This window comes from Juglans microcarpa x Juglans regia, chromosome 2D, assembly GCF_004785595.1.
Source record: "Juglans microcarpa x Juglans regia isolate MS1-56 chromosome 2D, Jm3101_v1.0, whole genome shotgun sequence".
NCBI lineage: Eukaryota > Viridiplantae > Streptophyta > Magnoliopsida > Fagales > Juglandaceae > Juglans > Juglans microcarpa x Juglans regia.
This window is the reverse complement of record NC_054596.1, coordinates 43,166,570-43,305,843: the sequence shown is the minus strand read 5'-3', so window position 1 is coordinate 43,305,843 and position 139,274 is coordinate 43,166,570. Positions and strand designations below refer to the sequence as shown.

General features: G+C 37.0%; 16 protein-coding genes and 2 long non-coding RNA genes across 31 annotated transcripts in view; 8 read left to right on the top strand and 10 right to left on the bottom strand.

Annotated features, from left to right (window-relative positions):
• The window catches only part of LOC121249828 (ribonuclease E/G-like protein, chloroplastic), a 17,003-nt gene extending 1,764 nt beyond the window's left edge, over positions 1-15,239 (top strand). Inside the window, exons 3-14 of one of the 4 annotated variants that reach the window (XM_041148635.1) lie at positions 722-903; positions 2,329-2,581; positions 2,670-3,778; positions 3,859-4,176; positions 4,314-4,355; positions 5,169-5,293; positions 6,140-6,287; positions 7,346-7,418; positions 13,611-13,723; positions 13,961-14,080; positions 14,444-14,599; positions 14,876-15,239. In XM_041148635.1, coding sequence (XP_041004569.1) covers positions 722-903; positions 2,329-2,581; positions 2,670-3,778; positions 3,859-4,176; positions 4,314-4,355; positions 5,169-5,293; positions 6,140-6,287; positions 7,346-7,418; positions 13,611-13,723; positions 13,961-14,080; positions 14,444-14,599; positions 14,876-15,055 — 2,819 coding nt within the window. In that variant the 3' untranslated portion in view covers positions 15,056-15,239. Of the gene's footprint in view, positions 1-635; positions 904-2,328; positions 2,582-2,658; positions 3,779-3,858; positions 4,177-4,313; positions 4,356-5,168; positions 5,294-6,139; positions 6,288-7,345; positions 7,419-13,610; positions 13,724-13,960; positions 14,081-14,443; positions 14,600-14,875 lie in introns of those variants that run through there. The other 3 variants (XM_041148636.1, XM_041148637.1, XR_005937654.1) reach the window with 3 other exon arrangements.
• A 4,250-nt stretch (positions 15,240-19,489) lies between these two features.
• On the bottom strand, positions 19,490-21,938 carry LOC121249911. Its single transcript, XM_041148766.1, is given in 3 exon segments — positions 19,490-21,082; positions 21,085-21,508; positions 21,754-21,938. Coding segments are annotated over 2 exon segments (1,719 nt in total). The 5' UTR covers positions 21,397-21,508; positions 21,754-21,938; the 3' UTR covers positions 19,490-19,675.
• Positions 21,939-23,677: 1,739 nt separating this feature from the next.
• LOC121250526 (U-box domain-containing protein 2) lies at positions 23,678-27,035 on the bottom strand. 2 transcript variants are annotated; one of them, XM_041149654.1, is made up of 2 exons: positions 26,542-27,035; positions 23,678-24,847 (listed from the first exon to the last, which is right to left on the bottom strand). In XM_041149654.1, the coding sequence occupies exons 1-2, from the start codon at positions 26,869-26,871 to the stop codon at positions 23,999-24,001; spliced, it is 1,179 nt and encodes a 392-aa protein (XP_041005588.1). In that variant the 5' UTR covers positions 26,872-27,035; the 3' UTR covers positions 23,678-23,998. The 2 variants fall into 2 exon arrangements, with proteins under 2 accessions (XP_041005588.1, XP_041005589.1); XM_041149655.1 differs by having other exon boundaries at positions 23,678-24,821; positions 26,543-27,027.
• A 1,337-nt stretch (positions 27,036-28,372) lies between these two features.
• LOC121249946 (GBF-interacting protein 1-like) lies at positions 28,373-40,122 on the bottom strand. Its single transcript, XM_041148821.1, has 10 exons — positions 39,632-40,122; positions 38,176-38,219; positions 36,891-36,996; positions 36,371-36,500; positions 35,923-36,281; positions 35,638-35,826; positions 34,747-35,143; positions 33,526-33,823; positions 31,756-32,247; positions 28,373-29,283 (listed from the first exon to the last, which is right to left on the bottom strand). The coding sequence occupies exons 1-10, from the start codon at positions 39,792-39,794 to the stop codon at positions 28,987-28,989; spliced, it is 2,475 nt and encodes an 824-aa protein (XP_041004755.1). The 5' UTR covers positions 39,795-40,122; the 3' UTR covers positions 28,373-28,986.
• A 10,202-nt stretch (positions 40,123-50,324) lies between these two features.
• On the bottom strand, positions 50,325-51,364 carry LOC121250837. Its single transcript, XR_005937861.1, has 3 exons — positions 51,048-51,364; positions 50,795-50,865; positions 50,325-50,556 (listed from the first exon to the last, which is right to left on the bottom strand). It is a non-coding gene; the product is annotated as an uncharacterized LOC121250837 (long non-coding RNA).
• Positions 51,365-61,031: 9,667 nt separating this feature from the next.
• LOC121249542 (glycine-rich cell wall structural protein-like) lies at positions 61,032-62,989 on the top strand. The gene is made up of 3 exons (XM_041148242.1): positions 61,032-61,051; positions 61,836-62,168; positions 62,902-62,989. Exons 1-3 carry the CDS (start codon positions 61,032-61,034, stop codon positions 62,987-62,989), a joined length of 441 nt encoding a protein of 146 aa, XP_041004176.1.
• A 1,863-nt stretch (positions 62,990-64,852) lies between these two features.
• On the top strand, positions 64,853-69,588 carry LOC121249894 (long chain acyl-CoA synthetase 8). Its single transcript, XM_041148738.1, is given in 12 exon segments — positions 64,853-65,965; positions 66,105-66,185; positions 66,305-66,574; positions 66,985-67,116; positions 67,190-67,363; positions 67,504-67,597; positions 67,600-67,732; positions 67,949-68,066; positions 68,379-68,510; positions 68,604-68,738; positions 68,820-69,026; positions 69,286-69,588. Coding segments are annotated over 12 exon segments (2,190 nt in total). The 5' UTR covers positions 64,853-65,416; the 3' UTR covers positions 69,451-69,588.
• Positions 69,589-69,972: 384 nt separating this feature from the next.
• Positions 69,973-73,832, bottom strand: LOC121249930. Of its 2 annotated transcripts, XM_041148800.1 has the most exons (7): positions 73,419-73,832; positions 72,768-72,913; positions 71,791-71,959; positions 71,087-71,185; positions 70,584-70,666; positions 70,246-70,483; positions 69,973-70,163 (listed from the first exon to the last, which is right to left on the bottom strand). In XM_041148800.1, the coding sequence occupies exons 1-6, from the start codon at positions 73,830-73,832 to the stop codon at positions 70,351-70,353; spliced, it is 1,044 nt and encodes a 347-aa protein (XP_041004734.1). In that variant the 3' UTR covers positions 69,973-70,163; positions 70,246-70,350. The 2 variants fall into 2 exon arrangements, with proteins under 2 accessions (XP_041004734.1, XP_041004735.1); XM_041148801.1 differs by lacking the exon at positions 69,973-70,163 and having other exon boundaries at positions 70,256-70,496.
• Positions 73,833-73,912: 80 nt separating this feature from the next.
• LOC121249927 (ribulose-1,5 bisphosphate carboxylase/oxygenase large subunit N-methyltransferase, chloroplastic) lies at positions 73,913-79,017 on the top strand. The gene is made up of 12 exons (XM_041148793.1): positions 73,913-74,441; positions 74,894-75,057; positions 75,169-75,252; positions 75,407-75,464; positions 75,805-75,858; positions 76,429-76,500; positions 76,597-76,677; positions 77,140-77,312; positions 77,652-77,754; positions 77,832-77,963; positions 78,058-78,180; positions 78,635-79,017. Exons 1-12 carry the CDS (start codon positions 74,064-74,066, stop codon positions 78,719-78,721), a joined length of 1,509 nt encoding a protein of 502 aa, XP_041004727.1. The 5' UTR covers positions 73,913-74,063; the 3' UTR covers positions 78,722-79,017.
• Positions 79,018-79,910: 893 nt separating this feature from the next.
• LOC121249929 (indole-3-glycerol phosphate synthase, chloroplastic-like) lies at positions 79,911-84,992 on the top strand. Its single transcript, XM_041148798.1, has 10 exons — positions 79,911-80,184; positions 80,687-80,947; positions 81,053-81,229; positions 82,129-82,203; positions 82,348-82,392; positions 82,476-82,640; positions 83,531-83,609; positions 84,245-84,327; positions 84,423-84,491; positions 84,700-84,992. The coding sequence occupies exons 1-10, from the start codon at positions 80,032-80,034 to the stop codon at positions 84,784-84,786; spliced, it is 1,194 nt and encodes a 397-aa protein (XP_041004732.1). The 5' UTR covers positions 79,911-80,031; the 3' UTR covers positions 84,787-84,992.
• Positions 84,993-85,518: 526 nt separating this feature from the next.
• Positions 85,519-88,480, top strand: LOC121249932 (transmembrane emp24 domain-containing protein p24beta2). The gene is made up of 5 exons (XM_041148803.1): positions 85,519-85,676; positions 85,737-85,973; positions 87,239-87,425; positions 87,535-87,642; positions 88,154-88,480. Exons 2-5 carry the CDS (start codon positions 85,755-85,757, stop codon positions 88,285-88,287), a joined length of 648 nt encoding a protein of 215 aa, XP_041004737.1. The 5' UTR covers positions 85,519-85,676; positions 85,737-85,754; the 3' UTR covers positions 88,288-88,480.
• Positions 88,481-91,142: 2,662 nt separating this feature from the next.
• Positions 91,143-98,810, bottom strand: LOC121249928 (acetyl-CoA acetyltransferase, cytosolic 1). 4 transcript variants are annotated; one of them, XM_041148797.1, is made up of 16 exons: positions 98,670-98,807; positions 97,696-97,765; positions 96,955-97,053; positions 96,702-96,875; positions 96,462-96,567; positions 96,245-96,383; positions 96,080-96,157; positions 95,938-96,003; positions 95,497-95,582; positions 94,748-94,847; positions 94,487-94,597; positions 94,366-94,407; positions 94,189-94,275; positions 93,955-94,054; positions 92,297-93,843; positions 91,143-91,325 (listed from the first exon to the last, which is right to left on the bottom strand). In XM_041148797.1, the coding sequence occupies exons 2-14, from the start codon at positions 97,742-97,744 to the stop codon at positions 93,965-93,967; spliced, it is 1,227 nt and encodes a 408-aa protein (XP_041004731.1). In that variant the 5' UTR covers positions 97,745-97,765; positions 98,670-98,807; the 3' UTR covers positions 91,143-91,325; positions 92,297-93,843; positions 93,955-93,964. The 4 variants fall into 4 exon arrangements, with proteins under 4 accessions (XP_041004731.1, XP_041004730.1, XP_041004729.1 ...); XM_041148796.1 differs by having other exon boundaries at positions 93,950-94,054; positions 98,670-98,806; XM_041148795.1 differs by having other exon boundaries at positions 96,245-96,567; positions 98,670-98,810.
• A 6,215-nt stretch (positions 98,811-105,025) lies between these two features.
• LOC121249926 (protein ACTIVITY OF BC1 COMPLEX KINASE 7, chloroplastic) lies at positions 105,026-112,212 on the bottom strand. Of its 2 annotated transcripts, none has more exons than XM_041148792.1 (18): positions 112,076-112,212; positions 110,714-111,295; positions 110,380-110,523; positions 110,130-110,255; positions 109,653-109,740; positions 108,942-109,035; positions 108,510-108,603; positions 108,282-108,336; positions 108,071-108,162; positions 107,725-107,895; positions 107,089-107,145; positions 106,893-106,976; positions 106,460-106,544; positions 106,217-106,278; positions 106,024-106,098; positions 105,736-105,840; positions 105,456-105,597; positions 105,026-105,354 (listed from the first exon to the last, which is right to left on the bottom strand). In XM_041148792.1, exons 2-18 carry the CDS (start codon positions 111,278-111,280, stop codon positions 105,281-105,283), a joined length of 2,115 nt encoding a protein of 704 aa, XP_041004726.1. In that variant the 5' UTR covers positions 111,281-111,295; positions 112,076-112,212; the 3' UTR covers positions 105,026-105,280. The 2 variants fall into 2 exon arrangements, with proteins under 2 accessions (XP_041004726.1, XP_041004725.1); XM_041148791.1 differs by having other exon boundaries at positions 111,804-112,108.
• LOC121249925 (disease resistance protein RPM1-like) lies at positions 112,124-116,297 on the bottom strand. 2 transcript variants are annotated; one of them, XM_041148789.1, is made up of 2 exons: positions 113,403-116,297; positions 112,124-112,260 (listed from the first exon to the last, which is right to left on the bottom strand). In XM_041148789.1, exons 1-2 carry the CDS (start codon positions 116,088-116,090, stop codon positions 112,258-112,260), a joined length of 2,691 nt encoding a protein of 896 aa, XP_041004723.1. In that variant the 5' UTR covers positions 116,091-116,297; the 3' UTR covers positions 112,124-112,257. The 2 variants fall into 2 exon arrangements, with proteins under 2 accessions (XP_041004723.1, XP_041004722.1); XM_041148788.1 differs by having other exon boundaries at positions 112,156-112,270; positions 113,403-116,296.
• Positions 116,298-121,975: 5,678 nt separating this feature from the next.
• On the top strand, positions 121,976-125,949 carry LOC121249931 (nudix hydrolase 2-like). Its single transcript, XM_041148802.1, has 10 exons — positions 121,976-122,131; positions 122,276-122,648; positions 122,908-123,128; positions 123,451-123,516; positions 123,634-123,771; positions 124,203-124,280; positions 124,372-124,422; positions 124,532-124,566; positions 124,751-124,859; positions 125,707-125,949. Exons 2-10 carry the CDS (start codon positions 122,537-122,539, stop codon positions 125,926-125,928), a joined length of 1,032 nt encoding a protein of 343 aa, XP_041004736.1. The 5' UTR covers positions 121,976-122,131; positions 122,276-122,536; the 3' UTR covers positions 125,929-125,949.
• LOC121249933 lies at positions 124,332-125,414 on the bottom strand. Its single transcript, XR_005937671.1, has 3 exons — positions 125,276-125,414; positions 125,057-125,153; positions 124,332-124,390 (listed from the first exon to the last, which is right to left on the bottom strand). It is a non-coding gene; the product is annotated as an uncharacterized LOC121249933 (long non-coding RNA).
• Positions 125,950-129,570: 3,621 nt separating the features above from the next.
• On the top strand, positions 129,571-131,427 carry LOC121249875 (nitrile-specifier protein 5). Its single transcript, XM_041148708.1, has 2 exons — positions 129,571-129,873; positions 130,468-131,427. The coding sequence occupies exons 1-2, from the start codon at positions 129,844-129,846 to the stop codon at positions 131,404-131,406; spliced, it is 969 nt and encodes a 322-aa protein (XP_041004642.1). The 5' UTR covers positions 129,571-129,843; the 3' UTR covers positions 131,407-131,427.
• A 765-nt stretch (positions 131,428-132,192) lies between these two features.
• On the bottom strand, positions 132,193-134,432 carry LOC121249876 (nuclear transcription factor Y subunit B-3-like). 4 transcript variants are annotated; one of them, XM_041148709.1, is made up of 3 exons: positions 134,033-134,432; positions 133,017-133,823; positions 132,193-132,520 (listed from the first exon to the last, which is right to left on the bottom strand). In XM_041148709.1, the coding sequence occupies exons 2-3, from the start codon at positions 133,676-133,678 to the stop codon at positions 132,295-132,297; spliced, it is 888 nt and encodes a 295-aa protein (XP_041004643.1). In that variant the 5' UTR covers positions 133,679-133,823; positions 134,033-134,432; the 3' UTR covers positions 132,193-132,294. The 4 variants fall into 4 exon arrangements, with proteins under 4 accessions (XP_041004643.1, XP_041004646.1, XP_041004644.1 ...); XM_041148712.1 differs by having other exon boundaries at positions 134,201-134,432; XM_041148710.1 differs by having other exon boundaries at positions 134,248-134,432.
• Between the last annotated feature and the right edge of the window lie 4,842 nt (positions 134,433-139,274).

Here is a 139,274-nt window from a genome sequence, read left to right as displayed (position 1 = left end):
CCACTCTTTTATGGTGGAGACCTAAACTTATTTCAGTGATATCTTGTTTTTCGATTCCAACTTCAGTCTTAGCTGTCTCATTGTATTGAGGCTATTATTTCAAGTTACCTAACTGTTCGATTTAGTGTTCTGTGATTATTTAACTTTTCCTATATGAATTAAGTCTTGCAAAAGTAGATTTCATGTACATTTGATTACTGGTATTTGTTGACTGTATGTCCGGTGTACGTGGCTTCATCTATTTTAATAAGATTCTTATTTACTGATCAAGAAAAATCTGCTGACTGTAGCTTTTTTTTGTGTTGGTGTTTCAAATGGAGGGCTTTTATACGTTTGATAATATAAACTTAGTATTGTTGCTTCTATGTACTGACTAAAAAAGGGTTGCCTATAATCACATGGGGCAAGGAAAATGTGGTGAACATATAATTATATTCCGTGCCCAAAAAGATCAAAGCCATTAGTTCCCCCATTTTGTTGTGATGTGTCAGAGGTCTAAATGGAATTCTCATCAGCAGAGCATCATTGCTCAGTCTTGTAACTTTTGAAGTATAGTTTACCCATTATGAGAGAAAGCCTTCTCTCTGTATCTCCTCTTACTTGATTTTGACAGGAAGATATGTTTTTCTTAACAGGTATTAATGTTTTGGATCATCCTTTCAGGAAGTACTTTCCCATAATTTTGAATGGCTGATGGATCTCACACGTTCTGATTTCTCAGGAAATTCAAACACTAATCTGAAAGGATCATGCAATGTGGTTTGGACTATAGAAGCCGATGTGACAGCTGGTCAGCTTCTGTACTTAACTGGGGATCCTGTTGTATTAGGCTGCTGGAAACCGGAGATGGCAGTACTACTGTCTCCAACTGAACATGCGAACTTATGGAAGGCTGAAGTCAAGGTAATTTCACCTAGCTGCGATGATTGGTTGCAATTTTTGTTGGTAAATACATATAATAACGAGAGATTGGTACTGTATTATCTGCTTTATTGGTTCTTTCTGACAGTTGTTGTCACTTTTGATTCAACCAGTTTAAATAAAGCAAGGAAATTAAGTTTACATTTACAGATCTAGGAGAGCTCTGTTAATGTGCCATCATTTTAACACCCTTTTACTCATTTCTCTCTCTCTCTCTCTCTCTCTCTCTTTCTCTCTATGGCGCTATCTGGGATTGGTAAATTTTTTATCAGTTTCCGTTGAAATGAGAAAGAACAATGTAATCTGCAAATTATTTTCTTTTTGTTTCTACAGAGAATTTCCTTAAAAAGGACAATTATTTCTTTTTTTTTTTTAGTTAGAGATTTATTAATATGTGAAAAGGATGATACCCTAGTACACAAGAAGTGTACAAGAGATACACTTAACTATCAAAATTGAAAAGATCCATAAAGATCTGAAAACTAAGACTGGGAATACAAGAGTGAGTAGCCATCTGAGGATAAAGAGTACTAAAGAAGAAAGCCTTGAGGTCTACCAAAGTCTTGGCAAAAGATTCGAAGTTACAATAGTTTCTTCCTCTCTAAATGCACAACTATCAAGCATAACAAAATCATTTTCCACAAAGTTTCGCTTTGACAACTGTAAACCACTTGTTCCAACACTTGAAGGTTTCCATCACACTACGAGAATGACCAAAAGTATTCTGAAAAGACCGACAGTAAAATTTTTAAGGGCACTAATTACTTCACAATAGAGCAAATGATGATTGACCAAGTCCCCATTCATCTTACAAATACAGCATCCACAATTACATATCTTTTTCTTAATTTGTCTTGAGTGAAGATCTTTACTAAGGCAGCCATCCACACAAGGAAACCACTCTCAAAGGAGCTTTAGTTTGGCATATAATCTTCCATGGAAAATAAGAGCCAATATGGGTAGATGAAGCATTATAGAATAATCTAACTTCAAACATCCCTCTCTTGGAGGGGAACCAACGTTGCTTGTCTTCACCACCCCATCTCAAATAGATAGCATACAATTGGTTGAAGCTTAGTCAAAATGTTCCACCTCTCAATCTTGTGCGGCTCAAATAAATTATCCATCCCACCAGTCAGAAGTCATTAGCAAACCAAGGTGCTCTGCTATGCAAGCATCCTTGGCCACACAATGCTGTATTATTCTGGGAAAGTTACTTAAGAGACTAATCTCCATGCCACACATTGTGCCAGAACCTTAATATTATGAAGAGTAAGTCGTTGAATACTAAATATTACCCTTCACATGAACTAATGGAAGGCACTTGAATGAACTTATTGGCTCCTGGTTACATTACAGAATTATATGCATTACAAATTCCCCTAGTCACCCTTTTGTGCTTGGCAGATGGCTTGTGGTGTAAATTTCAAGTATAATTATTTCATAAAGGGAGAAACATGGCCTTCACATGACATCATTTGGAGACCTGGACCTGAATTTTCTATATCAGTACCTCTACATCTTGAGAAAGACAAAAAAATTATAGTGAGAGACTCATGGATGAGGCTTGATGCCAAAAGGCCTTCTGCACGAGTATGGGATTCCTGGATAGAGGAGACATATCTTCCGATACAATCTTTAATACCGGCTCCAGCCAGAGGTAAAGTATCCATCTATATACTATTGTATATGCAACTTCTTCCCCTAAAATGTTTCTGAACACTCAAATGCTTCCAGTGGTTTGACAGATGAATATGAGATAGTGAATAGCCTTGAAATTGACTCAACAGAGCCAAGGCCCCTATTAAATGATGACATGGTCAATGATATATTGTACTTTAAAAGTGAGGATACCATTAGGGCTGCAGATAATGGTTCTGAGAGAGTTTTCACCGAAAGAGATCAGCCTGTTGAGGAACCCTGGTTATTCCGGTCAGCACTCCTTTTTCCCATTGTTAAGGATAAGATGGGGTATGATGAGTCCAAAAGTACTGTCTGTGTGGAAGATGAGGCGACCAAGATGGAAGATACAGGTAAGTTGTTGCCTGAAGAAGGGAGCAATCTTACATCAGAGGAACCCATATCTACTGTTATTCTGATTAATTCTTCAATATGTACCATGCAAAGGATTGCTGTACTAGAATGTGGGAAATTGGTTGAGTTATTACTGGAACCGGTTAAAACTAATGTTCAGTGTGATAGCGTGTATCTAGGGGTGATCATGAAACTTGTTCCACATATGGGAGGTGCTTTTGTAAATATTGGAAATTCTAGACACTCTCTTATGGACATCAAGCAGAACAGGGAACCATTTATATTTCCTCCATTTCGTCGTAGGACAAAGAAACAAGAAGTCAATGGTTCTGTTATCGGAGCCCTGGAAGAGCATCCAGATGCACATGATAATGCATGTACATTTCATGATATTGTGTTAAATTATGATAATACTGAGGTCAACTCTCAAGATGACTTCGTACAACCCATGCACAATGACTACCAGGAACATGAAGTTGAGGATGATCTTGATGTTTCAGAAGTTCTTAACGAGAATGTAAATGGTACTATAGTTGATTTCGATGAAGCAGAAGCTGATTTTGAGGACTACTTAGATCGAATTGAACATCATCTAGAAGGTGAAACCATTAACAGTTCCCTTCCTGTCGGCGTAAATGGCTCAAATGATTCTCAAATGTCTCATTCCCAACATGTGAAGGACTCTAGGCATACGTTCAGCAATGAAAACAAATGGTCCCAAGTTTGGAAAGGAACAAAAATTGTTGTACAAGTTGTTAAAGAGGGGTTGGGTACAAAAGGTCCCACTCTAACTGCTTATCCTAAATTAAGAAGCAGATTCTGGGTATGATTATCTCTAAATCTGTATCTTTGTGGTTTATTCAACTGTTAGTTTTTGGTTTCTCACTATATTGCCGCTTGCAGATACTGATCACTCGTTGCAGTAGAATCGGAGTTTCAAAAAAAATTGCTGGTGTTGAGCGCACACGCTTGAAAGTTATTGCAAAAACTTTGCAGCCTCAGGGTTTTGGTCTGACAGTAAGGACTGTTGCTGCTGGTCATTCTTTAGAGGAATTACAGAAGGACTTGGACAGTTTGCTTTCAACTTGGAAAGATATAATAGAGCATGCAAAATCTGCAGCTCTGGCTGCGGATGAAGGTGTTGAAGGGGCCATTCCCATTATTCTCCATCGGGCAATGGGTCAAACACTCTCGGTTGTTCAGGATTATTTTAATGATAAGGTGGCTACTTGTCTTTACTTATCATGTCCTAACTCTCGATTATCCCCTTATCTATGCTATTTTGAATGCTTCGTGTGAACTCAACAATCTCACAATCCCATTCCCTAATTATTTTTTTAATTATGACTTACATTCAGGTTCAGAGAATGGTCGTTGACTCACCAAGGACATATCATGAGGTATGACATCAGCTGAATACCAGAGAGGGCTATGTTTCTGGATCAGGAGTCATAATGTGCATCTGTGTTCATCTTTTAGTTTTTTTTTTTTTCCTATCCAGGAAGTATTGAGTGAGGAGTGGTGGTTTTGCTTTTAGTGATTAATAGACTTGTCGAAAAAATGAACTACTATGTACCATAGAACTAATCAATTTAACTATCATAATACCTTGGATTTATCTGAAAGGAAGAAGTTCTTGTGATTGATAATAATTTCGAGAGTCTAATTGTAACATTGACTAGTCCTTTGAAGTATAAGTCTAGATGTGGCTTGAGCTTTTCCTAAGTCCTTACAAATAGTATTTGAGCCTAATGAGTACTAGACAAAAGTTTGAGACTTCAGCCATGCCACTTATAATGGAATAGCCTAATGAGGATGTTAGGGATATAGGAGGGAGGTTGTAACACCTTGGATTTAGTATGAGGGTAATGAATGAGATCTTACATTGCTTGAAAGGGAGAAGTTCATGCAATTTATAATGATTCCAAGGGACTTCAATTGTGATATTGAGTCCTTATGATGTATAAGCCTAGATAAGCCTAGATATGGCTTGGGCTTTGGGTCCTTACAACTATATATTTATGACGATCATATATTGGTGTATGACTGCTGCAGGTTATTATACATGTTTATTCAGTAAAACAATTAGTCATACGTAGAGCATGGTATGGTCCATGGGTTTATGCAGATCTAATTTGCAATTCTGCTCATCTTGTCTTGTCTTCTTCAATATGAAGCGTAACTAGTGTCAACCTTGCCATGTCATTTTTCAGGTTACCAATTACCTTCAGGAAATTGCTCCTGATCTTTGTGATCGAGTTGAGTTATACAATAAAAGAATTCCTCTTTTCAGTGAATTTAACATTGAAGAAGAGATCAATAATATCCTAAGTAAAAGGTGAGGGTCAGTTTGTATTGCTTAGGTTGTCAGTTTTTGCATTATCTAGCACTGAAGTGGCATATGAAGCTGTTTATTCATTAATGTATGTGTTCTCTATATTGGTGAACCATCGATTCAAAATCTTAAGCTGTTTAGGAAGTGGGCCTACAATGTTGATCATGCAAATACCATCTCATATCTATAAAAAACAAAAAAATACCATCTCATACTCTCAATACAAGTTTATGCTGAATTGACTTAGGTTTTTTAAAGGAATTTTTAACATGCATCAATCATCAAGATAAAGCCTCCAAGCACTGAATAAAGCATTATGAAAAGAGGCTTAAGAGAGAACCAATCTTTAGTGGTCAAGGGCAAGGGAATGCTACACTTGGGGTATTCCTGCCGAACAAAAGACAATCTAATTAACTGATTTTTCAGCTTGTTTCACACGTGAAGTTGGCACATCCGATGATGAATATGTTGGTTAAACTAAGAAAGGGTTGGTCTCCTTAGTGTTGGAAGCATGGTTGAAGAATCAGCATAAAATTTAAGGGATACTTGACACTACCATTCCCTAAAATTGGCATCCCCTTTGTATACTCCTAGTGTACTTGGGTTGCACCCTTAGCACGTTTCTAATAAAGCATTGCATCTGACGTATTTATATCACCAAAGAGAACATCAACTAGTCATGGCTCTTTTGAATTAATGTACTCACTTTGACCCTCAAACTATAAAATGTTTCTTGAAATTTTTACTTTTTTCTTGGATATTTATGTTTGCAATGTCAATTGTTGCTGATGAACTTTAAAGTTGGAATTGTTTTCATATTTTGTGTTCATATAATTTCTTGGATGTTAGGGTTCCCCTTGCTAATGGAGGCTCACTCATTATTGAACAAACTGAGGCATTGGTCTCTATTGATGTTAATGGGGGACATGGCGTTTTTGGTCGTGGGACTTCACAAGAGAAAGCCATTCTAGATGTCAATCTTGCAGCTGCAAAACAAGTATGTTTGATGCTTAACTGTTATTAACACTTTGTATGCACACCATGTAGTTAGTGAGCGAAGTTCAATGGCATTATTCCACTTGCCAAATGAGCCACTGGATCTTGGATCCTAAAGTTTATGTTTCCAGCTAGCTAGAGAGTACATGAATCCCTTATACTTCTGTATTTTTCTTCCCTTCTAACTTGTAATAAGTTTATAAATTCCAACTATCTTGGCCGTTGCTTTTTCCATAGTGGTTATAGCTTGTCACTTTGCTTTAACTCTAGACTTCTTGTAATTCTTATGTTAATTACCCTGGTACACACCCAATCAAGCAACTCGATAATTAGTTTATAAAAGTGAATTTTGCGGTTAATAAATATAAGAAATGGGAAATACAATGGCAAAACAACAGCTAACTGTAAGATTTGAATTTGAAAAGCAAGGACTCCTTTCTGCTGTATTTGCCATGTTGTAGTCTTGGTCATGTTTGCGTAATAGTAGTACATCATTATAGCTTCATATGCAAAAGGGGTGGGGAGTCTATAGACCCTCTTTTGCCCCATGGTGAGACAACTAGCACATTGTGGAATGCCATTTTCCACTGAGTTGGGTTGACTTGGGTTAGGCTCAGAAATGTAATAGATCTCTTCGCAATCGGAGAGGGTTATGTGGTAGCCCACAAATTGCAACAGTATCGAGGATGGTCCCTATTTGTCTAGTGTGGAGGATTTGGAGACAAGTGAATGATAGACTTTTTCAGGATTGCAAGTGGATGCTAGAGGAGTTTAAAACTTGATTTCTTCATCCTATGTTCCTTTGGGTAGCTTTTATATATAGTAATGGGCCAAGTTTCTATGATTTCTTGTCTCTTTTCCTATTTATAATTAGGTGTTCCTCTTGTATAACCTATGTACTTGGTATACCTTCTACAATTGTTAATAAAATGTTCGATTGATATAAAAATATTATGTTCATAAATTGGAAGTTTTTAATGGAGCATGAGATTATGCCATCTAACCCACCAGAGCTTTACACGAACTTTTTTGTTTGAAAGAAAATAACATGTTTTTCAGATTGCGAGGGAGTTACGGCTGAGAGATATTGGTGGCATTATAGTTGTAGATTTCATTGATATGACAGATGACTGTAAGTTACAAAATCTCTCCCCCTCCTGTGCATGTCTTCCTTGGGAGTCCTTGTTGGTTGATTTACAAATATTTATTTGTAGAAAGTTACAGGATCAACAACTCAGGTTTGATCTTGTCCCTTAAAGTTTCTACAGATTATCAGCAATTACTTGAGAATAATTCTTCCTTTGTTCTCTGCCATCACGGTATCATACTAAGTTCAGAGTCACTGAGATTTTCGTCTATTTATTAGGGGATTTCCCAGATTCAAAGAGAGACTACTACTTGCTTTTCTTTTAGAATAGAGGAGAGGTTCAACAATATCTGTAGTTTGCATCATTCCTGTTATCTATCTCTATATCATTTTTCTGTTACCCAAACCCAACTGTAGAATCTTTATATGTCATGCTTCGTAAACTGAGTTAACCTTCAGCTGTATCAAAAACTAGGGATATCCAATCAATGGACCATGTTGTGTGCTAGTAAATTTGTTGGGATTTTAACTCAGATATGCAGTAAAGTATTCGCTCGAGCTTGGCACCTGCATCACGTGCGTTCTAGGAGCTTCTTTCTAAGTAGACATAGGAACAAAGGAGAGGTTCACTTGCCTAACCACCTTTGTAGCAAACTTAAGACTTGTTAAGTGGTAAGATATTCGCCCAAAACACAAAGAAAACTCTGAATAATATTGATTAATAGTCAAATTCGAAATTATGAATAATTTTCCAAAAATGAAAAAATCTAAATTATTGTATGAGAAATAAATACATAAATAAACAAGAATCCTACCAAAAATTTGTTCAAAATTGAAATCAAAATCATCTCCAAACTTGAAACCAAATATTTACTAACAAGGCAAGAATGAATATAAATATATGATTTGGGGAAAATAACTAATATTGTATATATTTATATATATGATTTGGGGGAAAATAATTGATATTATTCTGAAGTGATTTGGGGGGAAATAACTGATACCCTATATCAATTTGGGCTTGCACCGTTCTCACCGGGTTGGAGAGAATTCGCCCTTGAATTCTAAACTCTCTTATCTCGATCTTTTGGATGTCCAATTAGACCAATTTTTCTTTCCTTTTGTTGTATCGTCCCGATGATCATGGAAAAACTAAAATTATTTGATCGGCTCGAAATAAAATAATATTGAACATCTTATACTCCAAAATTAAGTTTCTTTCTCACATCTCAAATCCAAAAAAAATATTTTGCATAGGAGAATTTGAAAAAAAATCATCAACTCCAATAAAATCAACATAGTTAATTGTCTCAAAAGTTGTTTTGTGATCTTCAAACTTCAAAACCTCATCACCATTTTCTTTTTCCAAATTTTTTATGTTTTCAGTAAATATAGTTACCTCATCCACTGGGTTATCTTCATCAGGATAGGTATCGTAGATTGGTATAGAGTTTCACCCTATGGAAGAGTGTTCATCCTCAAAATCTTCTTTCTCAGAGTAGTAAATCCACTCAACCTCATGCAATAAATCAACGAAACCTTCAGCTTGTAGAGTACCAGGAAATTCTGGTAAATCAACTCTAAAATCGAGGTCCCCCATGACGCTCCTCCCGACCACGATGCTCCTAGAATAGAGCATGATTGTGATATAGGTTCTCAAAATTGGAATTGGAATCGTGATCTTCCATCTCACGATCATTTGTATCCTGCGCCGTTAGATGCCAGGTTTACTCTGCAATCTATCTCTGCAAATCCTCAATCATCACATCCTGAACGCTACAGTCACGGTGCGGGACTTCCTCGTATAAAACCTACCCACGAAGACCATGACTATGACCACCAGCCCTGAAAACTGATGAGATATAACCCCAGGAAATATGCTTAAGCTCTGATGCCAACTGATGCCGGATAGAATTTAGATTAATTCTAACAACTAGTTTCAATAGATGATCAACATAGAGAAGACGAGAGATTCACCCAAAACACAGAGAAGACGAGAGATTCGCCCAAAACACAGAGAAGACGAGAGATTCGCCCAAAACACAGAGAAAACTCATCGAAATCAGAATCACCTCCAAACTTGAAACCAAATATTTACTAACAAGGCAAGACTGAGCATAAATATATGATTTGGGGAAAAATAACTAATATTGTAAATATATATGATTTGGGGTAAAATAACTGATATTATTCTGAAGTGATTTGGGGGAAAATTATTGATACCCCATATCAATTTGGGTTTGCACCACATTCCTTCTTTAGAAAGGTTTTGCCATCAAATGAAGCCTAAAATCCTCTCTTGGAATGTAAGGGGGATTAATGATGTCAACAAGTGTCTCTGTATTGATCCCTCCTCCGTAGCTGGAAAATTGATATTGTATGTCTTCAAGAAACTAAGCTGAGTTTTATTGATAGAAGCATCATTCGTAGTTTGTGGGGTTGTGCTTTTGTGGGGTGGAGTTATCTTGCTTCGTTGGCTGCTTTAGGAGGTGTGTTGTTGATGTGGGATAAGAGGGTGGTCAAGTTAGTAGATGATTGCATTGAGAATTATTCTATGGCGGGTTCTTTTAAAACCATTGAGGATGGGTGCCGATGGGCTTTTGTGGGTGTGTATGGGCCTAATGTGGATAGGGAGAGAAGGTTTTTGTGGAGGAGTTGGCGGGTTTGTTTTACTTGTGGGATGTGCCTTGGTGTTTGTGCGGGGACTTTAATATTGTTTGGTTTTCCAGTGAGAGGGCGGGTGCAACTACTTTATCTGTGGCTATGGAAGAGTTTTCAGAGCTGATTTTTTATCTGAATATTGTGGATCTTCCATTGGCAGGAGGGTTTATACTTGGTCTAACAGTAGAGGGTCATGGTTGGATAGATTTCTAGTCTCTCCTTCTTGGGAGACTCACTATCCAGATTTATGTCAGAAGAGGTTGCCCTGTGTTTGTTCTGATCATTATTCCATTTTGCTTGATTGCGGTGGCTTACTTGGGGGGTAGCATTATTTTCAATTCGAGAATATGTGGCTTGCAGTTGATGGATTTGTGGAGAAGGTTAGGAATTGGTGGGTATCTTATTTTTTGGAACTCCTAGCTTTATTTTGGCAGGTAAACTTAAAGCTCTAAAGTTTGATTTAAAGAAGTGGAATAATGAAGTCTTTAGACATACTAAAGTGCAGCAAAATCTGCTTTGGGATGAGTTGCATGCTTTGGAGGAGGGGAGCTAAATGAGAAGTCATTGTCAAGGAAGAATGAGGTAGTGACTGAAATTGAGAAGGTTTTGTTGATGGAAGAAGTTTCTTGGAGGCAAAAATCAATGGTGCTTTGGTTGAAAGAGGGGGATAGTTGTACTAAGTTTTTTCACAAGATGGCTAATTCACATTGGCGCAATAACGCTATTAAGGTACTTCATTCCGGTACCAATGTGCTTCACACCCCTGATGAGATTCAAGATCACATTGTGCAGTATTATGAAGATCTTCTAACCGAGACAGAGGAGTGGCGTCCTAAGTTGGATGGTTTGAATTTTGACTAGCTGGATTTCTGCGCAATCAGCTGGTTGGAGGGCCTTTTGAAGAAAATGAGGTGCATCATGGTGGTGAGTGGAATGTGTAAAGATAAAGCTCCAAGCCCAAATGGCTTCTCCATTGCTTTTTTTCAAGAGTGTTAGGATATAGTGAAAGTAGAAGTTATGCGGGTATTCCAAGATTTCCATTCTTGTCTGAAGTTTGAGAAGATCCCTAAGATAGCCGGTGCTCATGAGTTGAAGGATTTCCGTCCTATTAGTTTGATAGGTGGGATCTATAAAATTATATCGAAGGTGTTAGCTAATCCCTAAGATAGCCGGTGCTCATGAGTTGAAGGATTTCTGTCCTATTAGTTTGATAGGTGGGATCTATAAAATTATATCGAAGGTGTTAGCTAATCGTATGAGTACAGTGATGGATGAAATCATTTCTAAACCTCAAAATGCTTTCGTTAAGGGACGTATAAGGATTGGTATTCCGGAAGTTCTTTGCAAGCTTGATATGGAAAAGGCATACGAACACGTGTGCTGGGGTTTTCTCTTTTATATGCTAAAAAGATGCGGCTTTGGAGATAGGTGGTGTGGATGGGTTAGACATTGTGTTTCGACTGCTTGGTTCTCTGTATTAGTTAATGACAATTCTTGTGGTTTTTTTAGAGTTTGAGGGGTCCGAGACAAGGGGATCCGTTATCCCCTTTCCTTTTTGTTTTAGTGATGGAAGCATTGAGTCGTATGGTGGAGGCTGCTGTAGGGGGTTTTGTCTCTGGTTTTTCGATGGGCAATATTAACAACGGTACTACTTCAATCTCCTATTTATTATTTGCAGATGATCCTCTTATTTTTTGTGATGCCGACAGTGGACAAATTTAAGCTTTAAGGGCTATTTTATTGTGCTTTGAAGCTGTCTTGGGCCTCAAGGTGAATTTGGGCAAGTCAGAATTGGTACCGGTGGGAAATGTGAGGAATATGAACCTTTTAGAGGATTTGTTGGGCTGCAAAGTTGCTTCTCTTCCAATGAAATATCTTGGGCTTCCGTTGGGGACGTCGTTCAAAGTAAAGAATATTTGGGATGGTGTTGTAGAAAAGGTTGAGAAAAGACTGTCAGTTTGGAAGCGTCTATATTTATCAAAAAGAGGAAGACTAACCCTCATTAAAAGCACCCTTTCCAACCTTCCCACTTATTATCTTTCCTTATTCCCTTTACCAGTTGGAGTGGCAAACCGGATTGAGAAGTTGTTTAGAGCATTCTTATGGGGTGGCATGGGAGAGGAGAATAAATTCCACCTTGTGAGTTGGCATAGGGCGTGCTGCCCAATTGCGAATGGAGGCCTAGGGGAGCGAAACTTGAGTAATTTTAATAAGGCACTGTTAGGGAAGTGGCTATGGAGGTATCAAATGGAAGGGGACTCATTGTGGAGAGAGGTTATTGATCAAAAGTACGGAGGTGATTGGGGGACGATGCTCTAAGGAGGGTAGGGGATCTTATGGTGTGTGTTTATGAAAATATATTAGAAAGGGGTGGGACAGTTTTGTAAAACATACTAAGTTTGAGGTTGGAGAGGGTGCAGGAATTCGTTTTTGGTTTGATGAATGGTGGGGTGAGAGAGCCCTGCATTCTATTTTCCTGGTTGTTTTTAGCTTGGCTGGAAATCAACAAGCCGCTGTTTCAGGGTTGTTGAGCCGTGCTAATGGGTCTGTGCAGTGGAATGTTACTTTCATTAGAAATGTACAGGATTGGGAACTTAATGAGATTGCAGATTTTTTCAGTTTCTTGTATTCTCTGAATTTAGGAGGAAATGAGAGGGATCGAATGTTGTGGAAACACACGGGGAGCAAAAAATTCTCTGATAAATCTTATTATAAGGTGTTGTATGGCCAGCAGCAATTCCCTTTTCTGTGGAAGAGTATTTGGAGGGCGTTTGTGCCGTCTAAAGTTGATTTTTTCACTTGGACAGCTGTACTTGAGAAGATTTTGATGATTGACAATTTGAGGAAACATGGCATGGTTGTTGTGAAGTGGTGTTTCATTGTAAGAAAAATGGTGAATCGATTGATCATTTACTCTTACATTGTGAGGTGGCTAGGGAGTTATGGGTTGGGGTTCCTAATAGAGTTGGGTTATGCCAGTGAGAGTGGTGGATTTACTAGCATGCTAGAATAGGCGGCACTGAAGCTCTCAGTTGGCAGCAGCGTGGAGGATGATTTCTTTGTGTATTATGTGGTGTTTATGGATAGAAAGGAATGAACGGTGCTTCAACGGCAAAGAGCAAACTGTTGAAGATATCTGGAAATTGTTTGCGTCTTTTTTGCTGCAGTGGTTCTCGGCTATTGTCCTTAAGGGAGGAAATGCTTATGAGTTTTTATTTTCTTTTCAAGTTTCTAGAATGTAATTAGGTGCTTCTTTTGTATACTTCCTGTGTACATTAGCTTCGCCTAGTTTCATTAAATAAAGTTTTTCTTACATATATAAAAAAAAAAAAAAAAAAGGTTTTGCCAACGTAAATAAAGAACGTTTTGTATTAAAATCATATTACAGCAATGCGTGAGGGAGAGCTTGATATGTTAAGAATTAGGAGAACTTTTGTAGTTAACGATCATAGAAGTTATTATCATTTTTTATTTAAGAAATCAGCACTTGCAAAAGACGTACTAGGTTTCTGTGATTATAATTAAAAGGGTATGACTTATTTTTATTCAATTATCATCCATTATCTTACTTTTCAGCAAATAAGAGATTGGTCTATGAAGAGGTTAAGAAGGCTGTGGAGAGAGACAGGTCAATGGTGAAAGTATCTGAATTATCTAGGCATGGACTTATGGAAATAACAAGAAAGAGGGTATGATCCTTGATTTTAAGTTCACAATTTTCTTTTCTTTCAATATCCAGGAATCTTCCAAAACCAACATGGCCTCATCCCAACTATTGGGATTGGCTTCATCATAAAATGGAATGAAAATACATTATCATGATCTAATTTGCAGGAAGAATATTCATTTGAGAAGTTTGACATGGTAGTAGAGGAGTTCAACTGATTTTTTTTTCATCTAATGAATTGTGGCACAATGTTTGACAGGTTCGGCCTAGTGTGACATTTATGATTAGTGAGCCATGCACATGCTGTCATGCTACCGGGAGAGTTGAAGCTTTAGAGACCTCCTTTTCAAAAATTGAACAAGAAATTTGTCGGTTGCTAGTAAGTTTTACAGTGTCAAATGTGTTTTAGTTTTCTACTTTGTCTACTTTAAAAGGTGAAACACCAAAAAACTTGTGAAGATTTGCAACATGCTATTGGGGATAAAACAACACATTCCTACAATGAATTTCCTTCTAAAAGTACTAAAAAAAAAAAATAATGAAACGAGAAATTAGAAGGCAGTTGGTTTTCAAGTTAAAGTTTTGTATAAAGTGGGCTTTATAATCTTCATTAACTTGTGAATTCGTCATAATTTGGTCTATATATCTCTGATGCACCTCTACAAATAATAACGTTATGGTTCCACTGACATACTGTGCCGTTATCACTATACCTGTTTGGTTTTATCTATTCTTTTTTCAGGCAATGATGGACCAGAAAGCAGATCCCGAGAAACCAAAGTCCTGGCCAAAATTTATTTTGAGGGTTGACCACCACATGTGCAACTATTTAACTTCCGGGAAAAGGACTAGGCTTGCCATCTTAAGTAGCTCGCTCAAAGTTTGGATTCTCCTAAAAGTATGCTTGATTCGCGAGTTTATTTTTCCATTTAGATCCTGGAAATTCCATATCATGACAGTGGTTAGCATCAAGTTCATTACTGGAAGGGTAGGCATGATTTTTGTAAAACACCCTGATGAGTTAACTATCCCTCGTTCTCTTTGTTAATACTACGAGAACAACATCGGGAGAAATGAGGGTGGGGAGTTGCTCAACAGCTGTTCTTTAGATAAATCGATACATGTTTATAATCTGCAATGCTAATAATTAATTGACAAAGCTCTAATCTGTCAGGTTGCTAGAGGTTTGACCAGGGGTGCATTTGAAGTGAAACCTCTAACAGATGAAAAGGAAAACAAGAATCGGCATCAAGCTGCCATTTCCATGTTACGACCAACAGAGATTACGCCTAACAGCTCTGGGAAAAAGGTGACCCTCATTCCGGTCAAAAGATGGAAGACCGGTGGGAAATGAAATTTTGCCGGATTCACTTGTTGTTATCTATACAAATAGGCATAATATTATCATTTTGTTACGAAATTAGGAGGGACAAGGATGACTTTCATTTCTGTAATTTGCTTGGGCACGACAGTGCCCACCCACTTTCAAAATTGGGAACATTCATAATGCAATATTGCAGGCTGAGGGGTTTTGTTCTCGAGAGCAGAATGTTTCAAGTGATCAATGGTGGCTTCAATTAGCAATTCAAGAAGTTTTTTTTTTTTTTTTTTATCGGTAAACAAAATTTTATTTATCAAAAGTGAGATAGAGAATGCCAAGTATACGGGACATATACATGAGCAAATTTAAGTCTAGCTTAGGGATACAAGGAAATTATAAAAAGACCTGTCCTGAAAATCAATTACAATTGACCAATGGAGTAAAGTATTGAAAAACAAAGTTCTAAGCTCTTCTGTTGATCTCTCTTGATCTTCAAAGCATCTTGCGTTCCGCTCTCTCTAAATGTACTACCATAGACAAATAAGTAATATCTTCCAAATGGATGCAATTTGAGAGTTGTCCCTAATACCTCTTCAAGAGGCTAAAAAATCACATATTTTTCCGGCATCACTCATGCTAACCCCACTTGTGCTAAGACTTCGGTCCATAAGGACATGGCAATCTCACAATGTACTTACCGCTCTTCTTACACATGTACCACCAATTCATAGCTATAACGTCGCATTTCCTCAGGTTATCTATGATAAGAATCTTTTTCCAAGTGGCTGTCTGTACAAAAAACATTGCCTTTAGAGGTGCCTTTGTCTTCCAAATGCTCTTCCATGGGAACGGAATTGAGTTGTGCATCTTTAAGGAATGATAGAAAGAACGGGCCGTAAAAACTCCCTTCTTAGAGGGATGCCAATATAACTTGTCTTCGCCTTCCCCCGACACCCGATTGGAGTACACAAGGTCAAAAAAAGCCAAAATGTCATTCATCTCCCAGTCTTGTACGTCTCTATTGAAAGTGAGGTTCCATTAGGAGGAGCAATTGGAAAAGCTAACTAGATCTGCAATAGATGCTTCTTTCCTTCTTGCTAAGCTGTAAACTCATGGATAAACATCCTTGAGTGCCCGATCACCACATCATAAGTCATGCCAAAATTTTACCTTAACACTGTTGCCGACTTTGAAGCAAGTATGTGCTGCATAGATATTCCATCCTCTTCTAATATGTTTCCAAAGTCCTACTCCATGAGGTCCACTCACCTCATTAGAACACCACCCTCTCCATGATTTCCCGTGCTTCAAAGCAATGACAGTTCGCCACAACGCCTCCCTTTCATGGTGATATCTCCATAACCATTTGCCAAGCAAGGCTTGGTTGTAGGATCTCAAATTCTGTATACCCAATACTCGTTCCTTGATGGGGGAGCAAATTGTGGCCCATTTCACCAAGTAAAATTTAAACTTTTCCTTGATCCCTCCCCACAGGAAATCATGTTGAATTTTCTCCAAGCGATGAGTCACCTTAGCGGGAAGTGGAAATAGTAAAAGGAAATATGTTGGTAAGTTAGAAAGAGTGCTTTTTATAAGAGTTACCCGGCCCCCTTTGGATAAGTACATACTCTTCCAACCAGCTAGTTTCATTTCCATTTTTTCTATTACTACATCCTAAATAGATTTCGATTTGAACGCCGCCCCCAGCGGAAGATCGAGATATTTCATAGGCAATTGAGATATCTTGCACTCCAAGAAGGACGCTAGACTCTCCACATTGGGTACATGTCCCACTAGCACTATCTCTAATTTAGTCAAATTCACCTTCAAGCCTGACACGGCTTCAAAGCATAATAAAAGAGCTCTCACAGCTTGAATTTGCTCATGTTTGGCTTCACAAAAGATTAGAGTATCGTCAACAAACAATAGGTGAGAAATGTTAAGCGAACCTAAACTTGCCTCTCCCACTGAAAATCCTGATATGAACCCTCCCTCTACCGCCCCTGAAATCATATTGCTGAAAGCTTCCATCACAAAAACAAAGAGAATAGGAGAAATGGGGTCTCCTTGTCGCAAGCCTCGGGAGCTTTTGAAAAAACCTTTGGGCGTACCATTCACCAATACAGATAAACAGGCTGTAGAAATACAATGAAGGATCCAGGAACTCCATTTAGAGCCAAAGCCACATCTCTCTAGAATATAAATTAAGAAACTCTAATTGACGTAATCGTAAACTTTCTCCATGTCTAACTTACAAAGCTTCTATAAAGAAGTTATTTGCCACATTTCTCCTTATTGGCTAAATGAAACTGATTTAGGTTGCGTTTGGATATTGAGATAAGATGAGTGGAGTTGAGTTATGTTATGAATAGTAATATTTTGTGGATCCCATTAAGATGGGTTTAACTTTTTTAGATTGAGATGAGTTTTACTTTTTAAGTTAAAATATACGAAGTAGGTTAAAATGAGTTTAATTTTTTTTATGAGAAATTGAAAAAGTAATGAGTCAATCAATTATTAATTTAAAATGAGTTGAGTTGAATTTGATTAAGCAACCAAATATAGCCTAATTGGTTTACTCGCACTAGCTTATGGTTAATTTCACTGGTTTACTCAAAATGGGAAGCACAAACTTTGATACTTGAGTAGCTAATTTGACAGCGTGCTCAAAAAGATAAAATCTGTATGTTATATAATTTTTGAAGTTGGAGTTTTGTCCCTTAACATCACATCATCAACTTCATAAAAAAAAAAAAAAAAAACATCACATCATCAACAATGTTTCTATACGAGGTCCTTATACTCAGTTCCCTCACTACTTCAATTTGGTTTTTTGTGTGGTTTTTTTCAAGTGTTATAAAAAATATATAAATGCATTAGTGGTAATTTTCTTAATAATAATAATAAATAAATGTATTAACCGTAACTTTAAATAGTATATTTGAGGGGGTTAATTAGTATTAGAGTAATGTTAGATACAAGCTTCAAATAGACAAGTTTCATACAAACTTTTTATAAAACAATGGGTCTCACTAATAAATAATAATTTTTTTATACTTTTTTAAAGTAGAGTCTACTTTTTTATAAAAACTTGTATGAGATTTGTCTATTTGGGACTTGTACAAATCATTTCTCTTAATATTATTCTTTTATGTTATTTAGTAAATGAAGGCTATTCCTATAAAAATACATTTTTCTACTCTTCATTGCATTACTATTAAATGTCTAATTATTGTCTAAAACTAAACTGATTAAACGAAAATAACATATTTAGTTAATTACTAATTTTTATTCAAAATTAGCAGCCTTTTAATTTTCTTGATTTATTTATTTATCAGCTTGTGCATTTTTTATTCTGTAGCCAAATGATTCATGAATCTTACTGAATTTTAAAAGAATATATGGGAGATAATTGAATATGAGAAAGAGTATAGAAACATGAATACTCGTTACTTGATGATATTTGCAGGAAATAGTGTTCATAAAAACGGGTTGCATGGTTATTTTACTTGATTTTCATGAGGAAGATGATAATAAATGAATCTCTTTTTAAATTTCTTTTTTTTTTTTTTTTTTATCCTTTTTGTCACATATTCGCAACTTATACGTGTGTGTGTCCCCACTAGAAATATAATAACTCCAAAACCCTGCAGCATTTTCTACGTTTAGATGTTGAGATGAGTTGAATTAAGTTGTAAATAGTAATATTTTGTGGATTCAATTAAAATGAATTTAACTTTTTTAGGTTGAGATGAGTTTAACTTTTTAGGTTGAAATATATGAAGTAAGTTAAGATAAATTTAACATTTTTATGGAAAGTTGAAAAAGTAGTGAGTCTCATCAATAATTAGTTTGAGATGAGTTGAGTTTGATTTAACAACCAAACACAACCTTAATCTCTCGAGAAGAAAAAGTGTTGGCAGAGGAACCCCAAAGGAGGAGAAAAATGAAAGAAAGAAGTGAAGTATATACCACACGCAGATAAACATTATAATTCGTTGTGGAAATGAAGAGGAATATTCTGCAATACAATGGCCCCCAAGCTTTTAAAAACTTCCAAGTAAACTATATAGTAAGAGCACGAATGATATTCATAATGAACAACATTGTAGGATCAAGATAAATGAATGGCCTTAATAGGAATAGGATGATTTGGTTCTGCTCTACAGTCTCTGAAGCATCTCGAAATGACTCCTCTTTCACAGCCATAACTGAGGTACCGTTTGTCACCCTAAAGATGTGCCCTGATCGATTTCGTGCATAAAATACCTCAGTGCAAAAATGAAAAGCACTTCTAATTTGCATGGCTCGCGGGGATATAAATAATCAAATCGCCAACTAAAATAAAAGCATTGAGTTGTATAGATTCATATGACCATCAACAGAAAAATAATCTTTAAGACGCAATCTAAAAAGCATTTCCATACGACTGGATTCAGAAATTAAATTCAATAAACATAAGTTCAATTAGGATCTCCAAAGAAAACTAGTATTGAAACATCCATAATTGGGTTTACAGGTACAAAACGCATTAAAACAATAGATTAAAAAAAGCTTACAAGTTCTCAGATGCAACACAGAATAACTAAAAGGTACACCTGGATATTCCCAAACGTGGGGAAGAAGCAACTTTTGGAACCTCATACGTGGTAATTAGCTGGACGAAGCAGTGCAGGTGTTAATGCCATCCTTGCAATCGTTCGTGAGATCATTGAAGGTTTCAATCTGCTTTTTCCCTCTCAAGAACACTTCTGTATCCACTGATACCCTCATGTAACCATCAAATTCAACTGGATTCCCCTGGTTCAGATTTGTCATCTCTGAGTACCACTCACTGTTCTCATCCCAAAGATCCTTGTACTCGTCAAGGAAATGAGTAGAATACTTATCCTTCAAAGGATCAAAGAACGATGTATGAGGTTCATTTGTTGCAATATACAGGTTCCTCCCATCTTCAACCTTGTCCCTCAAGGTTGATAGAAGTGAATCAGGTGAAGTATCTGTATCAAGATTAGGCCAGAGCTCCCTGTTCCTTGCCTTCTCCCCTCTCACAATATGGACAGAGTCATAATCCCAATTCAACCTTGATGCAATCGCTGACACTATATCCAGCAACCGTCTTGATTTCCATATCAGATGCCATGGTCGTTGAATTACAGACTCTGTCTCCCCTTCACAGACCCTGTACCAGTAATTGTCTGGCTCCACAGACCCAAATTTTCTCATAATCAAAGCATCCTTCACTTCAGCAAGTTTCATTGGCGTGACCCTAAAATCCTCCACGAGATAGAGACTCAACCCATCTTTCTTCTGCCATTTATTCCAATCTGACCAAAACTGACCATGGTCCAACACAGATGCTGCATCTTTTAAATGCTCAAAGTCAAAATAAAACCTGAAATCTTTGCCTTCCTCATCCTGATTCGATGAACTGTAAATTGAAGACAAACACATACGCAGATCCATAACCAATGTTCGGTTCAAGTACTGAGCTTCACCTAAAGCACACAAGAAACTCCACAAGTAATGGTTCATGCTCTTGCATCTATCACCACCACCTTCGTAAATCAAGTATTTCCCTCGGCCAAATGAACCTTCAGACTCAACCACGGGAAGGGTATCATTCACAACCTCCCCAACAACAGGCAACGTAGTAACCTGGTCTTGCTTCTCTGGTTTCTTCTCAAACCCAGGTTTCTGATTCTTCTTCCTCTTCCTCGCATTCACCCCTGTGTGGTAATCACCAATCTCAACCACACTAAGGGTACAATTCATAGACCTTGAAATCACAAACCTCCTGTAATCCTTATAAAAGGAGGCTGTCTTCCCTTCCTTGGGCCTAAATCGCCATGCCATATCACAGGTGCTATCATTAGACCCAGGAACCGGTTTCCCAAACCGGTAAAAATGGATATCCTTAAACCGTTCTATAGCAGCCCTCATCATCATATGGAAGACTTCAGGGTCCCTACAATCAATTGGGGTATCCATACTGCCCTCGCAATGGGTTTCTTCAAGGGTACTACTAGTACCATGGTCTGAAACTAGGGCAGACTCATATTGTCGACATCTGTTATGTTAATAAACGCGGCGAATGCGGTTTGGTTCGAGGCCATGAAATCCTCACCGGTCTTGACAACGGTGTTATCAGATTTAAAAGTGGCATTGGAGGTGGATGTGAGAAATGTGGTGATTTTGGTTGATGGGTGAAACAAAGGGTCTTCGGGTTCATAAGTGGCGGCAATAATTGTAAAGATTAAGACACCAAGCACAAACATAGTGAAGCAAAGATTACCAATCATTCCCAGGGCATTCTGGCCCAAATTCTCCGGCCGGAAGCCTCCGTACCTCGATGCCGAGTACCGATCCAACATTTCTAAGGATCAGAAGCTACTTCTGCAATCGCCCAATCTACTAAATAACAGCAAACATAAAATACCCAGCTAAAATTTCAACACCAGAAGCTTCTAGGATCGTCCAAATCTCCTACAAAACAAAGAAACAAGAACACAAGAAAACTAAAAATACGAGCAACAGTGGAAGAATGAAGTAATTGAGAAATAAAATTTAGTTTAGAAATATTGGGGATGGTGAAATATCAGATCTTGAAAGTAATGCGTGGAAGATGGTAATGAAATAAAGATGGGTTTTTAGGAGATCTACGACTGAATGCGGGAAGATAATAGAAAAATATTAGTCATTGAAATATAAAGAGTATTTGGATATCTTACCTTTCCTAGCTGAAGATGAAGCAAATACAGCACAATAATTCTCTCCTCTCTAGTGTATCTACAAAGTCAAGTACTGTGCGTGCGAGAGCAGGTGAGGAGTGAGCTATTAAGATTTCTACAAAAGTGTGATGGGGCAGATTGTGGCAATGATTTATTAAACCAGTAAGAAAAAAAGGGAGAAGATGAGAGAGAATAAATTTTTTAATTTTATTATTTATTATTTTTATACACTATTCACTATATTTATTTTTATTATTTTTTATTTTTTAAAAACTTTTAATTGTTTTTTCATTTTATTTTTCATAAATTAATTGAGTTTTTTACTTTGATCACGTGGAAGGAAGGAGGAAGCCTACAGCCTACTGCTTTGCATCACGGAGTTGAATTACGGTCACACCGACAGTGGCAAAATATGTAATTACCTTCAGATCAGATCGACTCGTCATAATTGTATAAAATAATTAAAAAAGGCAAATACTTTTTTGACAATTTGATGAAGCCGACTTCTAACCCGTTTGAATTGAAATATGAGATGAGTTAAAGATAATTTATAAATAATAAAAAAATTTATGAGTTAAAATTTATAAATAATAATAAATAGTATTGAGATAAATTGAGATGAATCTTTCAATTCAAACCGGCTTAACTTAATTGTATGTTTAGCGTGTGTTAATAAGTAAATCCGTAAATAAATTAATATTTTAAAAGAATTTCTTAAGAAAGTACAGTACATGCTGCATAATAATATCCCATTTGCAGTTATTTGATTGATCACCAAGATATATATATATATATATATATAGGAAAAAGAAACCCCTTTGACTTATTAATTAATCATTTTTTGAAAAACAAAAGATAAAAACAGTAGAAAATTTCATTTGGCCCGATCCCACGTCCCTTTGCGATCTAACGAGACACAAGTAAATGAATATCAATGTATGGCTTTGGTCTTTGAGCTTACACAGACGGTATATATATATATATATATATAAGAAGAATTTGTAGTGCGAGTCTCAAAACTATACCAGGAGCATAGGAAGGCTTGAACTTTTAAACTCATACATGGCAACCCCCCTGAAATAGGAAAGATTTCAGTAACCTTCGATGTAGTGGTAAGACAGGTAGGTAGCACAGCCTTAGCAGTAGGAAGAGATCATCTAGGAAATATAGTGGGTTGCATAACTAAGTTTACCTCCAGCTGTAATCCAAATTGTGGAAGAGCACTAGCAGCTTTCATAGGCGTCAAAATGGCAATAAGGAATCAATGGAAAAATATCATTTTGGAAGGTGACTCACAATAATTTCAGCTCTATACCATCTTCATCAAAACTCTGATTGGCTTATTGAAGGTCAGATAAGGAATACTAGATTAATGCTAAACATATTTGAGAGTTTGAATGATGTTAAAATACATCGGACTCAGAACCGATGAGCGCATACAATGGCGCAATGGGCTTCTTCAAATGCTATTTTTGGAGATATACCCCTCATCAAGTTGCCAGAGTGCATGCTAGACTTTCACAGTGGGAAATACCCACCATCAACTTCTGTAATAGCCTAAGTTTAATTTTCTAGTTTTGCTTTGAATGGTTGTAATAGTCTAGATTATTTTTCTGTAACTGAACTCAATTTACAGTTTTTTGAATGAAGATCTCATAGTTTGAAAGAAAAAAATATATATATAGAAGAAAAAAGAAGAAGAAGAAGGTGTAAAAGAAGAATGTATAGATTAGGTTAGGATAGGTTAGGTGGACCTTGAATGTTTCAAGCTACTTCAAGTTTTGTACTCACTGTTTTCTTCCTCACCGCCACAAATGAGAAATAGAAACAAATATGGGGAGATTCATCGTTTCTGCCATGACAAGGGAGAACCAAAGTAATGTCATCCACACAGTTTTGAACAAACCCGACTAGAGTTCCATGGTGATGCACCATCCATCGCCTATGTTCGTGATTCAAAGCAATATATGTCCAGTACGGCACATATATATCTATACACATGACCAAAATCAAGATATACAACATACCCAAGCGGTTACATTGCACCACCCTCCACTAAAATCTGATTCGTTTTAGCTTTAGCTATTTCCACCTTCAATAATAAACTAAAACTAGCCAGTACATGAGCTTTGCCAAACAAAAGAGATTCAGATTAAAACTCTTAACCCACTTTCTAGTCAACTACCTTCTTAAGCCCACAAAAAAGAAAAAAAAAAATTAAAAAAAAATAATAGATTGGGTTAAATTATGTAGATCGAATATCCGAGGGTGTACATGATGCAGCACTATGCTGGATGCGGCTCAAGCTATGCTCCATGCTTCTTTGAACCATGTCTTGCAGTAACCTCTTGGCAGTTTCAGCAGCTTTATCTGCTCCATCAACCCGGGCAGCAATGTCATAAACAATTCTCTCCAAAACTGAGGAGGCTAGTCTCTTTTCTCGAGGAGAATCTCTAAGCAAATCCAAAAGTGTACGAGCTCTCTCCCGACCTTCAGCTGTGCCCTCTACGGTCAGTCGCAAAAGGCCTGGGATTGCACCTTCATTAAGAATGAGTTCCCGGTACTTATCTCTGCAGCTCTGGCACAAAGAGAGCAAAGCTCCAACTGCATGTTCTGTGCTGACTAGAGATCCATCTTCAACCGTCTCCACAAGGGTTAAAATCCCGCCATCAGATTTTGAAATCGCAATTCGTCCTTCTTCGGAGTTGGAAAGGATTTCAAGTAGGGCTGTAGTTTTTTCAGCAAATTTGGAATACTTCTTGCATTCTTTAAGGAGGTTAATGAGAGGGGGAGCTGCTTTTGCATCAAGAATTGCAGAATTCTCTGTGCTAGTGGAGAGATTGTGTAGGGCCGTAACAGAATCAACTTTTCCTTGAACGCTTCCAGAACAGAGGATCTGGACCAGGAGTGGTGTAGCTCCAGCAGCTACAATAGCGGGCTTGTTTGGTGCTGCAGCTGAGAGTGTTAAGATTGCTGCAGTGGCTAATTCCCTCAAACTGCCGTTTTGGAACTTGAGGAGCTCCACTAGAGGAGGGACAGCACCTGCTGTGACGATCTTGACCTTGTTTCTGATAAATACAAAAATATAAATGACCTATACCAAAAATCAACAGCATATCAAACAATCAACAAATTCAAACAAACAAATAAATATTATCCGACATTCAGAAAATTGAAAATCAAATGTAGCAAAGGATTTCTTTCAAGCAGATACACTTCTGATAATGAGAATGCACCACTGTGGTGAACATTCATCAGGCAAAATCTATTTTTCTACAACTGAAAAGGATCCACTCCCGGAAAAAGGATGAGAAAGGTTGCTTTCTTGACGGTGGTGGGGCTATACTAGACGGTGGTAAAGAATACAAAACAAGGTCTGCAAAGACAAGGCTGTATATTTGAACACCACAAACAAGTCCACATTTGGCCCCAATTCAGCCCCTTGAAACTAACAAAAACATTTTAAACCTATTTCCTGAATCAAAATTATCATATAACCATTCATTATGATATTAAAAATCCCCAACTGCATACTTCCAACACAATGCCGACAAAGAGAGTAATCCCACAAAGTTTTTTAGTCTCACACAAAGAATCAACGAACTGCAAATTTCTCCATCCAAATTCTCAGCATTGAACTATGGCCTTCAAAAAAAAAGTTCATAAAACCCTATAAAGCCTTTTGGCTTCTGACAAAATGATAGGAAATCAGCTCAGCTTTCAACGTTCTCAATAATTTTTCTTTCTGTCTGTTCATTTTTCATGCAAAACCAAATGAGACTGAGTAATAGTATTTTCGGCATTTATGTGAAAAAGAGGCATGGTGTTCCCCCAAACTCAGCCAAGCACAAATAAGTAGATTGATTGAATAGATTTTCTTAATGTCCAAACCCCGTAAAAAATCGAAATCACGTACATAGAAATTTCCTTCTTAACCCTCTTTTCTCAATTTTATCAGCAACCAACCAGACAAAGAATTCAAGATTGTCCAGATTCTCATGAAGCTCTTCTAAAGTGAGATATAAACAAATTATTATACCAAATGTAAACACACATAAATAGATTCAATTTAGAGGCTTCAGCTGGGACACCCAATATGAGTAAGACATCACCATAACTGTTGGTCTCAACCGAAGATTAAATAGAAAAAAAATTAGAATACAAAAATGAAAAAACCCATCTACACGTTGATTTCTAAGTTAAACAGAAACTCAAATCTTCTTTTTGATGACATGGAACCCCACTAAGACAAGGTCCTTCGGATTCCACCCGTGGGAAGTAAAGCCCAGCTACACGACTCCATCCACCAGAATCATATATCAGATAATCTAGAGAAACTCCTAAAGGGAATCGAACCCAAATTTCTACAGCTATAATAAGAAAACACCCTAAGTAACACACAAAATTCCACACTCTTTTTCTTTCTTACCATTTCTCAGAAATCTTAAGAAAGAAATGCCTCAAACGGACGCTCACCTTAAAAATTCAATTCCTAAAATCCAATAAGCATCCACAAACATTTTCAACGAATTCCAGCATATACCAACGAACCCTTCATATAGCATGCCGATTCGACTTCCAACATGTCACATTATAAAACATTCAAATTGAAACCCCTAAAAAATACCAAATTTCCGTTATTTTTTCATTCTTAACCATTCCTCGGCAAGACCCAAAAATACGCACACCCAAGGATAAACACCAAAACCCACATGTCAAGTTTAAAGCTCTCAGGAAATACCAATAGAAATAGATAGAGAAGAAGAAGAGAGAGAGAGAGAGACGTTACCGTTCGTTGCGTACAGCGAGGTTGAGGAGAGCGAGGAGAGAGGCTTCCCGGGCATCCAGACTGGGAGAGACAAGCATGAAAACTAGGGGCTGAATCACGCCCGCCGCTGCCAACTTTGAGCGGGTTTTCATCGAAGAAGACGAAGACGACGAAGAAGATTTTCTGACCAGCTTTCTGATATCTCTTGCTGCTTCTATCTGGGAATCAAGATCCCCATGGATGAGCTTCTCGGAGAGTTGCAGTATCTGGGTTTGCTTTCTCTGGTTCCATGTCTCCACCACCTCCTCTTGCTTTCTCACTTCTACTGCTACAGTGTCTTCCAGTTCCATTCGCACGGTCGCCCTCTCTTTCTCTCTCTCTCTCTCTCTCTCTCTCTCTCTCTCGCGAAACACTGGAACTGAGTATTTTCGCTCCGTTATATCGTTTGGGGTTGGGTTCTTTATCAGTTATCGATTTTCTTCTTCTTTGGATTTTTATTTTTTTTCCGACACCATTATTAATATCATAATGTTACTAAAAAACAGGGTTCTTAACTATCGGATCTTCCAGTGATGCTGTTTTTTGCCTCGTAAAATAACTGATACTATCAAAATAAAAATTTGCCCTTTCAACACCGTATGTGGACATGAAATCTTTACCGAATTCTTGTTTACTAGAAACATTAATTTTGATGAATGGTTTTATGTACTGCAACTTAATTTTACACCGTCACCCATCTCCACATTTATAACTTCAATGACTATGCATCTTATTATAACTAATTGATTTTTATTTTATTCCAACTACATTTGTTTATATATATATATATATATATATATATATATATATATATATATATACACACGAAGAGGGTATTCGATTCTTGATTCCCTTGGCGAAAAATTAAAACGATACCAATTGGTTACCTCGGCAAATTTGTTTCTTTTTAATAATTAGAAATTGCAAAATAAATCGCAGTTAACATCCACCACAATAAGGATGCTTTTTTCTTTCTTCTTGTCGTTTTGTATAACCAGAGGTCCTGAAGAGGACTACTCAAAAGTTGGGCCCTATTAAAAAAGAAAAAAGAAAAAAAAAAAGGGGGTTGTGTGAAAGAGAAAAAAGAAAAATGATGAATGGGTGGGGGAGCCAAACTCCAAGCACAAAAGGTCAAGAAAACCAACAGATAAAAAAATGAACTCGTCCCATTTGGCTTTTAGGGTTTAACCATTATATTCCTCTGCACGCACTTTGATAAATACGGTTTCTGGGAAGACCCAAAAACAAACTTACCAGCTAGGGTTTAGTTTTTACAAGGTAGGTAGTACTGCAACCATTAGCATCACTGACAGTCTGACAGACAGCTTAAGGCTGTAGACCGTTCATTAATCTTCAACGGAAAGAACAACGATTTTCACAGGCGTGCTTTCTTCTTCTAAACTCATGCATGGATGCAGACATAATATATATCCTCACCTACACTAATGAAAGAACCGCACACGAAGCAATAAAAAACGATTTATTTATTTATAAAGGCCGCCACCCCCAAACAGACTGTATCTTTATTTGAAACTTAGAGAAATAATGTTCATGTTAATTTGTTCAAAAAAAAAAAAAAGAAAGGAACATCTCCATCAGTCATCGTTCCTCATCAGACTATCTCTCGCACTTTTGTCCTTGAGAGAAGCTTAGCACGTTTTCAGAGTATTAATAAAAACCAAAATAACACCTTTGAGAGCAATTCAAATACAAATGGGCTGCGCCTACAACAGAAAAGCACTAGATTGTCAAGTTTTGCGCTTCTACACTTTCTCTCAAAATCCTGTATATACTAAGCAAGCATCCATGATATATCAATCAAGTAAATCAATTGACATGTTAGCTTTCGCTTTTAACAATACAACAGTCATCATAAATCCTTTGCTTGCCATCAAAATTCACTTTTACAGGTACGACAGCAGAAGGACGAAAGAAAGGAATGGAAAAGTTTCTCCAACAACCTATATCTTACCTTCCAAGAACCTTTTAAAACCTCAAACATCAGAGAGAGAAAGAATGAAAGAGATTCCCACCACTCAACAGTAAACTCTATAGTTGAAAGACTTGAAAACTTAAAACATGAGGGGAAATGGAACTATTCAATTTGGGGAAACGGTGAAACCATATAGCAGCAGCTAGAAGAGAAGACCTACACATGACTAACTTGACTAACTTAAAAATAGTCAATATCGGTTACATGTGGACAGCACCTTTATGTCCTCAACCCAAGCAATCAGAAGATACTACTGCTATAACTTTGCAGCCTCCTTTACTGGATTTCATACTAAAATCCAGTCAATATCGTATCTTCTGGATGTGTCCCTCCATCCAAACTGGTTGGATTTCCCCCATAAAATCCTAAGATTGGACTTGAATTTCTTGTTTTTTATGTTTATAAAAAAGAAAAAGAAAACTCAACCCATGTTTCAGTAGTTACTTGGCCAATTGATCTGTGCTTGTTGAGGCTGCTGATAAACACTACCGCCGGGTCCCGCCATATCAACAGCTCCAGCCATGGACTGAGACTGTTGCAGAAGTGGGTGAACCATTGCTGCCGTTACTGCTTGTGCAGGGTGATAGACACCAGGAAAGGTGCCATGGCCAGCCTGTGTTGGGGTGAAAGTCACGTGCTGTCCCGGAGGTGGAAGGTTGTAAAATGAACTGGTAGGTATGCTGGATATGTCTCGTCCAGGTGCAGAAACCCATACAGCCGAGCCTTCACTCTGAAAAAAATGAAAATACAAAAAATACATTTGTGTTGTAATGAAAAAAGAAAACAAAAAAATCGGATATTAATCCTGCATAACCATAGCACAGGCAAACCAACAGACCACCACAAGACATCAATGAGCATACTTGGGCACTACATTCTCGCTACAAACTCTCATAAATGAACAAATATTTTATGCATTTCAATTTTTTATATTAAGGCCCGGTTTGTATTCGCAAGTCATCTCAACTCATTTCAACTTATCTCAACTCATCTCACTACTATTCATTATTATTCATCAATTTTAACTCACAAATCTCACTACTATTCACAACCCATCTCAACTCATCTCAACTCATCTTCGAATCCAAACGATACCTAAGCATGCAGGAAGGATCATACACTTGCATGTTTGATCTAAACTATCACCCAAAAATAGAATCCAACACTACCACAGCAACTGCCACATCTATGCACCATGTAAAACTCCCCCACCCCAAAACACAATTTTAACATGACCACCATTAGAGTTGTCATATTTTGAACAAGGACTAGTTACTCTAATAGCTTAAGGGTATTTTTGTAATTATGTTGCAGCTACCCTAGTATAAAAACATGTGTGCAGACGGAATTTAAGCTAACTTCTTTTTCAAATTCCCCTGTTTTCCTCAACTGTACATTTCAACCATTGCCATATCAACTGTTCATGGTTACCACTCCACATCACAGTGCCCCAATCTCAAGTGCTGCTACCAACCAATGTTTTGAATACCGTACCGGATGCCGTACCGGTCAAGGCACTGAAACGAAATATTTCGGTGCCGGTACCGTTTCGGGATAGCGTTTCAGGATAGCGTTTCGGGATAGTCGATATATAAATAAATTATATATATAAATATATATAAAAATTATATTCTAAAATAATAGTCTATATATAAATAAATTATATATAAATGCATATATATATAAATTATAAATAGTCTAGTCTGAATTGGGGGTCAAAAAATATGCTTGTAGTTTGAAAAAACGAAAAAAAAAAAAAAAAAAACACAGGCCGAAATATCAGCCGGTACCGGCCGAAACAAGCCAAAATTTAGGCTGGTACGAAACGGGTATAGTACCTATACCGGCCGGACGGCCGGTACGAAAAATTTCGGCCATACCAGCCGGTACGGTACGAAATTTAAAACACTGCTACCAACTCCTCATTTTAGCATCAACACAGAGTTCGTGAGCATTTGCCATTATTTTTTAAATTTTAATTTGACATATAAAGGTGCAAGGAGGTCCAGCTTCCGATATTGCTTCCACTATCATATTACTTTCTCATTTTAAAACAATTTTTTTCTAATGAAACTAAGCCCTTTTTTATAAGATAAGCTAAGCTTTATTAATTAGCAAATGGCACTATCCAGGTACAAAGGGAGTATACATCAGATGCAACTAAGTAGAAAAAAGTAAGAGATCAAGACAATGCTGAAATATAAAGCTAGAGATACATAGGTGAGCAGCCATCTAGGAATAAAGTGTACTAAAAATGTAAGCATTGAGGTTCTCTATTTTCCTTAAGCTATCTTCAAGCTCCCCCATATGCATCACATTAAACAGATTGGAATCATTTTTCATAAGGTTTCACTATGGTGACTATCGAATTGTCCTTTTCCGCGCACTAAAAGGCCTTCCACATGCTTCGGCATCACCCAATCTAACCCAAATAAACCAAAAACAACTTGCCACAAAGTGCTAGATATCTAGCAGTGAGTAATTTCCCGTTCCTCTTGCACTTGCAGCACCATTCCATTACCACAATGTCTCCTTTAATTTTCCAAGGTTAGTATATTCCCTAGTGAGACATCCATATAAAGAAAGCCACTCTCAAGGGGGCCTTAATCATCCAGATGGGCTTTCATGGATAGGTAATATTGTTATGAGGGATCAATGCACCAAAGAACACTTTAACTTCAAACACATCTCTTTTTGAAATGGCACAATGCATCTTGTCTTCACCCCCTATCTCAAAAAAGCGGAAAGCAACCTTTTTAAATAAATAATGCAGAAATTTAATTAGAACTGCAGAGGGGCACAACCCAACTACCTAGGAAGTATACAAAATGATACACCAACAAGTGGCATGCAACTGAGCATAAAAAGAATTGAAAAGGTCCAACTCTCAGCCTTGTGCCACTCTAAACTCCACTTCCCAAAGAGAACCATAGCTATAACATGATACATTCTTAACCCAAGCAGTGTTAAGATGACTTTTCTCCACACCACACATCATGCCAAAACTTTATCTTGGACCCATCTCCCACCCATCTATGATGTGTCGGGAAAACTGCCCCCAAACATGAAGCCTATTAAAATGTAACATGATAAATGAGTGTTTAAATAACATTAGGTATTCTAAAATACCTATTTATGTAGGAAAAAAAAACACAATCGATGAGTGACAGGAACAAAAAAGAAACAGGAAATAAAAGCTAACCTGCTGCCCACTAATGTATACATTACTCTCCTTGAACTGGGACGCAGTAAGATCCTCATTACTGGTTGAGTTTCCAGCAGTTGCAGCGGAATTGGGATTATAGCCCGCTGGGGAGGAGCCATAAGGGCCATAACCACTTGGCATTCCAATGTGTGCTGGATTTCCTGTGTTAGGTCCCGGTTTGTATTGTGGAAGTGAATATTTGATCCCGGTGGCAGCTGCAGCTGGTGGAGCTGGATATACACTGCCAGCAGGAGACTGCTGAGGAAATGCGCCATTGCCCAAATATTGGTGGATGGCTTGTGGTGGACCATAGAATGGAGAAAAATAGTGGGTATATGGAATATAGTTTGGAGGATAATGGGATATATGAACCCCAGCAGGTGGTCGAAAGACGGGAACTGGCTGCTGAGTCACAGCTATTGAGCTTTGCATGAGACCCGCAGCCTGAGTCACCAGCGGTGTTGGACTTGCTGTAGATAAGACACCGCCCTGCAAATAAAAATACAATAGAAAAAAATATTTAAAGGTACACAAATATCAAAATATGTTCCAATGCATGTTTTGAAGCAAATCTCTTCCTCAAAACATCAAGAATTTGAATGGTTACTCACCGATAAAAAAAATAAATAAATAAAATTGAATGGTTATTCCAGTTCAAAATTTATTTCCAGTAATATTAGCGATCAGCATTATTTTCAGCAACACAATAATGTTCTTAGAGGAAAGGTTGCGGTTGATCCCAGTACCGTTATCACAATCACCCCTGTAGGTGCAAGGGAATGTCATGGGTACATTGCCACAACTTGTTCAAGGCATGCATTTCTGTTATCATCAAAGGTGGTTGTCTCCACCACATAAAGGGCTTACATAAACCACACCGATGTCGATCATTTTTCCTTTTGCCGTGACTTCAAGGTGCTATTTGCTATGATCAAATTGGCAGAGATCGTTCCTAAATATTATTGATTGGGCCTATCTATGGTCTTTTGAAGAATTGAGCAGCAAACTTGCACTAATCGCCAATCCTATGATTATGGTGCCATTAAACCATAATCAAGTATATCATGCCTTTTCTTTTATGAATATATATACCATGCCTTATTCTATCATCGAAAGTAAAAACTGATTAAAAGGAGCATAGAAATATATTCTCGGAAGTACGTAATACACACAGAAATCATAAATAACTAAATCGAGATGCAAAGCTTTATGCAAACTCAACAAATTGATATTCTCCAGCAAGATACTGATAAAAATCAGAAGTTTTTTCAATGTAAATTATAAACTAAGGTGCTTTATCAATGTAAACCTATTGAGGAGGCTCAGAACTTGGCAGAGGCAATACTACAACATCCCTGGTGTACTTGGTGGCAACCCCAGGAGAAGGGAAAGGAGAAAGATGACCATCACTACCAACACCCGAAGCAATAAGATTGCGCAAAATAGCTCAGATCAAACAGTTGTAGGACCAATAGACAGAAAGGCAACTATAACCACCGGTAATTACTTTTAAAGCCTAACCTAGGGTCAACTAAAGTAGTACAGAACTTCAGAAAACAGTACTAACACTTTTCTTATAGGTGAAATCAGCATCGCATCAAGTTTAAATGATAAGCCAAATAAATCAGAATATGTAGCACATTTATCAACATGTTCAATTTTGAGCTTACTGGGAATTTAAATTTGTGGCTAGAAAAAAATTTGAATGTAAACTTTGTATGGCTAGATGATCATATAACAAAGGTGAACAGAGGTTTGAGGACTCACAACAAAGCTTGGAAGACGGGGAACATCACGTCCTTGAGACTCAGAGTTTTCGAATGGTGCAAGCTGAGTCCCTAACATTGGAGGCACAAAACCAAAACTGTAGTTTGGGGAAGTATGAACCCCTGGGTATTGATGGCCTTCAGGCGGCAATGCAGTCTTCTGCTTGGATTCATCATACTCCTGGATTGCATTGGATGAGACATCATTACCAGGTGATAAACTTTCTCGTACATTTGTAGGTGATTGCGGGTGATCAGGATAATCTCCCTCCTCAGCAGTTGCCAAGGCATTTTGATTGCTGGATCCAGTGACATAATTAAGTAAAACGTGAAAGATGAAATTCAATATAGCAGAATATGCATGCAGAGTACATTAGAGGTCGAAATGCAAGGACCAAAAGTGAGTTTGGTTCTCTCAGTTACAAATGGTACACTATTCAAATGCAGAGTAAATTGGGCTCTTTATAATTTCCCTTCATTACAAAATCCTAAAGTGCTAAGGATGCAACCACATCAAAAACCAAATTATGCTGATTGGTCATAGTGGCAGAGCCACATGGAAGGTGGGGGGCATGATGAACCCCCAAGACTCCTAAAAAATAAACTCCACCTGGCTTCAAACAAAAATTGGAAAAAAAAGAATCTCTTCGGCCCTCCTAAAATATTTGAATAAAAATTCTTGATCTTCCTCAAAAATGTGAAAAGCGTCTTCTAACTCTATCTATCTAAAATTACTTATAAAAAAAAAAAAAAAAATAACTCCATCAATCTAAATCCTTGGGTTTCTACAAAAATCTGAAAAAGGAATAACAAAAGGAATCTTGTTTTTTCTTCTAAATACCTTGGCCTCCAAGGTCTAAACAACAATATCTACCCCAACTTTTAAAACAGAAAAAAAAAAAAAAAAAAAAAAAAAAAAAAAAAAAAACTCAAAAAACTCCCAAAACATTTAAAAGCTAGAAGATACAACTTTTAAAAGTTAGTATTATTATTTCTCACACATGCCCGCATTCATCCATAACCCAGAAAACCTTAGGTCCTTATTAACAAATTATCAATGGATTCATTAAAATACTGAATAATCAAATTACTACAGTACCTCACTACTACAGCCACTTCTAAGATGGTTATATCAATGAGAAAACAAGTCAAAGCTTATCCCAAGGAAATCTAAACTGCGAAGGAGTACAATTACAATAAAACAAAGTATTTAAATTCAAACCTTGAGGCCTGTTCCTCCACAGTTTCTCCAACATCCTCTGAAGCTTCAGAAAGAGATGTAGAGCTCTTGTCAGTCTCAGGACCACTGACATAACTTGTAGTTACTCCAAAGCTACCAAAACTTCCAAAATTCAACTTGGTCCTTTCAGATTCAGGTACATGGATATGATTTGGAAGTATAACAAGTTGACGCTGTGGAAGATGTAACTCCTTCAGATTCTTCTGCAGCTTTGAAGTTGCTTCTTCCACATCAAGGACACAAGTTTCAGGCAGTGTCTGATCAGTAGCTTCAACGGAAACAATAAGAGCCTCAGATGCACCAGCTGCACCAGCTGTTCCGGAACCTTGAACAACATTAAAATTTGTTGGCTTTGGCTTCCATTCCTTATTAGAACCAACTGTTGAAGACAGAAATCATAAACTTCTTCTCTTAAGTCTTGAGAAAGTCAAATCACATTACAAAAAATTTGGACTGATAATTAAATAGTATTGAATACGGAAAGAGTAATTAGCCCAAAGATTGAAACATATCTAACTTCCTAATTTATAGCCGAGAAAATTGATAAGCATATTCCTAAGAAATGGAATCAATTCATTCAAAAAATCAACTAGACAATGAGACAGAAAACAGATGACAAAATAACAGATGTTCTTTCTAGGCAATCAAGAAAGAACATCCGTTATTATTCTCATCACAACTAAGCTTTGAAACAAACAAACCCTTTTAACACAGAACACATGCAATAGTAAAATACACTCGTTTTCATTAATCCTTACATTTTTTTTTTGGGGGGGGGGGGGGGGGGGGGGGGGGGGTGTGAAGGGTTCTGGTTTTAAACTAAAATCCTTAGAAATCTCAATAGAGACAAAAGAAAGTTTCCAAATTATATACCTTTCTGAGGGCCAATTATTTGATGTGACCGGCTGTTGTAATTAGATGAAGGTCGAGTAACCAATGAGCTGCTATAATTTAATGTAGATGAAGGTTGTGAAGACTCAGCAAGCTGATTTTTCGCTGCTCCTCGGGACTTGCTCAGCACCTTACCTTGTATGGAAGAGCTACCAATCTCGGACTCAGAGGCTGCTATGTCAGTCATTAACAAAACCTAATGGTGTTAATCTAATCCTTAAGAAATCAAAATATTGCATTGAGTACAATTTTTTTCAGAGTCCTGACCAGCATTTAACTTGTTCTCAGCAAGGATAATTTCATTTGGTTCACCAGGAGGTCGATTGCTGCCTACTTCACGTTTAATTGCACCCGCAGCACCTGGGAGCCGTGAATCATTAGATGGAACCAGTACAGGGTCCAAGGATGAGAAACAGATTGCTGATGAAGAGGATGGTGTTGTTGACACTGAGCAGTTACTGGAACTTGGTGAGGGCTGCCCATGTGTGTCCCTGGTTGCAAAGGTAATGGTAGAGTTTTTGTTTGCATAAGCAGGAGGTGGTGCAGTCCCCAAATTAGTAATAGGAACAGAAGATAAGCCTTCTTCAGTACCACCAGAGGGGCCATTGGCAATCACAGGTGCAGAGCTGCAAAGGATATTTAACATGAACTATAAACTACAATGCCGTTAACCTAACGAGAATAAAGAGAGCTGGACTTCGTAAACCGTAACCACCTTGTTACCAGACTTTTATCTTTAGTTTTTGAGTCCTGAGAAGTTGGTAAAGATTGAATGGCAGCCTTCTCTGCAGCTTGATTGATTCCATTCTCCTTTCCAGGACCAGAATTCCTACCATCGCCAGTATCTGGAAAGAGGCAGAAAGAAGCCAGTTAGCTTAGCTGTTCTGACATATGACTGAACCCAACGATTCAATAATCTGAACCAGCAGGGAGGCAAACTCCTCAGCCCCACAGTGAGGCCAATAGCACAGAAATATCTTTCGCACAAAAGTAAGCTAGTAATACTCAAAGGAAGAGTATATTTGTAGATACTTTTTTTACAAGTAATCAGAGGTTATGTTAAAGATAATTCAAAAGGTACAGCCCGAGCACCCAAAAAGTAAGTAAAAGAGATACTTAACAAACAAAGACAGCTAATCGCAACAAAATCAACCCAAACTTATTAAAAAGGAGTAAGCCAATAAGTATTCCACCCAATAATCCTAAAGTAAGCCTTGGTTTGAAAGAATTTTCACCATGTGACACCTGACGAGGTGCAACATTCACTCGACCACTCCTACCCCCTCGCCCCTGCATGTCAGGCTTCCATCGTGATTCTGCAGACTCTTTGTTGTATGGATTCTGCCAAAATATAAGATTGAAAGTAGAAACCTTAGTTAGAGCTAGTATCTGAAGAAAAACATAACAAATACTCATCACTATCCAAGCACTTGTAAGCAAACAATATCATAGAAATATACAAGCAGCTGCTTTTAGTCATGAAATTATAGAACCTAACAGGAAAGAAAGTTCCTGCTCACTTCTCTTTTCCCAAAAAACTAAATCCACAACTATGTTGGAAGACAACACTTTTCATCACCTTCTCTTCAGATACCCTTACACACTAAAACAAAATGAATTGGATATAAAAACAAAACAAATCAAATCATGCACAAACTTATTTGTAGCCCTTCTCATTGCATAGATATTCCACCTGTATAGATTACCCTTTTAATTTTTCTGACTGATTGTTATAGAACTTTCTTTTTTAATACTTTACTCCATTGGTTGATTGTAACTGATTTTAACGGCATGAACTTTCATAAATTTTTTGTATCACTAATTATCACTAAGGCCCCGTTTGGATTGCGAAGTGATCTCAACTCATCTCATTATTACAACTTTCTCAAATCCCCACACAAAATATAATAAACAATTCAACTTTTTTAAATCCCAAAACAAAAATAATATCAAAAAATAATATTCTAACAATATTTTATTCAACTCATCTAAAATCACCTCATCTCATCTCACTATCCAAGCGGCACCTAAATGCATGAACTTTCATGAATTTATTGTTTCCCTTGTATATGTCCTGGGTATTTGGGCTCTTGCCTACTCCGAGAATTAATAACAATTTTGTTTACCAAATAAAAAATAAAATAAAATCTGATCACAACTTTTCTTAACTAATGTTTAACAAGTACTCCCACCAGTATTCCACTAAAGTGATGCATGGTATAGATCACAACAACTAGGTACAAGTGCATGCAATTGAATCCACAAAATTTGCTGTGTCTGCTTGTCTGTGGGGTTGGTTGGCGAGCCATTATTTTTTATTACAGGCACTATCATTGGATAAAGTGGATGGGCATTTTCAATCAAAGGTTAACGGCCAACATATGTTTGCACCAATCCGATAAAAGTGATAACTCAGGTAGGTTTGATAGCTCATGTCACAAACCTATAAAACCAAACCTTCAAATATGCAAACTCAAAAGTACCTTGTTCCATTGTGAACTTACAATAGAAATCTCTTACCTCTTTTCTCCTGTCACGTTTCCGTTTGACCTCATGAAATGTATCTGTGGGACATCATATACACATCCCAACTTGGTCAAAAAGGAAAAGAAAAGAAAAGAAAGCAAGAAAACATAATTTATTAACCATTCAAATTATGAAGTGCATATCAGATGAAAATTAGGTAAACATAAAGTGATGCAAACAGGAAACCATAATCTGCCAACTGCTCACTTGAATTAAGAATCCATAAGAGATTAACAAATGTTTTTACTAGATGAAAACAATTTTAGTAAGTTACTACTACAAAAATGGATCTTGATACTTATAAAAAAATAATGGGTCTTGATATATCATTATAACAAACCAGCAACAAATTGAAAACTTAATGGTGGACCACTTCGTAGTTATATACAACACAAACCACATGTAAAACTAGCAGTCTCCAATGGAATGTTTAAATCAACCATCAAAAAAGTGCTTTCTCTGAATAACTACAATACAGACTCTTGAGCGAAGTAATCAATATATTCTCTCCCTTTTATACTTCTTGTGTAATTGACCTATGTGCTTGGATTGCGCATTTTGCCTTTTTGATAAATAATTATTACTTATAAAAATAAATAAAGCAATCAATATACTGATTGATAAAAACTGAAAAGCCACCATAAAAAAGAATTCTTTTGAACTAGATATGTTTCGCAACCAGAACCATGACATGTATCACTAAGAACACTAAAGACTGCATTTGAGTGTGGCTTCTAACAAAAATTCAGTCATCATGACAACAATCAATTTGGTTGCTAGAAAATGATCATGAGTTTAGGAGGTAAAACATTGATCATAGATTTTTCATCTTCAGTGAACTGGTTAGGCAGAAATCACGACTTCACTAGAACAATAGATAACGAAGTTTCTAGATTTGTTTTACTTTCTTCCTTGGGATTCTGAGCAAAAGCATGTAAATTAACTTACATGATTTCTAGCAATAACGTGTTTCTAGAAGAACATGTATTTGGAAGCAATTCATCAGAAACAACAATGACTGTAAAATAAAACGCCATTTCATAACTTAGTCCTTGCTTTATAAAAATCAAACACACCAATCAAACTATTGATATAAACCCTTAAAAAGTCCAAAATATGATTTCTACATCCAACAAAACAAAAAAAGTGTTTCCTTCCTGATATAGAAAGGTGTCGAAAACATAAAGACGATATCAGAATCTCCAACTTAGCCTTACAAAAAGTAAACCAACAGTGAAAATCCATCAGAGCAAACCCAAAAGATTCCCACTTCATCCACAACCAAACCTTAATCAAGCCCAGAATCAAATCGAACCCACTACAAAACAACACTAAACCAACACAACCCAGAAGAGAAAACACGGAGCCCCCACACATGGATCGCAAAAGAAACATCAAAACACGACCAGGATCAAAAATCCATGCAAGCTGAAAATAGAAGCAATCGTACCCTGAAGAAGGAGCTTCTGAGCTGTCTCGTTGGGATCCATAGAACATTCTCTGAGCATTGCGTGAATCTCCTCCTCACTGTGATTGTCCGTGATCTCCTTGATGTTCAGGATCATTTTCCTCACACTGCTTGGGATTGGAACATTGGACCCACCACCGCTCATCTTGGCAACCTCAGAGAACAAACAAACGAAAAAAACAAAAACCCGCAGAGAATATATGAATATCTATATGTGGTATATTATGAGTCTGTATTGTGTACAATCGGAGCACGAGAAACAGAGAAAACCAGAGAACAGCAGAGAAGGGGAAAATGAAGGGATTGTTGTAGGTGGTGCTTGGAGAAGATCGAGTAAGGAGAAATTTGGAAGAATAGAGAATTATTTTGTGGGTTTTTGAATTTGATGATCTATGTGAATATAAGAGGAAGAAAAAGAAAGAGGGGTGGGGGGACGAGGGGAGCAAAATGAAGAGTGTTTTTGGAGTGTAGGGCTTTTTCATTTCTTTCGTTCTTGTTTTTTTTTTTTTTTTTTTTTTTTTTTTTTTTTTTACTTGACCCTTCTTTTTGTTCTTCTTTTATTTTCTCTTTTCATTCGACTTGTTGCCTAAGTTCTTGTAGCTTTTTTGTTAATTTAGTTTATCCTTTAATTCTTTCGTTAGTTTATTGGGGAAATGTTTAAGATTGTCGGCATAGAAAAGAGTTGTGACAAGTCCATGAAATGAGCACTAGTCTGATTATGATACATTGGAGATCAACTTTTTACTATATACGATTACTATTTAGCATGATAATTTCAATTTATAACTCTATTAATTAATACATGATTTTTCATCAAAGTTAATCAAGTTGTGTAGGTGTAAATTAGGAATTTCTTCTTACTAGCTACTAGGGGTATAATCGGTCTGGTCCGGTTCAGTTTTGGACAAAATTTAAGATCAAACCGGTATGTACCGATTTTGTATTTTTTAAAACTGATTACGCCCCAGTTACTCTCATAAACCGATACCTCCGGTTTTACCGGTTTCAATCCGGTCCGATCCGATTTTTTGATTTTTTAAAAATGTAAAAAACATATAATAAAATGTTACTTATTATGATAAAATGTTATTAATAATTTAATATATATATATTTTTTATATTTAAAGCATATGATCGATTAAATTTTTATTTTATAAATTATAATATGAAATAATTTCATATATAATTATATATATTATATATAAAAATTTAATATATAATTATATATTATATATAAAACTTATATATATAATATTTTGTATAATATATAAAATAAATTTATATATATTTTTTCCAACCGGTCCGATTCGGTCTGGTCCAGTCCTGAAAACTACGGAACTGAAACCGAACCGAGTCCGGCCGGTTTTCATAATATAGGAATCAATTATGAACTGGACCGGTTCAAATCGGACAGACCGGTCCGATCTGATCCGATTTCTCGGTTTAAATTTATACCCCTACTAGCTAACATGGTTTACTTGTTAATGTAATATGATTTAAAAGGGCAAAATGAAAAATAATAATAAATTATATATTTCAAAATTCAAGGTTCTAGTTTCATGTTCCAAATGACCACACACGCACGTGTGTATATATATATATATATATATACATACACTAGAATCAACGTCCAAGGCACATTTTCCTAGTTAGGAGAAAAAAAATTAGAGATTACTAATATTTACAAAATGTAAAAATAATATAATTTTTTAAATAAAATGAATTAGTCAATAATGATAACCAAAACGTTACAGTAATATGAGTAGTATAGAAATTAAAAGACTTTGGATACTCTAGTAATAGTTTTCTTAACAAAATATATAAATTGTAGAATTCAATTACACTACTCGATAACTCAGGGAGCACTGAAAAATACAGAATATTTTATTTTTATATTATTCTCACGTTCTTTCATCATTCAAGTAATCCTTTTATATTTTAAAAATCTCAAAAATATTATAATTGTAGAAAATCAATTTATCTAAATGATTTTAATTAATTAAGAATATTATGAAATTTAAATTATGTTAAAAACTCTAATTATTTATATAGTTTTACTCTCTTAAAAATATTTAGTAAAATTTCATCATTTATTTAATAATGAAAGATTAATATTTATAAATTAAAGTTTATTTTAAATTTATGATATAATATTTATATTTTAATTATCTATTTTAAGTTAATTTATTTTTAATATTTTAATCTCTACAATTGTATCAAATCTAAAGACTCAAGATAGAGGATTGAGATTTAAATCTCAAAGCCTAACTTTTTCCCTCACTTTTTCTCTTCCCTCTCTCTCCTCCCTCCCTCCAGCTGCACGCACCTCTCCCTCACGATCTCTCTTCGCCTTGGCTCCTCCCAGCGTCGTCAGCAGCCGTTGTTGCGCCACCACCAAGCACAGTCACAGGGGGCCTTCCTCACGCCAATCTCCTCCCCACAGACCTCTCTCTCACTCCCCGCAACAGGCCAAAGCCCGTAGCCCTCTCTCTTCCTTTCCCTTTGATTTCCGTCCACTGCGCTGCCATGAGCAGCTCCTGCCAGACCCACATGGATGTTATATTTCATAAAACAAATAAAAATAGGGCCCAGAAGAGACCTGATAGCACCAAAATACCACTCCAAATATGGCAAAGAGAGTCACGCATAAACTCTAAATAAAATGCAGAGCCATGCAAGGTTGTCGTTTCCAAGCTCTTGCCATCTGGGGGTAAAAACACTCTCTTTCTCTCTCTCTCTCTTCTTTCATGTCTCTTTATCTTCTTCTTCTCTTAAATTAACAACCCTCCCTCCCCTTTCCCAAGTTTACCAGGTAACCCCAAAAGCCAAAGAGAACTCCTCAACGAGATAAAACAGAGTCTCGTGTGTTGACACGAATCGGTTTGGTTTTCTCGCTTTGTAAGGGTTTTGATCAGTTGGGTTTGAGGCTCTCGAGAATAGGTAGAGGAAAGATTGAGATGGATCAAGAATGCAAATAGCAAGCAAGTCACATTCTCAAAGAGACGGGCTAGCTTGCTCAAAAAGGCTCAGGAACTCGTTCTCTGTGATGTCGAGGTTGCCGTTATATAAAAAAGGGGCAAAAACGTAATACAATCGGATACTGAGGGACATAAGTGTAAGATAAAATTGCCAAAAAAAATATTGTTAATTACTGTTCATAACTCTATAGCCTCTTTTAAGTATAAGGAGATACACTAGTAAGGGGTGAACGACTTGGAAGAATAGGAAAATTCTTCCTGGAAATAAAACTTTCTTGTAAAAACAAATTATAGCGGGAAGAGTAATGATATACACACAATACATTGCATAACACATTGCACAATAATGTTATAAAATGAGCGTATTTTTGTAAAATGATGTTACTTTTATAATATGTTTTACAAAAATATCATTCATTTAAAATATAGCTGTGTAAAATATTGTGAAAAATGTTATGTGTAAATCATTTTCCTAGCTGGAAATAGACATAAACCGACTGATTGACTGTGCAATGGACAGAAACATAAATCTTGATATTGGTAGGCATTCATTCAAATTCACCAAGGGGGTGAGAAATATGTGGATGCATAAATTGAACAAAGTACATAGGATGGCAAAGTAAACATACAAAGTAATTAGAATATGTTCATAAAGTATCAAGTGAAACAGTACAAAGTTAAAACAGATCGTAAATTCATGCAAGTTTAGTGAATAAGCAAAGCACGACAATTTATATTACAGTTTCTTTAGCCAACAATAGATGTCATGCCAATGTTTCATTAAGTTATTTAAATAGAAGGTTGCGCAGTTTGGTGGGAATCTCTTATGATGTGGTTGTCGAAGTTGATCTACTTCTGCACCAAGGCGGATGATCCACTCCTTTTCTGAAACGTTCTGCAATATTTTGGAGATATGATAAATGGTTCTGTAGGAAATGAATTTGAGAAATGATAGTTATAGTCATGAGTGTGCAAATGCCGTGCAATCGCTTTGAAAAAAGTGAATAAATACGAGACCCACATGAAAAAATAATAATTTTTTAATAGTAGACCTCACTCTTTTTCAAAACGACTGCATGGCACTTGCGCAATCCACGACTGCATATAGCATTACTCAATGAATTTAGGGCGTCAATATGGCTGTTATGGCAGGAAAAACAGAGTGAGCAAAAGCTATAAACACAAGCAATTGGTAAACTAACTCTCTATGAAATAATTAAATGGAATAGGTAAGGTGTCTTCCTAAACAGATGTGCCAGCATACATGATTCTCATCTTGATAATGCTTTTATTTTTTATTTTTTAAGGAAAAAAACCATCCGGAAAGTAGGGACATTGAAATGTAGAAAAATATAAGCTAGTTCTATGATCTGGAAAATTTATTGTATTGTTTGCAAAAAACAAACTCCATGAAAGAACAACATAATTTTTTTTCGGTAAGTAGAACATCATAAAATACTTATAGCAGCTCTATTCCCAATACAACATCTTCAAAATTATACTCTAAGCAGACAAGGAATTACATGTCATGAAATCTAAATCAAAACATGATATCAAGTCAAGAAATTTAAAAGCGATATGGGAAGCTAAATATGTTCGGCTTCTCTACAATCAATTATGACCAAATACTTCACACCCTTCCAAAAAACACAGAAAATAAATCTACCAACCTTGATGTCTAATGCTTTAAAATTTGTAGCACAAGCCATTTCAACAAGGTCTTGTATTCGAAGATGAAATGAAACGATGCATAGCAATCAAGTTCAACAAGTCAAAGCCATTATAGAATATATAGACAAAACCTGCTATACAATTAAATGGAAGTATGCGCTTGATTTCATTAGTAATTTACTGCTGGACATTATGGACTTGGATTTTTTTACAAACCAGCTCTAAAACACAGCCCCAATTCATAATAATCTATAAAAAATTCATAATCACATACCCAAACAAAAATTCATTCTAGAAAGGGCTTTACGTGCAAGGCACGTTTGCCCGGTTGGAAGAATAAGAAAGTGTTACCCGGATGGTGTTGTTTATCGATGCTGAAAACACCTCATCATTGATGACATCCTCATCAAAACAAAACTCACGCTTCTCCACTTATGCAGTCAAGTCCACATTTAACATCAAAGTAAAAAATATGCTCTTTCAACATGTCTCTAAGAGTGTGTTTGTACAAAGGAATAAAAGGGTTGGGGAGGGGGGGGGGGGAGGAGCTCAATATCAGCAGCAAAACTTAACTTCAAAATCAAAATTTAACAAAACAAATACAATGTATGGTGCTTTGTAATGAAAAATAATAATTACCTTCAGTTTGGGTTCATGGACAGGCAAAGCATTGTCATATACACTTATTATATCCTCCTCCTTCCGAGAAATCTGCTTTTTGTTCAAAGGCCTTTTACGTACCTAATATAAAAATTAGAACAGAATGATTTTAGGATTTTCAGCAAAAGAAAATTTGATGAACGAAATCTCAGCTAGTTGCACAAGCAAGAAAAGTGACAATTATCTGTACCCATGTCCAATCAAGTCACAAAAGAAAACTGGGACCTGCATATGCCCAAATGCATATGTAATTATCAATAAGTGATACACCAGGTTCATGGTTCCAACTTCTGAGTAACATGTGCTGATAAAAAAATTATTAGTAAAATATACTTTGATACCACCACACATAAAGGGAGAAGCCTCAAAGAGTTCTGAAATAACATGCTAAGAGTGGAAATAAAATGATGATCCATATAAAAGGAAGAGATATAGAACACACTTTCGACAGTGATAAACTCATCCTAACCTTCTTTCAACAACATATTGTACAAAAACTGGTAAAATTTTATACCAAATATAAAAGTGGCGTGTAGGAAAGCGAAATTTGTTTGGCTGGATGTGATGAAACCTTACTTCAGTAGGATGGCTTACAATGATATCATCAAGCTCTAATCCTTAGATTTTATGCTCGACACTTCACATTGTTCCACTACCCTGCAAAAGTCATTCAACAACACCAAACTCACATTATAAGTTATAAAAATGAAAGCGCACCACCCTCAAGAGAATAAACTATGGTTATTTATACATTTGATTGGCATCCGCCAAAACATGTCAATTGCCAGAAGCAAGAGTTCACTTTAATTCGCAAGCAATCCTTAATCACAGGAGCAAGCAGAGAAATCTATGAAGGATGTACTGATATTAATATGGGCAACAGATAATTACATGAGGGAGGATAGAAGAGTACTAACATGCAAAACCGCATTCGAGTTTGAATCCTTAAAGGGAAAAGAGGCAGACGAGGGCTTGATTGCCTCAACATAGTCTACAAAATCAATAGAGATTTCTCCAATTTTACTGATGATCCCTGCACACGCCCACCGAACGAAAAATCACATACTGACCTCCTCTCACAATGCTACACACGAAAATAAAATAGAGCACGAATACACAAGAAATTGTATCCAAAGGAGCGAGTATTCTTTTGAACAAAAATAAGTAAAGTTTACCAAGCTCTAAACCTAGGAGCTGTGCAAAGATGAAGCAATAACAACAACAAAAAAAAAAAACAAAAAACAAAAAACAAAAAAAGAGAGGATCTCGACAGAGATGAAGCACATATTCGTGAAAAAAAATTGGTGGGCAACATTTGGGGAGATTAAGTAAAAACTCATCGATAGGATCTTCGAGATGAGGGGAAAATCGATAGGAAAAATCGGTGGGGGAAATCTAGTGCTCCATAAGAGGCAATGACAATGTCAACATCAACAACGATGACATCGGCATCATCAGCGGAAGCCGCAGTAGCAGCAGTGGGGACAACAACGGTAGTGAAGAGAAGATGACTTGGGTTTTGAGGATTTGGCTAATTATGTCTTGCATCTTGTGAAAACGTGAGAGAAATGCAAATGCAGACAGTCTCGTTTGGGACAAGGGCACGTCTCACCTCCTCGCTTCAGTCGGCCTGGCAACACATCACACCACCACACTATATAATACAAAGGGAAGAGAAAATCTGGAGAGCAGCCGACTGTTCCATATCAGCTGGATCACACCTTACGTGGTCTAATAAAATGACCAATTTCTCTTTGTATAAAAAAGCACGTTCCTCTCTCAGATTTTACCAAAATTTGAAATGCCCAGCAGACCTCATCTTCCCATCCCTACCCCGACGTTCCGTCTGTACTCCTCCCCCACTCCCACTCGCGTCGCCCCTCCCTCCCTCCCTCCCTCTGCCAAGCCTCACCCTGCAACGCCCCTCCCTCTGTCCAGCGCTAGCGTTACCTTGATAGGGACTTCGGTCAAGACCCTAGACACCAAGCTGCTGCGCCTCTCTTTGTGCCATGATGACCAAAACAATCTGCCACTTGCTTGACGGTTATGGTGATGGCTGATGTTGGATTAACTCGAATGGGTGTTCTAGTGTTGTTTCTAGACGAAATGCTTGAGGGCGGCTCAGAGCAGTTGGGCAGTTCTAAGCAGTTTAGTGGGTGGTTGGCTAAGTGGTTGGTGGGTTAAGGCAGTTTCTGATGCTGGCGGTTACCTCCTACAAAGTAGGGAGGCGAATCTGGTGAGACAAGTGGCCAAATCTGGGCGTGTGGCATGGGCAGTTAACCATAACTGTCGTGCTTGTCCCTGCCCTTACTCCAACTCGACTATGGTGGCCTGTTGCAGGCTAAGGACCCTTCAATGGCGGTTTGTGGCTGCCTTACGTGTTGCCCCACTCGAGTAATGCAAAATGGTCAGCAAATAAAAGTAATTACTATGCACTAGAAAACAATCCACGATACTGAAATATCTCATAATTGCATTGATAAAGGGAAAACAAAGATAGCAACGGGTTGCCCTGATTCACGAATTGCATAGGGTTAACCTTTTCCTTTGGGATTCACGTATTGCACCCAATGGAGCCTAAGTGTCTGAGCACATGATTGCCTTAAAGGCTTACAAATGAACTTGTCCAAATGTTCTAAGATAAAGCAATACAATGGCCTAGTGCCTTATTTATACTAGCAATCAAATAATAATAATTACAAAGGAAATAACAGTTGTTGGTTCCACGCCTCTTGGTTGAGACCTCATGTTGTTGGTGAGCCATGAATGGCCCGGATGAGCCCACGGCATGGGTTGCTTGCTAGTGTGTGTGGGTCTTCAGGTTGGCCTGCTGGGTTGGTCTTGGTTGGTCCTTGGTCCCTGCATGTGTGGCCCGGGTTGGGCGTTGTTGGTGTGATGCTAGGTTGAACCATGGTGGACTTGAGCATGGCAGGCTGCTACATGGCCCAGGCTAGAGTGGCTTGAGCGTTGGTCTGCATGGCCCAGGCTAATGGTGCTTGGGCGTTGAACAGCATGGTCCAAGCCGTGTGGCCTAGGCGTTGGTCGGCATGGCCCTGGCCAAGGCCAGGGCATTGAGCAGCATGGCCCTGGCCAAGGTCAAGGCGTTGGGCGGCATGCCAACATGCGTAGGCCTGCTGGGTAGCCACGCCGTCAATTCCACATTGGGTGTGCATGCACGCACTGTGTTGGCGCCTAGGCCATGCATGCGCGCTGTGCTCATGCACAGGCCATGAATGCCGCGGTGTGTGCGGGTAGCCCATGCGTGCATGCTGCGCTTGCGCACTAGGAATGCGCGTAGTCTGCCCGCGTGCTGAACAAGGTCTAACAACCTCGCTTGCGCTGACTGTGCGTTGCCTGCTTGAGGCTGACTGTGGCCTAGCATTCTCCAAGGGCTCGGCGAGTGGACAATCAAGCCATGCCAACAGAGCCCCCGATGGGCTGTCTGGACATGACAGGGTGCTTGTCAAGGCATGGCCCGTGGCTTCCCACCTTGGGGTTTTGACATACCCCTCGTTGGCTTCTTGGTCTGCCCAGTGTCCCGCCTCTGCTCGTGAGTACGTGAGCTCTTTTTCACCGCGCCTCTGCTCGTGAGTTTGTGGGCTCTCTCTACTCAGCTTCGTAGGTAACTCCACTGTAAATTTTTCCTTCCGTATTATTATTCTGCTTGTGTACTGAGAGAGGTGAATTTTGGGGCAAATTTTGGACTTCGTGAGATGGTTATTGTAGCTTAGGGCATGGAGTGTCGAAATCATTTGCATCTTTAATATCTTCATGTGCCGTCATAAGTAATTTGTTCACATTTATACAAAAAATAGAATTTTTACAAACAACGTCAATCTCTCTCTCTCTCTCTCCCCACTGCAATGGTTCTTGAAAAGCAAGTTCGTGTAATATTTCCAGAACTCTGGAGAGCTTCCAACTAACGTGGTTTGTGCTCCAAAACTTGAGAACTGATATTGCTACCTGGTGAGACTCTCAATGCTTGAAACTGTCCAAGAAAGTTTGAGGATTAATGGTTTTCATCTTTGAATTATTATAGTTCTGCTTCTTTTGAATTATTCTCTTTAATGCTATAAAATTATGTCTCGTTTCCTGTTTCCCATATATTTTTTTTTTGTTGTCTTGTGGGCTTGAATTATTGGTTGTTGATTGTCTTTTTCTTTTAATAATTTCATTATTGGTTAATAGTTATATGAGGATTATGGTTGCATCTTTATGATAAATCATAAATGGGTTTTCTTTAGTTTTGATGAACTTGCAAATTGATTGCCCCAGATTTTACCAAATGATAGATGTCCAGAGTATTAACACCCCAAATGCTACTTTACAAGTTCAGTCATGGAAGTAATAAGTTTTCAATGTGTAAGGAGTCTGTAAGTTTTCAATGTTTGTTTTGCTTGAAAGACTTTGTTCTTGGGCAGGGCTTAGACACAGCTGAAAATGGTAAATTCAAGGTCATCCTCGATTATTGGCTAGTACTCCCACCAATTGCTCAATCTAATTTCCAAGTTTATAAAGTACACAAGGCTGGTTTCAGTACCATAGCTGATGTCAATCGTTTTGAACCTTTGAAGAAAAATATATGCATCCCACATCTCCACTAGTTTAGATTCTGAAACAAAACTAATTGCAATTGGTTAAATTTAATGATCTGAATAAAAAAGGATAATCTCATAGTACATTTTACAGAACTACGTCGATGAAGACACAAATATAACTTCCATTGCTTGAACTCATGTTTTTTACATGACTGACATGAGTAGCTCCAATAAGAAAAATTAATTAATTTTTTGTTTCCTTTTACAAAGTTACGAGAGCAGCAGCCGGAAAACTACGGATTTCTTAGGACTCAAGATATTCTGGCTGTATATCTTTTGCATGATTGGACAGTTGCACAAGAATCAAGCAATATGAAAGGCAAAGAAACTCAAGATGAAGCTAGATTGGATATTATTTTGTTGTGATTTGTGCTGTAATTATTTTATATTCAAAAAACAATAATGTATGTCGGTCAGTGCTAAGATGTGGATATTAGGTCATTTGTAATGTTCATCTAGTTAATGTCTTTTTGAAATGTTGTAATGTTGTAATATTTGTAAAACATTTTGGAATGTAACTTTGAATGTTACTTACAAAAACATGTTTATAATGTAATTGTTTACATTGCATTTTGTTGATTGTGATTGTAATGATAACAATATCTGTCTCAAATTATATGGTAATCTATCCAAAATCATAGGGTAATCTGTCCAAAATTAGAACCAAACTCTGCCAACAAATATACTAACCACAAAAAATAAACTAAAATTTCGCAAACTAGACAAAATAATGCAGGACCAATAAATTTAAAAAGTGTGCAATTACAAGTGTGCAATAAATTTAAAAGAGTTCTACTTGAGTTACAATAAATTTAAGAGTTACACTTGAGTTACAATAAATTTAATGACTGCTACACTTGAGTCCACACAACTATTGTTGACTGCTACACTTGAGTTACAATATCCAATGGCTATAGTCCACTCATTGTCGTGCCCTTCCACTCCCATTTGCTATTGTTGACTGCTACACTTGAGTTACAAAGTTATGAGGCTTTGCTAGCTGCAGATAAAAAAAAAAAAAAAAATCAAATGTTTGACAACTACAACATTTAGTTTTTTTTTCATGAGGGAAAGAAGGTTTTTCTTGTTTAGTTTTATTTTTATTTTTTTGAAAAAATCTACTTTCTTCTACATCAACTTTTTCTATTCATTTTTCTTCCTGGCTAATTCATCCTAAACCAGAATCATGTACAGGAGCTAGGATTGAAAGTTCTTAAGAAACAATTCAGGATTTTCACTTGGGATCGAAGATGTTCTTTGTAAGTCCCAATTTCTCTCAGCACAATGGTAAATTTGGTCATAACAGGGCCTGTAGTAGCAGAGAAATTCAATTTAAATTAATAGACACCTCAATCTGCATTTTGAGAGCCATGAATCGTGGATATTCTAATCTCAAAGTGTAATCTCTAAAAACTGTCAAGACAAAGAGTTAATTACCATTTAGCAACCAAAGAATATAGAATATAGCCCAGCATGAACAAATTGACATACCTCCAAAAGCCAAACTAATGGGATCATCATGCCCTCCACCAAAAGTTTCTAGTGCACCCACAAAAGCAATATCCCCCATCATATTCCTCCCCAAGTCCTTCACTGTGTGAGGACAAAAAAATGCGATTAAAACCCCTCACAAACTGAAGGTCCATAGGATAGCAAAGATTACCTTATGCAACCAAAAACATTAGGAACGACTCAGAAACCGCTAAACAAAGCTTATTTTCAAAAACAGGATCTAGGTAGAGATTCTAATTTACATTGTCAACAATTTTATTCAAAATGATAGCAATAGCTAGACAATTGACAATTTGGAAAACTTTCTATAGCATGAATCTATGTCTTGAATTTATTTTTAGTAAGTACTAGAGCTTGAATTAAATTATTGATGGATGATAAAGAAACACGTTTATAAATGTGGACATAAGTACTAATCAAAAAATAAATAAATGTGGACATACGTGTATTTTCGGCACCCTTTGTAAAACTTTAAACTTCGCACCCTTAATGATTCAGCACTTTTCTCCAAGCTTTGTATCTGTTTAACAAGAAATCATCAACAAGCCACAATACTTCAGAGCAGTGTATAAATCATGAATGCAATAAATTCCACCAAATTATTTCAACCATGTTAAAAGGAAGTCAGTTGATAACTTCCTTTTAACATGGTTAGGCACTAATTAAGAAGGGGGGGAGTGCAGATTTCATATCCAATATTTCATTTCCACTAATGTGAATATGGTTAGGTAGCCATGAATTTTTTTAAACAACTCAAATATTTCCAGAATCTACTTGCAAGAACCAAAATTTTCTATTGTTGCAAACAACACCATTAATTAAATAGTTGTTCTTTAAACAAGCCATAAAGAAGCTGGTTTCATTCAAGTATGATTTACTAATTGAAACTGTATGACTTCTAACCAAAAGAGGCAAAGAGAAGGAACAAAAAGTTAGTATTATGTGATTGAAACGCATTTACTTTGCATCCATATTCCACATGAATCTTAAACTACCTAAAAAAATTAAATGGACAAGTATCTTGTTACAAAAATCGATCATCCTACATAAATAAAAGCATGCAAAAAAAGGTGGGACAAAAAAATACAATGAAAGAAGAGCAATCAAACCATTGGAAAGATCATGAGATGCTTTCAGAACTCCAAGAATAGGTCATGGTAGCAATATGCTTCCATGATTGATCAAATAAATTTCAGTTTGTAATCTAAAGATGCAAAACATGAAGCATACCGTAAGTAATTTGTATAAGATTATTCAACTTCTTCTCCAACATAACCTGCTTGCAATATTAAAACAAAAGGCAATTAAAGCATTATTTGTCTCATTCACTTGAATGTAATGACCATAAATAAACAAATACATCACAGAAGAAGACATCTTCTCCAAGATAACCTGTTTGCCGCCTGACATTGTTAATGAGGAAAACTGTGCTTTTGAAGCAACAGAGTCGCCTGTATTGGGATCATGGAAGATTCCAAAACTTGATATTAGCACGATCTATCGAACCAATTAGTTTGAGAGATCTATGCACACACAATTTTACGTGCGTATTGTTGAATAAATTTATGTTATTTCCGAAGCTCAAGAAAAATATTATCTCTTCCCGAAAGAACAGATGATAAAATTTTTGCAGCAAGGTTTTAGATATATTCATATTGGATCTGTCCAAATTGCTGCCAAACCTTTAACAAGGAGAGGTATCAATGCATCCGTATTGTTTTGTTTAAGGGATGTCAGATTCAATAATTTTGAAACAAGTATTCTTGGAATGATCCAATCCTCTCTAACGGATGGACCAGTCCATTTTAATTGTTAACCTGATTTAACACTTGCTCTTGATGATGAACATATTTCAAAATATTTAACTTTAAACATTTTAACTTCTGGATATGATATGCTTAAGGGTAGCAAACCCCTTACTTTGATTTACAGGATTTATTATCGTATTTTAAAAACGAGTTTAAATCCAAAAGCCATTGCAAAACCCATCCAGGGAAAAACTCTTCTGATCCAGAGTTCAACCCCAAATGTGGATGTCTTAACTCCAAAAATGATTCTTTGGAAAGACATAACTCTTCCCAAAGAATGGATTTTGGAAGAAGAAATCTCTTCCATCCCTCGGAACCCTGTTGAAAGTTATCCAAGTAACATTCAACAGTACCTGGATAGAACTGTTAAAATTAGTTTTGATCAGACTAGATCTCCAGGGCTAAGAAGAAATTCTTTTGCTAGATCTAGTTCTTCCTTTGCAGGGTCAGAAATTCCAGTAAGAAGAGACCAAAATCTCAAACAATTTCTGAAAGATTCTGTTAAAACAACCCAACCTGTTAATCCTGTTTTAAAATTGAAAGGATTTTTCTACGTCCTCTCAGGTTACTTATGCTTTTTATTCTGCATAGGATGCTGGATCCTCTAAAGACCAGCCTATTCATAATGAAGCCGATAAAGAAGATGACTCATCTTTATCACCTACAGCTTCATATATGGTAGCTCCTGTTGCACCACAAGTTCATCACAGCTTAACTGTATTGAATAAACCATTTGCGTTTGATCTTGTTTATCTTTTTGAAAAATACAAACTTTCAAAAAACAGTGTTAGGCGAAAAGCTTATCACACAAAGTATTCTGAAAAAGAAAAACAACGTGTTAAACGGAAATGAGAAGAAGAAATGAATAAGTAGCAAAAGCATATTCTTTTCTTTGATTTTGTTGAAAATATTTATGTTTCTAACAATACTCTAAATGTTGTTAAAACTGATTTTGTCAAGGAAGAAGGAAAGATGGTTGTTCAATCCAGCCATCCACATTTGGAGACTGTTCTCATCACCCATAAAGGGGTTGAGATATCTGCTTCACCTTTCAAAATCTCGAAAATTGTTTCCAGAGATCCTGACAAGGACAAGATTCTCAAAGAAACAAAAAAGGTTATTTCCCAAAATAACTTTGTGAATCTTGCTCTTCATACGATCGGACAACAGTTAGATCGGATTGAAGAAAAGGTTGAAAAACCTGATCCTATTCCTTTGGTTTTGACTAAAGATCAACCAAAGAAAACAGTTGAAAAACTTTTGATTATCTTACCAGAAAGTCGTGCCAAAATTGATTTTAAAAATCCACAGGCAAATACTCTTGATAAGATTGATCAAATGCTTAATGATCTGAAGAGAGAACAGCCTTCTACTAGTGCTTTGTCTAACAAAGACATAGAATAAGAAGTTCTTGTTGAAACTACAGATGAGTCTTCTAAAGATCGCTCTTCTAAAGAAAATGATCTTGATTTACTTGAAAAAAATTTTCAAGATATTGTTTTAAAACCTGAAATAGCCAGATTTTCTTCAAAAGGACCCAAACCAATGAGTCTGACGAAAAATTGGTATTCCAGGCCTACTCCTCCTGATTTACAGTTTAAAGAGAAAGTTTTTCAAAGCCAATCTTCTTACTCTGCCGACAAGGTTTATGAATAGAATATTAATGATTTCTTTGAATAAGAAATCATGAATACTATGAGTAAAATGTCCCTTGTAGCAAATGCTTATGTGAATAACAATATTAGACAACCTGATATTGCTAAAATTTTAACACAAGGATTTTCCGATATTTTAAGAAATTGGTGGGATAAACACCTAACCAGAGATGCCAAGGAAACCGTTCAGAACACTGTCAAGTGTAATGATGAAGGGTTACCTATTTTTGATGAATCTATTGGATCTGCCCAATCTGATGGAGTTAATACTTTAATCTATACAATTTTAAAGTATTTTATTGGCACACTATCTGATATAACTAGCCGCATCAGCGATCAGTTAAATAATCTTAAATGTCATCAGATGTCTGATTATAGATGATACCAAGATGTTTTTATGTCCAAAATAATGTTTCGGGATGATAGCCAGAAGGCTTACTGGAAGGAAAAATTTATTGATGGATTACCTCGCTTGTTCGCTTACAAGGTGAAGGATGAACTTACTATTGCTGGGTTTCTTAATTACGATGCATACGCCTATGGTGATATCTGTGCAGTAATCAAGAAACTTGGTATTAGTATGTGTAATGATCAAAAAATGCTTCGTGAGCAGATGAGAAATAGCAAGAAAGTCAAATACGAAATGTGAACATTTTGTGAACAATTTAGACTTCCTGCTATAGCTCCCTCTAAAAGGAAGCATAAGTTTTCTAAACCTCATGGTGGTATCAGGAGAAAACCCCATGATAAATTTTACAAGAAAACTTATAAAAAACTATTTTCTAAGCCATTTTCTAAGAAAAAGAAATTTAAAGATTTTTCTCAAGGAAAATGTTTTATTTGTGGCAATCCAGGACATTTTGCTGACAAATGCCCCCAGAAATCCAAAACCTATGCATATATATATTGAAATATATATATATATATATATATCTCAGTACGCTAATGAAGTTGACATAAACATCAATAAATGACTCTGTATAGTCCAAAAACATAAATGCTTGACCATACTCAAAATATTATTGCAAAAAGAATTCAAGTATGTTTATCATACAATGGTTCTAGGGATATTAGCCCATTTCCAACTTACTTTTTGGTTTGAAATCTCAAATTTGAACAACAAATCATTGGTTTCCACATTTCAAAACAAAGAGGCTGGCTTAAAGCTAGATAAAATCCTATGGTCATTGTAGCATGATCAAACTGCATTAATGAGTGCAGTAACAAGTATCACATGTTATGAAATAATTATTATTGTTATTTTTAAGTGATTACTACTGTTAGCTGCCTGAGATGCTATCACTTATAGCTCAAAACTGGCCAGCAACTTGTTAATTACCATAATTCCGAAATCTTGATCACACAATGAAGTTTTGAGTAGCCAGAGATAGGAAGATATGACAACATTGGCCAGTGGATTGAACCTTGTAAAAGTGACGTGATACTACTTTTCATGGACCAATCTAATTACCATTCTAATTCTATATCATAACTGAGAGCACTAACCGACCACACCAATCATAAATGCTTTCTGATAGAGGTTTGTAGGAAGTTATCAATCTAAAAATAGCTCTTTCATGGACCAATCAAATTACAATTATGTTCCATAACATAACTGAAGTTGCATTGAGATAGCTTCAATAGAGGCCATTCCTTAATGCTTGAGAACAATTTACACCTACAGTCCCGGAGAAGGTTTCTTAGATAGTAATGAAGAACCTTTAGAATAAAACCGGTACAATCTAAACACATCAAATGTATAAGCAAGATAGAATCACATAACTTTTTATATAAGCCCTATTTTTCCTATCCAAAAATCAATGCAAAAGCCATATATCCATGCACTAAGATGTTTTGATATTGCAGACCCCTAAAAGATTACAGAAGGGTCTCTATTTTGCCTTGTTCTACATATCAATATTAAAGTACACTTCATGAAAAAACTAGTTTTTTTTCACTAAAACCATCTCATGGAGTTTCTTTGATTACTTTACATCATTTGATTAATTAGTTTACACAAATTTTAATAATCATGTCGATAATGACAACTTTTGGTTGCTAAAGTTCTCAAGAATCCTTGATATACAGCAGCCCAATTTTAGCCTAAAAATACATACCTTATTTCAAGTGAGCTCCTAATTTCTAAAGCCTAGCTTTAAGTACTGATTCTCACACATGGAGCAAACGGTATGCCTTTCTTCTCAACTAAAATAAAATTACACTGTTGATAACAGAAGCTGAATGCAATAAGTTATTTTTGGAGGTTACTTTTTTGTGTGTAATAATTGACATGTTACTACATACCACTTGGAGTCATTCTAGTACATGCATGAAAAGGTATGTGAATAAAGTTGTTTCATGGCACTTGGTTTTTGGAATTCTGCTAGGGATCGAGTTAGTTAGCTAGCTAGGTTGATATATATGTCTCTCTCACAAAGGTGATGATTGGCCACATGCTTATGCACGTACATGGGAAGTCTTCAAAAGATTTGTCTAGTGTTTGAGTCATGAAGTTATATCACACAAAATTCATTACCTGCTGGTTTTTTGTCACTTCCTTGTGCTATGTCTAGCAGTTTTGTTTTTTCTCACCTCAAAAATTCCTCTTTACACTTTCTTATCGATCTGCAGAGAAGTTTTCAAACCCAACCCAACCCTTTATACATAAATACTACGCTTTATGTTATTTTAATAATAGAACAATGTTTCCCCAATGATAACACTTTTATTCTTTTGATCTGACGGCTTGGTTACTAGCGTTAATTATAATTGCATGCTAAATAACTTGGAGATTTTATTTCTACTCATTTCTAGCCATACTTCTAGAATCTCCTCAAAGTTTTAGACCAAAAAACCATTCTTCTCTAAGGCTAATAGTTGTGGTGTTTTATTTAAAATGCATCATGATCCTACTTATTCTTTGCATCATGAATCATGATGCATTTAAAGGCGATGATGTTTGTATTTCCTACATAGACCAGGTTATATTCAACCAACTCTCACTCTCCAATAAATACATATATTAAGTACCTTTGAAATGAATAAGGTTTGAAAACCTTATTCATTCATATATTACTAATTTATTGCAACTTGCGGATTTCACTATATGGACACCTTTGTTTTATCATTGCAAAGGTATTTGACCAAGAGTTTATTGGTTTAACCTTAAGGGCTAGCATTTCATTTTTTCTATTGTTGTATGTTGTCCAGTCTGTTTTGCTATTTGATAGCATATTTAGCAGATCAGCCTTGTAGCAACTGCATGCAATATATTGTATAAACACCAGGCATGCTAGACAGAGAACACTCACTGAATTCCAGAGACTAAACACCAACATCAGAATTTATATATACTGGATGAAATAATGTCTTATTCCATCTTCATCCTTAAAATTGCAGAGAAATTGATCTCCTAACTCCCTCCTCCATAATATATGAACAAATTATTAAGTCTATAAATACTGAAATTTATAGGTAATTAGACCATATTTACAAGTTATGTACACTTCTCTAAAACCCAGAAATATATTCTATATATATGTATATAGAATCAGAGAGAGAATGAGAGAGATTACTAGCTTACCCATAGGCACGGATTCCAGGCTTAGACAGAAAAATAAAGACATGAGCACAGATTACAGGTGTCCTTTATTCTTATAAGCCACAACCATTTTGCAGCAATACATGTTTTCACTACCATACCATAGCCATAGAAAATAAAGAGGTAGAGAAAACAGTAGGAAGAACATAGTCAACGAGATAGAGACAAAGTCCATTGAAATGATAGATGGTCTAATAAATTTCTAACACGAAATTATGATTAATAAGCACCTGTAATGGACATGTAAGTTTTGGTATTGGTGAGTGGGGTAGCTCAAAATATAAGGCCTGAGAAAAGTTTTTCTAATGACATGAACATTTCTTAACCTACTTTTTTTTATCTTCTTCTTTTTCTTCTTCTACTTTCTATTATTATTTTGCAAACTTGAGAATTTCTATTTTAAGCCAAAATACTGATGATATTAGGAGCACGTCCTGCTTTTTCTGGATTAACATTTGCTCGGTCGAGGATCGACAATGCTTCCCTATATATCATTAGTTTGTCTTCCTACTATTAATGTAATTTTGGTACCTTTCCAGTTTCCATTATTCAATATATAATGCCATAGAGGTATGATTAGTAATTTCTAAAAAGGCTTTAGAGCTCTGCTTTGCTTTCTTCTGTACGTTTATATGGCTACTTGATGAAAACACGCATAAGTGCAAATTAACCTGATCAGTAGCAACGCTAATAATTGTTATCATCCATGAGAACGTAAATTGAGTTCTAGTGCATAATTATGTTTGTGATTCATAGTAACTATCATGCAGATAAATGAGTTTGGTAATTAATGCAGATCATCATCCTGGCTAGAGCTATGGTTTGGCCTTTGACCACCAACATATTTTCCTTCTTTTTGTTAAAATGAAATTTGGGAGCACACATTCAAATTCCTAGCATACTCGCACATCAGGTTATATATATATGCATCCAATCAATTCAAGCTATTTTACAAACAAAAAATGAGTATACTTTGAAGGTGTAAAATTTCATAACTCAATAATCTTTAGCACATAACATTCTAAATTTAAAGGCGATGAATCTGAATGTAGGAGTTAAAAGAGTTGGATTCACAAGGGATCAGAACATAATTAATGGGACACAAGTATTCAAGAAATATTATGTATATTTATGGCTAAACAGAGACAATGAAAAACTGTGAAGAAAAAGCTGGGCTCATGAAGCAGAGATACACACACATAGAAGAGGCAGCAATAGGCGAGAGATTTACCAAGGGGAGAGGGAGAAACAGAGATTTGAGAAGAGAAATCATCAATAGGCAAAGATTTGAGAGGGAGATGCACCTTTACTGGAGTTGACAGTAATCAATGCCCAGGTTGTGAGTGGCGGCAATTGGCGGTAGTGAGGTTGAACGGGACAGCAACTGTCGGCAGTGAGTGGACGTCGAAGGGCGGCGACGCAAGGAAACCACCGTCGACGTAAGGTAACCACCGTCGGCAGCGAGGTTGCAAGGTGAAGGCAAAATCCCTAGTACTTGCTAATTGAGGGTTGAATGAGTATATGCAACGAAGCAATACACACCTTCCGTGAAAAAAGCTCTTGTATTGGGGCACAAAAGTAGTAATTCCCAAAACCTTTTAACACAAACGAAATCTCGTCGCTAAATATCGTTTTTGCCCACGATTTTTCACTCGACGCATGAAATCTCGTGATATTTGGCAAAACTTATTGCGACGACAGCGTTTTGTGCTGTTTCCCACTATTTCCCACCAGCGGTAGTCATAGAGGAAGAAATCGTGGGAAATTCCCATATTTCTTGTAGTGACTCCAATATTGGGAACATGATGGGTAACCCACGCTGCATGCAGAGTAAATTATATAAATAAGATAAAAAGGTATTAATTATGGGTGCTTAATCCCACATTAGCTAGCTACTTACTAGGTGAAACAGGTTATTTTATAATTAATTACTATAGAGAAGCTAGCTTTATTAATTGACTAGCTAGGCTAGGCTTTTTGTGTGTATACAGCAAACGCGGCTAACGCCTTTTTTAATTAGTCATTATACATGATATCATAGCCACATGCATAATAAGGAAGGCTAGCTAGGCGTGTAACCCACGTAGAGTGGATAGGTTAAGAAGGTATATAGTCGTGGGTGTTAAGACTCACCTTGGCTACAAATTAATTAATTATTAGCCTTTTGAAAATGATTATAGCTTATGCATTTTTCCCTAGTCGCTATATATATCATCTAATGATTCAAGAATATCCAAAGCCATGCATGCCTATATACACTCCAATATTAATATAACTAGTTAATGTTACAGTTGTCCCTTAGAATCATTTCAAGCATATATATTACAATCATTTTAGTATTGGTGGACTCAAGTCCTACATTTATATAATATATTTGGGGCGCTGGCTCTTATAATATTTGTATATATAAGAAGTTCAAATCATATATAATTGAATCCATACTTCATAAAGGACATGAAGTCGTTAGAGCTGGCCCATATAAAATCGATCATTCATATATGAAAAAACCTCCCAGCTTTCAATAAATATAGGATCATATTCACCGGCCACATTCATATATTCAATTTATATAGAGCATGCATGTTTGGGTAATGAGATGAGATAAGATGAAAATTATATAAATAATAGTTAAATGATTTGAGTTAAGATATTATATTAGGTTTTGAAAAATAAGAGAGAAAATGCTGAATACAAATATTGTAAAGTTAAAAAATTGTTTGAATATAATTTTTATTTTAGAATTTAAAAATTTTGTATTATTTTTTATATTTTATTTAGAAGTTTGAAAATTTTGTAATGACTAAATAAAAAAAAAAAAAAATTTTATGTTTAAGTAAGATTAAAAAAAAAAGAATTTAAGATGAAATGAGTTATTCTCAACTCATCTTTATTTCCAAATATGACGTCATTTGATGCTCGGTGTTCAACCACAAGTCCACTTTCCTTTTTAAGCATTGTTAATTATTTTAGTTCATGTGCGGCAGGCGTGCTGCATGCATGTCCAGTAATTGGTACGTGGCATGCATGCCATGGCAACATTTTGATTGGATGAATTAGATGAAAGAAATTAACGAATAAATTCGCAAAATCTAAGAAGAAGACGATAATATTACAAAATGCATGAACTGTTTTGAAATTTAACTCAAATGTTTTTTTATCACTTTCAAAAACCAACACTAGGATCAGCCGATTATATGATCTATTTTGTCGGCTAAGAAAGTCAATGGTGCCAATTATTAGTTGGTCCAAACCTAAATACTGGATCGGTTGGTAAGTTGATCGAGCAAGAAAATTCCAACTAATTTCATTCAACCGAACTATATATTATATATATATATACATATACATACTAGGACAGAGCAATAATATTTTTTGATAATGATAGTTAAGTGGAGAATAATAATTATATGGTTGCATAGATTACAAGATAAAAACATTTAGATTAATTTTTGTTGTCTTCCAATTTAAGTGGTGTTCGTTACAGGTTTTTTTTTGTTTCTCTCAAGACAGGCTCTCAAAAATAACTTGATGGTGGAAAAGGTAGGTTAACTCACTTCTTTATTGTAGGTTGAGATCAAGAAGGCTGAACCAAAGAAAGCCTCAAACCCAGCTCCTGTTCCTGCTTTTGGTAGTGAATCTAGGGTTCGTTCATACAATGACGATTTTGGTTTGGAAGTGGTGGTTTTGCCCCTGCTTCTTATAGGTCACTTGGCAGTTTAGGTGGTAGATTTGGTGATTGTGGTGGATATGGTGGCGGCAATGATTATGGTGGTGGTTATGGGGGTTTTGGCAGTGGTGGTTTTGCTGGTTATCGAGGAGAGTCATCATATGGCTATTCTAGTTGCTTTGGTTCCTATATGGGAGCCCTTGTTGGGGGGTATGCTGGGAGTGGGTTAGGAACATATGGACGTGGAGGTGGGGGCTATGGCAGCTATGGTGGTTCAGGCTCCCCTGTTCCTGGTTATGGAGGACCAGGAGGCTTGTATGGTGGTAGGGCAGGTTATGGTGGCAGTAGTCGTTACCATCCTTATGCAAGGTAGATCTTGCTTAAATAGGAGTTGCTTGCAGGTTTCCTTATCTTCAGCAGATGCTTTTTTGTGATTTCATAGACACAAGGCACTTACTGCAAGAGCCACTATCTATAAGATCAGATGAACTAGTTTGTTCGTGTTCGTGCTTTGGCTTAGACAAGTGAAGTTAGATTAGCATATCTAGAGCTTTCTGCCAATGATTGAAATGTGATTATAGATAGGCATCTAGCTTGTGGTCTGTATCTGCGGTTGCCAATTTGTTGAGTTAAGACTTTCGTCCTTGTTATGAGATATTAATTGGTTAGAATCAATGTGGAGTTGAGAATGCATTATAGGTAAGTATACTGGATGCGTATTCGACAGACTGCTTCCCATGCTTATCTTATTACTTTTTAGTTTGGTATGCTAGTTACTAAGATGTAACTACCATTACTGGGTTGTAGTTACAATGATCTAGATCTATTCTTTTGATTGCCCACGTAATAAGAACTATGGATTATTTTGGAAAACATCAAGGTCCGGGATTTTTCTTTTTCTTTAATCTTTTAGGAAAACTTATTGGGGCTTCTAGAAGTTATACTCTACCCACCTCCATTAACCTGTCATTAGGAAAATGGCTGAAAAATTGTAGCTTATATATGACTGATCGGGGAGCCAAGTCCTGTATAGTCAATCTCAGAAAGACCATCGAACGGTTGTGTCGGTGGTTTATGACTGTTTTGCTGTTAATTTTCACAGTTGTGGTCTGATAAAGAGACCTAAGTGCTACAGTTTGAAAATTAAGAATGCTGGAATGAAAATGACTTCCAACTTCAAGGGGTTGTGAGTCTCTCAAATCACTCAGCATCTTGAAAGATAGTGCTAGGGGTGGACAGCGGGGGCTTGCCCCCTACTACTCTGCCCCCGTCCACCCCGCCCTCGCATGGGCATGCAGGCTATCTCGCACCCGCCCTCAGCATGAAGGATCCCTAGTGGGGGCAGGGGGCATGCTGACCCCAATAGAGCCCCACCCCGCTCCGCACTCTCTCAAATTTATAATAAAAAATATTTTTTTTATATTTTTTTAAATAATAATTTATATAAATATATACAATTTATTAAAAACTTGAATTCAAGTTAATAGATTGTCCTGACCTCAAAAATCAACCTTTATATAGGAGGTCAATGCAATACAATAATCATTTTTAATGAATGTGAGACTTACTTAAGTCCTGCATGGTGCGGGGTAGGGAGGGGGTGCTTCCACCCCGCACCATACGAGTAGCACCCTTAGATGGTGTCATGTGTTTGGACCCCTTCTATGAGTTGATTGTTGTTTTTGGCTAGTTGAGGACGGTAGACTGAGGGATTTTTTTTGTTGTTGTTGCCTTTGATTGCAATGCTAGCCTCGTTTAGATTCAGAGATGAATTGAGATGATTTTAGATAAGTTAAATAAAATATTGTTAAAATATTATTTTTTAATATTAGTATTTTTTAAGAATTTGAAAAAGTTGAATTGTTTATTATATTTTATATGAAAATTTGAAAAAATTATAATGATAAGATGAGATGAATTTTCAATCCAAGAATATAATATTTTACTAGGCTGATTGTGGTCCGAGAGCAGATGGATTTAATGACATAAAATTATAAGCTGCAAAATATCAACAAAATTCCCCCTTATACGTCAAATTGTTTTAAATTTGTGGTTGGTGACATCAAATGCTATGCTAATATCTCAGGTGGACTAAATCCAGAAGTTTTCCCGGTAACTTGTCTGATATTTGTCTAGAAACCTTTGTGTTTGAATGAGATGAGTACATTGGAAAATGGTAGTACCTAAATCCAGCCCATAAAGACAAACCATAGGCATTTAGTGCCAGCTGTACATCAAACCAAGTCACGAAGAAGTTGTGGGCCACAAATACCAGTACCCATTGGTTTTTTTTTTTTTTTTTTTTTATTTGACTGAGAATTCAATCCAAACCGGGAAGAACCACTTCTGAGGATAAAGATGTACTAAGGCTTCCTTAAATTATTTATATCTCATAACTACAAGAGATATAAAGATGTATAAAGATGTACGGTTCTAGTACAAAAAACGACACCGCAGGAGTCAGGAAGCCACACTCGGTCCCCCCCCCCCCCCAAAAAAAAAAGAATAGTACGTCAGCGAGTACGCTACGTGTTATATTGCGAGTGAGTGAGTTATGCCAGATCAGCATACGACCTTTCATTGGATCTTCTCTCTCATGCAATTATAGATAGATAATGTTATTCTGAATGAAACAGTTATTTTACATACAATATTTATACGAATAATTAATTCGTCGTAACAATTATTTCTAAAATAAAATTATTCTTCCTTGTGTGTTACACGTCACTTATCAAATCTTTTGCCACTTGTAATGTCGGTCCAAACTACCATCAGCACGACTTCGGCCGCCTTCCCCAAGTACGTTAAAATCCAATAGGTCATTTTCATGATTTTGATATTATATATATAGAATTAATTGGTCATTATTTACCACTCACATCTCATATCCTATAAAATTATATCTTATAAAAATAAAAAAAATTGTCGGTTAATAAAAAAAAAATTCTGTCGGTATATGGTGATTGATGAATAGCAAAAAACTCGAGTGTTCTGCTTCAGCTTCATCCCTAATTCACAAGGTCATCGTTACTTTTCTTACTTTTCCCCATGTCCTTTTTCTCTTTCCTCTATTTATATCTCGCTCTTTTCCTGTAGTTATTTCCTTTTTTTCTGGTTTTTTCTTCTTTTGAGGTTTAATTCTTATCAAAATCCGCTTTATTGTGGCTTATATGTTCTTACCTTACGGTATAAAATTTAGTGGGCTTTGTTTTCAGATTTTTGGACTGTTATTATCTCTCGTATTCTCGCTTTCATACTTCAGAGTTCTGTTCTTGATCTTTCTTCGATATTTACCTTTGTCGTCAGTTTTATAGAGTCGGCGTTTGATAATATACCAAATCTATTTGCATCTGCGTTTTGGTTTTGAATTAGTTTTTCCCTTAAAATATTTGGATGATCGATTAGTTATGCAGGGTAGCCACACTACCGTGTCCGATCCTAATATTTCGGCTGTAATCGTATTTATTAGACTTATTATCTGCCCTCATCAGATAGATCATGGTTGACAGTTAGTTGTTAGTTCATTATAATTTGAAAAGTTGATTTTTGTCACTAATACTTGCATACATAATAGGTAACCGCTTAATCTGTTCTGGAAAGGAATTTCTGCAGTAAAAATGGGTGATTCAGAGGGAGGTTGGGAGCACTCACCATTGCTGAAAAATTTGGGCACCGGTGACTACTTGTCAGTTTGGAAAAGTTATGGGACATATGGAATTGTGGGTGCTATTATTATTGGTATACTAGTACCTATGTTTCTGTCCACTGTGTTCATGGGAAAGAAAAGGGGAAAACAAAGAGGGTTTCCGGTACAAGTTGGTGGTGAGGCAGGTTATGCAGTTCAAAATACTCGAGTAACTGAATTGGTTGAAGTTCCTTGGACAGGAGCCACAACCATGGCAGCTCTATTTGAGCAATCTTGTAAAAAGAATTCACAGAATCGCTTTCTTGGATCAAGAAAGCTAATTAGCAAAGAAGTTTTCACAGCTAGTGATGGTAGGAAGTTTGAGAAGGTACATTTAGGGGATTATGAGTGGCAAACTTATGGAGAGATATTTGATCGTGCTCGCAACTTTGCATCCGGGCTTGTCAGGTTGGGTCATAATTTGGACAGCCGTGCTGCGATTTTTTCTGAAACCCGAGCAGAATGGTTCATTGCCCTTCAGGTAGCCTTGTCCTCATACTCAATTTTGTTGATATCATTTTTTTTTTTTGGATTCTTTTTATTCTTATCTTGTTCTTTCCCTTTGGTTTAGATTTATGAGTGTAGGTGATGCTAAAAGAGTTTCCCTTTTTTCATTCCAGGGATGTTTTCGGCAAAGTATCACTGTTGTTACGGTTTATGCCTCTCTAGGCGAGGATGCCCTAATCCACGCGCTTAATGAGGTCAGGAAATTGGTAGTCTTTAGATATGGATGACTAATTATATGCAAATCCTTACAATATTTTATAGATAATAAGATACTTGTGAACCGTCCTAACTTGGAGCTTTAAAATTTGAGCAGACCCAAATATCAACTCTTATTTGCGATTCCAAGCAGTTGAAGAAGTTGGCTGCTGTAAGCTCAAGCCTAGATAGTATTGAAAATGTTATATTATTTGAAGATGATGGAACTGAAAATGAAACTATTCCTGAAAATATGAGCAAGTGGACAATCACATCTTTTTCTGAAGTCGAGAAACTCGGGAGAAAAAGTCCTGTGGATGCAGGCCTGCCTTCCAAAAATAGTATTGCTGTCGTCATGTATACTAGTGGCAGTACAGGTCTACCAAAGGTTTGTTCCTGATTTTAGTTCCTTATGTTGTGCACTTGTTCTTTGCTGCATGTGCAAGGCAGAGGTGGCTCCAGAATCATGCTTAGTATATCTTAGCCAATTGCCCATCACCTGGAAGGTATTCCTTTTTAGTTTCACTTTCTAGGTTACAGATGCTCAATTTGGATGTGGTCAGAAACCTGTATCCTGTGTCTTTATATATAACTTTGTTCCATGACATTAAGTTTTCTTTGAAAGTTCCTCCTGAGACAAGTCGTACTCCAGAACCCAGAGATTTTGTGTCTAAATGCTCAGATCCTGATAAGCACATTTATGTTTATCCCTTATTTGTCTGGTTTTGTTGAAAGCTTAGTATACTTGCACCCAAAGTAGATTTCTTTTATTTAACATGGTGGTCTGTAACAATGTAGGGAGTCATGATTACTCATGGCAACATGGTAGCCACTACTGCAGCTGTTATGAAAGTTATCCCAAGACTTGGTAGAAATGATGTATACTTGGCATACTTGCCCCTAGCTCACGTTTTTGAACTGGCAGCTGAGGTACCTTCTTTTTTGTATTCTTAGTTTCAACATTAAATGGTTGAGATGATCTTGTATCATTGTGGTTGTCCAGTCTGTAATGTTGGCAGCAGGTTGTGCAATGGGTTATGGCTCAGCCTTGACTTTGACAGACACTTCAAGTAAAATTAAGAAAGGAACCAAGGGAGATGCTTCTGTGTTAAAGCCAACCGTAATGACAGCAGTTCCAGCTATTTTAGATCGAGTTCGAGATGGAGTTCTGAAAAAGGTCAGAATTGGATTTAAGCTATTCACTTGTCTCTGTGCACAAAGTTTTATAGAATTAATAGTTGGTGCTCATCTATATGGTGAGCATATTTAGGCATATAGTCAATTCTCTTCTTCACTACCTATTTTGATGAAATGTAGGTTGGAGAGAATGAAGGGTTAGTGAAACATCTATTTAACATTGGATATAAGCGACGACTAGCTGCCATAGAAGGAAGCTGGCTTGGGGCTTGGGGCTGGAGGGACTCTTGTGGGATATCATTGTCTTTAAAAGAATACGCACTATACTTGGAGGAAAACTCCGATTTGTGCTCTGTGGTGGAGCTCCTTTATCTGGGGATTCACAGCGGTTTATCAACATCTGCATGGGGTAATTGGATTTCGAATAATAAATTACTGGCCTCTTTAAATTTCGAAATTGGTAGGTCAATGTTGTATAAGCTACCTAAGAAGCTAAAAAAAAATTCCAGGCTAGATTATGCTCCACCGCTTACAGTTGGTTTATGTCTGTAAATTGCATGTAGAATTTTCTTTCCTGTGTGTATTTACATCTAAGATGATCTTCTGAATGTATTGCCTTTGTCAGGGCTCCTATTGGTCAAGCATATGGCTTGACTGAAACATTTGCTGGAGCTTCTTTTTCTGACTGGGATGACTTAGCAGTGGGACGTGTTGGGCCACCTCTCCCTTGCTGCTACCTTAAGGTATTCCTGTATTTGTTAATGATAACATTTATTAGAATCTGATCAGACCATACTTGTTATTTGTGAAGAGGGTTATGTAAATCGCACTGCAATTGGCATATTTGAACTCATTCTAGTGTATCGGGTTAGCTCTTTTAAGTGACAATAACCATCAAAATTTCGTTTTTTCTGTGGAATTACAGATATTTGCTAGTTCATTGCACAAGAAATGCCTTGGGACATTTCATTCAGATTTCATTAGTGTAGGCCTTTGAGTTGTACTGGGTAGCGTATTTCTAATCGGGACTTAACTTCTTTAATTTGAAATTGTAGCTTGTTTCCTGGGAAGAAGGTAGGTATATGACCACGGACAAACCAATGCCTCGAGGAGAGATTGTAGTAGGGGGGTTCAGTGTAACTGCTGGTTACTTTAAAAACCAAGAAAAAACTAATGAGGTCTACAAGGTAGTGATTTCCTTGCTGTCATCTTATTTCTCTCTATTGTTTTGATCTTGTAGCCTGTATGGACATGTACTCATGATCAGTTACATGTTACAGGTTGATGATAGGGGCATGCGCTGGTTTTATACTGGTGACATTGGACAATTTCACCCTGATGGATGCCTTGAAATTATTGATAGGAAGAAGGATATTGTGAAACTTCAACATGGAGAGTATATCTCCCTTGGCAAGGTGCATCTAAAATGTTACCTCATATTTCTTTGCAGAGTATGCCTCTGAGGTGCTCATCGAATTAGTACCTTCTTGTTGCAGGTTGAGGCGGCTCTTACGTCAAGTAGTTATGTGGATAATATCATGTTATATGCAGATCCCTTCCACAACTATTGTGTAGCACTGGTTGTTCCTTCACGTCAGGTCCTTGAAAAGTGGGCCCAACAAGCTGGCATAAACTATAAAGATTTTTCTGAGCTGTGTGATAAAGCTGAAATTGCCAGCGAGGTTCAGCAATCCCTTTTGAAGGTTTGTGTGGGTTTTGCTTTTCTTGTGTAGACTTGTTTGAAACTATGTTGATCATCAAACCACAGATCTCTGTGAATTTGCTTCCATTCTACTCGGGAGCGTGTTTTAATTTTGTTCACAATGTGATGAAGTCTCGAGTATGCTGAAAGTTCAACGGCAAAAGCACTTTTGCTTTGCTTTGTTTTTTTTTTTTTTTTTTTTTTTTTAAATCTAAAAAACTCAATGCAGAAATCAGAGATTTTTTTCTTAATGTCTACAGGTAGCGAAAACTGCAAAATTGGACAAGTTTGAAATTCCTGCAAAGATTAAATTGCTGCCCGAACCATGGACCCCCGAGTCTGGATTAGTTACTGCTGCTCTCAAAATCAAGAGGGAACAACTGAAGGCCAAGTTTAAGGACGAGCTTAAAAAATTATACGAGTGAAATATGTATTGGTTTATGTTTTCTCTTGAGTTTTTCCACGAATGCAGTCATATTTCTATACCTTATTTTCTAAATTTCCAGTGTGATGATATACTCTTAACAAGTTATTATTATTATGGTTTCGGACTTTTGAGTTAATGCCGGTTGCTTTGGTTAAAATTTAAATCTATGTGCTCTACCTGGCAAAAAGCAGGACATATTAGGAAAAAAAAAACAAAGCAGGCCATGTTGCTCTGTCAAATCAAACATGCCCTAGATAGTTGAGGCTGTTAGCCTGCTTGATTTAGTGTGAAGTTGACATATTTGTGATGCTTGGAGAACTATAGTTTATATACTGAAAAGGGCTTTGGCAATGCGTTAGAGGAGTTTTTTGAACTAGAACTTTCTTACCCAAACTAAAAGAACCAAGGAAAAAATTCAAGGGAGCCAGATGTTTAGGTATCTGGATTCTGGAGATGGTTAAAGCATAATTAACGTTATAGAACTAGTCAAAAGTTTGCTGTAGTCTCCCAGAACATCTAATTATCGCAATGTACCTTCTTATTGTCATGGCCAAAACATAGGAACAGACATTTATTTTGCTTATGAAACCAATCGAGCAATGCAAGATACAAAGATAGAGAACTGGAAATACATTTTAGGAGAATATTATTCAGCAAGCTTTTGTTTTTAGTGACATTCATTCATTATCACATCTAGCAGGCTGCAACATGAAAATAAGTTATCTTGTAGCAGCGAATTAACATTTGTGTTCTTGTATGAGACTAATGGCCTCTGAAAATTTACCCTATCATGTTTATTTTATCCATCCTAGCCGTGCTGGCTATGCTTCTTTAACATAAAGTGATAAAATCCCCCCATTCAGATGATATTAGCACAAAAAATAAAAATTGTGAATTTTCATTTGGGCTCTGATGTAGTCGGACCGCGTGATATGGACATCGATGATAGCGATGGCCGTAGGACAATGTACAAAGCAGGACCCAAGAATGGCACCAGGGATAGGGGAAGAAGCCAAGAACCTTTGTCAAACCTGGGATAAGCACCTGAATGTTATGCTACATAAACTCTCTTAAACAGTGGAATCTAAAGTTTATAATAAGAAGGCACTCCAGAGTTTTCCAAAAGCTCACCACTTTCTGGCAGTCATATCGTTGTAAACCCAAAAGGGTGCAAACGCAGATAGCAGAGTAAAATCAAGACATGTGATATGGATCTGCAGCATCAAGGTCCAATACTATTAGCATTATTTTTTATTCCGCAATTGAAAATCATCTAAACAACCATACTAAATTACCAATGAAGAAATGACAAAAAAAGAAAAGAAAAAAGAAATAGATAATTGACCTAATATATTGTTCATAAAGCCCACAGGAGATCAGCACTTGCATCCCACAACTGAATAAATTTCCAAATGGGTAAAACTTTATGATTCTAAATTTTGGGACTGCTAATGAAGGTTGGAAAGTTCTGCTAAAATGTGTCATCAGACAAAAAGAGGTTGTAACTCATTGTCAATATGAGTTTGTGTACTATTACCAAATGGCTAAATAATGTTTGCCATTCTTTCAGGTGTATAATGGACTATTGGAGAAAAATCTATAACATATGTAAATGAATAGTTCACAACACTTACAAATTTGCTTTCTCTGAAGTACTGGTAAAATTCCTTCCAGGTTTCCCAATTAGCCAAACCTGCATAAACAAGTATCCCTAGTCCTGCAGCAAGTGATATCTGATGTGTAATGGAGTTAACTTGCAATTCCAATATGAACAAAGAAATTAATGCATTTGCAATGATTTCAACTTCTGTTCTCTCCGCACGGGCGCATGTGTGGAGAGCACCGGGGGGAGGGGGGGGGTGTTTGCTGAATATTTGAAGTTGTGTTCTCAATACAAGGGCAAGATTTCACAAAACTGAATAGAAGGAATGCCGTTCCTACTTAAAACATGATAATGAAATGACAGTATATTTAAATTCGACACTGTTTTTCTTTCAACCTGCATAATGGCTCAATTGTTTCTCAATCTGCATAAAGGTAAATATCTATGGCTAATCGTAGTCAAATAGTACTGATACTGATAGGGTAATGTACAGGTTTGATGCACCATCCACTGCTTTTTTGGTTACTTGAGTATTTAAAATTTTTCTATCATGTTGTAGATAACAGGGCTGTGGTTTTGATGAATCATGTGCATCGTTATGTGTCTACTATAGATCATTTGGAGTCCTCCTGTTAGCTACTTATAAAATATTTCCAAATTTCACAGAAGAGTCTATGAACATTGTGACATACTTAATCAAGACCAATAGAGTTTGTACAGACAAACAATTCTCACCGCAGCTGTTAATTTTGATTCCAGAAAATTCAGAGGCCATCTTCTGATTTCAGTTTCTTCAACAGGAGGTGGTGGGGGTCTCCAAAGTACAAAATAGGGAAGAAGAGCATATGCACCGCCAAAAAATGAAGATATTATGAAGGGCCAGACAGGAATGTTGCTCTTTGAGCTGTGGATGCAGAAAAAGAATAAACCAGATTTATTCAGCTCCAAAACACTAATAGGTAAGGAATTTAAGAATGCTGCAAGATACTTGAGATCTCCCTTCATCTCGACCCCTTCTGTGCAGATGAAACAGAGACTAGCATTCAGGCCACCTAAAAGGTAGCTTACATGTGTCATCAGATGTATTATATTTTTTTTTTTTTTGTCAAGGAACCTCTCCAAGGCAGGGCCCTTCAGACCCACCCCTGCAGAGTAAACCCCGGTCCCGTACACCGCACTTTCGGAAGTTTTCCTACACGGAACTGGTTAAATCGCTAGCTTTTTACTAGGGGGTGTGGCCCTAAAAGATTGTTTGCACCCATGAGGTGTTGAACCTTAGACCTTGAAGGGAGTGATACCCCAAAACCAATGCCTTCACCACTTGAGCCAACCCCTTGGGGTTAATCATATGTATTATAACTTCTATTACTCCATTTCATTACATCATTTGCCCAATAAAAAACATATGACTGAAAGCAACCAAAATGAATCATTATGAGTCACCCTGTTCTACAGTTGGAAACTTTATTCTAGTGAAGAATAAACAATATCAGTTTGGGAATTAAGCATTGATGGACTTCTTGGCTCATGAGAGAGAGCCGGCATACCTTGATTTCTTATTTTTCCAATAACCTAGAAATTGCATGCCCAGAAATTGACCCATTCTATCAGACCTTAGTGTTTCCATTAATACACAACAATGGCACAAGAAAAGGTGCTGGAGAAGAGGCATGTATAATCATTGATAACCAAGCTAAGGATAAGAAAGGTACCTTCTACCTGTTGGGAGCAGCAGCATGCTATACACCAGGGGCCACAAACCCATTATGTACCACAAAGACACAAGGACTTCATTCATCATGAAACCATCATCTCCCTTCAAATTCAGGAGCTTTTTCAAGAAATACATGTCCCTTGACTGAAAAGTTAAAAGACAATGTCTTAACAATTGAAATGACAGCGAAAAACAAAAATGGCTACTTAACTTATATAATCAATATAAATAAATAGAATTTTGAAGAAAATTGTTCAAGGTCTGATAGATAAAAAAAACAAGGAGTTCGCTCTGCTGCAGTTGAAATGAGCCTTCCCCCAAATGGGCGGAAGACAAGGCCTGTTTTTCTTTGTCTTCTCTAAAAAGAGAAGATATGATTGATACACTTGTTACATGTGTGCATTTACATTTACACTTAATTAGTCCAAAAAAAAAAAAAAAAGCATTTGAGGCACCGTCTTCAACACCATGTAGAAGACGAGAACTATTAACATAAATCTAAAATTTAAATCAATGAAGCCACTTGTTCCACAAGCAACAAAGATATTTTAATAAGGCAAACCAAATTGCAATAAGGATGTAAATAGCCAAAAAAAAAAAAAAAAAAATGCTCTACAAAAATATGACAAAAATCGTGGTTCTCTAATACCGGAGTCTGGTTCGGAGTAAGATTGAAAACATAATACATGAGTGCTCCCCACAACACCAAGAGCAAAATGGAGGTTGTCCAGTCCCTCCCCTCTCCGTCATTTCCACCCCCGCCAAGCCCTCCATCCGAGGAATCTCTTTTTTCCACTACTGCATCCTCTGAGTTCTGACTGGTTAAGGTACAATGACAAATCTGAGTTAGACCTTTTTTCTGAGATGCTAAGATTGAACTTGTATGGTTATGGGGTTGGCAAAAAGCAGAGAAATTTGAGCCTGTTTTGCGAGATGAGATTCTAGGTCTAAGCTGTTGGCTTTGAAGTGAGGTTTTGAGTTTGGGGTCATGGAGATTAAGAGATGGAAAGGCAGCGGAGTTGCAGGAGATAATGTTGGAATTAGCAAACATGCTGATTTTCATTGATATTCCACTCAACCGACTGGTTGTAGCTGTTAGAGTGAGCTATAAATACGAAGTCGTTTATTAGCCTCAAAGGCACTTTGGCAAAAGGCTTTTCCACCCACAAGGCAAAAGAAAAGTAACCAAGCCTTCGACAACGACAAAGACCCATCCATAACCTTAGAAATACATCAGATAAGGTACCCCCCTCTCTCTCTCTCTCTCTCTCTCTCTGTGACTGAGCGCACATCCATGGCTGAAGCTTCAGGACTCTTTAGCGCTACACTCACTCCATGTTTCAATTCACTCAACAAAACTATACCTTTCTCACACTTTCAGTCTCACTCTCACCCAATAATCTTTCCTAAGCGCCCGATTCATTGCTCGCTTTCCACAAGTGACACCGCCAAATCCACAGCGACCCAGACTGTCCCCTGGGGCTGTGATATTGATTCCTTGGAAAACGCTTCGGCATTGCAGAAATGGTTGTCAGAGTCGGGTCTTCCGCCCCAGAAAATGGCCATACAAAGAGTGGAGGTGGGAGAAAGAGGACTTGTTGCTTCGAAGAATATAAGGAAAGGCGAGAAATTGCTCTTTGTGCCTCCATCACTAGTTATCACCGCCGACTCAGTAAGATTTTCTTGATGAAGTTTGTGGAAGGTTGCCAAGCGTTCTATAAGGTTTTTTGGGTTGTATAAGTTTTCAACGCGTATTGTAGTAAGTAAAGTGAAAAGACTGCTTGCGGAATTTTAAGTTTTAGTTGGAACATATAATCATTGATATGAGTACGTGCTACATTTTAAGTCCCGAAAGATACTCTAGGCTTACAAAAAGTTAATAAAGATAAAAACAATCTACTAAATGCTTTCTGTGCCATTGTAGATTGCAGTATTTGACTTGGCTAACTTGAACACTATATTAAGCTTTTGGAATGCCACTTGTACAGTGTCAATATTCTTGTTCTTCTATTAGACCTTATGTAATTCTTTCTTAATATAAAATCTTTTCGTTGATTTAAATGTTGTACTTAGTTTATGGAGCTGCAATAATTTTTTAATGGATATATGTGTTGTCGATGTTAGGAGTGGAGCTGTGCGGAGGCTGGCAAAGTGTTAAAACAGAATTCTGTACCAGATTGGCCACTACTTGCAACTTACCTGATTAGTGAAGCAAGTCAAATGAAATCTTCAAGGTGGAGAAATTATATTTCAGCCTTACCTCGACAGCCCTATTCACTACTGTACTGGCAAGTTCTTATTCTCAATTACTTGTTCTAAATGTGGACTTTTTAAGAGTCTTTCTTTTTATATGGACTACTCTCAGTTTTTTCCACTATAGCCTCTCTGTATCATTTCAGGACGCGAGCAGAACTTGATCGATATTTGGAAGCATCACAGATAAGAGAGCGTGCAATTGAGAGGATTACTGATGTTATTGGAACGTATGATGCTTTTGCAATGTTGTCTTTCTTTGAAGCATGGTTCATTGTATTGAATGGCCTTTGTTGCCGTACATTGCCAGTAGTGTTTATATTTTTCTTAGGATATAAATTTTTTCTTAAGGAAATTGAATATTTATTTCCATTTCTTGTGCAGATACAATGACTTACGGCTCAGGATATTCTCCAATTATCCCCATTTATTCCCCGAAGAGGTATTGGTTCAAGATTCAAGTGCTATTCTCTATGTGGAATAGGATGGTGATTTTGATGACCTGATGATTTGGTTATCTGCCGGAAGATTATTCATCTTTGGACTCTATGCTGCCTTGGCTTTCTTACAGCTCCTATGATGCCTTAGTTTACTTAAACTTCAATTTGGAATTTGATTATAGTGCTGCGTTGGGCATTGAAGATATGAACATACCTGAGTACAAGATAGATCTGGAATTCCTTACGTGCATAGTTATTGTTATCGTCGGATAATAATTCTGTGCCTTATCCTACTTTGCATAATGTACAATTGTTTAACTTTGAACAATGAATGATTTACAGGTATTCAATATTGAAACCTTCAAATGGTCATTCGGCATTCTTTTCTCACGCTTGGTAAGGAAATTTAGTTAACAATATTGATGAAATTTGCTGCCTAATCCACATAAAAAGAAATTTAGTTAACAATACTGCGTACAACTCAAAAGCAGTCTAAATATGGTAAGGTGTTTTCTGCTGAAAATAATTTGGCTGTTCATAGCATTACAGTACACAGATTTGTAATGTACCATGAAGGTGTGGCCAATATGATTTCTGGAAAAAAAAAAGGAATTATAGATGGAAATTCTATGAATTTATCTATTTCTTTCCTTGCTTCTATATCTACCAATGCTCAACCCTTGTCCTTGATCATTACTCAAGTACTTAACCATACCAAGACTGACAAGCAATGGGTCTACAATTCTCAAACTGGGCAAGTGTTGAGAAAAATAAATGGGCATATAAAGCCGAAAATTTCATCCTTTTGCAAGTGTTTTCCAAACGCCTTCTAACCATATGTCACATCTTTATTTAGTCATGATAAATAGATTTCGTAAGACTGAATACTGATCCTTATCAATCTTTAAAAGCACATAGGTTTATAAAAGTGAATTACTTATGACTCCATTATTCTATCAAGCACAGGTTCGATTACCCTCGATGGAAGGAAGAGTTGCCTTGGTTCCGTGGGCTGACATGATGAATCACAGTTGTGAGGTATGTTGACTAAACTCTTTGTTATACAATGTGGTTAGAAATAAAATCTTTATGATTCAGTATCTAATTAGGCACATCTGTTATTGACTTGTCTAGGTGGATACTTTTTTGGATTATGATAAGCCGTCAAAGGGAGTAGTCTTTACCACAGACCGACCATATGAACCAGGTGAGCAGGTAAACCAGGTTTCATTAATCTCATCATTGAAAAAAAAAATTCAAATATAGTTATATAAGTTAAGCATTTTCTCTAAAATAATTATATCTATGGTGAGAGTCTTTGTTCTTTTGTATACTTTATGTGTACACGGGTTATGCCTATTTCATTCGTATCAATAAATTTACTCTTACTTGTATAAAAAAAAAAAAATCTATCGTGGAGGTTAAAGGAAAAAATCCCAAATGTTTTTTGGTTTAGATCTTTATGGACTTGGTGAAAGTTTCACAATTTTTTTCTATTCGACACTATAATTTGATTGAGTTAGTGTCGACACTAATTTTTTCTATCCCAATTTGATTGATTGGGATGGAGTGTGAAGTTATGGGTTCAAGACGTATTGAATATGTGTGTAACATACTTGACAGTATCCCAATTAAATCAGGATTCTCATGCTAGATTCCTTCTCTCACTTTCTTCAGGTTTACATTTCGTATGGCAAAAAGTCTAATGGAGAGCTATTGCTGTCATATGGATTTGTTCCGAAAGAGGGTACCAACCCTAGCGATTCAGTTGAGTTGTCACTGTCACTTAAGAAATCTGACAAATGTTATAAGGAGAAGTTGGAAGCTTTGAGGAAGTACGAATTGTCGACGTATGTACCTCATTGATCTTTTCTTTTATTTCTTTATTCGTTTGTTATATCCATCAATTATAGATATCGTTGCATTTTGAGGCAACTATTGAAAATGATATATTATTGTAGGCTGAAGTACTAGGTTTCTCAGACAGTTCTGTGCCTTGCTCCCTCAGTTCCAGGGGGAGCATTGTTTTGGCATTCTTTGCTTACAACTGGAAATTCATGATATTCAGCTGTTATTCCTTGGGCATTATTATAAATATTTTGCCTCCTCCTTTTATGTTGTGTTACTATTCTTACTTCAATCAACAAAAGACATGTTTATCAAGTACCAAGGCGTCAATGTTTTAGCAGATCTCAGTGTTTTCCCATACAAATCACTGGTTTGCCAGTGGAGTTAATGGCATACGCTTATTTAGCAGTCAGCCCTCCAAGCATGAGCAGACAGTTTAAAGAGGTTCGACAGTTTAACCTTTTAAATTATGAATCAATGTTTCGATAGTTTATAACATTTCTCAATCATCTTTATTTCAGATGTCTGCTGCGGCATCAAATAAAAATACCACCAAGAAGGATTTAAGATACCCTGAAATAGAGGAACAAGCACTGCAATTCATATTGGATGCTTGCGAATCTAGCCTATCAAAGTACAACAAATTCTTGCAAGTGAGCGAATTTTTGGTCTGCAAAATCTTTGATAGGCTTAGTGAAATTTGTCTTTATTTCTCATGAAACCAGCCTTAATATATTATCCTGACAGTCAAGTGGATCAATGGATTTGGATGTGACATCTCCGAAGCAACTGAATCGAAGACTGTTTCTGAAACAGCTAGCAGTAGACTTGTGTACTAGTGAACGGAGAATTCTATTCCGTACACAATATGTAAGTGAAAATCTCCTTTAAGTTATACCGTTGAGTTTCTTCTTTCACTACAATTCCAACAATCGAACTTAAAGAGCTTTGTTCAATACTCAGTTACTCCTGATGCTGATTTGAAGCTCTCTCAATACATATTTTACTTGCTTATTAATGCTCACTTGTGTCTGAACTATGATTATAAAGCCACTACGTCTCAATAAAAAGGTGTGAATTTATAGGTACTTCACACGCACTGTCCATTTTAGGGTTGTTGTTTGTAAGCACTAGAGTCTTTTGATAGGTTGGATGATGCGCATTTGCATGTTGAGTTTGCTGTAACACCTTTGCCAAAAAAAGGGACAAAATCATGGTGTAAATTGATGTGATTTCATACGAGTATAGGTATGATGCAAAATAACTCAATATTTGGTGTATCACTTGTCTGAAATTTCTGTTTGACATATATGGCTTATTCCAGATACTGAGAAGGAGATTGAGGGATATAAGGAGCGGTGAATTGAGAGCTCTGAGACTCTTTGATGGGTTGAGGAAGCTATTCAATTGAGGGTATCTCTGAATGCAGTGTGTACTTGGGTGTTCAGATGAATATACCTAGACTATATTACTAATGAAAATGGTGGGATTCTTATCATCTTATGCGACCTCAAGCAAGAGTTGGAGCTTCAGGGTGGCTGCAATTCTCCAGGAGTTTTTTTGCCCTGTTTAAGTTTAGATGCTGTCATGTTATTAATAACTACTGCTTAAAAAATACCCCCCCAAAACAAGAGGAAACTGAACCCAACTATTTAAGTCAATTTCTCGTGGTGTTTGATGTTGCATAAACAACTTCCATTGTTCAAAGTCTTAAGTTAATGAGATCTCATGGAGCATCGAGCTTGGTCTGTGTTTGACGTTGTTAGAGTTGCTGAGTGACGACAGTGCATGTTACATTTATTTGGAAAGTGGAAACAATATAAAAAAAAGTGCTTTTTGAGGTACAAATATAGAGTGTGCAAATGTCGTATAATTAGTTTAAAAAAGAGTAAGATCTATTATTAAAAAATTAATTTTTTTTTTTCATGTAAGTCTCGCGTATATTCATTTTCTTCAGAGTAATTATGTGACACTTACACACTCGTAACTATAACTATCATTTCCCTAATATCAATATGCAACACGTGGGTTGCATCTGTCAAAAAGGAACAAAAACATGTGGGTTGCAGATTTTAGGCAGGTATTCATTTCCTTTAATCCAATATACCAGAAAGAAATATTGACTCACCTAACCAAGATCCAATCATTGATTGGTTTGTAATGGTTATGATGAAAATGAAAAAGAACAATTTTGAAAATAATATTTATTTTACAATTCATTTTAAAACAATCTAATGAAATCATGCAATTTTATTGAAATGAGTTTTAATTTTATAAAACTGCTATTCATTTTATTTTATATGATAATAAAGTTGTAAATTGATATTTTTCAATATCTGTGTATTTTAACTTCACGTTATGGACATTGTCTTATTATGTGATGATGATGCCACGAGAAAGGCTAGATTTGTAAATAAATTTTACACAAATAATAATAATAACAATAATAATAATAATACACGGATTGGGTTTAATATTATGACAATTTATATTAAAAAGAATTTTATAATCTGACCCATATAATTAAATTACTTAAATTTAATTTATTTTTTTAATAATTTTTTTTATTAGATCAATATTTTGACTATTAGGAAAACTTATCTTTGCTATCCTACATCTGATAGCACCACACGATTAGCCACCACCTTTCTCCCTCCAACAAAAAAATCACCCCTTTGAGAGTGTCTATCAAGCATCAAATTGCATAATTCCATCGACAAAATGGAGGGTTTGGTTTTTCTGCGACCCGCGCTTCCATCTCTCACTCACAGACCCAACCAATTCTCTATGAGGAGGTCCATTCCAGGAACTCCGATGGACTTCCATATAAGAAATTCCGGTCCTTTTGCTTCTTCCTCAATCAGAGCTCAACAGGTTTTTCAAAATGATACTAATTTTGTGCTATCTTTCTGTCATATTTTGCTTAACTCTGTAATATTTATGCCTTTTATCGTTATCTTTATGTTTTCGCCCAATTCCGAGCTTCTTTTTTATGGGTTGCAGAGTAATTACATATTTATACTCAGATGCACTTGGAATATATGCGTATTTGCATTTGGGCCATTTAGTTTTCATTAATGGTTCTCTAAACTTAAAATCTTTATGGTGGGGTTTTATCTATTTCCGTGTTCAAGAAAAAATGAATTGGTTTTTCACGACAATAATGTAGAATATTTATGCTCTTTAGACTGTGCCCGGATTATACAATATGCTGGTTTCTATAGAATATGTTAGCATTTATCTGTTTCGATGGACAATTTCTTAGAGTTACAAGTTTTTGTGCATTAAGTTTGTAACTGATAAGATGGCTCTGAGTCTGCAAGTCTTTGAGTCTACAATTGCTTTGGGACTGAATTATGTTCTGGATTTTGTTTAGCTAGAGTCCAAGGATGGCTCTGCTACAGTTTCACAAGCAGCTGTATCCGCAGAAAATGCTCTCGAAATCAAGGAGTGGGAAGTGGGAATGTTCCACAATGAGGTAGCTGCTAGCCAGGGTATAAGAATTAGGAGGAGGCCTCCGACTGGACCTCCTTTGCACTATGTGGGACCTTTTGAGTTTCGGTTGCAGAATGAGGGCAATACTCCTCGCAATATTTTAGAGGAAATCATTTGGAACAAGGACAAGGAAGTCTCACAAGTAATCTATTTGACTTGGTTTATAAACTAAGCAGCATTTTTTTTTTTTTGGTATGTTCTCTTGTTTTAATTGTTTTCCTTTAATTCTAATTTTTAATATTGACAGTCTAAAGAGAGAAGGCCTCTTTCGTCACTGAAGAAATACCTCGACAATGCTTCTCCCACTAGGGACTTTATTGGAGCTCTTAAGGCAGCAAATATACGAACCGGACTTCCCGGATTGATTGCTGAAGTGAAAAAGGCTTCTCCAAGTAGAGGAGTTCTGAGAGAGGATTTTGATCCAGTGAGTCTACCTCCTTCAATTTTTTTTCCTCAAATTTTATTGCTAGGCTAAATTGATACCCAATTAATTGACTGTTATGTGACGACCCAAGGAAGGCTCAGGCCACATTTGGCCCGTATCTCAAAAAGACAAGTCAATATTACAATTGGAGCCGTTTGAAATGTGGGATCCCATTCACTTTCTCATACTTAATCTGGGCCTATAGTCCCAAAAGACTAGTCAACATTACAATTGGAGGCCCTTTGAATTATTATAAAAGTCAAGAATTTCTCCTTTCTAGGTAATATGAGATTCTATTCACCATCTTTCCATACTCAGTCTGGGGTGTTACATTTGATGTCCTTGGTTGTATCTGTTACAACTTTATTAATAATATGTCATGTTTACAAAAAAAAAAAAAATATGTCAACTTTATTAATAATATGTCAACTTTATTAATAATTTGATCGGTTTTTTTATAAATTGGGAGGGGGTCACTCGTGGACATGCGATCTCATCTCTTTAAAAAAAAAAAAATGTCATGTTTACAAGAATATGAGTCCCTATTTCTTGTTCATACGTATTCTTATGGTTGTCACTATCATCTGCTTCAGCTCAAGTTGTTTGAAATGACACAAGTGCGGCTAAAGCTCAGTTTTTTTGTGTGGATTTTACTGGAAATGAATGAAATTTTAAAGGAATATAGTTACATGCATTTTTTTCTCGTTATTGATTCTCACCCCTCTACTCTTTGATTGTAATTGCAAGCCTATATAAAATGATTAGTTTAAGGGGAGAATGAGTTCTCTGAAACTTGGGACCTTTTCTGAATTTCCAGAATTTGAGATTGTATTTATTTATTTATTTATTTTTCAAATTGTATATTTTATGTCAATTGGTCTGAAGGTTTCTCATGATAGGTTGAAATTGGCCGAGCTTATGAGCGAGGTGGAGCAGCTTGTCTCAGTGTTTTGACAGATGAGAAGTATTTTAAGGTAAATAAATCAGTTTTAATCTTTCTGGGCATTCTTATGGCTTCAATGTTGCCGGATTTAATTCAGTTTGGTGTACATTTGGGTTGTTGAAGCTTCGTAATGGGAATAAATTAAGCTTATTGTTGCTTTTGTATTCCAACGCAGGGAAGCTTTGAAAATCTGCAGTTGATAAAGAATGCTGGAGTCAAGGTCTGGCTCGTTGAATTGCATTGTTACTTAGTCTATGTTGTGATAGTTATGAGTTATGCATCTAATGCTAGCAAAATATGCAGTGCCCTCTACTGTGCAAAGAATTTGTCATAGATGCATGGCAGATCTACAATGCCCGAATAAAAGGTGCAGATGCCATTCTTTTAATTGCTGCTGTTTTGCCTGATCTTGACATCAAATACATGATTAAGATCTGCAAGATGCTTGGTTTGGCAGCACTTGTCGAGGTACAGATGGTGCTTCTTTGTTATATTTCCAGAAGTTTCTCTTGTTACTGAAATGGTTTGAGGTAGAGATCCACTCCCCCATTATGTTGTTACATGAAAATTAGATAACATATGCAATTAAGTAAAAGTTAATGAAAAATAATATATCTAATTAAGTTACTAATTTCCATTTGAAGTTAGTCTAGTTTTTTAGTTTTCCTAACACGTCTATTTGGTTTTCTCAGTCATGCCTTCAAAGTTCGTGTAATTTTCATTCTTAATTTCGAACCAAAGGAGACTAAGATCAAGGTGCTCAACCAAATCTTGGAAATCAAAGTGCTAACATTGACACTCTTTTATCAGTTCTATTGTTGAATAATGATTTAACCATGTAACTAACTTAGTAACATAATAATTTTTATTTAATACACTAAGTTTTTTCTGCACATCTCACAAGTCTACGACTGGTTTACATAATATTTTGAGCTTATATATCATATTAATGTTTTATTTATGTACATTTTTCTTAACATATGAGAAGGATGTAATCACAACAACTTCATTCTTACCAGGTTACTTTATGACTAATGCTTGATTTGAAAACTTACACCTATGCCAGACAAGTTTTCATATGAACCAGAGTTGCTGAAGTATTGCATAGGTTTCACCCTCAATTTAAATTCAATACAGTAATATAGTTCTGGATTCAAAAGATTCTCTTTTGTTGTCAGTGATTGTTGTTGTTATTGTCTTTATCGTTATCACTTTTGTGTTGAATACAAATGTTATGAGTTTGAATGTTCTTCAGTTTTCCTATCTTTTTGCCTACCTAGCTATATTACAGGTTTATTTGTTTACTCTCAATTTGGATTTTGAAATATGCTATTGTTGCCTCTGTTGTTTATCCTTAGGTGCATGATGAGAGAGAGATGGATCGAGTTCTTGGAATAGAAGGGGTTGAGCTTATTGGCATCAACAACCGCAATCTTGGTAAATTTTTTCCAACTTTGCAAATTATCTAAACCCATTTTTCTTCTGATCTTTGAACTTTGTAGTGTGATTGTTGATATATATATATATATATATCAGTCTGTAACTCTTCTTTAATGGAAGTCAATTCATTGCCACTACTATGAAGTTTTAGTATGAATTTTAGCTTCTCAAAGTTTTGGAGGAACTTTCCTTCGAACTCTTGAACCTGAACTTTTAGTTGGATTAATTCCCATTTTATGTCTCAACATCTTTTTCTTCTTTGCTTCAGAAACATGTATGTTCATCAAATGCAGTCACGACGTGTCTTGACACCCAAAAAACAAAAGTGTTATTTGCATTCACTACCTGGGGCTGTGCCACTATACACACTATATCTCTATTAGCATGGGGAATTGGTTTTGGGTTCAGACTGGAATCATGGACAGGATTAATATTCCATAGGTTCAGCCATTCAGTTGTATTTGGTTAGTGAGGTGATCTGAGATCACCTTAGACTACCTCATTACTATTCACTACTATTTATAAACTATTCACTATTTTTTCACTACTATTCACAGATCATTTGAGATCACCGCAACATCCAAACGTAACTGATTATGACAACAATTTCACTTTTGCCTTTTTTTCTGCAGAAACATTTGAGGTTGATATAAGTAACACAAAGAAGCTTCTCGAAGGAGATCGGGGTCGAAGGATTCATGAAAAAGACATAATTGTAATTATTATGATTATTATGTCAAGTATTTCTTTTATTTATTTATTGTATTGAATCTTACATGTTTTCCCCTTCTTGTTTTTTGGATTATTCAGGTAGTTGGGGAATCTGGGTTGTTTACTCCCGATGATATTGCTTTTGTACAAGAAGCTGGTGTTAGAGCGGTAAGCTTTTCAACCCGAGAAATTGATAAAAAAAAAAAAAAAAAAAAGAAGGGATGTAGTAGAAGTGAAATGGTACATGTTCGACCACATTGCACGCAGATTATATGTGATAGGCCATTGTTCATGCACCAATTTAATGTGATATGCCTCATTCATGCTGGCATATTTTAATAAATTAGCTGAAAAATCTCGTATTCTTGGGTTGCAGGTTTTGGTTGGAGAGTCGATTGTGAAACAAAGTGATCCTGGGAAGGGGATAACCGGACTTTTTGGCAAAGATATTTCATGCTCATGAAGATTCTGGAGTTGCAATGTTATTAACAAAAATATGTTTCTGCACCCTTTGTTTTCCGGCGTATGCCCATGCAGTTTTCTCAAGTGCGGTGGACTTTTAAGTAGCTGAAAAATAAGTAGTGTTGTTGACATGTTGTGTAGCTCTAAAAAATGCCATATATACTTTTAAAATAATATGTAATGTTCAAACTGTTTGGAGGCTTCACATATTGATATTGTGTCGATCTATATCTTAATTTTAGAAAATGATCCAAGACATCATAATTATAAGATTTTTGAAATCAAACATGGAAAAATGATGCTTTAGCAGCCAGCCAGCCAGCCAGCCAGCCAGCCTCATTGGCCATCAGAATTTACACGGCTATCTTTGATTTATATAATTAGAGGATAATAGTTTAAAAGTAGTTTGGATTAGAGTAATTACACATTTTATTAATTAAAGATATGCAAATGAAATTTGAAATAAATAATAATTAAATTCTACTCATTATGGTTAGGTTTGGATTGAAAAATACTCTTAATTTATTCTATTTTATTATTACAATTTTTACATAAAATATAATAAATTATTTAATTTTTTTTAAATTTAAAATAATAATAATATTAAAAATAATTTTTTATTTAATTTTTAATTTTTACCTTTACTTTAAGCACGGGATGTGCTTAACATGACGTGTCCAATTCCACGTGAGAGATTTCCATTGGTAAACGCTGTTGGCTTACCCAATCAAAAACTGAGACGTCAGATTAAGAAACAAGAGCCGGATACCGAGCATGGTCAGAAAGACCACCGATCTGGAGTTTGGAGTTCGAAGTTGCGAGTTCGGAGGCTCCGTGTCTGTCTCTCTGTCTCCATCAGTGTCAGACCCAAAAATAGAAAACTTCGTAGAGGTATATAAAGTGGTCTACCTTTTTTCCGAAGCTTCTGTTCTGATTGATATTATTGTGTAGGGTTATCGATTTTGAAAGATGAAATTGTACTGGGATTTGAGGGTTGCGGTGGTGGCGGCGGCGGCGCTGTGTTTACTATTCGCAACCAAAGAAACGGAAGGGATAAGATTTTCGATAGACAGAGAAGAGTGCTTGTCCCACGATGTACAGTACGAGGGTGACACCGTTCATGCCTCGTTCGTTGTCATCAAGACCGATTCTCAATGGCATTACTTCGACGACGGCGTCGATCTTGTGGTATTTCTTCTCTCTTCTTCTTCACCCTTTCTTTTCCTTCTTTTTTCTTCACCCAAATGTTTTCTTGCTTTCTCTTTTTCCATCCTTTTCTGCCAAGTTCCCTGTCATGGCTGATTTTTTCTTTTTTTAAAAAAATGTTGCCATTGTTTCATTCTATGCCTTATTTTACGGTGATCCATTCGTTAACATTTTGAAGTGTGCACTATCTGCTATATTGAATATCGACCTAAATTAAGAAAAAAGAATAATTTTTTATTCATCAAATATGAGAAGTTGCAACCTTTTTTTATCAGTGTCAACAGCTGCTGTGAATTATTGGCCTATCCAAAGGGAGATGAACATTGCCTTGTTATATATGTCGAGTCCAGTTAATTTGCATGGAATTAAGGATTGTGCTTGGCATGACATGTGGTGAAGTGACGAAATTATTGATGGGTTTGAAAGGGGTTTCGGTGCGGAGTGGAATCTACAACAGAGATGAATAGGTAGGGATGCGAAAGCTTGGGGTACTTGGTGGAAAAAAAAGGATAGGATCCTAATGTTTTTTACTTTCGTCACACTGATTAAGAAAGGAGCTTGGGATGCAATGGAGAGTTTGGTGCTCTCTGTACAAGAATGCTTTAGATTTTCTTGATTGTGTGCTTTATGACTCGGAATTAGAAGGAAAAAAATCTTTGGCATTATTTTTGCTTCCACTTCAACTTCAAGTTGGGGGCGAATGATGTGTGATCTTGGGAGTTTGTTTGACCAAATCTTGGTGGCCATTGGACTATTAGTACGTGATTACATTGAGATAACGTAGAACCACAATGCGTTCTTTGGATGTACTTGAAGGTAGGGGTGTAATCGGTTTGGTTTGGTCCGATTTTGGACATACTTTGGAACCAAATCGGTCTCAGTCAGTTTTGGAATTCTGAGAACCAAATTTTCCACAGATTAACTGCATCAGTACTCTCTATCTTGGTTCAATTCATTGTGTTTGCAGAAATATGGAAAAACTTTTGAGGGAAATTGTTAATTACTAAATCAGCTAGTATGTATACGCCTAATATTTCCTATATGGGTGTATACATACATAGATCGATCGAGTTGTACTATGTGCTGGCTCCCTTTTGGATGGACAAAAATGGATATTGCTTGGTCACTTGGGAAATTCAAATTTAAATGAATCTTTTGCCCTATCTTCACCTTTAACTTCTCTGTGCTTATTCCATTATGCTTCATTGAATCTATGGTAGTTTCACTATCGTTTCGGATATAATCAGGTGAAGGGGCCTACTGGCGAGCAGATTCAAGATCTCCGTGAGAAGGTAAGCGGGAAATTTGAGTTTGTGGCTCAAACAAAAGGGCTTTATCGGTTCTGTTTCACCAACAAGTCTCCCTACCATGAAACTCTCGACTTTGATGTCCATGTTGGTCATTTTGCATACTATGATCAGCATGCAAAAGATGGTGAGCAGTGACGTTACTTTCTATTGCGTGGCCTCTCACCCATTTTATTTTATCTTTTATCAAACTCCAGTGAAGAATAATTTACTGAAATTGTCGTTGACCTCTGCAGAGCATTTCAACCCCTTGCTGGACCAGATAGCAAAGTTGGAGGAAGCCCTTTACAACATCCAGTTTGAACAGCATTGGTTAGAGGCTCAGACGGACCGCCAGGCAATAGGTACTATCTGAAGAACTGGGTTTCTTTTTTTATATTCAAAGAGTTCTGTTATATACAGTCATTTTTGCGTACTCCTTGTGCACTCTATTGATGTGATTGACCGAAGCAGTTATTTTATATTAAAAAAAAAAAAATTATGCAACCAATCATATTAGTGGAGTGCGTAAAGAGTACGTAAAAGTGACTGCACATTGGTGATCTTATAAGCACAACTTTTTATCTTTTTGCTTTTGCCCCACTACCTTTTCTCTCAAGGTGAAATTACTACTTATTCCAAAAGTTTAAACTAATAGAGAAGCTAGATTTTATTATTTAAATTATATATATAATAAAGTCAGGGTTCGAGTTCATGACTCTTAGCTCTGATAACATGTAAAATTATCACTTGTCTCAAAAATTTAAATTGATGGGAAGATATAGATTTTTATTATGTAAATTATATGTTAATAAAGTAGAGAATAAATTGGGGTGTCATCAATCTCGTAATATTTTTCTTACATCAACATTTCAGTGAATGATGGAATGAGTCGTAGAGCAGTCCATAAGGCAATGTTTGAATCAGCAGCACTCATTGGAGCTAGCGTCCTTCAAGTCTACCTTTTGCAACGCTTGTTTGAACGAAAGCTTGGGACATCCAGAGTTTAGATTTGTTTCTGTTGAATGAAATGTATTATTGGAGGATGGAGATCTTTATGTATCCATTGCCGTTACACCCCATTAATAGTTTTTTAGCTTATCAGTCTTGAGTTACCCTCACTCCTGAAGCTACTGTGGAGATGACTCGTCTATGCTTAATTAAAGATATTTGCCCCTGATATATGATTTGTTTTTTGAGCTCGTGTTTGTTTCAAGCCTTCAAAGTTTTCAATATATTCTCGTAATTGGCTGCTTGTGACAGAACAGGGATGGTTACATTCCGTGCGCGCATCACTACTTTCTGATCGGTACAGGGATTATGGCCCCCGTTTCTCTTATCAGCCGCAAAATCTTCCATGGTTTGGTTCCATAACACTTCCACGGTTCAACTTCATTTTGCCATTGTTTTTGGGTTCCTTTGTCCTACACAACATGCCCCTACTAGTAAAATGCTTGGAAACCTTCCTGACGAATCATAGGCTAAGGGGACGTCTAAACTTTAAACAGTGAGATGAGTTGGAATAAAGTTAAAAATTGAATAAAATATTATTTTTTAATATTATTATTATTTTGAGATTTGAAAAAGTTGAATTATTTATTATATTTTGTGTAAAAATTTAAAAAAATTGTAATAATTAAATGGGATGAATTAAAATGCTTTTTTATATCCAAACCTCCCCTAACTTTTCTCGAGCATTATGCATGGCACTGATAACCAATGTCTACATTTACAAAATAATGATTAAAATATCTGCTTGATTATTTTTACAGGTTCTATCATCAATTCTTTGTAAAGCCAATCAAAAGCTTCGCTCGGCTGATTGACTAGCATAGAATATAGCAGACTCGGGGAGCTTGGGGCGGTGACCAAGGGAACAGACATTCATTCCATGGTAAACAATCATATTGTTTAAGGGAAGTAGGACGGCCTCATTCAGTATGAGTCCGCAATTATCCAGAAGTAAATCAAATCCACTCCAAAGAATATAATAACAAATAGTAGTGTCAGTTCATCGGATTTCAGTAAAGGAGAGAAGTAGCACCCAATGATAACCGGCCAGTATACTGAACATACTACAACATTGTTCTTTAAACTTCTCTAATTGCACGTTATCACCAAGTTTAGACACGATAAACAGATTCCAGCCAGGATCCAATGATCCATCATAGTATATGATACGGCTCCAGTCTTCTATAACATATTATGGGCTCGCATATTCAAAGCCAATGTTTTCCTGTTCAAGCTATCATGAGGTAAAAGCAGCCTCACGATTCTGCATGAGCGGACTGTATGCAGCAACACCATTTTTTCTGCTGTAAAAATCAAATTGAAAGCAATATGTTAACCCATAAGGTCATTATATGGCAACATGCTAGTACCATCCATACATTCCGACATCCATTCAGATGCATGAATATATCATTGCCATTCATAACCAGCCGTGGAAGAAATCCATAAAAATCAATTAGCAGGGACATTAGTAAATTGGCAACAAGTACCATACCTAAATGATGGTGTTTGAAGGAAGAAAGAGCATATGCGAAAAGCAAGAGTAACGTGGCAGCAGTCTACATACCTATCAAAGCAGTCTGTATGTTTTGAGTACAGCACTCTAGTCTCTAGTTAGATACTTCTCATGTATACTCCCTGTACTTGGGCTTTGCCTATTCTTATAAATAAACTTTCTTGATTATTGATAAAAACAAATGTTTCGAGTACAGCACTAAAATCAGGTGGATTTGAATTGTATGTATGAAAAAGCAATAGGAAACTGAAAGTAAACTGACATAGAAGTCAAAGATTGATTGGATCATTATGGTGAACTTGGGAGTCTGGAACCTATCAGTTTGTGAGTTTACTTTTGTGGAATCTCTTTGTGGCTAAAGCATCTCATTAATTAAAAGCAAGAAAAACTCAAGAATGCTATCTGAATACTAAAGACCCAGAAACGATGTTATGCTCATAGAAGTATTTCTATATGTTTGAACTTTTATGTATATGCAATTCATTTTGTGGGTTTTAATTCGGACAGAGGAATTCAAGGTGCCTGGTTATGTCCTGATTGAATGTTGTAGGGTTTCCATTGTATTTAGTCACACTAAGGGATCAGATTGCAACAAATTTAAGACCACACACACAGAGTTATTAGTACTTGAAATTTTATTAAACAACAGAAGGGTGCTATTCCTAAACCATAGGTCTAATATTGATGTAGTTAAACTTTAGGTCTTAGTTTTAAAAAATCACTAAACTCTGAAGTTTTGTTATGTAACTACCCTAATATTGAGCATTCTAACAAGAATTTGGAAGAGAAAAAGGTCATTCTTAGACATGTGATGTGTGAGTAGCATTCTTCAATAATTCAACACATGTTTTGAGAAATATCAACTATATCTTGGCCTTGATATAAGAAATAGTGAAATATATGGTGTAATTTTTTTCATGACAATGAATCTCAGAGATTGTGCGAACGCAACATGTCTTTAACAGGGTTAAATCCTGGACCAGTGTAACATGTCTTCATCACACGGATAAGATAAATCATTGGCTTTTTACCAATGGGGCGTGGCTTATAGAAATTGTTTGCACCCAAGGGTCGAACCTTAGACCTAGAGAGAGCATACTACCAAGATCAAGGCCCTTATCACTTGAGGCAACACCTAGGGGTTTATATGGAGTAAATTTTGCAGATTTATGGCATATCTTGGCCTTTATTATATGATAATGAAGATTCAAATGAATATTTAGTTGCCAACCTGAAAGAACCATCCCGCTTTTATTGGGAACTAAGAAATGGAATGGTTGCATGAAAGGGCAGGCTCAAAGTTAAAAAAATGATGGAATGTTCAGGATTGCAACTTACGGAATGAGGTTTCCCAAGAACTGCTCCATGCTTATATTTTGAGTCATCCTTTGGTGGTGAGTCAACCTTGCCACCTGTCTTTTTCTCATTTCGAGCCTTGTTGAATATTACTGTGAATCCCTCAGCCGAGGCTGGGTCATTGACATCCCATTCCCCAAACTTTGGCAATGGTCCATCCTTTTCCTGTGGAAATTGAAGATTTCATATGATATGCGTGAATAATGCAATCAGCTTAACGCTCAACCAACTCTTGCTTCTTAAATTCTATTAAAAAAAATGAAAACGACAGTTGCTGCTTACATATCAAATAAAGGAAGACAAAATGAATCCAACAATATGATTGTGATGTCAGAAGATGGGTGCTTCACATGTCTTAACGCAGATTCTAATCAAGCTAACCATATTCTTTAAAACATACGGCAATGCAGAAACAATTCCAAAAAGATTTGTAAGAATGAAACGAGATAGGTAAGATAAACATATAAAATCAATAGATTGTCTGTCATTGGTAAAAGGATCGAAAATTTTCATACCAATCCCGGAATGCAGGTCCTTGATATTGCATAATGTGGTAATTGCTACATATTGATATGGGTTGGTTTGCAAACTAACACGACAAACATGCCTCAGAGACGGAAAGCTAGTATCACACAGGTCTGGGGAAATCCGTGAAATCATATCAAGAAAAAAAGTAAAAATCTTATGGAATAGTTGTGTCAGAGTGATCAAACCACAAGCAAACGCTGCGAGGATGAACTTCTAGCACTGAAACCCAACGATGAACTTGTAAGTTCAAATTCAAATCCTAATAATAAGGATGCAATACCATGATTGAAAAGAGGCACGCAAGAACCCCATTAACGCAAGGACACAAAGCTACCAACATATCAATACGTATAGAAACAAACTTAACAGATAGATGCCCACATATTTTAACAATGAACATGAATCAGAGGTAACATCGCGAATACCTCTCTCTGTCCTTAATCAGCAAACTGCAACCAGCACCATGTGACAGAGTAATCGTTGGACAAACATACATATAGCGAAACGAAATTGAAATGGAAGAGGAAAGAAAACAGCATACGGGGGATAAAAAAAGGTCATTTGCAAGAACAGAAAGAGATTAAACATAAAGAGACAAACAGTCATACAAGACGTATAGGTATATGGTAGAAGTGTAGTCATGTACACATAATTCTTAAAGTATATATGTCTGTTGGATGATCGTACCACCATGAATGGGATGGAGAGAATTCTGTGGCTTCCTCTTTCTACCGTCCTGGTCTTTTGCTTGATGGATGTTTCCTTCGCTTTTCCTTTTTCCTTTACCTACTCTTTCCTCAGAGAGAGAGAGAGAGAGAGAGACTAGGTGTGGGCCACGCCAATGGAGCGGAGTCCGGACAACGTGCCTTACTATATCATGTAGGGAGAGTTCAAATGTTGGTGGGGACCACTGACGCTGTTTGGTACTTCCAGCGAAGCGCACCAACAGGCAACAGTGACACTGGCCTCATTGGATTAGATGAGACCATGTGTTGGATAGATACACGCAATTGTAAGCTTTTCTACCTTCTGAACAGTGATCTTTTATCTCTTTCCAATCTGCCCACTGGACTCATCCCTCTCCCTATCTCTGCTTTCCCATCACAAGGCTTAAATCAGCTCTTGTTCATAGAGTTTTTTTTTGGGGCATATCGAGCAACACACGCCTTAGCACGGCGTCAACCTGTAAATATAACCATGTAGAGTTGCAATCAGACTAACGTGTGACGCTCAAGTATCGTCCAAGCTACGCTTATAAGTCTCACAGTCGCACATCTTTGTTGCTCATGGCAGTCGACACTTGCATGTATTGTATAGATGTATCGATCCATGGGTTCAGTTGTCAGTACCACCGCACTGAGAATCAACACATGATCCCCTATTATGGCATTCACATGTTGCCAATCTACGAATACAAATTTAAGAGTAACGTGTGACGCTCAAGCCTCAAACATCTCTGTTATTGTTCTAGACACACCTTTTAAGAATTGACTCAATGCATCCTCGCTATTGATGCATGGGTTCACTTGTTAATACAACCGCTTGGACACACTGAAAATCAACCCACCCTTTGTGCTTTTGATCCTAGCACTCGCCCAGCTTCCACTTCCTCATTTTCACTCTGGTATCCTTGTTTGAAAATTTACAGCCCCCTGGGTTAGAATTAGAAACCCGACGTAAAGCATGGGTTAGAAGACGTTGAGGAATTCTTCTAACCCAGTTCTGTCTCTATTCCACTACAATTTACGTGCGACTTGAATAGAGAGATAGGACCTGAGTAATTGGCCTGATGGTAGAGCAATTGAATTCAACTCACAATCTGGCTCTCCAGTCATTGCACAAGTTACAACCAGCTTTACCAAAACATTGCTAGCAAGTCTTTTTTATTTATATTTTCTCATCTTCTTCCCATTGGTAAAAAAAAGTAGTACACAGTATGAATTCGGTAGCACAAATAGAGGAAATTAAAGAGAGAAGGAGATTTTGGGTGTACAACATTATTTTAATAAATACATTCCTCTTAAAAGCTAAATACACTTATGGTTTATTCTAGTAAAAAGTATAACTGTGGGTAATTTTGCAAAACATTGAGCTTAGATGCCTCAACAACAGAGTTTCATCTTCAACGAGAAGCTCCCAACTTCATATCAAAGGCCTGAAGTACATAAAGCTAACAATCAAAAACTTGATCGGAGTATTACATTAAAGTAAAGATTAAACGAAGTATTACAATTTTCACATTCTCATCCGTTAAGACTTACCCAACCTGAAAAGACTCATACAAGCTCTACAACAAGGGCAGATGCACCGCCTCCTCCGTTGCAAACACCACCAACACCGCATTTCCCATTTTTCTGCTTCAATACCTACAACACCGTGATGACTTAGTTTTGAGAACAGATAGAGAATACCCTTTCAGAGCAGCTCAAAATAATTTGACATAAACAGTATCTGTCCAGAAAATTTTATAGAGCAAAACGGTAGTCAGGCATAGTTATACCCCCAACAGTGTGACCAAGATGCGTGCTCCACTACAACCTAGAGGATGTCCCAAGGCTACAGCTCCACCATGCACATTCACTTTTTCCTGCAAATAAAATAAGAAGGGTATATGATAAATAATGGAAAGCCCAGGAGAGAGAGAGAGAGAGAGAGAGAGAGAGAGAGAGAGACTCACAGGATTAAGTCCAAGCAGTTTCTGATTCGCAAGAGCCACAACCTATACAGATGACATAATATGGTGGGTAACCTCGAAGACCGATAAGCTAATATGCTAAAAGTATGGTATAACAGCTTACAGCAAAGGCTTCATTTATTTCATAAAAATCAATTTGAGATGCCTCCAAACCAGCATTTGATATAGCTTTAGGAATTGCAAGAGCTGGAGCAGTAGTAAAGAACTCTGGCGCCTGCACAGTCAATTTAAACTAACATCAATCATGACACCCAAAACTTGATATTAACAATGAATAATGTTAAGAACAAAACGCTAGAGTCCTCTACTGATATTTTCAATGGCTCTGAAAGCTAGCAAACAGATACTAAAAGTTGTGTCTTACCTGTGCAGCATCAGCATACCCTGTGATCTTTGCAATCACCTGCAGCCCAAGTTTTACTGCCGTCTCTCCGCTCACTAAAACTAAAGCAGCAGCACCATCACTGTCAAGGAGAAGAATTTCTCTTTTCAGGAAAAAGCTCTCAGTTCATGTCTTTTTAAGACTTGCATCATTGGAAATGGAGCAATTCATCCTTCAATGGAGAAAAGCTTCTGCCCATGTCTTTGTAAGAATTGCATAAACAAAAATGAATAACACTTCATTCATTAACATATAAAGTGTTTAACCAATCATTGATTCACTTTCAGCATTCAAAAGTCGAAAACCCCCTAAGCACACAAAATGTAAGGCTGTAAAACTATAGGGAGCACTATACATAGATAGAAGCAAGCGCTACGAATGCTATTGACCAGTGGCTTAAAACATGACGACATGCGAAGAAGATACTAGTTTTCTTCACGTCTTTTTTTTGTAAGTGTTTCTTCACCATATAATTTTTTTTATAAGTGTTTTCTTTTCCACGTCATTTTTGGATCGATCAACTTCTAGTAGAGTGATCCCTGAGTTTTCCTTGTCGAATTGGAGGTCAACTTAGTACCAGTATATAGTATTTTACTATAAGATTGGTGATTCAAACACCATGTGAAAACAGTTAAAGTCACCTGATAAGGGTGTGATGCCCTGGCCCAAACAAATAAGTAGATGACGACGATCATGTAAAAACAGAAGAGAACAAATATAAATCAATAAACCTTATACTTGAAGCATTGCCAGCAGTAACAGAACCTCCGCTCTCCTTGAAACTAGGACGGAGCTTCCTTAATTTGGCAGCATCAAACTGACATTGCAAAAAAGAAACATTTAAGGATATTTGTAACAGGGAAGTGGCAGACTGTTACTTTTACTTATCAAAAACAGAAAGGGAAGTGGCAGACTCTCTCTGCTACCAGATATATATATGTTAACATACAGTTATTGAAAATTTTTTTGACGATAAGAGTTAAAATACATTAAATGTTTGCAGCCATGGGAAACAAGATCTGAATAGTCAATTATTGAAGAAAATTTGTGATTACACCCCCTTTCCCTTCTGTAAAACTATTCTTACTATGAATAGGGAAATCTACTTACCAGAGAGCAGCCAAGAAGAATAAGTCATACAACTATCGTTTCAGAAGGATAAATTCCCTTACCTTTCCTAGGCCTTCATCCTTGTCAACAATTGTTGATGGCTTTCCCCTTCCACCAGAAACTTCAACCTGCATGTTACCATATTGGGGTAAATATAACAAAATGCCACACTCACTTTATCGAACTTATTGACAAATGACCAACCGGAACAATTTCCCATGCAAAGGCACCAGCGTCTTTGGCAGCAATTCCTCGCTCAAAGCTCTGGATGGCAAAGGCATCCTGCAGGACTCACAAAGAGACATGAAATTCTATTATGGAAAATTCAAAAGAACTTTACGTAATGAGAACATCGGTTCTGAAGAACACCTGCTCCTCTCTTGTAATTGTATGTTTATCTGCACATAATTCAGCACATGATCCCATGGCACAATCACCATAGACGTCCCATAAACCATCTTTCAGCATGCCATCAACAAGAGAATCATGTCCAAAGCGAGATCCCTTCCTGTATTTTAGTATCTGATCAGAGAATTTGTGATTGAGTTCAAAGCTAAGAGAAACATAAATGGCAGTGGATGTCAACCTTGCTTCTGCAATATACTTAGGTGCATTGGACATGCTTTCCATGCCACCAGCCACAACAACATCATTGATGCCCAACTGGATACTTTGTGCGGCAAGCATTGTTGCTGCAGTTACCAAAATGATTAGACTAGTATATTAAAAAAAAAAAATTACCATTTCTTATATAAAAAGAAATTTCAATCAAACTTCATTAAATAAAAATAAATAAATAAAAATTTCATGACAATAGAGCGTCCACCTTTCATCCCTGATGCACAAACTTTGTTAACGGTGGTGCAGACTACTGAATTAGGTATTCCTGCACCTAGTGCAGCTTGTCTGGCAGGAGCCTGCCCTAAATTTGCACTAAGGACATTGCCAAAGATAACTTCTTGAACAGTTGATGGATCAACGTTTGCTCTTTTAAGAGCAGCTACAAAAGACATGAAAAGTAATTCAAGAAACATTGCTAAAAACATAGATTGAAGCAGAACCAAAGGTTATACTCTTACCTTCAATAGCAATAGAGCCAAGCTTGGTGGCAGATAAAGATGAAAGAGATCCAAGAAGTGCACCCATTGGCGTACGTGCAACACCAACAATGCATACATCTGCACAAAAGAAAAAAGTCCGATTGAATGAACCAGCAAGCACCTGAAATTTAAGTTTTCTGCTAAGTTCAATTAATTACAATTAGCTAATCTTGGAGCTTCAGGTATTACTTTGTCTTTCTCCTCTATTTTACAATTACCTAGGTATTTGTACGGACTTTTTGTTATTGATAAATCTAGTTTACCACATTTTAGATGGAGGTAGTACTTTTGAGTATTTGCTTAATTTCTGTTTTTGTAATAGATACTTTGGAACAGTTAATGTAAGTAGTAGTTTTTTTCTTAGAATGCATGATTTTACAAGAGCTTTGCTTTTGGGATTTATGTAACCCCCAAAGCTCTTACACTGCTTGTAAAAGGTATTCCTCTGCCATAAGAGATGATTATTAAGATGATTATTAATAAAATTGGGGGTACTGTCTCTCTTCCTAAAAAAAAGTTCAAAATTTCCAATTTCCATACATATAAAAAGTAAAAGTAAATAATAAAAAAGACACGAAGCACAAAGACATCACTGAATTTTTGCTTTCAAGTAATTACAGTGTCATTACTATAGCCTTTCAATGCCGGTGTGCATATCAGGCACAAACTAAGCCCATAACTGAAAGTTTTAAAGAGACATAGATAGAGTAGATACAAGACCTCTAGGCTTAATCGAATCCGAAGATGGTGCCAATGCTGCTGGAGCCATGGATATATGTAAACAGAAAATCTGAAAATTCACAGATTTAATTAGCATTGGCAGAACACGACAGCATACACAAACTCATAAAAAAAAAAAATTGAGCATGGACTTTACGAATGGCCTCCAAACTAAACACTTCCAATAGCCAAATCATGAAGTTCCGGGGGGTGTTAATGATAAATAAACAGAAGATTTTTTTTTTTAAAATTTTTTTTTTTTAATGCCATTCTTCAGTTGCAAAATTTTGGCATGTCCAGAAAATAACAAATCGTGTTGAACTTAAACGTACTTAGAGAAGAGCAAAACATATCACTTCGCAAAGCCAAAACATTCTTCTATACTCTCCTTATCTTCATATTGGGATGCATATTTTTCAAATTACAAATATACGAAATCCAACCACCCGATTTCCTCAAAGAATTCGTAGTTGGGATAACTGATGTCTTATACATATTGCCGAGTAAATTTGAAGTTAAGACTTTTTTTTTTTTTTTTTTTTCCTCTCTCTCTTCTGGCTTCTTTCTTCTTTTGTTTGTTTTTTTTTTTTTTCATTCGTTTGGTAGATGTGAACCAAATCAAAAGTAAACACAACATTCCAAGCTTTTAAAAAAAGTTTCTCTTTTTTCTCTCATAACAGTTTTCTCAGCAACCAAACGGAAAGCGATTATTCCACTTCAATCGCACATGCATGCGTCCAATATCACATAATTTGGGTCTCCTTAAGTACTAACAGATCTTATATAACACAGTATGAATCATAAAGATGAGAAAAAATGTCAAGAATTAGGATGGCGATATGAGCGCAAAGGAACAAAAGAAAAATATAGAGAAAAGACGGGAAAATCGAAGAGAAAGTGCGGGAAGAAAATTAGCAGTGAAAGAATTAAGCTTTTTAGAGATTAGGAAAAATCAGAAGGAGAGAGATCCATACCTGTGAGTTGGGGTGTTTTACAAGAAGGATCGCAAAGAAGAGTAGAGGTGGTCAGCTAGAACTGGTGACCGAGTTTGGTTTTATATTTGCGCCTAAGGTAGAGCCGGAAGTGGACAAGCAGGGTGATGGATTTACTGAAAAGCCAGTGAGGACCAGTTTATTGACTATTGTGTCCTTGAGAAAAAAAGTTCAAAAAAAAAAAAAAAAAAAAAAAACAATTATTTGTGAGTCCAAAATTGCGAATTTTTGGAGTTTGGTAGAATGGAGTGTTGTGTGTTGAAAAATGAAAATACAAACGGATCCAATGAACTTGGCTTTCTTGAATCTTATATCCTATTATTATTTGAAAGAAATATTCCATAATAGAGATTTGGTCTTAATTTCAATGCAAAATGTTTGAAGTTTTATTTGAATTCACCAAAGCCATCAAACAATCTTAATTGTGGTATTCAATAGTTGAAGTTGAATATACTATACATCCATGTACAGTTTAGATAGTGAGATGAAATAAAATAAGATGAGATAGTTTTAAATAAAAGTTAAAAGTTGAATAAAATATTATTATAATATTATTTTTTTAATATTATTATTGTTTTAAAATTTAAAAAAATTGATTTGTTTATTATATTTTATGTGAAAATTTTAAAAATTTATAATGATAAGATAAGATGAAATGAGATATTTTTATTATCTAACAAAACGATAGTCTTATAAATCAAATATATATATATATATATATATATATATATATATATATATATATAAAGGCTTTGGTCAACCAAGGGCATGCAAGTTGAAGTGGCCAACCAACTACACAACTTTGAGCTGCACTAGTTTTCATGTGATTCACGCACACAAACCCCCACACCACGCCACGTTATGACTTATCAAAGCTTTTCACACCCATTTTCTTTCTTTAAGGCTGCCCTAAAGATTCTTTCCTTTTCTTGAATTTTAGTTTATATTTAACTTAAAAAATTAATAATAATAAAAATATCAACAAAGTTTCTCACAACTGGAATGAAAAATAAAACAAAAAAGTAAATAAAAACATGGACAAGCATCTAATCCCATCAAGGTTATTGACACCCTCCAATCAAATAAGGTCCAATTAATTTTATTATTTTAAACTTCCTACATTAATTTAGAGGTGTTGATTTTCTTGACTCATTATTAATATAATTTTTATCTTATTGTGTTGAGGTGATATTATTCGTTAATTTTTAAAATTTATTATTTTAAAAAATTATATATTATTTTAACTGCTGATTATATGTATGTATTAGTACAATATGACGGAAGTGTAGCATATAACATAACTCATCCATAACATGCACATAGATATTACCGAAATGGAAAGAAAATCCACTTTGCACCAACTCTTAGTTGGTCAAAGATATTATTTTGCTAACAACACTGGATTTACTAAAAAAACAAATTATATGGGAGCCTTTGTTGACTTCAATTGTCCGTTTATCACTCTTTAGGAGGATTTTATAATTTCTGTCGTTACTTTCTCGTGAAAGTTCTTTTCCCCCTATTTCCTCTCCCAATTGCTAGTAATTATAGTTGCATTGAAACAAAAATATCATTACATTGGATCTCACGAACTAAATACAGAGGATAGTATCCTGTGTCACATAATGCTGACAAAGATGAGGACCATTCGATCCTAACTATGATGTATATAGAAATTATAGATTTCATAAATCTGAAATAGAGTAAAGGAATAAAATTACATATTTTTAAGTGATGTATAGAGTATAAAATTTCTGTATAATACGACTTTTTTTCAATATAAGTTTCAATTTTGAATATGATAAAATATTTGAGGTGTTTGAAACTAACAAGCAAATGCAAATGAAGTCAGAAACCACACATTGACTAATACATAATACATACACTATACTCATCAAACAGCTTTTGATGACTTTGAAAAACGAATGGAAACTCGATCTCCAAGTGTGGAAAGCCTGCATAAACCAGACATATTTTGAATCAAAGTTGCAAAACCTCCGTGGCGTGGATGCAATTTATTGGTAAGTAGTACTGACTGATCGGCAGAAAATAAATGCAAGCTGCACGCACGTAAAATGGTACTGTTGATATATGGCTGACTTTGGAATGCCCAATTCTCACACTTCCACCAACCACCAACCACCAACCACCCATTTTCTGTCTATATATCTCCGAAAGAATGGCTTGCATTCATTGTTAATGAGGGAATTGGTTTCTGATTTTAACGCATCGCCGGTCCTAGTACGCTACCTACAATACTGCTGGGACTAGGAGCTCTTAGCTCCTTTCAATTTGTTCATTTGTTCATACACCCTGTGAAGGGGTAAAATGTCCCGGATCTAAAATAGTTTTTAAGGCCGAACTCATCAAGAGGGCTATTACTAAAAGATAAAATATGAGAGAAGGAGATGAATAAAAAAGACTACAGAGTGAGAGTGGCAGAAGAAAATTAAAATGACTGGAAAAAATGAAAAAGGAAGAGACAATCAGATACGCAAAATAGACATCTCTCATAACTACCGAGGGGCATGCATGAAGAGGGTCAGATAAAAAAGGGAGGGAGCCTACAGTTTCCGTGATTGGGGACTTTTGACTTTTCGGTTCTTCTTCGACTTTTTTTTCAACCTAAGAGTTCCAGAGATAATATTTTTTCTAGCAAGTAGATTTCCGGCTCCCATTGCATAATGAGAAATGAGAGGCTACAAGAGACTGTAAACAAGCATATTATAGTGAAATCTCTCCCCTCCAAACCCCTGTGGATGTAGGCCTAGTGCTGAACTACATAAATCTGTGTGTTTGTCTCATCTTATTTTCTTTGTATTTAAATATTGTTCACCTCCATGAATGTACGCATTGACACCGTATAGCCGCACCGAACCACTACTGGGGGCTCCATACCTCATCGATCGAGACCCAGTTTGGAAGACTTGAATTGCTGAAACCTGGCCTAAAGGAGTGCGAAACACAACGTTAACAGTGGCGCAGTCTGTATGATCGTTATAGATCTTAGTGTACTTCGTATGCATGTGACAACCCGTTCCGGACAACTCAGAATAGACACAGAAGAAGCCATGGGGGCAAGGCTGAAAACCATGGAGGAATGGGTGACGAACCTGACCGACGAGGTGCAAATGCTTCGCAAAGAAAATGAGGAGCTCAGAAAGCCTCAATGAGTGCAAGACAAGGAAGCAGAGCCTAGCGATAGCGAGCATATGAAAAGTAGTGTAAAAATGTAGGATCGAGATTGTTTTTGTACCGAAAGCAGAAGAATGACGATTTCTCGATGCGTTAAATAATCTCTAAAGGAGCAGATGAAACTCTTCCAGATAAGTATCTTTAGTCTTTCCACTTTTATTTTTATGAAAAACACTACTGCAGGAAATGGGCGATTAAAAGTGCACTGCACTTTTTATATATTTAGCATGTAAGGCCGAGAACCAAACTTCCCGATCACTTTGGCTGTAAATGTCATTACTTCGTCTACTTTAAGTACATAATACATTTGGAAAACATTGGGAGCATACATGGGTATTCAAACTGTGCATGGCATGCACAGTGCGCACAGGTGCACTTCGCTGTGCACCCAGGAAGCTTCACGCCACCTCGTCAGGGGCACCTGTTGACTCGCCGGCGACCACCACGTGGATCGCAATTTTTGTCTGGCGCCAGTGGCCCCCACCTGCTGGTCGTACCCCATGTTTGAGCGGCGCACGAAGGTGCACGAAAGCATGCACCCGGATGAGCCACGACCCCGCCATGGTGAAGCTAGAGAGCTGCGCCAGTGGTCACCAAGCAAAACGTCAGCGTCGTCTGTCTCCTCGGAGATGGTTCATGACAACCCGCCCCACAAAGGAGACCTTGCCTCATGACCATGTGCACGAGACTGTAAGGGCAGATATTCTCCTCGACCCAGTCCTGCCACTGCAAGATAGAGCTACAGGTGGCCACCCAGTGGACCGCCGGTATTTTCTGTCCCCGCCTAAACACCTCCTTCACGCCCCGTCACACGGTGGCCAGCGGTGGCTTGAAGCCATGCACCAGTGCATGGAGCATACATTGGACTCCACGACCTTGGGACAGCGGCCAACGACTCCACGACCACCTCGCCCACGGTCATGCACAGCAGACAGAGCTCCACGTTCTCCACTTGTCGACCATGCATTGTAGCCAAGGACTCCACAACCACCTCACCCACAGTCATGCACAGCAGGCAGAGCTCCGTGACCTCCACTCGTCGGCCATGCATTGTAGCCAAGCACTCCATGGCCTCCTTGCCCACGACCATGCAGCAATGAACATGACTCTACGATCTCCTCTCCTCGGCCATGTGCACCACGGCCAGTGGATGTACTCCTCGACCATGTGCATCACGGACAACGGCCACGTACACTACACTCCATGGCCCGTGCATTTGTCGCCAACAACTCATCAACTGTCTGCTCCTCATCTGCTCAGACTAACCTCATTTGTACGGGTTGCATAAAAAAAAAAAAAAAAAAGAAGAAGAAGAAGAAGAAGAGAGAAATGACAAACAGTAATAATGAGCAAGGAAGAGAACAAAGGACAAACAATAGCGAAAAAAGTGGAAATAAAAATGAGAAGCGAGGAAGAAAGGAAATGGCAAACAACAACGAGAAACTTTGGTCAAGCAGCGGCCAAATAGCAGTGAAAAAAAAAAGAGAAGAAGGAAAAAACCAGTCATAGTGGCAAAATATTCTGGTTTGTTTCCTTTAAAACTTACGTGGATTTTTTTTTTCACTAACATGATTAATCCCTGTAGCAACTTATCTTTTTATGAGGTGAAAGGGAAATTTAGGTCTAAAAGGTTGCCTTATCCCTCTCGCGGAGGAGTGCGGGTCGGCTTTTGGCCACCCGAAGACAGAATCTCCACCAACGGACTCTACATTAGCGAAATCTCCATCAGCAACTTACATTCCCGCGAGGCAAAAAGGAAAATGTAGGTCTAAAAGGTTGCCTCCTTCCTCTTGTGGAGGAGTGCGGGTTGGTCCTTGACCACCCGAATACAAAAATTTACTTTCTTCGTTAAGTGTCAACAGGCAGGAGCAGGTCCAGTAACAGACTGTCTGAACGACTTACCTTTCTAGGGGATACCATAGAGAAAGTCAGGCCTAAAGGTTGCCTTTCCCTCCAGCAGCAGAGAGCGGGATCGGCCCCGCAGCTACTCGAATAAATTACCCCAGCCTCCACAATGACAAAGTGTGAGATCAGCACCAGCCTGATCTAAACTTACCCTTCACTGTGATGTCAACGGGCGGGAGTGAATCCATAACAAATGCTCGAGCAACCTACATCCCCACAAAGGATGATAGATGAGTAGGTGACTTAGCCTCCTCGTCTAGGACAAAATATGAGAGAAGGAGAGGGACAAAAAGGGACTACGGAGGGTGTTAGGAGAAAATGGAGGTGGCAGGAGAAAGTGGAAAATGAAGAGATAGTCAGACACGCAAAGTAGACATCCCTCACAACTACCGAGAGGCACGCATGAAGAGTGTCAGATAAAAAGGGTAGGGAGCCTATGGTTTCAGAGATCGGGGACTTCCGACTTTTCAGTTCTTCTTCAATCTGAGAGTTCGAGAGAGAATATCTTCTCCAGCAGGTAAATTTCCAGCTCCCATTGTATAATGAGAAATGAGAGTCTACGAGAGATTGTAAATAAGCATATTATAGTGGAATCTCCCCTTCCAAACCCCTATGGACGTAGGCCTAGTGTTGAACCATGTAAATCTGTGTGTTCATCTTTTTTTATTTTATTTGCATTTAAATACTGTTCATCGCCATAAATGTATGCACCGACAGCGTATAGCCGCACTGGACCATTGTTGGGGGTCCCGTACCTCACCGATCGAGGCCTAGTTCAGAAGACCTGAGCTGCTGGAACTTGGCCCAAAGACATGCGAAATACGACATTAACACACCCAAAACAATAGTTGTATATTTTGTGTGTAGTTTTATATATAATGTATGTGATGTAGATATGAGAAACAAATCAATTGCCTTCTCAATCTTTTATTGGGTCTGCTCCTCCTATCCCAAATTTTACCTGGTTTGGATAGTTGCTTTGTAAAAATCAGCACCGCTTGCTTGTTTTGAAGAAAATATACATGTGGTGTTATTGGGATATTATTTCCTGCATTACTATCTTGTACAGTTGAGGGGAGGTGTGAATCGTGACTGCATAGAATACCCATGTTTCAGCAAATTTTTGCCCCCCGAATATTGCCTTGCCAATTGTACCTCCTTAATCTACGTACGATAATTTCAGCAAATAATGCAGCACGTTAGAAGTTGATATATAAAAAGAAAAACAAAGTTGCTGGTTTACGTTAATTAACCAAATTGAATTCCTAATTTTTTTTTTTTTTTTTTATTTGCTTGAGGAATTGCACCTTTTATACAATTCGGGAGGCAACTCCGGTCCCCATTTAATCACGTTCTATATATAGACAGAATACTGCCGTGTTTTGAATGTGAAGAGAAAAAAAAAAAAAAAACAGACACTAGACAGAAAAATTTAGACCAAGATTTATCCAACATGCGAGGAAGAATTGATATGCTTGCTTGGGAAAGAAATTTTATATCATCTCCTCAAATTTATCAAGCTTCTTCACCCTTTGCATGGACCTAAAAAACAGTGCCATAAAAATTCCTGCATTTTGACAGATAAATGACTTTCAGCACCAGAAATGATTAAGTATGAGAGGAAAAGTAATTTTCATGTTGTAAATTTCTGTATAAACAAAAGCTCACCTGAACCAATGAACGATCCATTTGCAATCACTTGACTGCCTTGAGAGCTGAACGTGACCCCAAGGTTTAGCAGGGTACCTCCTAATACTGTATACATAGTTGCCATTTGTATAATTGTTGCTTTCCGAGCGGCTCTTTCAGACTGCCAATTGCATTTTTGTCGTTTCAAAAAGAAACTATTAAAAATCTGAAGTGCAGTTTGATCTATTTAGATGAATTGATTACCACTATAGAAAGTACTAGTATCCAACAAATATCATCTCAAGATCTTAAGAGATACCTCAAGCACTCGGACTCGAAGCTTCAAGTCTCCTGACTCGAGCTGTTTCACAAATTCTTCTATCCGCTGAACTCTAGATGGCATGGACATGGTAGATGTTCTGGCCTGAAAATACATATGTAGATGCTCTTGATGCCGATATTTCACAGCATTTAACAGTATAATATATTTTTAAATGGCTGCACTTGATAGTCTGGAAATGAAAAGAAGTACTAGCATCTATTTTATTGCGACCAACAAGAACATCAAGGAACTGAAAGAAGGGGAGAAACATTTAAGTTACAGTACATCATCAGCCTGTTTCCTTATTTCCTGCACAAGTTGTGTCCCAGACTGCTGCTTCTGTTTTAGATCTAAAAGCTCCTGTACATGTAGTGTGACGCATCAGTGCTATACTTCAAATGCATGGCTAAAAGACTAAAAAAGGCTTTTACATATGAATAAAGGTGTGAACTATATTTGTTTGCCAAAGGTATGGAACCTGTGCATAAGGAGCAGCGATCTTTACAAAGGAAAATTTTGGATCAAGGATGTATCCTATACCTGTAAGCAAAGACTTTTATAGTCAGGAAAGAGCAGAGACCTCAAGTTAGTTGTGAGATTTCTTTGCTTGAAAGAAGCATTATAAGGTTTTGGTTGAGCAGAGAGAGCTTCACTTACACCAGGCTCATTCTAACTGAATGTGCATTAACATTTCCGCAAGCATGAGAGTGAGAGAGAGTACCTTCAAGGGTTGAAAATGCTCTTAAGACAAAGGTAAAGGTGGATGGAAACCGGAAAGGCTGATCTTGTGCTATGGCAAATAAATCCTGTGAGACAAAAAGAAAAATCCATATACTTCAACTGTAGGACATCTAAGGGTCATTTGCAAGGACAATGGAAAAGAATGAGTCACTACTGGAGCAATATTAATTAGAATTAATTCAAAACCAAACAGCTTTTCATTAAACCTAATGATCTACGCAACCAAATACCATTCTATTCAACCGAGTACAAGGTTTTTGGTTTTTTTTTAACCCGCTTGTTGTAACTGAACATTTTCTTGCTCAGAATGAAAATAAACTAGTTGCAACATATTAAGACATCCATAATCCCATTCTTATCTCTGATGATAAGGGTTATATGGTTGTACAGTCGGTAATCAAATCCTTGCTTACCTCCCCAATTGCAGCCAAAGTCTGCTGCTGATCTGGTGTCTGACTTAACGAATTATCCAAGAAAAACTGCACAGATCTCCTAACCTAGGAATAGAACAAACAATTTAAATTCTAAGATGGATCATACCAATTTCTTTGAAGCAATATGCTTAATCAATTACACTTTAATTGTTTATAGGGATGACGTGGCGCTTACAGATGACATGTCTCCTGTGGGCTGAAGTGCTCCAAGATCTACAAGGCTTTGAATAACCTGCATGGTTGGTGCCTGTCAGTTTAAGACAATGCAGCGAGACCATAAAGGTTGTAATTAAGTGCTTCTAATGACATTTATTGCATGCTTCTGAAGAATTTTAGAGCACAAAAGACCTATGTAAGAAAGGCTTAAATTACCTTTCAAAATGAAACACTTCAAGTTGAAATATCAATTTTTATGTGTCAAATTCCATGAAATGTCCATATAGACGTCCGGTTGAGAGTAAGTACATATTCTACATGCTTTATACTTGCAGAAAGCAAAACCAATCGTTCAAATAATGCCATTCATTGACAGACCTTTCAATGCATGTTAATGTAAGAATGATACTAGATTTTTTCTATATAAAATCCTAGCCATTCTCCATGTACAGCATACATAATACGGCACTCCATCATCCAGGTTGAGGCATTCCTGAGTGTCTTTGAATCCCAGAAAGACATAATGCAATTGAAAGGAAATACAAATCAAGCAGTGCATGTTCAGGGCATATCCATAAATTTTCTTGTGAGGCTATATTAAAAGAACATTATCCAGTTTACTTTAGATGATGATGTTAAAAGATGGAAAGCAGACCTTCTTTGCATCTTGCTCATAAACAGCATAGAAAAGTTCAAGCAATCTCTCCCGAGTGAAAGATTTGATTTCTCCCATCATACCAAAATCATAGTAGATGAGTGTTTCGTCAACATCGATAGCAAGATTTCCAGGATGCGGATCGGCATGAAAGAAACCGGTTTTTAGTATCTGAAAAGAGGGAAGGAAAATGACTAAAACACTAATATGAAACAGGTAACTGATCATCCATCAATTGTAGTCCAATTAAAACAGAGTCGCTGAGGAATTTACACACTGCTTCAAGCACCAACCGAGTCATTGTACTTGAAATCAGGAGTAAATAAATCAGGAAGAAAGTCCAAACCTGAATTAAGTATGACTCAATAGCACGTGATGATATTCGAGACCTGTTATAACCCCGTGAATCAAGCATATCCAACTGATTTATCTTAATCCCTGTCCATAGAGTCACAATACAAGATCATTTACAGCCAACATAAAATCAATGAGGTAGCGTAATGTAGAACAGAATTTATCATCTTAAACCAAAATAAACATGAGTTTCAGATGAAAACCTGGAACATACTCTAATGTCAACACCTTTGAGGCTGTATAATCCCAGTAAACCAGCTAGAAGGGGGAAAATGTTCTCAAAGAATCAGTAATATATTTTAAACAAAAAACTTATGATCTCTACAAATTTAAAATGGTTTAAAGTTATATACTCATACATGCTTGATGGAAATATAAAATCTATATGAATAAGCATTAGTTGTTTTGTCATCATGATGCAAGAAACATACAGGTACTCGGACCCATTTTATATTTCGAAAATCTCGGCGGAATCTATCTGCATTCTTCCCTTCATTAATATAATCAATTTCTTGATACAAAATCCTGAAAGCAACGCAAGCCCAAGAACATATTATGAGCATCCAACCTTACAGTGGGAGAGAAAATGTTTCATTACAGTTCTAATTAAGTTCAAACTAAAAGGCAACGAAGCAACTTTCCCGTTTGTTTATAAATGTGTTCAAATGGTCCAATCCAACACAGTATTATTTTAAAATAAGATTCATTAAGACCAGCAAGTGTTGACCATGAACATGAATCTCAGGTGTTCAGGCATGATAACGTGGAGATAAGTCCATATGTCTATGGTTATGATTACTTAGTATTCTACAATATATACTTCAAGAAATTAGTATATACACTAGTAGAGCCTTGTTACTTACGTGGCACATTCTTCATATATGCCAATCCAATCTCTTGTTGGACCACCAAAAGTTTCACTTCTCTGAAAATACTCTGCAATTAGCTTTAGATTTCCTGAATGGAAGCAGCAAAGATTATGAGAAAAGCCTTAAGACTGCTGAATTCCAATGAGACACCCAAAATTACATGCAACAAATACAAAAAGTAGATCACTTGGTCAGATCTATAATTTCACAATACCTATAAAGCAGTCAGTCAATTGAAGTTTTCGTAGATCACTATTCACTAGATTAATCATGGATAAGTACTACAGGAGTTTCCTATCGTGTAATGTTATATATACAATAATAGAGATTGTCAACAAAAAACATAACCCCGTTATTCATGCATGTCAAAAGACATGCCTTCTGTAACTCTAATCACAATTATCTCCATGCAGTCTAGTCTCAATAAGGATTCACACTTCAATCTCGTAATATAAAATCTCACAATCTACAAGTGATAATTGAACTTTCACATACAATTCTGAACAGATGCTTTCTTTAATGAATATACATGAACTATCACTGGTCTACGTACCGTGTGTCAAAGAATAAGTTTAAAAAAGATTGATGGAAACATGAGAAGAAACGAAAAGGGGAACTGGTTAACCCAAGCAAAAACACAAGCATTTTGTAAGGACAAGCAACTCACATTAGCATGATATGAATGGAAAAATGTACATTACTTACGTAAGTCGATGTCGAAAAGCTTCTTGAGACCAGGTCTCTGAACTTTCACCACTACTTTCTCCCCATTATGCAGGATAGCCCGGTGGACCTAAAACCACAGGACTCTCATATTTTTAAATCAACGAAGAACTAAGTAAAATAAGGAGAACCTATCAAAAGTAAATCGTGGAAGATCGTAACTTCACAAATTTTTTTAACTACATGAGCATAGAAGTAGAAGCATCAAGATCCCAAAAAATTGGTATGAGCATCCATCGGCATAAGCATATGGCTGCAATCAACATTTTCTCTATTGCCTTCACTAAAATTGTCTTATTCTTCCATATTTGTGTCAGGATGGTCTTAATGTTCTTGCAAACAAGGTTCATAATTTTATTATGCTATACTTCCAACCACGTAAAGTGAAACTGTTGAGAAACTTCAAACAAAGTGCAAGGGTTGACTCATAAGGTAGAAGAAAATACATAGATCAAACACCTGACCAAGACTAGCAGCAGCAATTGGACGGTCCTCAAACTCCTTAAACACTATATCTATAGGAGCTCCGAGTTCACTCTCAATGAAGCCTTTTGCTTTCTCTGGTGAGAAGGCAGGGACCCTGTCCTGAATCATCATGCATAAGAATCACATACATTTAGTAATACAAAATAGTACTTTGTCTGCGTTTAAAGGCATAAATATGAGAGACAACATAGCTTATTTATATTTAGTGCTGCAGAAAACTTGCCTGCAACTTTGCGAGCTCATCTACAAATTCACGCGGAAATAGATCTGACCTTGTTGAAGACAACTGCCCAAGTTTAATAAATGTTGGACCAAGCTGCAACACACACTCCCGGAGCCATGAAGCTGTTTTTTGCCTTCTGTTTTTCTGATTTAGAGAGAATTTATAAAAACTTGATGTGAAACACAATAAAATGCCCATAAACCAAGAAACTAAATGGAGACCAGGTCCAGAATGTGATATTTAGCGGACAAAAACCATTTTGCACAATGTAATCAGGATCAGGATTCAACATAATAGAAACCATTGGCAGCCACAGTATAGTGCCAGAACCCACCTGCTTATCATCTGTGAAGCCTCCCAAATATGCCCATTTTTCATTGCTGAACAGAACACGAAAACGCAGAGAGATAACAAAAGACCAAACGTCTATAGTCCTTTGCAAGGAGTTATAATTTTCATTGGCCCAACTGAAACCTTCATCCGAGGGCAAAACCTTCAGCTCCTCCGCGGGTGGAAGTTCTTTAGATTTCCTAACCTTTGGAGTTTTCACCAGGGCAGCTGTAGGTTGTCTTCTAACTGCTTTCGCTCCCTCAACTATCTGCCTTGAACCATTTACAATGTCTAATTTATTTTTGGATGGGGTTTTCCTTTTCACTACTTCGCTTGCTGGTACCATTTTAACGGCTCGTCCATTGTTAACTAATCTTGAGGGATATTCAGTCTGTTTCATTTCCACTTGAAACTTGTCTGTCCCAGGTGGGTTCCTCGATGGTCCTCCATACTTCAAGAAATTATGAACTGAAATCGTGCTCGAGAAGCTAAGGTTGTCTAGGGTCCGTCCTTGATTTATTGACTGCATATCGAGGCAATAACAGCTATTTGAAGCCAATATTGCCGCCATAGAAGAACCAGATACCTGTTGGATAATTTGAATGCAGAAGCGGTAAGCTTTATAGAGAAATTTGGCAGTAAGAGATCCAAGTATGGCTAAAAAGCCTAGCAAAAAATCAACAAGCAGAAAGGAACCAAACTTAATAATTTGTACAAAAGTTGGAAGCTTCAAGACCCAACTGCAATCTTAAGATGATAGCAATTATAAAATCTTAAACAATCGAATCATATCATAATATCTTTCTCCCCAACTCGGGCGGTGTTCACTGCACTAAATTACCACGTCAATTGTGAAAATATATTCCCAATTTGAATCCTAATAATTCATGTAAAATCCCACCAATCGTACATAGTAATTGCAAGCAAACAAACAAAGATCTCTGATGCTCACTGTGTTGGTTCAGATTCAATAGAAAACGAACAGAGCAGAAAAGAACATGACAGTAAAGGAAAACTGAAATATAATTTTCTCTATTTCATTCATTCATGTCATCTCTAATAAGTTTTTACATGGACCAAATAGAAAAACTCACCCCCTTAGTAGGATTCGGCACCAAATCTTCAGTACTTGCAACCAAATAAACAAGTAAATGTAAGACCTTGTATCTGACTTAGGAGTGGTGAACAACTTTGGGTGGAAGAAGGGCTTTAGTGGGGTCTATAGTCTAAAGCCAGAAAAAGGTGCAACAAGGAGTAACTACCGGGGAGTCTCTTGTCCAATCGTCCAAGGAACTAATGGCGTGTGGCTCAGTCTTCAGTTTAACGACAAAACAGTGGAAAGGTATGTTCAAAGTCCAAACTTAACACCGTTAATCAGTTGCCTCCCATGCTTGTTGGGCACTCAAACATTGGTGCAAGTAATTGGATCCCCCTCACTGACAGATTGCGGCAGTTTAGCTCTTTGGTGACACTTCTGTTCTGAGTGGTTCCCCTACTTTCGTCGTTTGTCCTGGTCCCTCCCGCTTGACTTGAGCGATGCAGATGCTCTTACTATTACAACCTCACAACGAGCCAAGTATAACTAAAATTATTCAATACCATATAATAGATACAATTACATATCATTTGGAAATTTTTACAAATTGTATAGATTGAAATTAGATTCATATTATTTTTCAGTTAAGATGGAGGTAGTCGAATTACGTGTATTAGCAAGCAAGCGGATTTGAACCACGCTCTGAAAATATTGGACTTTTGTGCCAAAACACAATATTTTACGTTTCTTTGAATGGATAAGTAGGTAGCATTTTTGTCAAGGTTCGCATGGAAACAAACAAGACCCTTTTCCTCTAAATTTAAACAAAATACACGCATATATAAAACGATCTGAATTTGGTTTTGTACTCCATTATGGACCACCAGAAAACGTAGGCCACTCATACTCGGTGCATCGTGGCCAGCTTAGGAAACAAACAGTCCTTTTAATGGAACAGGTTTTTCTTAGTTTTTTTCCCCTGAGCATTGATAGGCTAACTTGGGTAGATAAATGGTTAGGGAAGAAAGCCTTCTGTGGACCACTAGAAGACCATTATAGCAATGCCTGCTCCTAGATATTGGCTTTTTTAAACCTCCTTGCTTTAAAAAAAGATGGTCCTTCTCATTTTTTTTATTATATATTAGCAGTTCTTTAATTGCAAGTTTCAGAAATGGCAATGTTATACAGAAAACCAGGATGTTTGATATTTTCTGCTAGATAAAGCACATATGCTTTCAATTCAGCAGATGCGTGGCATTGATCCAATTTGCATAACCTGACCAGAAGCTTCTGGACAAATGAATACTAATGGGAAATAGGCCAAGCGGCAGCAACTCAACAAAACAGGCCAATAGCTTTTAAGCATTCCCATACACAGATCTAAATTGTAAGGATGTCAGAATATGAATCGTATATATAAAAGGGCAAGGACGTGTGCCTGCCAAGATTACAATATGAATCCTATACAGATCGATTTGCCTGTCCTGGCCTCGATGTGAATGAAGATAATCTTCCTTCATTTGATTACCTTAGGAACAAGAATGAAGGGTAGTGGTATGAATGGTATTTGGAATATCTCACATTCGACCAGCCAACGGTTTCAACTTGAACTACTCGATTGTGTCCTGCTCAATACAAAAGGCAATATGTGTGGTACCTTTGCTTGATCTTGTTCGTATTCACTCCACAGCCGCATGAATTCTTCTGGCATTTCCTCCAAATGCAGCTTCTTGAGGCTGGTCTGATATTCAATGCCCCGAGGCAACGTTTTTAGCTTTGGACAACAAATTAGTTTTAACTCTCGAATGGTGGGCAATGCTCCCTCTTCCAGTACTAGACTATCTAATTGTGCAAGCTCCACAAAACTTAGTTTGTTTAGTTTAAGAAACCATCCCACCTTAAAGTGCAAGAGCTTCCCTCTGTAGGCCTTCTTGAGTTCAAGAAAAACTAGAGCAGACAGTAGACGGAGATCGGAAATTATATCATCTTGGAGACAAGACAGACTTAAATACAGATGAGTGAGGTTTGTTAAGGACCTAATCCAGTGGGGCAACCTATTTAACTTCCCAACCAATTCCAACTTCTGAAGAAGCGGGGGTGGCAGAGATAAAGCTTCCAACTGAAGTTCTTCCTCGGTACTTGCCACGACACTTAAACGGAGGAGGCTCTTAATCTTTTGAATGGAAGTGCACAACTTTGGTCCATCGACAGTTCTAAGCCTTGTGATCTCCAGCCTTCTGAGCTCAGTCAAGTTTCCAACTTTCACGATCAATTCTTCCTCTGCTTCAATGCATGCTAGAGTTTGTAGGCATTCAATATTCCATATTCCCGCTGGACCCTGTCTGCTGTTAAGATGATTGGGTTTTTCAGAATTCCGACCATTGTTGCAACACATGTATAGATGTCTCAATCTTAGTAGCTTTGATATTCCACTTGGGAGCCTTCTCACATTAGTATTCCGAACATCCAAGGTTTGTAGATTCTGCAGCCTTTCCATTGACTTGGGAAGCTCGCTAATCTTGGTATCTCTCAAGTTCAAGTACCTCAAATTGAACAACCAGACCAATGTGCCTGGTATTGTTTCAATCGGAACTCCTTGCAGTTCAAGGACCCTTAACAATTTGAATTTGGATGATACTGCATCCAAAGAGAATGAGGTGCACATATCTGTCTTAAAGACAAAGAAAGAACGAAGATGGTGTGACATGTTACTGCTCAGTCGGATGCTTTCACCTCTATCATATACTGATAAGTGATGGAATTTTCCTTCTAGTCTTGATTCACGCCCATCATATGCTATACAGAAATTCTGTTTCTCCGATGTCGCCGTAGCCAGTTCGCGCATAACATCATGCACTCGACATGTCTTCACCCTCCCAGCAGCGTTTGTCTCTATGACCTGAATCATGCTTCGAAAAATTAGATCAGTTAGGTACTCCTCTGCTACCTCCTCCATAGTCATCCCTTTTCTTTCTTTGATGAACCCTTCGGCTACCCAGAGCCGAATCAGCTTCTTCCTCTTGATCTGGTAACCATAATGAAATACGCAGCAATACAAGAAACAGTGCTTTAGATAGAAGGGTAAATCTTTGAAACTCAATAACAAGATTCGCTTCACTTTTTCTAGCACTGGATTGTTGCTAAGTTGCCAATTGAGACTTTCTTTAACTTTCTTCCATTCCCCAACCGTCTTGCTTCTTGAACACATGAGACCTCCAATCGCCACTATAGCTAGTGGCAAGCCTTCACATTTCTTCATAATGTCTTGAGCCATTGGTTGCAGTTCTGCGGGACAGCAGCAACCTGGTTCATTCCAAAATGCCTTCTTACAGAAGAGGGTCCAAGCATCATTCTCTCCAAGGGGCTTAAGACGATGAACCCGGAAACCTACTCCTACAGATGTAGCTACATTCTCATCTCTCGTTGTGAGGATAATTCTGCTACCAAGTTTATTGTTTGGAAAAGCACCTCTTATGATACTCCAGAGATCTATGGTCCATACATCATCCAAAACAACAACATATCTCTTCTGATGCAAGTAGTCAATGAGCACTGCCATGAGATTCATTGTGTTCATCGATCCGAAGTTACTTGGTAGCTGTACTTGCTTTGCCTCAAAAAATTCTCTGACCATGCTTCTTAGTAGCTCGTTGATGCCATATGTTTGGGACACAGATATCCATGCACAGCAATCAAAGTGTCCCTTTATTCTTTGGTCATTGTACATTCTTGTAACTAGAGTGGTCTTGCCTAGACCTCCCATTCCCACAACTGAAATAATTGCCCGGCGCTCTTCATCCTCCAGTAACCATCCTAGCATTTGTTCTGTGTTTTCTTCCATTCCTACTATCTCATCTTCATCAATAAAGAGTGAGGATTCTCCATAGTGCTGCCAGTTTTCGCAGGCCATATTATTACTCGTTAATTCATCAAGCTTATCAAAATCATACCTCTTGCTTCTCTCCGAGATCTCCTGCACCTTAGCTTTGATCTTTGGAAGCTTTGAAGAAATCTGATATCTTGAAGTGATGTTCTTGTGGAAATTGACAATGTCTTCCGCAATACCCTTGAAACCACTTTTATGCTTGTCCCTCTCTTTGAGATGTATGAACTCATCTAAAATATCCTCAACTTCATACGCAACTTCTCTTACTTGCTTCACCCAAGCTCCTACTGATTCACTTCTCTCCATTCTTCTTTCTGCATCTCTTAAGAATGATCTCATGCTCTCTAATTCAAGCTTGATCTCTTCAATTTCATCATGAGCATCTCCTAGCAGTGATACCTTTTGCTGTAGGATAGTAGTTAGTTTATCAAGTAGGAAGTTTACAGCACCATCTGCCATATTTGCTCCAAATCTCTACCTTACCTCGCTATATCTCCTTGTTTTTTTGCCTCGTGTTCTTCTATTGTCTTTCCTCCGTTTTTTTTCCGAAGGAGAAAAAGAGAGGAAGGTAGCAGGCATGGAGCAGGAAAAGGAGAGGAGCTAGTCAATGTTGCAATATTTATTATTTAGTTGTTCGACCAAGTCAGTCAATGAAGACTTAAAAAGAGTTTTTAGGAATGCAGAGGGGAATATGTACCACAGGTTGCATTATGATGGTTTTCCAGCGGCCTGCCGCCCACCATCGTCCAAAATTCTTCAGTGGGGGTGAATCTGGTCTGGTCAGATCCAGTCCGCTATGTCCATAGGGTGTTTTTGGGACCGGATTGGACCACTTCGGCCCACTCTTTTCCTACCTTGGATCGGATTGAATTTCCTTATGGATTGGTTAAGTATCGGTCCGGTTGGTCCGTTTGGTCTGACCCAACACCAAATGGACCAATTTTATATTTTTCGGCCCAACTGACATTTCTAGTCAGATTTTGGCTCAAGTCGTGACATCTTATCCCATTTTCAGCTTAAAATTATTTATATATAAAAAATTACCTAAATTACTTTAATTAAGTGTAAATAGTAGAGTATATATGAATGTATGATGTATCCACATATAATGACATAAATTATCATAAGATTTATAATATATTATTAATTGATAGCATAGATTATTAATGCGTGCTTGCAACTTAGGTATCTTAAAAAAAGTATCTAATTGCTTTAGTTAAGTGTAAATAGTAGAGCATGTATGAATGTATGATGTATCCACATATAATGACATAAATTATCATATGATTTATGATATATTATTAATTGATAGCATATATTATTTAACATTTTATATTGTCAATGATAATAAATTAGATGAACATTACATAATTAACTTATATAATTACTATATAAAATAATATTATATATATAGTATTTTTAAAAAATATATATTGTTCAGTTGGTTTCGGTCTGATCCAGTCCTGTCCAAAAATCACAGATCTTGGGACCAGACCAAAACCCATTCGGTCCCACAAATGGAGGACCGAAACTGACCAAACAAATTTTTGGTCTAGTCCATTTTTTTGGTCCTGACTGAAAATTTTACACCCATTGTCTTCATTTCTTGGCTTAACAAGAAATTGTGCATTAATATGATCAGCATGCACTTTCTAATTAGACAAGAAATTGGTGCATCGCTCGATTGATCTTTATATTTTACATCGGCAGGGTTAGAAATTGGCAATGAGATGGAAGACACTGGTCCAAGTCGTTGATTACACAACAAGATTTTGCATTTTGAGTAGCCTCGGCCCTCTTAAATTACCTTTCTTATCTCTTAATAGAAGCTTTTATCTTTTAAAAAAAAAAATCACCAACTATTAATTCTCTATTTTTCAGTGTCTACTACTCTCTCTTGACTCTCTCTACTCTCTTTTGAGTCTTTCTTACTGTACACAAAACTTTAATCCCAAAAAAGTAAAACACCCCCAGTATCCAGTGAAAGAAAACACCCTTGAGTACATTGTTGAGCTTATCCTCTGCCATCCAAATTGCACTATAGAAATGGAAATGGACTCCCTCATCCATCAAATAGAGGTTCTATCATGGGAAAACCTCAAACTCACACCAGCATTAGAATCTACAAAGGTAACCACAACTCTAGCATTAGTGGGCATAATTGTTGCAACATGTCCATTAAACAAAATCTCACTACATGCTAGTTTCAAAGCTGCCTGGAACTTCATCAAAAAATTCCACATAGAGGATCTGGACACAAACCTCTTTCTTTTCACATTCCAGACAGTGAGAGATAGACAGAGAATACTCAACCAAGCTCCATGGAATTTTAAAGGACACTTACTCATTCTCAAACCATGGACAGCAGAATCTACTTGGCATGAGATAAGTCTAAATACCTCAGTCCTCTATGTGCAAATTCATGGTCCTCCTTTAGACCACATAACAATAGATAATGCCACAAAAACAAGGAAAGTCTTAGGAAACTTATTGGAGATAGAAGTGGATCCAACCTTTGGATTAGCCTATAAAAAATATATTAGAATCAAAGTGGAAATAGATATCACAAAACCAATGCAACAAGTTTTTGGCTCCCAAGAGATTACAACATTAAGACATGGATTTCACTCAAATATGAAAGGTTATAAGAATTATGCTATGCTTGTGGCAGGTTGGGTCACACACAAATTTATGTACATTCTTAAAGAACATTCCCTCCCTACTACCATATGGTTCGTGGATCAGGGCAGAGCATCACAACACAAGCAACAATTCACAAACTCATCTTGACCAAGCATATGCACAGAAATCGCAACTGGTGGAAATTCATGAGAAGGATGCTGACCAAGGCAACATACCAGATGTAATACAACTGAATCAAGGCACTCAAACGACCATCACAAGGGCCCCAATGTTCACAATAGCTATAACTCAAAGAGCAAAGAGCAAAGAACATAGAACAGATATACAAAAATTAGTGAACAACAAGTACCAAAAATTGAGATAGGAAATTATCTTTTTTTGCACGCTATTATTATTATTGATAAAGTAAACTTTCCTTCTACGTAAAAACGCTCTGCTAGGGTTTTTTACGTTTGCGATTTTTGCTAAGTTTACGTCATTCCTGCGGCTGCATGGTGGCCATTGATGGCTCGCCGCCTGTGGAAGTCCGCCCCGATCATTTGTTGACCTTGTCTTCGTGGTTCCTCAGCCATTGTCGGAGATGGAGGTCCCTTTCTATCACCCATAGTCCATAGACGATGAACTGGCTTTTACCTTTTTTGCGGAGGAGATTGAGAAAACGGTACAGTCGTTTCGCTTCTCTATCGTCCTTAAATTCCTCTGCCAGAGGCCTTCTCTTGACGCCGTGCATTCCTTTATCTGCAGCCGTTAGGGGCTATCTAGCATGCCCGTGATCTCTACTATGCAACGACAACGCTATGTTTTTTTTCGGATAGCCAACGAGTTAGATTTTTGCAAGACTCTGTCTAGAGAATCATGTGAGATCAATGGTGTTTTCTACCGACCTTTCGCTTGGACACCGAATTTTGATGAAAACTTTGAACCACCGTGTGTCCCGGTATGGGTGTTTTTACTTGGACTCCCTCCTAATTTTTATCAATCTTCTGTCTTAAAAATGCTCACAACACATGAAGATTTATACGATGTGATAATCTACAGCCCGTGCGACAAGAACAGATGGGGCTTGGGTTTGTCTTCAAGTAGATTCTTCAAAAGAGCTAATATCCTATTTCTGGATAGGTAAACATGGGGTTCCACGGAGTAGGAGGCAGGAGGTGGTTTTCGAAACCTTGTCTGCTTATTGTTCCTTCTATAAAAGCCAAGGACATAATGTTCGAACATGCCGTATTGTGGGTGATCATAAGAAGCTGTTGTAGGGTGGGCAGAAGTGGGTTAGAAAGGAAGGGAAACCTGCGGAGGTTGTGGAAGCAAGTGCAGATATTCAAATGTGGGAGGTACATGCGAATATGGTGGTGCAACAAGGTGAAATTTTGCCTCTTGAAAGTGTTGAGATGGTTGAACCCAGTAACGAGAATATGGCCATTAACATTAGGAAGAAAATTCTGGAGGTAGATGCTGAGATATGTCTAGTTGTGAGTTCGGATGGGCTGCGGGATTTAGACGGAAATCCAAGAACATGGAAGGCATCAAGTTAAGTCGAAATTGTTCCCCAATTTTTTATTTCCTTTTTGTAGATGATTTAATTATTTTTGAGAAAGCAAAGGAGAACAATGCCCAAATCATTAGCGATAACTAGGAAAAATATCAGGAGTGGTTATGCCAGAGAGTCAACAAGGAAAAATCGTCGATCTACATCACAAGAAACACCAGCCAAACCATAGGATCAGCAATACTCTCCCAGATGCAATACAAAGAATCAACATTAAGAATAAATATCTAGGAATACCGACATTATTTGGGCGATCAAAGAAAGAAAATTACAAAGAGCCGATGCACAATATCAACAGAAAACCGAAATGCTGGAAATCAAAACTTCTATCACAGGTAGGTAGAACAATGCTCATCAGAAAAGTGGCAAGCACAATTCCCTCATATCAAATGTCAACACACCTTCTACCAAAATCAGTTTGCAAATCGCTAGACACAAGCTTAAAAAATTTTTGGTGGTGTACCAAAAAGGGATCAAAAACACAAACTGTATCTTAAATCATGGAAGTCGATATGCCAACCAAAAAAAGCAGGAGGCTTGGGCTTAAGACTGATGGAGGATATGAACTTAGCTCTTCTAGCTAAAACAAGATGGAAAATAAGCCAAGCGAACCAATGTATGTGACACTCACTCCTATCGAAGAAGTACCTAAACTTTAGTTTCTTCTGGAAGGCTAAACAAAAAATATGTAACTTTATTTTTTGAAAATGAATTCTTAAGACGAGGGATCTACTGGAAAAAAGGTACGTGCTTTCAAAATTTTAATGGAAGAACAATCAAAGTTTGGTCAGATCCGTGGATACCAACGCTAGAAAATTTCAGGCCAAAATCACAGAACTAGAATATAGAAGCCACTCCCACTCTAAAAGTTTTTGATTTGATTAATCAAATATCTCATACATGGGATGTACAAAAATTGCACACCCTTTTTGAGTAGGAAAGCGTAAAATAAATTCAAAGAATCCCACTGCCCCAATCTAGTACGAACAGATTGTCTAACTTGGATAAAAAATCAAAATGGAAATTTCTTGGTCAAAACAACCTACCATATTAGCTGGAACTACAAATCTCTCACTGCCAAACTTCCTAAGCAGATTGATGGGGGAAATTTGGAAGTTAAAGATCCATGATTGCCACAAGCTCATTCTATGAAAAATCATCTGGAATATACTACTAATAAGGAATCGGCTAAAGAGCTATATTTCAAGTCTGCCTTCCACCAGCTGTCTATTATGTGAAGATCAAGAAGAAACAATGCTCCATCTTTGATGATATCACTCGAATGCGGGAAAATCAAATAGGCTATAGCGTTAAAAAAATGATCGATCTCAAAATTGATATGTGCACTCAGCGGCACAATGGGCAGCGACCAACTTTGTTTTTGGCCGCATACCCGTAGAAAAGTTACCTACTTGTATTTTATATATTGAATGTGGGAAGGACCCTCTCTCAAGTAGCCTGTAATATTTTATTTTCTATCTATGATAAGCAGGCTTGAGAAAAAAAAAAACTTTTATCTTCTGTATAAGATCTGTCCCAAGTGAGGATTAATAAATAAAAATGAGGTGCTGCCCTCTATTGAAAAAAAAAAAAAAAAGGAGATGATCTATTTATGGATAAGAAAATAAAAACATCTTTCTGAGTTGGTCCGTGTCAGCTGTATTATGAGACTTTCCTTATTGCTTTCTTTCTGTCATGACTCATTGCCACTTTCAAGTTTGGCGTCTCAGAAACACGATGGAATGGTTCAGTTAGGGGGATAAAACGGTAAAAGTCAGCGTTTACCATGGCATTGGCAAGGAAGGTTCGGCCACAAATCCGCGATAAAGTGGTGTGGTTACAGAGTGTGAGTGCACCTACCTACCTAGACGAAGCAGATAATATGAATTTTCCTTTAAAAAGGGCTTTGCTTATTCATCTGTAAAATAAAATGAATTTGTGGGCTTTTGTCACACGTCTTAAATACAAAACTGGGCTTGCGTCGTTTTGTTAGGCATGGAATCTACTTTTATTCTTTAACTTGCAAAATAGGTCATACATGCATCAATCAGTAAAAAAAAATAAAAAATAAAAATTCATTTTTATTTATGTTTATGATTATGTATCTTCTCCATTGGCATTCTCTTTACGTCATTTGATCAACTATTGGGGGTTGGATCCATATGTTGGCATCAACACAATTTATTTGATCTTTCCATTGATAGCCACAATTTCCAGAGAGATTTCAGGATCAACTTTGTTTTAAGGAATTACAGAGAAACTTGAAAGAAAAAGATGGGAATTTTGCTTGAAATAATAAAATAAAAAGGTTGAAAAAAATACAAGCGGCAAAACACGTGGTGCTTGCCACTTTCATCATTCCCCCCCCCCCCCCCCCCCCCCCCCCCCCCCCCCTTTTTTTTTTTTTTTTAATGGATGTTCTTCTGAAATCTTCAGCATTCTGACTTTGTAGGCTGTGTGTAAAAATCTGAACTTTTGAACCGTTCTTCGAAATTTGGTATGCAGAGCCTCAATAAATTCGTATGCTCAAAAATCGGAAGGACCTGTTCAAAGTCCCAAACGAAGACTACACGGAAAGTGTCCTTGGGGTTTCTGATTCTGAGTCCTGGCGGAGTAACTGGAGTTGAACCCTCCCTCCTTTGCAAATATAAATACGAAAAATCGGTTTGGTTTATAACTTAGACCTGTGCGTTTAAAACTTCTTTAGTATAAAATGCAGAGGTTAAGAGCCACAGCCATCAGACTCTCTCCGTATCATTTGGGTAAAAAGACCCTTCTGGCTTCTTTATTTGCAGTCCCTCCACTTTCAAAGAGGCCTCGTCTTTGTATGTTATATCACCCTCCTCCTAAATTATGTCTTTTGTAAGCTGTTGCATGTTTGTGGTTTTGTTGGATTGGGTGGTAACCAAGTATTGCGCACTTATTATTTGTGAAAAATTTTCAATGGTGTTCGTTTTCAGAATATTAGGCAGACATTTGATTATTTAAAATATTTGTTACACCTGGGTGATTGCTTTCTTTCTTATTCATTCAGGTGATATAATTCTTTTGCATGGTTGCTTTTCTTTGATCTTGATCGTTCAGGTGATAGATTTCCGTCCTTGATTAGAAACGTATCGATTTCAGTAAGTACTTCAGGCGCGAAGGAATTTGTCGTGTCTGAAAATACTGTTCAACAGGAGGAGGTTTTACTAAGTTCAGTTGATGATTTACATGGAGGAGTTATTGTAAACGTGGAGCAGCCTCTGGATTCTATGGTCTTTGCTCCAATGCTTAAAGCTTCAATATCACACTGGACGCAACAGGTTCCATCTTTTTTCGTCCTATTCTCTTCCTGTTTTTAATATAATGATGAGAAATCTCATAAACTTTACTCTAAGTTCTTTTAAATTCTCAAAGAGACGTGAGTTTGAAAGACCAAAATACATGCGTTAGAAAAACTAAAAGACTATTAGAATTTGGGAAGATAAGAAAGTTTCCATTATTGTGGATAAGATAGATGGCATGGATGAACAGGAACAAAGCTCGCTATATGCTAATGCTTTCAAATTATACACAGTCGATGTGGAAGTTGATGGTTTTCTCCCATGTAGTATGTTACGAATTTTCATGGAATGTAACTTGCAGGGGAAGAGGGGTGTTTGGATCAAATTGCCGATCCAACATGCTAATCTTGTTGAAGCTGCAGTTAAGGTAAATATGTATTGGGATATAAGCTTCTCAAAAGCTTAATTTTGAATGTAAAATTATGGCTATTGGTGTATAGTTTTTCTGTATCTTCTCCATAATGTTGTTCCGGAAATCTTCCAGGAAGGATTTAGGTATCACCACGCTGAACCAGATTACTTAATGCTTGTATATTGGATCCCTGAAACTACTGATATGCTTCCTGCAAATGCTTCACATCGAGTGGGAATTGGTGCTTTTGTCATGAACAGTCAAGGAGAGGTATTTATTTTGTATTGATTTATGGCTTTCACTAACCATACATCCAAGGAGAAGAAAGGATTAGGGTGTTATTGCTTTTCTTTCCATATTTACCGAAGTTTTATTTATTTATTTATTTTAAATTTCCCAAAGTTTTCATATGTATTGAACAAAGTTTTCATACTATCTATAGCATAAATACGTAGACTACAAAAAGTATTTATTGTGATAATTTTTGTTCCATCCCAAAGATTGATTCCTCGCTCTGTCCCTGCCTTCTAGTCCAAAGAATCAGAAGAATAATGTTATATGGTATTGAAAAGGAATGCTCTAGGAATAAAATGGTTATTCTTTATTTGTTTCTCAATAATTGCTTTGTTGAGGAACAAATGAATGACCTTGCTGTGACAGCTTAATATATTGAATTGCCGATTGAGACTATCGTATGACAGGTGCTTGTAGTTCAGGAGAAAAATGGGAAATTCAAAGGAAAAGGTCTGTGGAAATTTCCCACTGGTGTTGTTGAGGAAGTGAGTATGAAATGAGTGCAGTTCCTTAATTAAATTCTTTCGAAAAGCTTAGGAGAACTTTTTACCTTGGATTGAATTCTACCATTCACAGGGCGAGGATATTTGTACAGCTGCAATTAGGGAAGTTAAAGAAGAGACAGGGGTAAGTGATAAATGTGCATTGGTGGGCTCGAATAATTCTGCCATTCACATACATGTAGTTTTACACATGCCGATGTAAATCTAAGACCATTGCTTTCATTTTGTTTCAGATTGAGACAGAATTCGAGGAAGTCTTAGCATTCAGGTAAGAACATAGCCTGGTAGGATCCATTTTAACATGCATTTGCTGATACTGTAGTTTTAGCTGTGTCAATAAATTCAACTTTAGTGTTGCTTTCTACAAATTTATATCTGTTTGTTAATGTAAAAGCTTATGTTATACTATTGATCATAGCTTTTAATATAAGTTGCATGTTCCCTCAATACAGGCAAAGCCACAAATCTTTCTTCAGAAAATCAGATTTGTTCTTTGTCTGCATGTTACGACCACGCTCCTTCGACATCCAGAAGCAGACTTTGGAGATTGAAGCGGCACAGGTAAATTTTCATAACAAATAATACTGCAAAGAATGTGTGGATTTCAATAAAATTGCATCAAGTCGGATTAGAAGTTTCAGTAAAGTTGAATTATTTGATAATCAAAATGTCGTTGGACAAGCCACACTGGAAAAAAAAGGCGTAAAATACTTCAAAATTCTGTCAATCATACTAGCTGCTAGTACTCTTTATATTACCTTTTCATGTAAGGGAAAGGTCATGAGTAAGGTCTCCAGAGCTGGTGGCAGGATTAGAGCCCCTCAGTATTTTTTTTTCCTTCTTCTCCAGCATAAGCTGTAATCAGGATCTGGATGGTAAGTCTAATCGTACTGAACCTTTAAACCATGAGTAGCAGTGGCTAATGTTTAGTGCATATACAATTGTTGCAATTCTGCTCAATCTGAATTCAAAGATACCTGGTGAACTCTGCATATTTTTGGCCCTAACAAGCACGAAGTACTTAGCATCTCCAATTTTTGAAATCCTCTCATATGGTTGTATCTTTGTGACAATATGCCTTTTAAATTTAAATTCAAAAACTCATCAGGAGCTAATGCAAAAACTGAAAGTGGAATTTACCCACTTTTCATGAGCAAGTCGTGGCAAATCGCTTAAAAAAAGAAGAAGCCTATTCTTGCTGCTTTATTAATGCCCTTGTTGGGATAGCTGGAAGAAAGTGGCTTATCTCTCTTGTATCCCCATCTTTGGTATGCTATGGACATCACTGATCACTACGGAAGAAATGGAAAATGATGGAATTTGTGACTAAAATTTAACTTGAGCTTTGCTAACATGAATTACTATTATTATTATTATTCTTATTTAATTTTCATCTTCTCTTCTATAGTGGATGCCATTTGAGGACTATGCAGCCCAGCCTTTTGTTCGAGAAAACGAGATGTTCAATTATGTTGCCAAAATATGCATAGCAAAATCAGAGAATGATGACGTTGCTGGTTTTTCTCCACTGTCTACTACTACGGCTTCTGGCCAAAAAAGCTATCTGTACTTTTGTAGGGATCTGAAACACCTGCTGACTTGTGATAGTCAGCAACGTCAGGAAGGCTGATCGTTCTTCGTGTAATGAACACGTACCATTTCATAGTACTGTCACGTACCTGGAAGTCATGGGCACCTGCAAAAACTCACACCGAGTAAGAAAAGAAAAATCCAAGGCAGAAATATTTTAATAAGAAAAAATGGCGGCGGAAATAATTTGGATATATAGGAATTTATATCTATTAAATTCAGAATAAAGCGAAAAATGTTATTCATTCAGTCCCGACTTAGATAGACAATTCAATTGAGATAAGATCAAATATTTTAAATAATAGTGAGATTTTTTAGTTAAGATGAGATTAGATAGTTTGTAAAAAAATATACGTGTGTTTATATAGTGAGATGAGATATAATTTTTAATTTTTAAAATTTGAAAAATGTGTGAGTCCAATTGTTTTATAGAATACCCAAATTATGTACTGTTTATGTAATGTTCACGCACTGTTCATATATTGTTGACGTCAGTTTTGGGATTGTTAACACTGTTTATGTCAGTTTTCACTATTTTATACTGTTTATTTACTGTTTATTTAAGTTGATGTTTTTAAAACTTAAGAGATTAGATATTGTGTTTAGATAGCCAAAATTACTGTACAGTACAACTCTAGATGAGATGTTTTCATCTGTATTGGCTAACCAAACTGGGCCTCAATCATTCAAGTTGTAACATCCGAGCACAACCTAGGCCCATGTGGTAGAAAATCTAGCTCATTGAAGTAAACGACACCGTTTTGGTGAGTCATTCCTCTCTCAATTTCTCTCTCCTCCTCGTCACTCTCCCTCCTGATTCCCTTTCCCTCTTCGTTACTTTTTCTGTCCATTTTTTCTACTCTCACAAATTTTCTCAACCTCTACAACTGCTCTCTCTCTCTCTGATTTCTATGACCAAACTCACACGTATCCACTCAGATTCTCTGGTTTATCTCTCTCGCCACCATCTTTTATTTTCTCTTTTGGTGATTTGCCTTTTGTCACTACCGTCAACCACCAAAACTGCAAGCCACTACACACACACATACATATAGAGAGAGACCTGTGCAGTACTATGCTGAGCCTCCATTAACCCACCCAGCAACAACCACCATCATCAAAACCCAAAGCCTTACTGTGCGCCACCACCCTTTCCCATCAAAATTGCTACACCATGAGATAATCGAACACTCCATGGCACCGCAAGGAAAGTGCACCACAAAGCCTCATGTCTAACCTCCGTAGCCAACCTTGAACCACCATGAAAATAGCCCAGCCGCCATGTCCCAACCACCCAACAAGCCTCCACCTCCCCTATTTCAAGCACTTAAAACAGAGTATGATTTCTCTTCCTCACCATGCACGGCAGTTCCACCAAGTCACCCATTCATTGCCTTGCACCACCATGCACCCATTCCAACCGCATGCTCATTCACATCAATTCCACCGTGAACCACCATGGGAATAACCGACGGAAAACCAGGAAAACAACCTCTGTTTTTACACCACCGAAATAGAGAAAACTCCTATGCCGCCACCCAGCTAATTCAGGCTTGAGACCCATGACGAATCAGATGTGAAACACCAAGAAGAGCCACGGAAACCAATGTACATGCCATCTATAGTCATGAAATAAAATGAAATTTTATGAAAATGTGAATTATATGTTTTGAAAATAAATTTGAAACAATCTCAGTTATTTGGTCTGCATTACTTATGAAATCTATATAAAAGAGATGAGTATTTGTTTGTTATGATGGTACAGACATGAGTAGATTTTTGGCATTCTGTCTCTAAACTATACAAAAAGAGCGAATATAGAATTTATGAAAATTTGTGCTAGTGATAAGAAGATATTTTGAATTTGTTTTTGAATATGTGAAATGATCTGAATCTGTTCAGTACTTTATTTCGATATGATGTGGCATTTGAAAACCTTTGGCATGACTTTCTGTTTTTGTATCTATATCTGATTCTATTATGTTTCGTTAAGGCCCTACCACGGATATAATAGTGGTATACGGCCTTGTCATGGGTATAATAGTGGTATACGGCTCTGCCACGGGTATAATAGTAGTATACGGCCTCGCCACATGTATAATAATGGCATATGACCTACCATGGGTATAATGGTGGTTTATAACCCTATCATGGGAGTTAAACAAGGTATACGGCCCAGGCACGGGTATAATAGTGACATACGGCCCCGTCACGTGTATAATGGTGGTTTATAACCCTACCACAGTGGTTAAACATGACCTCTATCCTGATGTGATACTCCAATATGATATGAAATTTATGTCTCAGATTATGATATGCTAAAGGATTTTTGAATAATAATGTTTTTTAAAGTTTCGCTCTGATATTTTGATAACTTGTTCTGAAAGTAAATATTTTGTTATGCATTCTGAATTCTGTAAATGCTCATGTTTACATATTATTACATGTTCTCTGCTTACTAAATTATTGATAACTCACCCCTTATCTCCATATATAATATTTTTCAGATAATTTGAATATTTCAGCTGATGATCAAGATTATGGATCATAGTGAGATGATTTAAATAAAGTAGATTAAGTATAGAAGGTTTCTTTGAGTATTGGAGATTTCTATTTAGTAATTTTGTTGTGTTTTGATAACTTGATATTTTGATAGGTTGATTATATATAGGTAGTTAGTTTGAAATAAACAATTTTTATATGGCATTAAGAATTTAGAGTCTATAAATATATTGTTAGAATGTGAGTTTAAGTGGCAGTGTAACGCTTCAATAAAAAACCTAAATCACATTACCTATACTTCAAAAGAACTAGTTAATGATACAATTGGAGCTCCATTAGAACCATATTATAAAGAGCAAAAACTTCTCATTTTCAAGCAATGAAAGATTTCATACACCACATACCGTTATCTTTATCATATAAGATATCACAGACAGAGAGTAACTCTTCGATTCCACTTGGGACCGGGGTTTATACAAGTGGTTTTCATTGTTTTCTTGGCTTAATGAATGTTCAGAATCCCATTTTTTTTAAAAAAAATTATTTTAGCTACTGTTTCACTGTTATAATTTTGTAATAATTAATGGAGTGGTAAGTTTTATTGAATTTGGAAAGCTAGCTAGCTAGCAAATTCCTTAAATAAACCAATTTAAGCCAAACGATTTATATATATATATATATGTATGTATATAATGTATATACCACGACCACCTACCTAATTCTCTTACCATTTGTTTGTGAAATAATATAAAAGTATATCATGAATACCCCTACGTCGTACGTACCTTTAATTATTATAACATCAGATCATGACATCCATCCATCCATCGCGCCCATAGAATCCGTCTGGTTTTGGCTTTAAGTATTATTTGGATTCTTTTCAAGTGTTATTATAAGAAAAACGGATTTTTATAATTAATTTATTGTAATCAAAAGATTATTCGTAATTAATTTTAATTACAAATAGTCATTTTGTTGAAATTAACTAATCACAAAAACTTGTTTTTCTTGTAATATGTGTCGCTATCTTATCCTAATATCTATACAAGTACTAGATATTAAAGAATAAGACACCCGCGGAATTGTTTTGGGTTTAAGAACATAGAGGACTGGGGGGGTTAAGGACTGGCCGGGTGGTTACAATATTCAACATATATATTTATAAATTATAACCAAACCTCTATAGGTATATATGGGTGAGGCATGCATGCAAAACCCAGCACTATCCATGCATGCATGAGGCCTTCTCTCTCTCTCTCTCTCTCTCTCTCTATATATATATATATATATATATAGCTAGGCTTGCTAGCTTATATATTTAAGCATGCATACGCATTAATATTCACAACCCAAAACTCAAAAGTCAGTTTGCAGTTTCAAAGCGGACTAGTCCTGAAAAGTTGAAGGCACTACTTCCTTCCATCCATCGCATACTACTCTCCCCGATCCATCCATGGCCGTGGCTCAAGGCAAATGGCTCAAGGTTTGTTCCGCCTGATCACTACCTTATAAATTTCCTATTCCATACTAGACGTGCATCATCGATCTTCCATATATTCTACTCTCTCTCCCCCCGTGTGTGAATTTTTGGAGAATTAATTAGAAGAAAGAGGCCAGCTGCATATATGCCGATGTTAATTTTTTGTTTCTAATTTCCGAAACTTCGATCTTTCTTGGTCATATTTGATGTTTCTTAATTCCAATTGCCCGGACTCTCTACTTTTCCGTCTAATCTAAATTCTAGTATATATTTCACATTGTCTTGTTCCTACATCGGCCCCTTTTTTCAGGTTGGGTACATCTATTAATAAATTGTTCTTTCTCCCCACATTAAATTAATGTAAATTATAGGTCTGTTGTCGCTAATGGGCCTCGGTTGTCGTCACTGCTGATGGATGTTGGTCACATGCATGTATCCTCATGCGCTTTGTCATTTTCATTTTCAGTGGAAGTTTGTTTTCTTTTGCTTTTGCTTTTAATTTGTACGATTGTGTTATACCCACTTGGCAACATATATGTATATATATATCCATGATCTATATTTTAAACGATCGAACTTGTTTTAACTTTTTACCAGCTTGATCAACATGGTACTGCGCCTGGAGCCAGAAGCTCACATGCCACTGCCATAGTTGGACAAAAGGCCTATGTTTTTGGTGGTGAATTCAAGCCACGTGTCCCGGTCGATAACGAGCTCCACGTCTTTGATCTGGAAACCCTAACATGGTCTGTTGCAGAGGGCACCGGGGATGTCCCGCCACCACGTGTCGGTGTGACAATGGCAGCTGTTAGAAAAACTATCTATGTGTTTGGTGGTAGGGACAGTGAACATAACGAGCTGAATGAGCTCTACTCCTTTGACACATGCACAAATAAGTGGACCCTACTCTCTAGCGGAGACATCGGCCCCACTCACCGAAGCTACCACTCTACGACGGCCGATGATCGACATGTATACATCTTTGGTGGCTGTGGAGTGGCTGGTCGACTTAATGACCTATGGGCCTATAATACTGTTGATCAAAAGTGGGTCAAATATCCTGCCCCAGGAGACGGATGCAAGGGTAGAGGTGGGCCTGGGCTGGCTGTGGCCCAAGGAAAAGTATGGGTTGTGTATGGTTTTGCTGGAGTGGAAATGGATGACGTACACTACTTTGATCCAGTCCGTGGAGAATGGGCCCAAGTCGAGACAACTGGTGAAAAACCTACAGCTCGCAGTGTATTTTCTACACTCGGGATTGGAAAATACGTATTTATATATGGTGGGGAAGTAGATCCTAGTGACCAAGGTCACTTAGGTGCCGGTAAATTTGCTGGCGAGGTTTATGCATTGGACACAGAGACATTAGTGTGGAAACGATGGGATGATGGACCGGAATCGGGTGATCATCCCGGGCCTCGCGGTTGGTGTGCGTTCGCAGCTGGTCACCGGGATGGAAAGGAGGGACTTTTGGTGTATGGTGGCAATTCACCAAGCAATGATAGGCTTGGTGACCTTTTCTTTTTCACTCCTTGATAGTCATCATGAGATCATGATTAAAGAAAAAATGGTAATCATTATATATATGTAATAGGCCGATAATTTCACTATTACGATCATGATGGGGGCCGGGTATCATGGTGGTTATGTGTAATTTAATTACGTGTCCTATATATATAGCCAGGAGTGACTCATGTATGTTTCCAATAAAATGAGTAGTAGTTACTGGTTTGCTTATTAAAGAGTAGTTGTTACTGAACGTACAAAATGGGAGTCCCTCCATAGTCGCGTAACGATCGATCGGGCCCGAAGCTTTCAATTTTTTCTAGTAGGTCAAGAGGGAGAGAGAGACATTTTACGCACTTTCGTCCAGAGTTTTGAGTGTCATATAATACAAATTAACAGGAAAAAGATGAAAAAGGTGTTTGTGTGATGATAGCAAAAGGCCACACCACTTTCTACATCTGAGAATATATATGAATGCATAATATTGATATTGGATCTATCTTGAATATAAAAATACGTACATGCATTGTAAATTAGCAGTCTCAAAAATGGCAGAACACGCTCTGAGATCAAGGATTTCAACCTACAGTACCTTCTAATTTGATAAAGGTAGTTTTCACACTACCTGAGAGACTCTAATTAATGGATGTAGTCATGAAGAAGACTTGAAATCTTGCTTACTTCGCAATGATCCCTTCAATACCAACCAGATACGAAATTCCTGTTGTTTTTTTGTTTTATATGTTTCCTAGCTATGCATGTAACTATAAGTAAAACCCTATTATTGTTCAGAAACCAGAAGAAGATCAGAACCACAAAATCTGACTTCCCAAAATCGATCCTTCCATTCCATAAATGTATATATATATATATCCGCATGCAAGACAATGAAAATGAATCACAACATGAGTACTGACCTTACAGTACTCCCACCGCACGAAAAACATAAAATAGAAATATATGGTAAGCAACGACAGATTTCATGACATATACAGGCCAATCTAAAGAGCTCCCTATTTGGTAGACACGTAACGATCGAGACAAATGGCTGAAACTCTGGATACATGCCGCTTTCCACAAAAGAAATATGCATGCATGCATGCAAACCCTCCCTCTCAAAAAAGAAAGAAAGAAGCTGTCGAAACTCCAAAAAAGAACTGTCGATCAGTTCAAAGCATTCCCAAATTTTATTTAAACATAGGAAACCCCCAAATTATCATTTATCCAAACCCTTTTAAGAACAACACGGACAACAAACAACTCTACAAGTGAATGAATCCTTATACTACAACAAAGTATTTTCCATGCAGCTTCCTCTTTCCTCAGAACTACTGCTTTATCATTAGAGGTTACAGCTTTTAATACCAAGCATCATACCATGTATCTTCTGATCCACAATTACACATACTACTCCATATTACACATACAATTCCATAAACAAGTACTACATCCCCACCAAAAAGTCCAAAGAAAGAAAATTAACGAAAAACCCAAAAGGGTCTTTCCCCGGTCCAGATAAGATCATCTCTCTAAACTTCACAAGGTTTTGGCTATAGGAATTAAGAGCAAACTAGATACCCCTAAATCAACGCAGTCATTTTATATATCCACCCTTCTTTAAACAATGGGAGCACATCTACCTTGACCTCACGATGGACCCTCCAACACCGCGGCCGCCGCCTGAACCATCTTTCCCGACAACACCACCACCAATACCACCCACATGATGAAACCCACCAGAGCCGTACATGTGTCCATGATGATGACCACCCATGACCCCACCATACATCCCACCATAGACTCCCCCAACCCCATTAAACCCACCAGCACCACCACTACTCGCCGAGTTCACCGCCCCACCACTCCCTCCACCTCCCGCGGCGGCTCCACCACCACCGGACCCACCGCTACCATCCTTTTCCCCTGGTCGGGACCCCACCGAGCTCTTCTCCCCCTCCATCTCCCTATACTTCTGCAGATATATCTTCAGAGGCTCCACATACTCCTCAAACCCCAGAGTAGTCATCGCCCACAGCAAATCATCCCCATTGATCGTCTTCCTCTTCTCCCTTTGACATTTATCCGAGGCCTCGCCAGTTATAAAGCTGATAAACTCCGACACACATTCCTGCACGGTTTCCTTAGCGTCCTTTGAGATTTTGGCGTTTGCGGGCAATGCCTTCTTCATGATTCTGCTCACGTTAGCGATTGGGAGGAACCTGTCTTGCTCTCGAGAAGCGAAGTCGCCGTTCGCGCTGTTGCTGTTGTTGTGCCCCCCTGATTCGTTGTCCGAATCAGCCATCGACCTTTTCGCCTTGTATATGTCTGGTTGAGCTTCACAAACTAGTCCCAATTCAACAACTTTGAGCTTGAAACTTTTCTGGGTGTGATGCAACTCCACAAAATGGATCAAATTCACCAACTTTCAGCCATCAAGAATTGGATCTCTGATAAATTTACACGAAATAGACCCAATTCAACAGATTTTAAGCAAGAAAGTCATATAGTTCTAACAAAGTTTCAGGGAAAAAAATGATCCACGTCTAAAATTTGTCAAGCTGTGAAATTCTATGGACATGCTGAAAATTCCCCAAATTACAGTAATAAACTCTCTAGTCCTATAAAATCGAAATACACCAAATCCAAAACTTCGAACCTAGAAAATATAGACTGAATTCTGAAAAAGTTTTAAGGCCCGAGCAGATGTAACTTAAGTATACAAATTATGGACCAAAATACAAAAAAATTCAGCTGAAAAGAACCAAGTCAACAATTTTTCGAGGCTCAACAAATTTAATAACAGAAAGCAAATAAAAATAATTACAAACTCGAAGGAAATTGGACCAAATGGAAGGGAAAAGTTTTTTATACACGGAATCGGATAATACGGCTCGAGGGGAGGGATTTGGAGCTGATTGGTTGGAAAGGTGAGTGACAGAATAGGGAAAACGGCCGGGAAAGGAGCAGCTCCGGGAATGTGGGTGGGAGTTGCAGAGCTGGAGGGGGTGAGGTGTTGGGGTCCGTTGGATCGTTAGGGTAGTAATTGCATCGAGCGCAACACGTGGATCTTTATGGACCGTCTATTTGTCGATAAGAATTGGGTCACGCAGGTGGTTCAGTAGCGTTGGATTGTCTAGTGGGGTTAGTGCGATCTGTCGGTTGTGGATAATACACGTGCGGTTGTGGATACTACACGTAGTGAGAAAAGTCAGTAGCTACCGTACGAGACTGAGGTCTATAGTTATCTCAACTAAATTTTTTCTCAGCTCACTTAAATATTTAATTATTATTTAATCATTATAATTTCTTAATATTTCGAACAAATCATAAAATTAATTCAACTCTTTTAAATATTAAAATAAAAATAATACTCAAACAGATGCCATAATTTTATACTCGTGATAAAGTCAGAACAGAACAAAAACAGAATGTTATATTAGAAGTTTTCAGATATCACATTATATCATAACAGAGTATGGTTCAGATCACAAAAGATTCATATCATCTTCATATAATCATGTACAAATTTTCAAATTACTCATGTCTATACCAATCATGATAAAAAATATTTTTCTCTTCTTATACAGATTTCATGAATAATATAAATAAAATGATCGAGGTTGTTTTCAAGTTTCTTTGCATAACAAAATATGCATATTTTATTATAAAATCAACCTTAGTCAATTTCTTTTTATGCAAAATCTAGAATAAGAGTCTTGTTTACCTGAATTTTTTAATTTCTCTAAATTTTCTCACAATAGTACCAAATGAATATCAATCGTCACGTATAAATAAGCACGAAACTTGCATCAATTTCCAATCATCCAAAACGTCGAATTTACTTATTCAACCAAGGGTTAAAAACAAACCCATAATCCACTCGATACCATATACCCAAAACACTTAACCCATGAAATATAACCCCACTTATTCTTAAGTTTTCCACCCACAACATGCCTGTAAAACTTTATATGGGCCTTTTATCGGTTGGACCCTTTCTATTTTATCCTAAGCACATTCTCACGTACTTACAAAACAAAATACATACTCACTACCCAGTCATATATGGTGCCGAGAGAGAGAGAGTGAGAGGATAGGAAGAGTAGGAGCTTCACCAATAGGAAGAGGGCTGGCCATGACTATGGGTGGACGTGAAATGGCTCATGGTGCTGTTTGTGGAAGCTGGAGGTTGATATGAGTGTAAGAGGAGGAAGAGCAATGGCGCATGTACATGGACGGCTACGATCATCATTTGCTTCTATTATGGTCTTACAGGCACTGTGGTTAGAGTTACGGAGGAGGACCCAAGTTGCTGGGCTGTGTGGGGGTGGTCCGGTGCATTCGTGGTGCGACATGGAGTGGAGAATGGCAGCAACTTGGCACATTACGTGGTGCTTTGCTCGGTTTGTGTGCAACAGAGGGTGATGGACTCTCGATTTCGGTTAAGGCTGAGTCGTTCCCACACGAGGGACAGTGATTTAGGGCGGTTCATGATATAGGAAGATGAGTTGCTTGCTCTGTTTTTGGGAGGAGGAACAGAGGCTGTGAGTGTATCTTTTGGGGGTGGTTTCCATGGTGTTTGGCATTGTGGTGGTTTGGCGTGAGGGAGGTTCTGTCGTTAGGGCATGGGGCGTCTATGGCCCGTCGCAGTTGGCCTTCGGTTTGGGAGGAGTTAAGCGGCTAGGGAAGACCCATGGATATGGAGGCTCTCTTGTTTATATATTGTGCTGGAAAAATGGGGGAAAATGGGGGTGTGAAATCAAACCACCAACTGGCGTGGGAGTGAGGCTAGCCCACATTGGTGTAGCTACGATATGGAATGTGACACATAGGTTGTGTCTCGGGCTGTACTTACGGTTTAGGTGCTTTGCATGATGGTGATAACTGATAAGAAGTGGAGGGGCTACTATGGGGGAGTGAGGCACAGAGAGAGGGAGAGAGTAGTTATGAAGAGAGACGAAATGCACTGTGGGTGTGAAATGGGGTGTGTGTAGAGAAAATGGGGCGAGAAAGTGATGGGGATTTGAGAAAATAAGAGGGAAAATAAAACAACCAATGGAGCAAAAAAGGGCACCATTTTCCTCAAAAGCTAGGCTTCTTCGTGGGCCTGGGTGTTACACTTTACATTACACACTTTCTCTTAAATTTGTCATTTTTATCATTCTATTTAAATAAACATATATTTAAGAATTAAGATAAAATGATAAATATGACAAATCACATGTTAATTAGATGGATGTGTGTGATGTAATGCTTCCATGTAGAGTTTCTCTTCTAACAATATTTTAATTCTATAATAGTTTTATTCAACTTTTTATCTATTTTTCCAAAATCCAATAAAATATCTTAACTTAAGCTATATCACTACTATTCACAAATCGTTTCACTATTATTCACAAATTTTTTTATCTCATCTCATTTTCCAAACTATGCCTTAGATCATGAACTTGTAGTGGATGTTTTACCAACATAATTATAATGTTGTTTGATACTCATCATTATTAACTATCGTTTTTTCTTACACAAGTAGTCAAAACACTTTCAAATACTTAAATGAGGCTAATATCATAAGAAATAATTTTGGGAGAAGTTATTGTTTGGGAGCAGCCACTTTGCACACCTTATGTGGCATCATCCCAGCCATCCATCTGGGGAGAAGAAGTTAGTGGATTGTAATGTGTGCATTGTGTGCACCACTATAGTGGATGCTATATAGCACTACTCATATCATAATATTCCTTGAGTTAGTTACGTACCGGCCCGTTTAGGAACTCATAATCACAATTTTGGGTATTCTTAGTGCGTCCGATTAGATGTATATACTATCTTGAAAGCTTTTAGGGTGTTGTTTTTTTTATGACCTTTGATCCAGATTGCATTAATAGGATCAACCTAGTAATTAAACAATGGGGAGCAATATGGGGCATGAATATGACTATGAAAAGGATTTATGTATGTATATAACATATTTATGAAATACTAGAAATAAAAGGCTTCCCATATTCTATAGTGGGAGTAGCATGTATATTTATAATAGATGTCTGTTATAATATGATAAAATCTATTACAAAACTCAAATTATCTTATTATCTGCAGTGGCTTTATCGTCTGTTGAAGATGTGCTATCCATAATTGAATTTCTGTTAACATTTAAACATTGAGTCTTATTTGTAGTTTTTTTTGTTGGTTGAGATTCTTCTAGTGTAATACGCCCCCACAATCGAAGGGGCAGTTCACTAATAATGAGACTGGTACAAAGAGTTGCAAACCGTGATGATGGTAAAGGTTTGGTAAACGTATCTACAAATTGGTCATTGGAAGAGATGAAGCGAACTACAAGATTGCGACAAGAAACTTGGTCAAGAACAAAGTGGTAATCGATGGCAATGTGCTTGGTTCGAGAGTGAAATAAAAGATTTGCAGTGAAGTACATTGTAGCAATAGAGTACCATAAGACTGGTGGTTGCGAGAACTTGACACCTAGTTCAGAAAACAAAGATTGAACCCACCTAAGTTTAGCTATAGCATTAGCAATGGCATAATATTCTAATTTCGTGCTCGATCTGGACACGATTTTCTATTTTCTAGAACTCCATGAGAGCAAGTTGGGGCCTAAGAAAATGTAAAGTTCTCCAGTAGTAACGGTTATCAAGACGGGCAGCCCAATCCACATCAGAGTATGCATTGATGCCAAGTGAGGAAGATTTCTGAATTAGTAGACCATGATCCATTGTATTTTTTAAATAACGTAGGATTCGTTTCACAGCACTCCAATGGTGTTTTGAAGGATTATGCATAAATTTATTGACCTTTTCAACAGTAAATGCAAAATTTGGCCATGTAAAGGATAAATATTGTAAAGAGCCAACAATGCTACGATATAGTGTTGGATCAGAAAATGAATCTCTAGAAGATTGAGACAATGAAGTGGCGGAACTCATTGGCGTGGCAATTGGCTTGGAAAGTTGCATGTTCGCTTTCTTTAGTAGATCATGGATATATCGTTTTTGAGTTAGATACAAACTAGTTGTAGCATGTTGCACTTCCACTCTAAGAAAGAAGTAAAGTGGCCCAAGGTCTTTGATAGCAAATTCAACATGAAATTGATTAATGAGCCAAGTGATTGAGGTAGGATTGGGTTCAGTGACTAGTATGTCATCCACATAGTCTATAACTAAAAGTGGATCGAAATTGCGTTTAAAAATGAAGAAAAAGGTATCAGCTTTGGAACCAAGGAAACACAATGCGATTGATTTATTATTGAGACTAGCATACCAAGCCTGTGGGGCTTCTTTAAGGCCATATAAAGCCTTTTTCAGATGGTACACATGAGAAGTAAATGAAGGATGAGTAAATACTAGTGGTTGAGATATGTATATTGTTTAATAACGAAAGTCATGGAGAAAAGCATTTTTGACATCCAATTGATGGATGGGCTAGTTATTTAAGACAACAATGGCCAAGAAAATTCGTATAGTAACTAGTTTGACAACTGAGCTAAATGTTTAATCAAAATCAATACAAATTTGTTGATGATAGCCCTTGGCTACTAAGAGAGCCTAATAGCGCTCAACAAACCCATCATCATGTCGTTTGATGCGAAACACCTACTTGCAGCCCACTAGATTTATATTGGGCTTAGAGGGAATAAGGGTCCATGTGCCATTTTGTAAAAAAGTTGTAAATTCTTGATTAATTGCTTTTCTCCATTCAAGATATTTACAAGCCAAAAAGTACGAAATGGGCTTAAAATAACATGGACCATTAGTAACCACAAGAGCTCGTGGTAAGGGATATGGGATGAACCTATCGGGCAAATACTTGGATCTATGAACATCACTTCGAGATCTTGTCTGCATAGGATGGAGAGAACACATTGGGGAAGAAGAAGGTGCTGT

Coding starts and splice junctions, on each gene's coding strand:
- LOC121249932 (XM_041148803.1), top strand. CDS start 85,755: ATGAAATTGTACTGGGATTTGAGGGTTGCGGTGGTGGCGGCGGCGGCG. Junction 85,974..87,238: donor ACGACGGCGTCGATCTTGTG/GTATTTCTTCTC, acceptor GGATATAATCAG/GTGAAGGGGCCTACTGGCGA. Junction 87,426..87,534: donor TGATCAGCATGCAAAAGATG/GTGAGCAGTGAC, acceptor TGACCTCTGCAG/AGCATTTCAACCCCTTGCTG.
- LOC121249929 (XM_041148798.1), top strand. CDS start 80,032: ATGGAGGGTTTGGTTTTTCTGCGACCCGCGCTTCCATCTCTCACTCAC. Junction 82,204..82,347: donor CAGATGAGAAGTATTTTAAG/GTAAATAAATCA, acceptor ATTCCAACGCAG/GGAAGCTTTGAAAATCTGCA. Junction 83,610..84,244: donor CATCAACAACCGCAATCTTG/GTAAATTTTTTC, acceptor TTTTTTCTGCAG/AAACATTTGAGGTTGATATA.
- LOC121249930 (XM_041148800.1), bottom strand. CDS start 73,832: ATGAAAATCAGCATGTTTGCTAATTCCAACATTATCTCCTGCAACTCC. Junction 71,960..72,767: donor CTGCTCCCAACAGGTAGAAG/GTACCTTTCTTA, acceptor CTGCATCCACAG/CTCAAAGAGCAACATTCCTG. Junction 71,186..71,790: donor AATCAAAATTAACAGCTGCG/GTGAGAATTGTT, acceptor ATTACACATCAG/ATATCACTTGCTGCAGGACT.
- LOC121249946 (XM_041148821.1), bottom strand. CDS start 39,794: ATGAGCGGTGGTGGGTCCAATGTTCCAATCCCAAGCAGTGTGAGGAAA. Junction 36,501..36,890: donor ACCTCGTCAGGTGTCACATG/GTGAAAATTCTT, acceptor GCCTCTTTCCAG/ATACTGGCGATGGTAGGAAT. Junction 36,282..36,370: donor GATAAAAGTCTGGTAACAAG/GTGGTTACGGTT, acceptor TATCCTTTGCAG/CTCTGCACCTGTGATTGCCA.
- LOC121249927 (XM_041148793.1), top strand. CDS start 74,064: ATGGCTGAAGCTTCAGGACTCTTTAGCGCTACACTCACTCCATGTTTC. Junction 75,465..75,804: donor CCCATTTATTCCCCGAAGAG/GTATTGGTTCAA, acceptor AATGATTTACAG/GTATTCAATATTGAAACCTT. Junction 77,964..78,057: donor AGTACAACAAATTCTTGCAA/GTGAGCGAATTT, acceptor TTATCCTGACAG/TCAAGTGGATCAATGGATTT.
- LOC121249928 (XM_041148795.1), bottom strand. CDS start 97,744: ATGGCTCCAGCAGCATTGGCACCATCTTCGGATTCGATTAAGCCTAGA. Junction 96,568..96,701: donor TTGTGCATCAGGGATGAAAG/GTGGACGCTCTA, acceptor TGGTAACTGCAG/CAACAATGCTTGCCGCACAA. Junction 94,408..94,486: donor AAATAAATGAAGCCTTTGCT/GTAAGCTGTTAT, acceptor TCATCTGTATAG/GTTGTGGCTCTTGCGAATCA.
- LOC121249931 (XM_041148802.1), top strand. CDS start 122,537: ATGCAGAGGTTAAGAGCCACAGCCATCAGACTCTCTCCGTATCATTTG. Junction 123,517..123,633: donor TTGTTGAAGCTGCAGTTAAG/GTAAATATGTAT, acceptor GAAATCTTCCAG/GAAGGATTTAGGTATCACCA. Junction 124,567..124,750: donor GAGGAAGTCTTAGCATTCAG/GTAAGAACATAG, acceptor CCCTCAATACAG/GCAAAGCCACAAATCTTTCT.
- LOC121249542 (XM_041148242.1), top strand. CDS start 61,032: ATGACGTCATTTGATGCTCG. Junction 61,052..61,835: donor ATGACGTCATTTGATGCTCG/GTGTTCAACCAC, acceptor TGCTTCTTATAG/GTCACTTGGCAGTTTAGGTG. Junction 62,169..62,901: donor CGTTACCATCCTTATGCAAG/GTAGATCTTGCT, acceptor TAATTTTCACAG/TTGTGGTCTGATAAAGAGAC.
- LOC121249926 (XM_041148792.1), bottom strand. CDS start 111,280: ATGGCGGCAATATTGGCTTCAAATAGCTGTTATTGCCTCGATATGCAG. Junction 108,337..108,509: donor TAAAATGGGTCCGAGTACCT/GTATGTTTCTTG, acceptor TCCCCCTTCTAG/CTGGTTTACTGGGATTATAC. Junction 106,545..106,892: donor CTTTGGCTGCAATTGGGGAG/GTAAGCAAGGAT, acceptor TTTGTCTCACAG/GATTTATTTGCCATAGCACA.
- LOC121249925 (XM_041148788.1), bottom strand. CDS start 116,090: ATGGCAGATGGTGCTGTAAACTTCCTACTTGATAAACTAACTACTATC. Junction 112,271..113,402: donor ACGAACAAGATCAAGCAAAG/GTACCACACATA, acceptor GCTCGTTGTGAG/GTTGTAATAGTAAGAGCATC.
- LOC121250526 (XM_041149654.1), bottom strand. CDS start 26,871: ATGGAACTGGAAGACACTGTAGCAGTAGAAGTGAGAAAGCAAGAGGAG. Junction 24,848..26,541: donor TCGCTGTACGCAACGAACGG/TAACGTCTCTCT, acceptor TTTTTGGTATAG/GTCATTTATATTTTTGTATT.
- LOC121249876 (XM_041148709.1), bottom strand. CDS start 133,678: ATGGCTGATTCGGACAACGAATCAGGGGGGCACAACAACAGCAACAGC. Junction 132,521..133,016: donor GGGTCCATCGTGAGGTCAAG/GTAGATGTGCTC, acceptor TCTTTTTTGGAG/TTTCGACAGCTTCTTTCTTT.
- LOC121249875 (XM_041148708.1), top strand. CDS start 129,844: ATGGCCGTGGCTCAAGGCAAATGGCTCAAG. Junction 129,874..130,467: donor CTCAAGGCAAATGGCTCAAG/GTTTGTTCCGCC, acceptor ACTTTTTACCAG/CTTGATCAACATGGTACTGC.